The 144179-nt window shown below is 46.9% G+C and overlaps 2 protein-coding genes and 1 non-coding gene across 4 annotated transcripts; 2 read left to right on the forward strand and 1 right to left on the reverse strand.

The window, feature by feature from the left end:
- The first annotated feature begins 8460 nt into the window (after nt 1-8460).
- SYT17 (synaptotagmin 17) lies at nt 8461-98383 on the forward strand. Of its 2 annotated transcripts, none has more exons than XM_055409568.2 (8): nt 8461-8870; nt 12425-12442; nt 13075-13223; nt 19718-19866; nt 23088-23707; nt 59979-60099; nt 61958-62113; nt 97018-98383. In XM_055409568.2, exons 1-8 carry the CDS (start codon nt 8856-8858, stop codon nt 97212-97214), a joined length of 1425 nt encoding a protein of 474 aa, XP_055265543.2. In that variant the 5' UTR covers nt 8461-8855; the 3' UTR covers nt 97215-98383. The 2 variants fall into 2 exon arrangements, with proteins under 2 accessions (XP_055265543.2, XP_088689187.1); XM_088833061.1 differs by lacking the exon at nt 8461-8870 and adding an exon at nt 11953-12283 and having other exon boundaries at nt 12420-12442.
- Nucleotides 98384-106159: 7776 nt separating this feature from the next.
- On the forward strand, nt 106160-133535 carry CLEC19A (C-type lectin domain containing 19A). The gene is given in 5 exon segments (XM_088833062.1): nt 106160-106247; nt 118761-118926; nt 127145-127328; nt 130933-131065; nt 132566-133535. Coding segments are annotated over 5 exon segments (651 nt in total). The 3' UTR covers nt 132646-133535.
- Nucleotides 133536-142572: 9037 nt separating this feature from the next.
- Nucleotides 142573-142645, reverse strand: TRNAK-CUU (transfer RNA lysine (anticodon CUU)). Its single transcript has one exon. It is a non-coding gene; the product is annotated as a tRNA-Lys (tRNA).
- Between the last annotated feature and the right edge of the window lie 1534 nt (nt 142646-144179).

Below are 144179 nucleotides of genomic sequence, written 5' to 3' on the forward strand. Positions count from 1 at the left end.
GGGAATTGGACTGAGGGTCTTAATTCCTTCCTAATCCCCCCTTATTTCCTTGTCATGAGGGTCTCTATGACATGGGTTGTTGTCGTTGTTCAGTTGCTCAATTTTGTCTGACACTTTGTGGCCCCAGTGGACTGCAGCACACCAGGCTTCCCTGTCCTTCAGTATCTTCTGGAGTTTGCTCAAATTAATGTCCATTGAGTCAATGAAGCCACTCCAACCATCTCATCCTCTGTTGCCCCCTTCTCCTGCCCTCAGTCTTTGCCAGCATCAGGGTCTTTTCCAATGAGTCAGCTCTTCGTATCAGGTGGGCAAATTATTGGAGCTTCAGCATCAGTCCTCACATGGGAACTTTTGTCATCAAAGCCAGCAAAGGAAAGCGTCTGCTACCAAGGTAGAAATTACTGCTTTATGTAACCTAATCACAGAATTGACATCTCCAGGCCTATGATAAATCCCACTCAACTCAGTGGTTAGGAGATCAGGAGAAGGGGTAAATAGCAGAAGGCAGAATAACAGTGGACCATCCGAGAAGCTCCCTGTCATAGAGGTGAAAGAGTGAGCCACGGTGGAGCCCAGGTGGAGGAGTGTTACAGGCAGAAGGGATAAATGCAAAAGTCCTGGGTGGGAGCTCGCTGGGGTGTTCAAGGAACAGCGAGGAGGCTTGTGCGGCTGAAGTATAGTGAGAAAAGGGTAGGGGAACAGAGATGAGCACAGCAGGGCAGATAATTGGAGCCAGGTTACGTGGGGCCTCTTGACTTTTACTTTAAATAAGAAGGGAGTCACTGGAGGATTTGAAGCAGAGCAATGACATGAGCTGGCATTGTTCTGGATCCTCAGTACTCAAAACTTTGGTCCAGGGACTAGTAGCATCGGCATCACTTAAAGCTCATTGCATTGCTGTTCAGTTGTTTATTCGTGTCCGACTCTCACAACCCCGTGGACTGTAGCCCACCAGCCTCCTCTGTCCATGGGATTTCCCAGGCAAGAATACTGGATCAGGTTGCCATTTCCTTCTCCAGGGGATCTTCCCAATCCAGGGATTGAAACTGGGTCTCCCACATTGGCAGGTTGGGTCCTTACCACTGAGCCACCAGGGAAGCCCACTGAAGCTCACTAGCGATGCAGAATCTCAGGCCCCACCCCAGACCAACTGCATCAGAAACTGTGTTTAACAAGAGCCCCAGGTGGGTGGAGTGCATAGTAGTGGCGTCAGAATCACCTGGAGCGGTTGTTGAACTACAGCCTGCTGGTCCCCCGACTCAATTTAGTAGATGGGGGTGGGGTCTGCGATTCTGCACTTGTAGCAAGAGCCCAGATGATGCTGATGCTGCCGGGCCAGGGGCCCTTCTTTAGAACCACTGGTCTACATGTGCCCAGTGCCAGGGCCCAGGGCCAAGTAAGATAAAATCCCTGTCTTGACGTGGCTCACAGCCTCAGGTCTTTCTCCAGCCTCTAGGGGGGAGATGACACATCAGATCCAAAGCTCCTTCCCTGCCATAAATTCCAGGAAGGTAGATTCTATATGCTGCCCCTTGAAATCACATCAGTGATATGGGCTCATGCTTACCCTGGCATCCTGTTTCATTTCTGTAGTTAAATCCCATCTCTGTGTCTCCTAGTCACAGCGGAGTGAGGGAACAGGTGGTCACCAGCACCCTGCTAATAACTCTTCATATGTTTGCAGCCCGTTATTAAATCGCCCTCAGATTTTCCTTCTTGAAGGCTAAATAATTATCTACCCTTCTCTGAATCACAGGGTGGAGAGGGTTGGGCTGACTATAGCTACCAGCCTCAGTTAGGAGCGTATGTGGTAGAAATTCTTGAACCCGTGTAGGGGCTGGAGGTGATAAAGGGTGGGGGCTTCAGTGGGGTTTCAAAGTCTAGACCTTCAGACTCCTTCATCTGAGCAAGAGCCTGAGAAGTGATGACAGCAGACAGCAGGCAAGATAAGGAGATGTTCAATGGGATGCAGGGATCGGCTGGAGGTCAAGCATCACTGGTGAGTCAAACATCTTCAGGGCTTACGGGCACCATCAGACCTCCATGCAACTTCCCACCCTGATCCTTTGAAACCAATGTAACGATGCTCCCGGTGTAGCCTGGCTGGTGGTGATCATCTTCCTCGGTGGAAGTGTGTGACCTTCATAAAGATGATGTGCAGAGGTCAAGGTCAATCTTTGGACCACCTGCATCAGCATACCCTAGGAGGCTTGTCAGGAAATGCATATTCCCCAGACCCCACTGCACCAAAATTTCAGGTGAGGAGTCTAAGAATGGGGAAATTAACAAGACACCCCCTCCCCTACTCTTCTCTGCAGTCAGGTTTGAGAATGAATGTCCTAGTGTGTGATACGGCTCCCTCTCTTCCCTTTCTTGGCCATGAACAGGAAAGGACATTGGTTCAGGGTAAATGAAACATCTAGTATAACAATTAGTAATAATAGAGTGACTTGTTTGTGTGGTGTGTATATATTTTGAAAGTAAAAAGTAGTAATAGCATTTCTTGAGACCTTTCTCGGTGGCAGGCACTGTACTAAGGAATGAACAGAAGGTGGCCTGTAGAACCCTCATCTCCAGGAAACAGTGACTCTTAGCATCCCATTCACAGAGGAGGGAGTGGAGGTGCTCAGAAGGTGTGAAATCACACAGCTGCTAAGTGGCAGGTGGCCTGACTTAGACCCAAGTCCAACTGCCCCCAGAGGTGAGGATTTTAACCTCCAAGTTATCCCTTCCTCCTCCCTAACACACTCTTCCTTCCAACTGTTAAACAGGAAGAGGGACTATAGTTGCAGCTTAAGCATATGCTATGGGGGAAAGAAGCCACTAGTTTTGAATTAAGCGTTAGTGTTTCATACGCATTTTTCTCATGGGCCTCATCTCATATCTGCCCTGGGAGAGAAGCATTATACCCATTCTGCAGGCAAGGAAACTAAGATTCCCCAGGGATTAAATGGCTTGCCTGAGGCCACACAGTTATTTCGTGGGTGAGGTTGGCCTCAAAGCTTTCAGACCATACTGCCCCTGTTGAGGATGGGGACGAAAGAGGTCTGACTCCTACGCAGGGTTCCTCAGAGGGTTATTCTGGGATGTCAGCCCTGGGGCCGCCCTTCCTATTTCCAGACCAGCTGTTTAATTAACCCAGAGACTTCTTATTTCCATGGTGTTCAGAAACACTGCCCAGAGTTGGTGCTAAATGGCATGTTCTGGAAGCTGTATATTAAAACTGACTTGGGAGATGATGCTGTCAGCCCGTAGCACAGAAATAGAAAGACACCTAACCAGAATGTGTGTTGCCCATATGGATGCCACTGACTGCTTTTGTTCTGGTGCGTTTGATTATAATAGGTATCCTGAGGTCTGTGGTTTGCAGTGCCACCTCTCACTACCTTCTTAGGGATCGTAAAGAGGAAATCATTATTATGTGCCTGCCTCTGCCATCCAGGGCTGGGTCTCTGAGGGAAGAAAGTGAGAGGCCAGGTTCCTTTTAGACCCTGTAGACAGAGATGAGCCCAGGAGTGCCACCAGGAGGTGACTGAAGCCTCATCTCCTGATCTTCAACTCTGTCCTTCTACGTTAGGAGGGGCTAAACATGAACCATTGACATCTCCTGCCCATTGGCATCTCCATCTGAGTGTTCCACCGCCATATCATTATGGGTGTTTTTTGTTGTTGTTTTGTCTCCCAGAATCTTTCTTAGAGAATTGCTTCTCCTCCTCTCTGGGTCCTTGTAAGGTCATGCTGGCTCATGATATCCACACTATCTGGTCACCTGGTCCAGGCTGACTCAGACACAGAGCTGGATCCTCTGGACACAGTGCTTGGTCTGGAGGTAGACACGTGACCTAAGCAGCACCAATTAGAGTTTTTCCCTAAGTCTCTCTTCCCTTTGGAGTATAAACTGTCAAAATATAAGTTCAAGGCACTAGTAGCCATTTTTCTGCCATGTGAATCAAACCTACTTCAGGGGCAAAAAATCCAGTGTTCAGAGAGAAGCTGTGAAGAGGTGAGATATGGAGAGAAAGTGATTTCATTGCAGCCCTAAATCCAACTGTGACTGGGATTTGCCCTTGGCCTTCCAAGTTAATGAGCCCGTAAGTTCTTTTCAGCTCAAGTTGAATTGAACTGGGTTTCTTTCAGGAACCCTAGACAATACATATCTGAGGTTCAACATATTCAAACACAAAACCTGAATTCCTCTCCCTGCAAGCCTGCCCTCCTCCAGCCTCTCCTGCCTTCCACAACTTTATCATTGTCTATTCACTTTCAGGCATTGATACATTGCCATGACCTTGGTTTTGACTCACACTGCTTCTTACCTGGCTTGCTGCATCAGTCTCTCTGCCTTCAGGCTTGTCTAATCTGTGCCCATACACACACACACACACACACTCATGCCAAAATCTTTCTCAACCTCACCCTGCTGATCTTCTACTGGGTAACTTACAAGGCTACCAGATATCTGGCCCCTCCTACTTGTTAAATCTCACCTGGCACCTCCCTCCCCTCACTTTAGCCAAAGAGCTACTTCGAGTTGCCCTCTGACCTCTAAGCAACTTCCAGGGCTTCTTAATCCTTTTTCTGCCACAGACTTCCTGCCAGTCTTTTGAAGTCTATAGACCCCACCTTGGAATAATGTCTTTTCAACATAGAGTAGGATATATAGGGTTATAGTGAAATTATACTGATATACCTTTATCAAAATATTAAAACCAAATTTAAATTTAAATATGGTAATGTATGTGCTTCTTCAGGCTTCCCTGGTAGCTCAGCTGGTAAAAAAGCCACCTGCAATTCAGGAGACCCTGGTTTGAGCCCCTAGAAAAGGGACAGGCTACCTACTCCAGTATTCTTGGGCTTCTCTGGTGGCTCAGATGGTAAAGAATCCGCCTGCATTGCAAGAGACCTGGGTTTGATCCCCAGGTTGGGAAGATTCCCTGGAGGAGGGCATGGCAAACCACTCCAGTTTTCTTGCCTGGAGAATCCCCATGTACAGAGGTGCCTGGCGGGCTATAGTCCATGGGGTCGCAAAGAGTCAGACACAACTGAACAACAAAACACAGCATGTGTGCTCCTTCATTAATGCATTAAACAGAAAGATCTAGTGTGGAGGTCCAATAATGGGTGTCATTTTCAAACAGTTAAGAGTGTCAATGACATGTCAAGTTATTTGCAACAACTGTAATGTGATAGGAATATACACGATTTCTGTTGGTGACAAAGTCCCAGGTAAGGCTTCCCTGGTATCTTAGCTGGTAAAGAATCTGCCTGCAATTCAGGAAACCCCAGTTCGATTCCTGGGTTGTGAAGATCCGCTAAAGGATGGATAGGCTACCCATTCCAGTATTCTTGGGCTTCCCTTATGGCTCAGCTGGTAAAGAATCCACCTGCAATATGGGAGACCTGGGTTTGATCCCTGTGTTGGGAAGATCCCCTGGAGAAGGGAAAGGCTACCAACTCCAGTAATCTGGCCTGGAAAATTCCATGGACTGTATAGTCCATGGGGTCGCAAAGAGTCAGGCATGACTGAGCAACTTTCACTTTAAAGTGACCACACAGATGTAACTTTATGCCTTTTTATAAGTTTATGGACTCCCCCACCCCAATTAAGCACCTCTGAGGTCTAGAATAATCTCTCCATTTTCGGTTCTTTGGGATTCAGCTTAAGATCACTCTCAGATGGTAAAGAGTCTGCCTGCAATGAAGGAGACCCAGGTTCAATCCCTGGGTCGGAAAGATCCCCTGGAGAAGGAAATGGCACCCACTCCAGTATTCTTGCCTGGAGAAGTCCAATGGCAGAGGAGCCTGGTGGGCTATACAGTTCATGGGGTTTCAAAGAGTCGGACATGACTGAGCGACTAACACTCCACACTTAAGGTCACACCTCAAGAAGCATTCTCTGACTCTCACCACACTAGTTGGGGCCACTGCTACTTGGTACCCTGACAGCCCCCTGGACCTCCCTTTATCACACCACAGGTCACATGCAATTCTACACATTTTTCCTGGCCTGGGACTTCTCTACTGAGATCCGTGAAGGTGCCAGCTGCCTTGTCCAAACAGGCACAGCCTTGGTCTGAGTCCAGGCTACACCTCAAAGCTGGACTGCGGGTCCCCTTTAGGGCAGGGAGAGGCTTGCAGAGCTGGGGACCCTGAAGTGACTTCTGACACTCCCCTGATGAATGATGCAGGACCCATTTCTTGTTCCTTCTTTTACTGGAAGCAGAATGGTGCAGCCCTAAAGAGTTGGACCTTTCCAGTCAACCAGATCTGCACTTATCTCCTGTCTCTGTCACTTTCTCCCTGTTTACTTTGGGTGACTCCCTTCCCCTCTAGGAACTTCAACTTCTTCACTTGTAAAATGGGGTGATGACAGTATCCACTTTGTAGGGCTCTGGTGAGGATTATACAAGAACATATGTGAATGAGTTGGAGGCACCCACATTAGCTAATAATACCATCCATGTATTTATTCAACAAGCATTTATTACGTACCCATTGCCTGCCAGGTGCTTGACATACATGAAGGTGTTTTATTGATGTGATTCCAGGGGTATGTTCTCTTATCCCCATTTCAAATAACCTTCTTCATTGGAGGAGAGGTGTTTGATATTCTGAGACAGCTTTAAATCTTTAAAGATTAAAGTATCAAACTAACCCTAAGGATTTCACCCCACCTCCCCCCAATATCCAGCAGTGGCTAGGAAAGGATTTGGGTTTAGGAAGTCTAGGCTTGAATTCCAGCTCCTTGACACTGTATGTACAGCCCCTGGGCAACTTCACTGCTTTGTGTCCCTTTTTTTCCCTCATCTAAAGGAGTGGAACAGTAACAGTACCCACCTCAAGCCTAACAGAGAATTAAAAGATTGAATTTGTTGTGAAAGGTTTTTAAAGGTTTAAAGCCCTGCCTGGCACACAGTCTCAAAAAGCTTAGCTATTCCTCACGGGAACACCTGGGAAACTCCTCCGCTTCCCTCAAGTCCCCTGGGGGAGCACCCATCCCAGGAGCAACCCCTCCTCTGTGAAGCCCTCTCCCCACCAAGCATCACTTCCCATCACTGCAAAAGAAACATCGTGGATACACACCAAGTTTTAGGAGTACAGACCACGTGGGTTCAAATGCCAGTGCCACCAGCTGCCAGCTGTCCTGCCTTGGTAGTGACTTTCCCTCTGTGCATCTCAATTTCCCCATCTGTAAACTGGGGAGAGCTGCAGTGCCCCCTCAGAAAGGTAAGAGGAGTCAAGCACTCTGCTGGGCTTCCTAGGTGGGTTCAGTGGTAAAGAATCCACCTGCCAGTGCAGGAGATACAGGAGACCTGGTTCAATCCGTGGGTCTGGAAGATCCCTTGGAGGAGGGAATGGCAGCCCACTCTAGTATTCTTGCCTGGAAAATCCCATGGACAGAGGACTTGACTGAGCATCCACACACACTAGCACTCTGCCAGACATACAGGAGTGAGCAAGGCAGTGGAGGACAAGACGAAGTGCTTGAGTGAATTGCGAAATTACAAGCACTCAACATATGTTCCATGCCATGTGCTACAAATGAAATATTATCATACTTAGAAATGTATATGTATGCCAGATATTTACACGAAATATTTACACATATGTGTATTACACCTTTTGTTCATAACTTCCGTGTTCATTTACTCCCGCAAAAACAGTCCTGGAGGATAGGCAGGGCAGAGATTTTATGCTGTTTTTATTGATGAAAAGATAGAGCCGCTGGAAGGTTAAATGGTTGGTAAACTGGCAACTGAAGATGTCTGGACATATAAAAAAGAGAAGCTGTGGAGGGCAATGTTCCACCTCAAATACCGCAGTGGAGAGCCAGCCCCAGCTCTGTGGCCTTGGGGTGGGAGGCCCGGTTTGGGGGAAGCCTCCAGGCCCAGGGCGCCCCAGCCACGTGGGCAGGCAGGCTGGCGGGTGGACACGCCCGGGGGCGCACGCTCGCTGGCGCGGAGCTTCCAGCGGGCAGAAACGCGCAGGACGCTGGGCGCGACGCTGGGTGGCGCTGCCGGGCCGCCCCGCGCCAGACCTGTTGCGCCCAGGGCGCAAATCGAGCAGGTTTAGGGTAAAGGGATGCTCCGGTCTCTCCGCGCGCCCCTGCCGCCCTCGCCAGTGCATCTCCCTCGGGGCGCTCAAGGCCCCATCTTGACTTGAGGCTTCCATTCGCTTGGCCTCTGCGTTCCTCACCGCAACAGTTCTAGGCGCGTCGGGTGGGGCGGGAATAAAGTTTTTCCAACCCGGTCTAGGAAAGGGCTGGATGGGGAGGACTCTCCCGGCTCCAGACTCTGCAGTGGGCTGGACCGTGCCCTTTCAGCTTCACGGCCGCCCCGGGGGCCCTGCTCTCGGTAGGTGCCAGCCCCGGTGCCGACCGGATGGGCTGACCCGCGCACCGCCCCCTCCCACCTCCCTGCCCGTCCCGGTCCCCTCCCCCGCCTCTGGCGCGCCCGGGCCCCGGCGTCTCCGGCCCCGCCTGCGCTGGGGTCGCTGCAGTCCCCGTGGCTGCCCCGGCTCCCTCCCCAGGCGCCCCGGCCTTGATCCCGCCTGGGGAGCGCCTCGGGGGGAGCGCGGGACGGCGAGGGAGGCCGAGGCGGGGGCCCTGGGCGCCCGAGCTCTCCCAACCTGGGAGGCGGCCCCGACTCCCGGAGCCGGAACGCAGGGGAAGGCAAGGACGGGGCGGCCGGCGGAGGGGCGGGCGCCGCTCATCAGCCACGCCAGTCACGTCTGGGGCCACCCGGCTGCCTTTTCCTTCCTTTCCCCCTTTGCTTTCTCTCCTCTCTCCGGTTGGCGAGGGCAAAGTGGCCGTGGCGGCGCCATGCCCGGGCCGGAGTGAGTGCGCGCGGGCGAAAATGGCGTACATCCAGGTAGGGCTGAGGCCGGGGGGCCAGGTCCGTGGTGTGGGGTGGGGGGGTGCCGCGCCCCCTCCGACTGTGAGCGCGCGGCAGGGAGGGCACACGGCTGGGCTGCCACAAACTTGCCTCGAGAAAAAGGGTGCCTGAGCGCAAGGCAACCTGTGCAGCAGCGGGGGTGCGCCCCAGGAGAAGAGGCTGGGGGCCCCCCACACCCCGGGATGATGGGCCCCAAGTGGACTCTCTGCACGCGCGCCCTCGCCGCCTGGGGAAGGCATGGGGGTGGGGCGGACTTTTCTGCCCCCCTCCCCCCACCCTGTCCCTCGGGCACCCCACCCCGGGGGAGGGGCCGCGGGGAGGGCGGCCCGGGGAGCGCCAGCCGCCCGGCCCGCCAGCTGTCGTTGCCTTGGTGACGGCTCTGGCTAATTGGCCGGCGGAGCGAGCCGGAGGCAGCTGTTCCGGCCGGGAGGGACAAGGACATCGTCTCTCCCGGGCACTGGGTGCTGAGGGGTGGGGGACACCCCGGAGGCGCGCTGGTGGTGTTGGGAGGCAGCCGATTACTTTGGGCCATTGCCTTGGGAGTTGTGGAACCCCCCCTCTCCCCGCTTCATCTTGGGGACACCCGGCAAGAATCCTTAGGCTGAAATAATTTCCAGGCACCTTTTCTTGGGGAGGGCAAGCTTGACTAAGAGACCTGTCTCAATAGGAGGGGGGAAGCGGCGACGGGTCAGCGCCAAGGTCATGCGGTCAGACCCGTTGAGCTTCTTGCTTCTGGCACTGGCTCCTTTGCCCCTGGCAGTGATACCGACGGGCAGACGGGTGCCTCTGGGCTCGCTTCTGCCCTCGCCCACCACTGGAGGGGCTTCTGGTACCTCCTCCCCCTTTGGCTCACACACCCCCCTCATCCTGTCCTTAGACTTTTCCACCTGCCAGGAACTCTGCCCTGCCATCCGCCCATAGCTGCCCCATCCCTCTCCTGGCTTAGATTCGCTCCATTGACTTCCCTTTCATGGAATCCTTAGGTCATCTTTTCAAGTTCAATGAAGGTCACATTTACTGTTCACCTACTGTGGGGATGTTGTTGGGGGGAGTGGCCACTGAACACGTTCAGCAAACACTTGGGTGACATGTAATATGTGCGGGTACCAGGAACACAGCTAAGAAAGAGGCAGGGCCCCTGCCCATCAGCAACCACGCACTGAGACATGAACCACGTTTGAACGGGCTTCTACGGTTCTTAATGACTGTCTTCCGCACCGAGTAATGAAGTGACTTGCCCAAGGCCACTCAGGGGCTTAGAGGTTGTGGTGAGGCCTAGCAGGGGTGGGGGGTGGGGTGGGACGGGGATTGGTGAGGGATTCGTTAAGCATCTGGTATGAGGATGGCCCGGTGATGTTGACCATTCTTCTCGAACAAGGCGTTTAACTTCTTTTGTAAAGGCCTACATAGTAAATGTTTGTTTTTCTTCAAGGGCTGAGTGGTCCGTGTCACAACACTTCACCTCTTGATTATGGCACTACACAGAGACACTAGTAAATGAATGGCTGTGTTTAAATAAAACTTTATTTGTGGACACTGAAACTGAATTGCATATACTTTGTATGAGTCAAGAAGTATTCATCTTTAAAGTTTTTTCAACCAATTCAAAATATGCAAACCCTTCTTAGCTGGAGGGCCATAGAAAAACAGGCTGCAGGCTGAATTTGGTCTTTGAGTCATACCTTGCAGCCCTTGTTCTAGAATATCTGGACTTTCCTTCCTCCTTTTTTTTTTTCTGGCTCGAATCAGTTCTCCTCCGTTGGGTCAAACACGTGGGCCTGAGGCCCAAAGACTCAGCAGGCTTGGGAGCCGCAGCGCATCGCCACTTTCCTCTTCATCTTCCTTGGTTCCTCTGCCCCCTAACACTCACCTGGCACCTGGGCCTTGTGAAAGCGGCATGGTTGTCCCTAGGTGGGACCCCTGAGGGAGCCTTGCCTCTGCTCATGATGGTTTTAGAAATGGTTCTCTTTTGATCACTATAAACCCAGGAAATGCCTTCCTGTGAGCCTGGATCGTTGTGAAAAAGCATCCCTTTCTCCCTGCACTTTACTGTAAGCATGTTAAAGTACTTTCTCGTGTAAGCCCCGTGAGGGCATAGCTGTTTGGTACTTCACCACTCTGTCGGCCAGGACAGTCCCCGGTGCCTGGCAGGATCCAACTGGACTTGACAAACCGTCTGGTTCTCATAAGCCACAGAAAGCAGGCAGATACTAGGCAGCACAGAGCCTTTTCACAGTGTCCTAGCTTAGCCCTTCCATTAAAGGAAAGAGGTAACTGAGGCTCAGACTCCCAACTTGCCTGAGCCACGGGACTGGCCACTGGTGAGGCCAAGACTAGTGCCTCTTTTCTCAGTTTTGTACCTCCCCCCACCTCCTGTGATTGGTGTCTAAGACTTTTTCCCCCCAAACTGCAGTAAATCCCTTATCACTTCAAGGATTTTGAGTTTTTCATGAGCTATGTACCACCTGTGATGTTATTTACTTAATTTCTTTTCTATAAATGGACTTGTGCTTTATTTGAACTTTAATATGAAAAGGAAACGTCACGTCACTGCCATAATAGAAAACCAGGGTCACCTGATAGAAACTGAAGGCAATAGAAAAAAATACAATGAGAATAATGCCACATTCTTGGATTCTAGGTAGCTAGTCTGTCTGCAAGGCTCTGGGCTGGGGTCTGCTGTCTGTTTAAAAAGGAAAGCAGAGGTGGGATTTGCAACTGTTAGAAAGATGGTACATATAGTGGTACCAAATTAAGACCTTCTTCCCCTTGCAAAAGAATTGAGAAAGATGATTAGCTTTCTCCCTCTTGATTCAAAGTTCTGAGTTCCATGGGAGACTCCTCCTAACCTATCTGGTTTACTTGGCTTTTTGGAAAACTATTAAGACCGTTCCCAGAAAGGGGGTGGGGGCAGCCTGTGCCTTGGGAACCGTGAGAAGAGGCTGGGGTGGGGGTGGGGCTGAAGATGGAAGGGAGCCCCTCCCTTCTTCCCGGGGACCAGACTATGGCTTTCTTTTCCGCTCCCTCTATTTGTGGGTGGTCATATGAAGCTCCCCACCATTGGACCAGAATTGGAAGGTAGGGCCTCTGGGAGGGCGGGGGAGCCAAGTGACATCCATGCTGTGCCTGCCTGCAAGTTAGCTAATCATGTCCTTCTGGGTTGGCTTCATGGCTATTTCTGTATAGGAAGGTTTGCTCCTCTCCTGAAGTGTGGCTGCATTGGATAGCATGACTATCTATCCACCCGCTCTGATTCATAACAGCATACGGTGCAAATCAAATCGAAATGCTAAAGTTTCCCATTTATTCGGTGTTGGTTAGCCAGGAGGCTACCAGCAGCCTTGAAGGTAGCAGCACCTTGTTAGGAGGTCAGCTCCCTTCCCAGGATGGTAAGTGGAAAGAAGCAGGGCTTGTTGTTGTTTTTTTTTCTTTGAGTTGCAGGAATATTGCTAAACTGGTCTTGTCTCTCTCTGTGTGTCATCCCTCGCCCCCTGTGCCCCTTGGCTTCACGTGGATCTCTAAAAGGGCAGTTGGAACCTTTAAACGAGGTGAGTGAATTCGGTGATTTGTTTGGTCTGGCTTCTAATCAAGAAATGCTTGCTTTTCATTTTGGAGCCTTTTGTGGGGCTGTGGGGATGCTGAATATTAAACAACAACCGGATGTTGATAACAGCTCGGTCTCAATGCCATTCTAGGGAAGGGAGATCCCGGTGAAAAGATACTAGTTAATGAGACTAGGTTTCCCTTCCCACCCTCTACTTATTCCATTTGATTATCTCTGTTTACTTTAATGTCATGAAGTTATTTTTAAAAAATATTTGTGCTTTGCTTTCAAGAAGACAGAGTAATAATCATTGTGTTTTGCGAACATATTGCATAGCCCTTACGATGTTGAATAAACCACCCACATGTCAAGAAAGACGTTCATATACAAAGGAAAATACCTGCAAACGTTTTGCTTGCTATTAAAGGCTCGAGCCGGTTGGTGTTTGCCATCTTTGTACCTGCAGTTGGTAAATAGGAATAGAAAACATTTTGTTCTAAGAGATCAGCCGTGGAGACAGACCTCCTGAATATCGTTATTTCTCATCAGGGATCAGCTGCTTGTAATTGTGGGTGTTTTTCCTCTTCTTCCTCCCCTTCCCATCTCCCCTCTGCCCACCTCCCCCAATGGGCTCAGGGTTTCCTTTCTAGAATCTCCGACCTACTGCTCTGCAGATGGACTTGCCGGCACTGCTGTCAGAAGTGCTATGAGTCCAGCTGTTGCCAGTCAAGTGAGGATGAAGTTGAGATTCTGGGACCTTTCCCTGCCCAGACTCCTCCCTGGCTGTAAGTAAAACTGCTCCAAACTTCCTGGAAAGCCACCTGAAGACCTTTCTTTTCTCTGTTTCTGCGAGGGGTCTGGGACAACTAGGGGTGTGGAGGCGGGAAAGGCTGAGTTTCCATTGACCTCTTAGTCGCTGATGGGATGTACTCTGCCTCATTGCATCTGGCAAACTGGTGAGACCAGCTGGGGGTGGGGCTTCAATTCAGCTGGTTTTCACAACCGGCCTTCTGAGATACGAACTGTGTAATGCTAAGCATGTGGGCGCTTTTAATCATGTTGAGTGTCGTTCCAAGTGGAAAAAGAGATCTGTGAGCATCTCTGTTCTTCAAGGGATGTCCAGATCCTAAAAGTTTTCCATCCAAGTCAGTATGATGAACCATCCTAGCACCTGGCCCATGCTAAACACTCAGTGAGTATTTGGTGTGGATTACATGAATAAAGAAGTGCCTCTTTGCTGATCTGAGCAAGAACTTCAGAAACGGGGAAGCAGAACACACCTCCAGGCTCCATCGTGTCCTCCAACGCTGTTTATGCTCTCTCTGGCATCTTTCGTTTTATTTCCAATTTGTTCTCCTCCCTCGCCTGCATACAACATCTCCATCTGCCAGTCGCTCAGATATTTTGGGAATGCAGTTTTGAAGCTTTTCAGCCACGTGTCTGGGCCACCTCGCTGTAGCTGGGAGAGGAGTGTGGCCAGAGTCTGGGTTGAATCTAGAGGGCAAGGGCCTGGGAATCATCCAGTGCAGCTTCCCATGATGTAGAGAAGGATGCCCAGGGAGGCAGGAAGATGGTGTGAGGGCCCATAGCTGGAGCCTCAGTGGGGATCCTGTGCTGTCTCAGGTAAATCCTTGGGCTAAGATTCCAGAAGCCTCTGGCACCCCATCTCTTCCTTAGGGGTCATGCCTCGATCCTCTAATTTTTTTTTTGAGACGCAAGTATCAAATATTTTCATAGTAGAATGGCTCTGGGTCACAATCTGTGAGTTCAAATCCTACTTCTCCTAATTTTTTCCAGTTCTGTGACCTCAGGCAAGTTGGTTGATCTCTCTGTGCCTTGATTTCCCATCTGTCAAATGGAGATGATTTTAAAAAAATAGTATTTATCTTATAGAGTTGTTGTGATGATTTCATGAATTAGTTTATGGAAAAATACCTTGTTGGCAATCATAAACATAAGTGATTCTTTTTACCCTATTTTGGTCTGGGTTTCCTCATCTGTAAAGTAGGGGAAGTAATAGAACTTATTTTATAGGATTGCTGTTAATAATAGGGACATATTTATGTAACATGCTTAGCATAGTAGCAACTATTCATCTCTATCATTATTAGTTATTGAGAGAGTCTTTAAACTGATGTTACGACTATATGAAGGACCCTTCCCTGACTCACAGGTTGTAGCCTGAATCCTGCAGTTGTGCACAGAGTTGAGATGTTTGGTGAAACCAGCTCATTAATGAAGGGATTATTCCCATTTTCTAGTGATGGAAGTTGGCTCAGCCCATCTGGTGTCTTTAAAGCCATGCTCAGAAGAATTCCAGCTCTGTGATGGCACAGCTATTATGTCTTTTTTCATTCCAAAAAATAGTTATTGACCAGCTGATTAACCTGCAGGCAGAAATTGAGTCCTGAAAGTGTCAATTATGCTGTTGAAAAGTTAAGCTCAGTTTTTTTGGTAGTTATTTCTTGAGGTTGCCCAATGTACCAGGCACTATGGGAGGCACGAGATTAGATAGAGTCCTGTTCCCATGCTCAGGGGATTTAATATCTGGTATAGAAGATAAGGGCTTCCCTGGTAGCTCAGCTGGTAAAGAATCCACCTGTAATGCAGGAGACCCCAGTTCAATTCCTGGGTCGGGAAGATCCACTGGAGAACGGATAGGCTACCCACTCCAGTATTCTTGGACTTCCCTTGTGGCTCACTGGTAAAGAATCCGCCTGCAATGTGGGAGATCTGTGTTCGATCCGTGGGTTGGGAAGATCCCCTGGAGAAGGAAACGGCTACCCACTCCAGTATACTGGCCTAGGGAATTCCACGGACTGTACAGTCCATGGGATCACAGAGTCGGACACAACAGAGTGACTTTCACTTTCTCTCACTTCACTATAGGAGATAAAGCAGGTAAATAAATTAGTTGTGTATTCACATCCTGCACACACATATGACAGTTCTGCATAGAATTTTGTTATGGAAAAGTCCTGGGAAAATGGCTTCAGGCATAACTGGATCCAGGGGCTCAGATGGTGTCATGGGTGTGCGTGTGTGTGCTCTCTCATTGGCCTCATTCTTAAGCCTTCTTTTTTCTTTCCATTATGTTTGACAGCAGCAAAATATCAGGAAAGGCTCTCATTGCTCTGGTTTGGGTCACATGCCAATCACTTGATCCAGTCACTTTTGCTTGGAGGAAAAAGCGCTGGGATAATGTCTGGGTTTCCTGACCTAAAACCGAGGAAAAGGTTATTCCACCCGAAACACATGAACTAAGCTAGTCAAACAGGAGTTGGCAGACTTTGCCTATAAAGGGCCAGAGAGTAAATATTTTAGCCTCATGGACTAGTTTTTATTGCAGCTACTCACTTCCATCCTTGTAGTGCGAAAGCAACCATAGGCAACTCACTAGCGCATGGGCATGGTTATGCTCCAATAACACTTCTACAAGATCAGGCAGTGGGCCCCAAGTTTGCTAACTCGGGTGATAAACAATTTGGATGCTGCGACTGGATCCAGGGTAGACAAACACCACAGATGGGACACTGCATCTCGGAAGAGTTGGGGGGATCAGACAAAATGAGCCTGCAAGTTCAGGTTGTGTGGGGTCTCACATGCGAGATTAAGGAATTTGGATTTTCTTCTGAACCAGAGGAGACCCCTGATAGACACTGGAAATCACAGTCTGTTTGCCTCAGATGTTGAGTGTTACAGATGTACGGCCAGTAAGCTGGAGGACAGTTGTGTTTTGCCCAGGTCGCTGACCCTTTGTGCAAGCAGGGTGTTCTTTCTGGGATGGCACCCTCAGGGAAGACAGTTGTTTTGGTTATGCTACAAGCAGAGAAGTGAGCTGGAAACTTCCAGCAGCCAACTCACCACATAGCTTCAGGGGGCGCCCTTCACATGGTGGTCATTATGAACAAGACCACCTAGACTTGTGCAGTGTACTGTCTGAACAGCTGTACATGACCTGTGTGCTTCCCAAGATGACCCAGGTCTTCCCTGAATCCTGGATAACACTGAGGACATTTTTGATAGTCAACATCATACCAAATGTTAAGAGAAATCTGTAAAGAGGAGGCAGGTTAAATCCTCCTGAAAGAGAATTTACAGCTTGTGCTTTCCCCAGATTTATTTACCAAGCAGGCAATTGCATGTTATCAAACAGGCAGAGAGCAGAAATGTCAAGCGTACAGGCTTTGCAGTACCATTCCCACTGTGCCATTTGAGCCAGGAACCACAGAATGTGCCTCTCTGTGGGGTGGCATGTGGCAGATGAGATGGGTCTTTGCTTGTGTGATCGGAGGGGACACACCATTAATTGTCACATATGCTTTTGTCATGTGGGACCTGCAACTTTCCTGGGCTGGACTGGGCTGATGAGAGTCAGGAAAACCAACTTACCACATGGTACCATCCAACTGGCTCCTTCTGTGGCAGTGCCAGAAAGACCCCCCCATTGAAGAGTGAATTAGGTTATTTCTTTGTCCAAGAAGCATGTGTTGAGTACCTACTATGTGCAAGGTTCTTCCAGGCCTCCTAGGGGATGCCTAGCTCGGTAGTGTGGAACATGTAGTCCGGAGTCTGGTACTGCTGGACTCCACTGGTGTTCTGCCATTCAAAGATGCAGATCCATTCTCCTTCCCTCCTGCCACCTGACCAGGGCTCTGTTTCCCTGTCTGTAAAAGGGGTATGGGTGGTTCATAACAACTAACTCCTGGATTGTTTCAAGCCTGAAATGATGGCTCATATAGAGCATTTAGCACAGTGCCTGGCACATAGTAGGTGCTAAGTAGCTGCTGCTACCTTTGATCCTAATAAATCAGATGCCAACATTAAGATTTGTAGCCTGTTATGGGAGGGGTTGGAGAAGGCAATGGCACCCCACTCCAGTACTCTTGCCTGGAAAATCCCATGGACAGAGGAGCCTGGTAGGCTGCAATCGATGGGATCGCTAAGGGTCGGACACGACTGAGCGACTTCACTTTCATTTTTCACTTTCATGGATTGGAGAAGGAAATGGCAACCCACTCCAGTGCTCTTGCCTGGAGAATCCCAGGGACGGGGGAGCCTGGTGGGCTGCTCTCTATGGGGTCACACAGAGTTGGACACGACTGAAGTGACTTAGCAGCAGCAGCAGCAGCAGCATGGGAGGGGTGACAAGTTGTGCACTCAGGTGATTGTGACACAAGATAAGTCAGATAAAAGCCACCAGAAATGTGTATTCATTCATTCACTGAGAAAATAAGTCAGAGCACCCCACACGTGCCAGGTGCCATGCTAGGAGGGCAGTGGTGGACAAAGAAGACACTGCCATTGCCCGCTTGGGCCTCTGGCTTAGTGTCAGATGCAGAGGAGAAGCAGGCAGGCCACACTGAAAAAGAGGTGTATGCTGGAGGGGGGCAAAGAAAAAGGTGCAGGGGTAAGGGCTGACGGGCTGGGAGGAGGTGACTGGACCGGTGGGTCCTCTCTGAGGAGGTGCTGTTGCAGCTGAGATCTGGATGATAAGGAGGAACGAGACAGGTGATGGGACAGGACGAGCATTCCAGGTAGAAGGGACAGAGGGTGTGGAGGTTTGGTGGTGGCAGAGGAGGCGGGGGTGGCCCAGGTATACCCTGGTACTATGTCTGAGAGGAGGCAGCCAAGGCTTCAGGAAGCGATGGCATTTAAGCTGACCCTTGAAGACTGATGGGAGTTCGCAGCTGGAGGCAGTGGCCGTCATGAGGTGTGACAGCCGGGAAACAGGCCGTGCAGGTAGAGGGCCCCAGTGGCCGTCACACATTTTTGCCGCCGTCCTGGGGAGATGCAGCTGCTTTCCTTTACAGGACAGAAAGATTGATCTAGTGTGACCCTGTCTCCCTTCCATCCCCCCACCAGCCCCACATTTCATCTGCCGTGTTCTCCTGTTTTTGACCAGGAGCAGGAGGCACTGGGCATTGCCCTAATGTGCCTGCTTGTCCCAGCTGTGACCCTAGCTTTGGAAGAATGCCAAATCAGTTTCATGTCATGCAAAGGATGCGTCTGACCTCCCAGAACTTGGAAGTTACATTTTTCAAGATTGGTTTCTCCGCAGGTTTAAATGTCAACTTGGGAGATGCAGTCTTGGAAGGTATTGGTCTGTGGCTGTGATGGCTGAGGGGCTTGTTATCAACAGCATCAATCTCACGACCACTTTGCCAGCTCTCTCCCCTCCCCTTGCCCTCACTCCTGCATCCTCACTAGCTGTGTGAATATTGGGGGGTCTTAAAGCCACCTCTGCTATAATATTGTTAACATCAGCTAAAATGTATTGAGCACCTACCTAGAACATACCAAACACTGTTCTAATCCTTTTATATATGTTAGCGCAGTCTTCAAAGTAACCTTGTAAGGCAGGTACTATTATTTGTCCCATTTTACAGACAGGGAGATGGAGGGAGAGAGAGGGACTTGCCTTGAGCCAGCCCTTAAGTACTACCTTGTACCCCAACCCACAAAGAGTGTACTTTCTATTTTTTCAGCCTTTCTAATCTTTATTGGGAGAACATTGAGTTGTGGTTGCTGCTATTTACTGGTGTTTCTATGCATTGAACCATGTTCTTAAATCACTGATTCTCAGAGCCATTTTGTAGCGCAGCGTCTTAGCTGCTGGACCACCAGGAAAGTCCCAAGAACCTTTGAGTGACGTTGTTACAGGATGTTTTTTCAAGATGTTATAGACACAGCGACTGTTGAAATAACAGGACAATTCTTACCAAAAACTACTTGCAGAAGTTCTAATGCATTTAAACAGCCACGTGGTTCCTTCCAGACTGAAGACTGAGAGGTCCTATCTTGATGGCATCACCAACTCAATGGACATGAGTTTGAGTGAACTCCAGGAATTGGTGATGGACAGGGAGGTCTGGTGTGCTGCAGTCCATGGGGATGCAGAGAGTCAGACATGCCTGAGCGACTGAACTGAACTGATCGTGGTTTAATCAGGTGGTGCCCACGTGGCAATATCCTGAATAAGTTTACATATCCCTTCCCCCACCCCAGCCTCAGCTTTGAAATTATGCAAATTCTTGGCAGATTGTTCTAAGTGGGAAATATTCATTTATTTCACATCACATTTTGTGCAAAAAGCAAGACATTATTGAGAATTAAGGGCTATTCTCAATATTTGAGAATTTATTTCAAATTTGCATTATTCCGAGTTGCATGGACTGGGCCTGACAGCAATTTCAGCCTTGGTCTGTCCCCCACGGGACAGAGGTGCCAGTCCCTGGGGAATTCTCTGACAGTCACCGAGACCTCGTCCCTCCTACAGGTTGGCCAGCCGGAGCAGTGACAAGGATGGGGACTCTGTGCACACAGCCAGTGACGTCCCGCTGACCCCACGGACCAACTCCCCAGATCGGAGATGCTCATCCTCAGACACATCTAAGTCTACATACAGCCTGACCCGGAGGATTTCAAGTAAGCCTCTCTGCTCTGACTGTCAGGGGTCCTGGCTCAAGGCAGCTGCCCCTCAGGGTCCATGAAGTACAACCCCGTTACCTGGGTCCCCAGGATAAAGGGAAAGAGCTGGCCTTCCCAGGCACTCAACAGAACCCCCAGGGAGAGACGTGAAGGACAGGGTCGCCTCTGGTGAGGAATGGAGTATGGTGTGACAGTCCAGGGGACAGGATGACAGAGAGGTAACGGCAGTGTGACAGAGGAGGGAAATACCTGATTTCTGCCAAGTTCAGGCAGAAGCAATCATTTTGACTGATTTTTGTTTATCCTGATCACAAGTTTCATCGAATTGGCTCAGCTGATGACGTTGTCAACATATATCATTTCAGACCCCGAAAGGCAAGTGTTAGTTACAAGTGTCATGTTACACAGCAGGGCCTGCAGATTCAAGTGACTTGAGGGGCCAGGTGGATTGTGTCAGTGGCTGAGTGCCAAGGGCTGGAGGGAGATAAATAGCACCATAGTGAGTGACAAATGGCAGCTGACTCTTGGCCTGGCACTAGGGCAGGGTGGGGACTGGGGCCAGTTGGGAAGCCAGTGTCTTATTGAAGGGGAGCAGCTGCTACTCAGCTGTAGCTGTGTGGGATTGTATTGCCTGACCTTTCTAAAGAGCAACTGGCCGTCTGGGTTTTTATATGAAGTGTCCATACTTTTAAACCCAAACAGAATGTATCTCTGGGTTGAATTTGGCCATTGGCCCACTCTAGAGTGGGCCGCTCAGCACACACACACACACTGTAGCCTGCGTGTAGACCAGAGGGCGTGATTTGGGTGGGGAAGAGAAAGGGTGATAAAGCCTTCAGTCTCCCAGCCTCTTGTCACTAGCCAAGTGTGTCTCCTCTGTCTCATGCAGCTGATGCCTGAAATTCACTTAACAGAGGGAGAAGGCTTAAATTCATGAAACTAATCCACTCAGCTGGAAATGATTGAGATCTCTGATCTTTTCTGGGAGTGGATGGGGAAGAAGAAAGAAGTAAATTTGAAGAGCTTGAAACAGTGAAACAGAACGGGTGTCTGGCTTCTGTAGCCTGCATCTTTTCATCTGTAGAATAAGAGGGCCTGTCTGCCCTGTGCAGACCGCTGTCCAATATAGCGGCCACCACAGGCATGCAGCTGAATTGAGATGCACTGTAGGTGTTACATACCCACTGGATTTTGAAGCCAGTATGAAAAAATAGAGAATTTAGAATGTCTCACTAAAATGCTTTTGATTACATGTTGAAATGATTATATTTTGGATATATTGGTTTAAATAAAATATAAAAATTAATTTCACCTGCTTCTTTGTACTTTCACATAATTGTGGCTACAAGAAAATTTTAAGTTACCTTTGTGGGCTTTGATGGACATGAGTTTGAGCACGCTTCGGGAGTTGGTGATGGACAGGGAAGCCTGGCGTGCTGCAGGCCATGAGGTCACAAAGAGTCGGACACGACTGAGTGACTGAACTGAACTGTGGCCTTGTATGTCTGTATCTGGTTCATGTTTTATTTTCTCTTGAATAGTGCTGGTCTAGGTGATTCCTAAATCTTACTTCCAGCTGTATACAGAGATGACCGCATTTAGCACACAGTTATCAGGGTGCAAACTTGCACTGGCAAGGGCTCATGGTTTTAGCCAACAGGCAGGTATTTGGGCAATCAACAAGATGCCATGAAAGAACAAATACTATGTAATTTTCCCAACAACATGAGGAATCATAGTTAGACTCCTAAGCATCTGCAGAGTAGGACATGGTTACTGGGGGAGCTCGAACCAGGCAGGTGTTGGTTTCACTTATGCCAGATGAGTAAGTTCTAGAAATCCACTCCAACGGAGTGTGTAAAATTAACAGTACTATGTGGAGTACCTAAACATTTGCTAAGAGAGTAGATCTTATGTTCTAAACAAACACACTGCTGCTGCTGCTGCTAAGTCGCGTCAGTCGTGTCCGACTCTGTGCGACCCCATAGACGGCAGCCCACCAGGCTCCTCTGTCCCTGGGATTCTCCAGGCAAGAACACTGGAGTGGGTTGCCATTTCCTTCTCCAATGCATGAAAGTAAACACACAAAAGTAAGTAAATAAAGAAGGCAGGAGGAAGCTTTTGAAAGTGATGGATAGTTTATGGCATAGATTGTGGCGACGGATTCACAGATGCATACTTATCACCAAAGCCATCAAGTAGTGTAGATTGAATATGGACAACTTTTTGTGTGTCAGTCATACCTCAATTAAGTGCTTTAAAAGAGAAAAGAAGGCCATGAGGTTATTGCTAGAATAGAGAGATGAGCAAAGATGGCAACAATGAACCTGGGAGCAGTGAACTCTTCTGCTTCATGGGGAGCGGAGAGGCACCCCAAAAGTGATGAGCTGTGAATGTGATCCTTGAAGGCGTATAATAGTTACATTTCAGTGCCTCTCACCACATGCACGTTCTGTGCTGAGCCCTCTCCATACATCTGTCGGTGAGTTTTCACCACCATCTTTGATGTGGGTTGCTATGATTGACTCCATGTTACAGATGGGAAAACCCAGTGTGTAAAACGTGCCTGGAGTCACTTGGCTTGTTACTAGGGAAGTCATGTGGTTCACGAGGAAGTAGCTGGGTTGGAATTTGATCCAGACACTGGCCCCAGAGCCCACTCTGTGAAAGTGGAGGCAGTATGGGGGAATGGTTAGAGTCAGACCCTGGGGCCAGACAGGTGGGGCTCGGATCCTGGCTCCTCCTCCTACTAGTTGTGTGCCCTTTGGTGAGTTACTTAGAGTTTCTGTTTCCTCATCTGTAAAGTGAAGGTAATAGTCACTGGCTAATACCTTGTGAAGGTTGTGAGTGTGAAAGTGTTAGTCGCTCAGTCACGTCCGACCCTTTGCAACCCCATGGACTGTAGCCCACCAGGCTTCTCTGTCCGTGGAATTCTCCAGGCAAGAATACTGGAGTGGGTAACCATTCCCTTCTCCATGTATGCAGGGCATTTAGAGCAGTGCCTGGCAATTAGCTGCCGTGGAGATGGGGATGTTTGGGCCGCTGCCCTTCCTCTCAAGTAAATGAGAGGATTTCCAGGAGTGGAGAGCACATGGAAAGAGCATTATGAAGCAGGGCAAACAGTGTGAGAATCTAAGAAAGGTCCTTGATCTCACACATCGGCCCAGATCCAGTCCAGTACTTGGTGGTGTTAATTCTTATTTCTGCTGGGTGTGCAGGTCTCGAGTCCAGACGACCCAGCTCCCCACTGATTGATATTAAGCCCATCGAGTTCGGTGTTCTCAGCGCCAAGAAAGAGCCCATCCAGCCCTCGGTGCTCAGACGGACCTATACGCCGGATGACTACTTCAGAAAGTTCGAGCCCCGCCTGTACTCCCTCGATTCCAACAGTGACGACGTGGACTTCCTGACGGACGCGGAGATCCTGTCCAAGTACCAGCTGGGCATGCTGCACTTCAGCACGCAGTACGACCTGCTGCACAACCACCTGACGGTGCGTGTGATCGAGGCCAGGGACCTGCCGCCCCCCATCTCCCACGACGGCGCGCGCCAGGACATGGCGCACTCCAACCCCTACGTCAAGATCTGCCTCCTGCCGGACCAGAAGAACTCCAAGCAGACCGGAGTCAAACGCAAGACCCAGAAGCCCGTGTTCGAGGAGCGCTACACCTTCGAGATCCCCTTCCTGGAGGCTCAGAGGAGGACCCTGCTCCTGACCGTGCTGGACTTCGATAAGTTCTCACGCCACTGCGTCATCGGCAAGGTGGCCGTGCCTTTGTGCGAGGTCGACCTGGTGAAGGGCGGACACTGGTGGAAGGCGCTGATTCCCAGTTCTCAGGTAAGGGGTGGGTTGGCAGTGTCACCTGCTGGGAGCTTTGTAAAAAACCGATTATTATTATTTTTTAAATCTCAGTATTTAAGCTTTTTTTTTTTTGCATTTTTAAAACTTTTTATTTTGAAATAATTTTTTGACTCCCAAGAAGTTGCAAGAACAGTACAGGGAGTCCTGTGTGTTCTTCATCCAGCTTCCTGGATGGAAAATCCCATATAATCTCTGTACACTAGGATACCAAGAAACTGCTGTTGGTAGCTAAACTAGACCTTATGGAATTTTCACCAGTTTTTTTTTTTTTTTTTAGTATTTGTTTATTTATTTGGCTACACTGAGTGTTAGTTGTGGCACACAAGATCTTGAATCTTTGTTGCATCATGCAGGATCTTTAGTTGTGGCATGTGGGATCTGGTTCCCTGGCCAGGGATCAAACCCAGGTCCCCTGCGTTGGGAGTGCAGAGTCCTAGCCACTGGACCACCAGGGAAGTGCCTTCACCAGCATCCTCTGTGTGTGTGTGCATGCGTGTGTGTGTGTGTAGTTCTATGAAATTATATCACATGTATCGATTCAGGTAACCAGCACTGCCCTGGGAGCTTTTTGTCACTGATGCTGGGTTACTTACTAAGGAGAATTATTGTCCAGCGTATGAAGCTATTTGTCATTTTGACTTCCAGAAATTGATCTGGGAAAAATAAGATGAGGGCTGAAGACCGGGATGATGGATGGTTGTTTTTCAGGTGAATTGTAAGATTAGCTTCCTTCCCTCTTCCAGCCCAGTGACATGCAGTGGGCTGCCTGGGGAGCTACCCATGGACCAAGCCCTCTCCCCAGTGGGCTTTTAGGGTCCCTTCCTGGGGCATTCTGTGGGCTGGAGGACAGCAGTGCCCTCACTGTGGGTGGGAAGATGTGAGGGGAGTCCAGGGGAAGAAGACCCAGTTGGAGGCTGGTCAGGACCACCGATGACAGACAGTGATCCTTGTAATGCAAATGGGATTACTTTGCATCGAATACACCAAGGTGCTTCTCAAGCTGAGCTCTGCTGGCCAGGGATTTGATGATCCAGCTTCACATTTGGGATGCACGTGTTAAACATGAGGACTGGAGGGGCTGCTACACTGTATGTGTGTGTATACACATCTTCAAAGCTATCACTCTCTTAGTTTGGAGTCCCCAAGAAAAAGAAGACCTTCAGACAAGGGAGTCATTTAATAGGGAGGGGACACCAGAGGAAATACCAGGAGCAGGTAGGAATGTCATATAAAGGATGCAGTTATCAAGCCAGCCATCACTGTAGTGACTGGAGCAGAAACCTGCTAGGGGAACCAGGAGGCAGTATCAGACATAGGCCTAAGAGCCTTTCCTCCCAAGAGGCGAGGGAGCTGGGGTGTTAATACACCACCTCCTGTCAGTCACTAGAGGTTCATTTCCTGGTAATTCTGGCTTGTGACACTGGCGGGTACAGAGACCCATGACATCCACAGATGCAGAAAAATGTACAAGAGCTAGCAGATCCATGCAGGCAGGAATGATCACGGTCAGGAGAAGGTAGTTAGTGTCTGCTGTAATCCTAAGTTCGCCTTCCCATCACACAATCAGGATACATGTCATGTATCCTCCTTGATATTTGATATGGAGGTTTTCAACTGTCAAGAAAATTATGTGGACAGAGGAAGACCCCCCAAACACAATAAATTCCAGATTCCACTCTTCGTGTCAGGGCAGAGCCCTGGACGGGGAGGATCTGGACATCCTCACAGGTTGGCTCCTCTAGGTCTTGGCTAAAGTGTTATCTTGGCTGTAATGGAAAGTTCCTGGTGCGCCTGCCCTGGTGCGGTTCTCCTGAAAGCTGGGGCCAGGGTCTGGGGGTGGGTGCAGGTCGTTAATTTAGGAGGTGATCCCAGGAAGCAAGAGGAAGGGTTGAGGAGGAGACAGAGAAGGAGGGACGTCAAAGCCAGTGGTGGTTCTGAAGGTCGCCGTTCTGGCACTGGGGTGGGCGTGGACTCCATCCTTGCCCAGTGGCCGGGTGGGCTCCTCAGACCTCACAGAAGGGCTGGGGCAGAAAAGAGAAGGAGCCCAGGTGTGCTGCTCTCTGCCTGAACTGAGACTGGACCGTGGGAGCATCCGTCGCTGCACCCCCACCCTGGCCACTGCCTGGCCCCTTCTCCTGCTTTGTTTTTCTCCACGGCACTTACCATCCCATAGACTGTATATTCCATGGTCTGTCTCCCCTGCTGGTCTGTGAACCCCGTGAGGGCAGTGACTCTTGTCTGTTTTGTTCACTTCTTTCTCCCCTGCTCCTGGAACAGTGACGAGCAGTTGATGGTGCTCAGTCATATTTATTGAATGACTGGAGGATGGAAGGATCCCCCAAGTGAATTTCCCTCTTCCCTCCCTCCCTCTTTCCCCTCTTCCTTCTTCTTCCTTCTCATGTAATGAGAGGCTCGTGGAAATCGAGGCGAGAGTCTAGACTCCCACCTCAAGCTTGCTCTGGAGTACATGCTCTTTGACTGGGCACGTCAGCTGTCTGTTGGAGTGTCTAGAAGCAGAGCTTGAGATAGAATTTCGAGGTGGCTTAGTTTCCTTAGGGTTGTTGTGACAAAGCCCCACAAATTGGGTGGCTTAAACCTGTAGTTTATTGTTTTACAATTGGGAGGTTTTGAGTCCAAGATCAAGGTGCTGGCGGGGCCGTGCTTCCTCTGAAGCCTGGAGGGGATCCTTCCTTGCCTCTTTCCAGCTTCTGGTGGTTGTTGGCAATCTTGGATTACAGCTGCATCACTCTGATCTCTGCCTCCCTCCTCCCATGGCCTTCTCTCTGTGTGTTTCTGTGTCTTTTCTTATAAGGACATCAGCCATGTTGGATTAGGGGCCACCCTGTTACAGGATGACCTCATCTAATCACATTTGGAAAGAAGGTCTCATTCTGAGGTCCTGGGGGCCAGGATGTCAGGTCACCTTTGGGGGACACAATTCAACCCATAAGGGGATGCAGGAGAAAACCCTGCAAGGCAGGCTGTGAAGTGGTCTAGGTAAGGGTGACCGCTGAGTGAGGCTGAACCTCTGCCTAGTGTGTAGTTGGGAGGGGACTCTGGATCCTGGATTTCACTGCAACATTTCTTCCTTTAGACAAGGGAGCCAGCCAGCCCTGAGCACAGGTCTTTGACGGGGACCCGACTGGGAAATCTGATTTTTAGCCTGGCAGCCCTGGGCCTCCCTGAAGCCTCTGTTTCTTTGAAACAGTGGTTCTAAACAGGGATAACTTTGGTCCCAAGACATTTGGCAGTGCTGGGAGAAATTTGGGGTTTGGTGGATGGGATAGTTCTGGTGGGCAGAGATTAGGAACGCTGCTAGCAATGCACAAGACAGACCCCACAACACAAGATTGAGCCCCAGATGGTCCATAGTGCCGAGGGTGAGAAAGCCTGCTGTGTGGTGAAGGGGAGGTTGAAGGGTGGAGGACAGAACAGGGTCTGCCCTGAAAAGGTGAGATGGGAGCTGGACTGTTGCCTGTTGGGGAAGGGGGGTTTTCCAGGGAGAGACAGTGGTCAGGGTCAGGCCACAGGGCAGAGCTCCAGGGAGCTGCTTTGCTTTTCATTCCAAATGTGGTAAAGGAGATACTGGTTTTGAACAAAAATCCACATCAGGCAAAATAGGCCTGCATTGGAGACAGAAAATAAAATCCACACATAGTGCGCCCAGACGGTCACATGGCCATCACCGCTGATTTCCACTGGAGGCGGGCGTCTGTCTTCAACAAAGTGCTCCAAGGATGCAGCTGTGTGTGGGGTGGAAGCAGTTTCCCGTTTTCAGCCTGACTTCACAGTTTGTGGGTCAGAGTGACTCCTAGTATCTGTTAGTCCTACAGTCTCCACTGGGGAAACCCCGTGCAGACATAGGTTGCTGGTTGTAGGACCAGCTTGTAGGCATCCTCTGGCTCATGGCAGAATGTCTCAGCTGTTTTGTGCCTTTGAACACAAGACATGAGTGTGTCTTTGATCTTGGCATTCAGGAAATCAGCAGCTAATGGAACTACTGCAGAGTGGGCCTCACTGAGAAGGTTGGCTCAAAAGATAGTGGAAATGAAGACATAGGAATATGAAGTGTGTGGGATGATTGATGTGGTATGAAGTTATCCTGGACGCCGAGAGAAATTCTCTCATCCGAGTGGATTGAAGTGAATTGATGCTTTGGCCATTTAGAGGTGAAATCCGTGTAGTCTCAACTCTTTTTAAAAAAATTGTTAATAATTGTGACAAAACACACATAACATAAAATTAACCATCTTATCCATTTTTAAGGGTACAGTTCAGTGGTATTAAGTACATACACATCCATTGTCATACCCATTCATATCCAAACTCTCTTCATCTCACAAAATAAAGCTGTCTTCATTAAACAGCAGCTCCCTGCACCCCGCCGGCCCCAGCCCCTGGCAGCCACCACTCAACTTTCTGTTTGACTACTCTGGCTACTTGTTATAAGTGGAATGACACAATATTTTCTATTTGAGCCTGGTTTATTTCACTTAGCATAATATTTGCAAGGTTCATCCTTGTCGTTGCCTGTGGCAGGATTTCCTTCCTTTTGAAGGCTGGGTAGTATTCCATTGTGTGGATAGATCACATATTGTTTGTGCATACATCCATTGATGGAAGTTTGGTTGTTTCCACCTTTTGGTTATTGTGATTAATGCTCCCGTGAACATGGATGTACAGTTATTTCTTTAAGGTTTTTTTAAGTCAGAAAAAAAATTCAGGATAAAGGATTTCATTTCTCTAGAGATCGTGTTGTTTGGGGAAGGAAGGAGGAGGGAGGTGGAGAGAACAGAGGCCCCGTGGACATGCTGGAAACTCACAGAGCATTAGGAGGAACCAGAGTTCTTGCTGTAGTCCTTTCACTAGTTCCACTGGGACTGGTGTCATGTAACCTCATGGATCAGGGTTTGCTCGTGTCAAGTGGAGATGTGGTACCTACTCCCCCTTCCCTTGCAGTGCGTCTCTCGGGATGTAAACTCTTCTCAAGAGAAATTAACTTCTGGCTATGAAAGCCCCTCAAATTAAGGAAAATTATAAATAGACTGTACATTATAAGTATGCAGTAAAAATATTGTACATATATAAACCATCCATATATTTATGGATGAGTATTTGTTGGGTGCATGTCATTTTCTAGGGGCTGGGGCTTCTAATTTCACTCTACACTCCTGAGTGTCTACTATGAGCTAAGCAATGTTCCACGCATGCTCACTTGTTTATCTCACAGCATTCATTTTACAAAGGGGGAAACTGGGCTGTGGGTCTCCCAGACCTCAGTAAGTTCTCTCAGCCCCTTAGGGCAGAGAAAAGTTAAGTGATTTGTCCACGCTCAGTAGTAGAACTGAGGCCCTTTGGCTTAAAAAATGATGTGTCCTAACCAAGACATTAGACTGGTTCTCTGCAGCAAGCAAAACAAAGCCGCTGACTTCAGGGAGCTTATGTTCTAGTGGACAGAGGTGGGCAGTGAGCGAATGAGTTAACGCATCATGCCTCTTGGCATTGTCTCTGCCAAGAGGAAAAATAAAGCTGGATTAGGGGCTGGAGAGGGGTGGCCGGGTGATGAGAGTGGGGAAGCTGTTCCAGGTGGGCGAGGAGATGGCATTTAAGGAGAGAGCCGGGAGGACCAAGGGAGTGAGCCTGGGGATGTTCAGGGAAGAGCATTTAAACAGTGAGTACAGAAAGTGCAAAGGCCCTGAGGCAGGGTGTGAGGCTGGAGAGGGAGTGAGGGGAGAGCATCAGGAGATGAGGTTGAACTGGGAAAAAAGGCCACATCACATCGACCTTGTCGGCTGAGGTAAAGACTTGGATTTTATTCCTGTGGGTGTGAGAAGCCCTGGAGTGTTTTGAGAAGGAGGGGTGACCCAGCCAGGCTGCCTGGAGAGACCTGTCACTGGGGGAGACACCATACTTAATTCCCCAAATAAAAAAGTACTCCAATGACTCATAAATAAAAGACAAAGCTCAGCTTTTAAATGGGCAATAGTTTTGAACAGATGTTTCACAGAAGACATATGCAAATGAACTGAAAGCACGTGGAAAAGTGCTCAACTTCATTATCCATTAGAGAAATGCAGGTTAAAACCTTGGTGAGACCACACCTATCAGAGTGACTAAAATCACAAAGAGTGACAACACCCAGTGTTGGTGAGCACATGGAGCCACTGGAACTCTCAGACAGTGTTGTGGGCGCATCATGTGATGTGACCCCTCAGGAAGAAATTCTAGTAGTTGCTTGTAAAACTAAACAGAAATCTACGCCATGAACCAGCAGTGCCACTCCGAAGAGAAATGCAAATGTTACATCTACACAAAAACTTGTACATGCACATTCAAAAAAACTCTACATATGATAGCCCCAAACTAGAAATTGCCCAGATGTTCATCAACAGAGTAAGGGATAACAAATTTATTGTTTATTCATATAATGGAACATTATTCAGCAATAAAGGAAAAAAGATACACACAGGTATTGACACACACAGCATGGATGAATGTCACAAACATTATGCTAAGTAGAACATCCTGCTGACAAACATTATGCAAAATAGAAGCCAGACCCAAGAGAGCTTGACTTGCATATATATAAAGTTTAAGAAGTGCTTATATATAAAATTCAAGAATCACAAAATTAATCTATGGTGAAAAATTGAAACTGTGGCTGTGACTAGAGAAGGGGATTGACTGGAAAGGAGCCAAAGGGAAATTTCTGGACTCATAGTGACGGGGCATTGGGTACACAGGTGTATGCACTTTTGAACTTGTCACTTAAGGTTTGCACACTTCGTTGCATATAAATTTTATCTGGAAAATGAAAGAGCCATAAACATTGCGTTTTGGTTAATGATATGCCTGCTGAAGGGTTCAGGGCACTAGTGCCTGCAACTTACTTTAAAATGCACTCAAAAAAGATCAATAGATATGCAGTAAAGCAATTACAGCATGCTTTTAAAATATTAGTTGCAAAATTAACATTAATAGCTGTTCATTTTAGGGTCTTGTATTTAAACAGGTTCATAGTGTAGTTATTTCAGCTTCTCTATATTTGATAAAGTTCATAAGCAAATGTTGGGGAACACCAGTTAGGATTAATATGCTGTGGGCTTCCAGGCAGGAGGTGATGCTGGCTGGACCCGGGTAGAGAGAGGAGTAGACAAGTGGCCAGCTTGGGAGACAATTTGAAGGCAAAGTCTTTGATGCCCAGAACCAGCCCTTAGACTTTACACTCCAGCTTCAGGGGTGCTGTTACTGAGGGCTTTCAAGCAGAGGGGGGATTTTCAAACAGGGGATGCCACTGTTGTCTTCACAAGCAATCAGAATCAGTCAGGAGCTCTGGCCTTGGGGCTCCCAGATCTCAGCCTCCCAGGTTCCAGTTTCCTAAGACTTGATTGAACCTGCTCGAGTGAACGTGCTGGGAGATTCTGATGCAGGTGAACTGTGGACCTCATTCTGGGAAGCACTTGGGTGGCTGGTGGGAGTCAGAAAGGGCTTGGCTATTAGAGCTGGACAGACACGTCTGAGGTGTGATCTCGCTGGTCAGCTGCTGTGATGGTTTAATGAGCCAGTCTGGGTGTTCCTATTGTATTTTACGGAGCCATTCGAACAGGCTCAGGGTGGCGTGCTCTTAGACATTCTTGGGAGATAATTCTGACTCGTGTGGGGTGTGGTATCTTTTATTAGAAAGCCAGATTGCCTGCTGAGGAAGAATGTTTGCTTTGAGCCTAGAAGAAATGTGCTTAGTGAAAAGTGATATTTGCACACCTGGCTGCTGGATATTTATGTTTTGAAAACTACTTTAATGTGAGACTTGTTTTATCCAGAGGAACGCCTCTTAGATCTTCGATGCCTATAACTCAGAGCCCCGTGGCCTTGAGAGTGAAGTCTCTGTGTGTTTCCTTTGCTGCAGAAAAGTCAGTTCAGTTCAGTTCAGTTCAGTTGCTCAGTCATGCCTGACTCTTTGTGACATCATGAACTGCAGCATGCCAGGCTTCCCTGTCCATCACCAACTCCCAGAGCTTGCTCATATTTGTGTCCATCGAGTTGGCGATGCCATCCAACCATCTCATCCTCTGTCGTCCCCTTCTCCTCCTGCCTTCAATCTTTGCTCGCATCAGGATCTTTTCCAATAAATCAGTTCCATTAGGTGGCCAAAGTATTGGAGCTTAGAAAAGTCAGAGGTGGTAGCAATAATTGTGCTCTGGTTCTCACCACGTGCCAGACCCTGGGCTCAGTGTGACTCTTATGATACCCCTCCAGATAGATGCCATTGGCACCTGCATGTTATAGGTGGGGGCCCTGAGCCTCAGGAGGGCTTCCCTTATGGCTCAGCTGGTAAAGAATCCGCCTTCAATGCAGGAGACCTGGGTTCATTCCCTGGGTTGGGAAGATCCCCTGGAGAAGGGAAAGGCTACCCACTCCAGCATTCTGGCCTGGCGAATTCCATGGACTGTGTAGTCCATGGGGTCACAAAGAGTTGGACATGGCTGAGTGACTTTCACTTTCACTTTTCTGAGCCTCAGGGAGATTGAGAAACTTACCCAAAATTGCACAGCTGTGGTAGGGACTTGAACCTGAGACTGACTCCAAGCCCACATGCGTGACCACACAAATTAATCTATTTAAGGTGAAAATCCTGGCTGAGGACTTTCAAAACTGACTTAACTTGATGAATGTAACTTGAATGTGATAAGACTGTATTCCTCATAAGTATACCCAGATTTTTATCTCGGTATGTATCTTGCTTCTTTCTTTAAAAAGTTCTGTTTGCTTGGAACCTCTTAAGTGCCTCCAGAGTCTAAGGAGTGAGCTGGTGGCCGTCCTTAGGGGCACCAAACTGATTGGATTTTTGGAAATGGCCAAAGGACAGTCTGATTTGGTAACCAAGAGAAATATCAGTATGGGGACTTCTGTTTCGGTTGAGCAATGGAAGGAAAATTGCATGACTCTGAAGTAAATAAATCTACTTTCTTATGTGGCCCCATATCTTGGTTACAACTGACAGAACCCCGTCTCAAACTTCCTTCCTCCAAAGACAAAAGTCTGGTTGTGTGAGCTCCAGCTACCACCAATTCTGAGGGGTCTGGTTGTCCTGGGAGCCCTCAGCTTGAATGTTTCTCAGCCTGATGCCCTCTGTCATCTTTCTTCTCAGGAAGGCGCTTCCCCTGGGGAAGCAAAAGTGGCCGCAAGTTGCCCCGGGCTTACCTCCTGCCAGTTGGGCAGTACTTGTGCCCAGGGAGGCTTCGCAGGAGCCTGGCTCCTCTCACCCCACCCTCCTCACGCACAGTGAAGGCTGGCTCATCACAGCCCTTGGAGGCCTTGAAGTGCAAAGGACTCTGGTTTCAGAGAAGAAGCATGATTGTCTCCTTATTTTGCAACCATGGCCACAGTTTTCTCTTTGTTTTTGTTGGCTCTTCTCTGACCGATGTCCCCACTGAAGGACCTTGGAAGGCTGGGGTTCAAGAGCTGGCCCTGGTGGCAGGCACTTGTCAGCTGTTTGGAAGGTCCTGGCAGTGGGTAGACTTCTAGCCCTGGGAGTGTCTCCCATGGCCTCTTACTGTTGGGGTCCCTTCTCTAGAAGGACAGCCCTGGAGGATGGGCATTGGTCAGATGGTCCAATCCCAGCTACCTTCTCTGGGGCTCACTACCCACTACAAGACTCACCTCTTGGCTAGGTTGGGTTCCCTAGAAGTAGACCCTGAGACCAAGATTTTAAGTGCAAGTATTTTATTTGAGGGGTCTTATCAGGAAAAACCAGTGTTATCAGGCAAGTTACCACTGTGGGCATCTGGACCATGATCCTCCTGGGCTCTTGGTATAGATTGCCCCTGCGGTGAGGGTGGTGGAGCATATGTTCACCAGCGCCCAACAGACACAGGTTGAAGGATGCTTCCAGGAACCCATATACCCAAGGAGAGTGTGTTATTGAACCAAACTAGGGTCCATTTGCCCTCAGGCAGTGAAGCCAGTCTACTAACATCAGGTCGTGGTGAAGGAAAGTACAGCCTTTATTTCAGGACACCAAACAAGAAGAATGGGCAGCTCATGCTCAATAGACCCAAACTTCCCAATGAATTTCAGGGAAAGAGTTTTAAAGACATTGTGAAGGAGGGGGCTTCAGGGTACATAATCAGCTTGTGCATGATTCTCAGATAGGTTGGCATCAAGGTGAAGTTTCAAGCATCATCAGGCTTTCTGGTTTCAACCAGTCTAGGATCTATGTTCTTGCAGTCAGCTTTTTCCATCTATTGGGTGGAGAGGTCTACTTCCCATAAAAACAACTTAGGAATGTGTGTCAAGTCTTTCTCTGTTACATATCTTTCAGGGAATTGGGATTTTTTTGATCTGTGGATTTATAGTCTAAATTGTTACCAGTTTCCAAGTCCAGTAGCTATTCTTTGTTTCTACATCTTCAGTTTCCTAATCATCAAGTTCTGAACCAGTCTTTAGAGACTCAGAGGAGGCCTGGTAGACTAAAACTAGAGACTTTGACTTCAGAAGACAAGGACACAGGGTCTTCTGTGTGGTTTCAGCCCCCGCTTTTCTTTGATACTCCACAGTCTTGAGGGGAGCAGGTTCAAGAAAAGAAAGGAAGTAAAAGTTTAGGTTAGAGAGGTTAATCATAAACTCAGCAGAGGAACTCAGTTTTAGGGGTGACTCAGTATGGCAACCCACTCCAGTGTTCTTGCCTGGAGAATCCCAGGGTGGCAGAGCCTGGTGGGCTGCTGTCTATGGAGTCGCACAGAGTCGGACACAACTGAGATGACTTAGCAGCAGCAGCAGCAGCAGTCTCAAGAAGACCCTGGCATCCAGAGACTCCATGGGCAGGGAGTCTGAGGGCTGGCCAGGGCTGGGGGCCGTGGTGCACCCGCAGTATCACCACACTTGACCTTGTCATGTTGAGGGCTCCGAGTGTAGGGTCTTCCATGTTCCCCCTTCCCTCTCCATTCTCCTTTGCCCTGGGCAGGAAGGTGCAAACCAGGTGAGCAAGACCGCTGGCTAAGCAGATGCCCGTGGAGAAAATGGCTCTGGTCTCCCCTCCTTGAGGAGGCACCTGACCTTTGCAAGTGACCCTCCAGGCAGCCATCTCTCTCCATTTTGAGTGGGTGGGCAGGGACAGTCACCAGCCCTCCCCACTTGGCCAGTGTCTCCCCTCTGCTCATAGAGGTGGGGAAGGGGGATGGTTTTGAAAACTGCTGGACTCAGTCTCTGCCTCTTACAAATCCCAAAGGGAGGCACTGGGTCCAGCTGATGCTGGCCCATTATTGCCTCCCTCTGGTCCCCAGCTTTGGACCCAGGCAGCCAGCTCTGTGGTCAACAGGCAAAGGCACCTCCCACCCCCCACCGGTTACTTCATTCTATCCATGTAGAGCTAAAGGCTTGGCCAGACCCTCCATATCATCAGCTTTTGTGATTTATTCTTTGTATCTTTGTCACTTTTTAGAAGGAACTTGATAGTGTTTTTTAAATTAAACAAATATTGTTGTGTAAAGAGTATTAACTTTTGAGTTAGACTGACCTGGTTATGGTCCTGGCTTCACCATTTCAGTTCAGTTCAGTTCAGTCTCTCAGTCGTGTCCGACTCTCCGCGACCCCATGAATCACAGCACGCCAGGCCTCCCTGTCCATCACCAACTCCCGGAGTTCACTCAAACTCATGTCCATCGAGTCGGTGATGCCACCCAGCCATCTCATTCTCTGTCGTCCCCTTCTCCTCCCACCCCCAACCTTTCCTAGCATCAGAGTCTTTTCCAGTGAGTCAACTCATCGCATGAGGTGGCCAAAGTATTGCAGTTTCAGCTTTAGCATCAGTCCTTCCAATGAACACCCAGGATTGATCTCCTTTAGAATGGACTGGTTGGATCTCCTTGCAGTCCAAGAGACTCTCAAGAGTCTTCTCCAACACCACAGTTCAAAAGCATCAATTCTTCGGCGATCAGCTTTCTTCCCAGTCCAACTCTCACATCCATATATGACCACGGGAAAAACCATAGCCTTGACTAGACGGACCTTTGTTGGCAAAGTAATGTCTCTGCTTTTTAATATGCTATCAAGGTTGGTCATAACTTTCCTTCCAAGGAGTAAGCGTCTTTTAATTTCATGGCTGCAATCAGCATCTGCAGTGATTTTGGAGCCCCCCAAAATAAAGTCTGACACTGTTTCCACTGTTTTTCCATCTATTTCCCATTTACCAGCTGCATAAACTTGAGTCCTGCTCCTCACCAGTAAATTAGGGATGATAATTCTACTGCAAGGGGAGTTGGGGGTGTATTGTGAAGATAAGAGTAATTTGAGTTGACTTATAGAGCATTCACCATGTGCTAGGCACAGTGCTAAAGCTTCTGTTGTAGTCACTATTATCATCATCCTGTTTTTTGGATGTGGAAATTGAGGCATGTATTAAGTAACATGCCCAAGGCCACAGAAATGGGATTTGAACCCATGTTGGTTCAGCTTCAGAGGCTGTGCTCTTAGCCACTTTGCTACATTGCCTCTTAGTAAACCAAGATCTGGCTGGCAAAGCACCTGGCATATATTATTGCACTGAATAGTAGTGACCAGGAACTCAGGCACCAGAAGGTTGGGAGAGGGAACTGAGGAGGGAGGAGGCCAAAAAAGAGGGAGAAGAGCTTGGGAAGCAATTGAGATTGAGTTGTGAGGAATTGGCTGTAGAATCCAATCGGTGTTTCAGTATATAATTTACTTTGGTCTTAACCATGCTCCAGCCAATTTAGGACATCTTATAATAGCAAAAATGGTGATGATTTGAAGCACCCAGAGTCATGTGCTGGTGGGGCCTGGTAGCTGGAATCTGCTTGGGGGCCATGCATGCCCCAGCCTCCCCTGGTTGCGTACTGTATTTGGTGATCACTCACCCCCTGATGGGGCTTCCCAGATGGTGCTAGTTGTAAAGAACCCATCTGCCAATGCGGGAGACATAGAAGATGAGAGTTTGATCCCTGGGTTGGAAAGATCCCCTGGAAGAAGGCCTGGCAACCCACTCCAGTATTCTTGCCTGAAGAATCCCATGGACAGAGAAGCCTGGCGGGCTACAGTCAACAGTGTCGCAAAGAGTCAGACACGACAGCATACATGCACACACACCGCCTGATACCTTAACAGGCAAGGCCCTCAACAAAGCAGATGTCAGGTTTTTAGTGAGAATCCGTCTTTAACTTGTCTGGAGCTTATGTCAGTCTTGATTCTCTTGGCATAATCCTGGCCTCTGTGTGTTTGTTAAAAGAGTTCCTGCCCAGGTTTGGTGAACAGCTGTTTTTTGGCAACACTGTTCAGTCAGGGCTGGACTCAGTCCAGAGCTTTACAAGGTAGCATTAACTAGAAGTTTCTATCTATGTGGTCCTTCTTGTTTCTTCCTCCTAGAAGAGAAATGTAGTTTACATTTCAGGCCTTAACACAAGCTTTTGATTCCTAGTTATAATGTGAACTAGAAGGGGAGCCAGAGATGATTGGAACCAATCCTAGTTTATAGATGAGAAAACTGCCGTACAGAGAGGCTAAGTGACTTGTCCAAGGTCACACAGCCCTCAGTGGCAGAAAGGAGACTAGAGTTAGGTCACCTGATCGCCAGGCAGGAGGCCTTACCACCAGCACATACTGCTTTACCCCACAAGAGAAGGGATGGTGGCTAAGAGCACAGGCCCTAAAGTCATACAGACCTGGGTTCAAGTCTTAGCTTTGCCACCTTCCACAGATAGGGGCCTGGGAAAGTTAACTTATCATCTCTAAGCCTCAGTTTCTTTGTCTGTAAAATGGGGATTATGTGGTATGCTGGAACTAGTCTGCACTGGCTTGTAGAGGAATTTTCAGGAATTTCACAAGCCGGCTGACTTCATGTTGGTAGATTGAAAATCAGCCATTGTGTATGAAATTGACAAATACTGTAGTATTTTAATCAGAACCTCCCCCCTCACATTCCCCTCCCCAAAGAATTAAACATTTACCAGCATACCACTGATCATAGTAATACTTCTATGTTTTAATGGGCAGCCGTAAAGCTAGTTCATGTGAGGTTCAAACCACAGAGCCTGACACATGTATACAGAGGTGCCATGTCGTGGTCAAGAGCGCGACCCTGCAGTCCCCAAAATCTCCCCAAAATCTTCAGGCTGGAGTCAGTCCAGCCACTTCCAGTGGGGTTACCTTGGGCGGTTACTCAGGGTCACTGGTAATGAAATTGTTGACTCTTCCTGAGTGCTTCGCATAGACCAGATACCATTCTAGGGCTTTCCATGTAAGTTTGAAAACCACCACCAGAGACTATCAGTATTCCCATTCAACAGTTAAAGAAAGTAAGACGCAGAAAATTTGAGTAACTTGCCCAAGGCCATGCAGTTAGTGAAGAAAGAAGGCTCCATTCTGATGCCAGCATCTGCTCTTGGCCACCATCCTGGCTCATTGAGGTTCACCTTCCTTTTTTGGAAAATGGCAGGAACAGCAACCCTGAGCTCAGAGATTGTGGCATGTGATAACGCCTGTGCTGTCTGCACAGGCCCACACATGGCGGGGCCTCAGTTACTTGACACTGACCTCTGGTTAACACTGAGTGGATGTTGCTGTCCATTGTTACCGGAAGATTGTGCTAAAACCTTCCCAGCCAAAGGACTGCAACTCAGATTGACCGAGGAAATTAAAGCAACCGTTGCCAACCAAGCAATCCATCCTCTCCAGCTGGCGTTGAGAAGCTGAGGCTCTCGCTCTGAGTGGCCAGCAGGGTGGGTGGTCCAGGCATCTGGCGGTGAGCTCCAGAGAGGATTAGCAAGGATGCTGGGGCTCTGTTCAAAGAGGGAGAGGCTGAAAATTTCCATGACTGTCCCAGTTGGTTGAACACATCCAGATGGCAGGTTCTAGGGCTACCAATGTGAGTGAGACCTGGCCCCTGCCTTTAAGACTCCATCATCATACAGACAACTCTCCATATACACAAATTCCGAATCCAGATCCACCTGGTTGAATCTGTGGATGAGAAGCCATGGATACAGAAGGCAGCTGTACTGCACCATTTGATATAAGGGGCTGATATAAGGCATGGTCCTGTTTGATCTGGAAAGTTACTCCTGGCGTTGGCCTCACGACATGTGTCATCCCAGTGCTGGGGGGATGGAGAGAAGGAGAGATGGGACACACGATTCATTTCCTGAAGCATTTCTGCCTATGCTGGTAGCTCCAGCTGCTTTGGCTCTGTACTGGCCTAGGAGTTAAACCAGGCAGACGGGTCGGTTTGTGGAGGCTGAAGGTCAGATCAGCTTGCAAACATATCTAGAAGAAAGGCTGCACATCCCAGTGGGGGGAACCCACTGGAGAATAGCTCTGACTCCCCCCATCCAGGGCTCTCTTGTTGGCCCCTGCCATGTTCTCAAGGCCCATGGTAGAGGTCCCCTTCAGCACCAGGCCCACTGTGGCCCAGACCAGCCCTGGATGGTCCAGGTGACCATGCAGCCTGCACTTCAAGCTTGCGTGATATGGGAAATTGTTTTCTAGTTGGCAACACAGTGCTAATGGAGGCTGCTTATCTGTAGCACAGAGAGACTGGCCACCCCTCATCTTCTGGCAGGAATGGGGGCTGGGACTTGCGTGCTGTGACATTAGTGAAGTGTGTTGAGACCCTTTGGACCGCCAGGGACACAATCGCAACTCAGGTGTCCTTTATAGGAGATGAGAGGAGAGATTCTGGCTCAGGGAACTACGAACCCCAGGAGTTTCCTGAGCTTCAGGCACAGCTGGATCCAAGGACTCAAGCCTTGTCATCCAGGCCCGCTTTTTCACTTTCTGCTCAGCATCATTCAGATAGATTCTATTGTTAGACAACCACTCACCAGCTCATAGCCTGGTCCCCAGTATTCGTTTTCTGTTACTCCATTGTGTTTTTCAGCCGCTAAGTCCTGTCCAGCTCTTTGTGACCCTGTGGACTGTAGCACACCAGGCTTCCTTGTCCTTCACTGTCTCCTGGAATTTGTTCAAACTCATGTCCATTGAGTCAGTGATGCCATCCAACCATCTCATCCTTTGTCGCTCCCTTCTCCTCCCGCTTTCAATCTTTCCCAGCATCAGGGTCTTTTCCAATGAGTCAGTTCTTCGCATCAGGTGGCCAAAGTATTGGAGTTTCAGATTCAGCTTCAGCATCAGTCCTTCCAATGAATACTTGGGTTTCATTTCCTTTAGGATTGACTGGTTTAATCATGCTGTCCAAGGGACTCTCAAGAGTCTTTTCCAGCACCACAATTCAAAAACATGAATTCTTCGGTGTTCAGCCTACTTTAATGTCCAGCTGTCACATCCGTATATAACTACTGGAAAAACCATAGCTTAGACTATACAGAACTTTGTCGGCAAAGTAATGCCTCTGCTTTTTAATATTCTGTCTAGGTTTGTCATAGCTTTTCTTCCAAGGAGCAAGCATCTTTTAATTTCATGGCTGCAGGCACCATCTGCAGTGATTCTGAAGCACAAGAGAAGAAAATCTATCACTGCTTCCAGTTTTCCTCATCTATTTGCCATGAAATGATGGGACTGGATGCCATGATCTTAGTTGTTTGAATGCTGAGTTTTAAGCCAGCTTTTTCACTCTACTCTTTTATCCCTGGCTTGGGAAGATCCTCTGGAGAAGGAAATGGCAACCCACTCCAATACTCTTGCCTGGAAAATTCCATGGACAAAGGAGCCTTGTAGGCTACAGTCCATGGGGTCGCAAAGAGTCAGACATGACTGAGCGACTTCACTTCATTTCACTTTTATCCATATCAGGAGGCTCTTTAGTTCCTCTTCACTTTCTGCCTTTAGGATGGTATCATCTGCATATCTGAGGTTGTTGATATTTTTCCTGGCTTGATTCCAGCCCGTGATTCATCCAGCCCGGCATTTCTCATGGTGTACTCTGCATATAAGTTAAATAAACAGGGTGACAATTTACAGCCTTGACATATTCCTTTCCCAATTTTGAACCAGTCTGCTGTTCCATGTCCGGTTCTAACTGTTACTTCTTGACCTGCATATAGGTTTCTCAGGAGACAGATAAGGTGGGCTGGTATTCCCATCTCTTTAAGAATTTTCCAGTTTGTTGTGATCCACACAGTCAAAGGCTTTAGCATAATCAGTGAAGCAGAAGTAGATTTTTTCTGGAATTCCCTTGCTTTCTCTATGATCCAGTGAGTGTTAGCAATTTGATTTCTAGTTCCTCTGCTTTTCTAAACCCAGCTTGTACATCTAGAAGTTTTCAGTTCACATACTACTAAAGCCTGTCTTGAAGAATTTTGAGTATAACCTTAGTAACGTGAAATAAGTGCGATTGTATAGTAGACTGAACATTCTTTGGCATTGCCCTTCTTTGGGATTGGAATGAAAACTGACCTTTTCCAGTTCTGCGACTACTGCTGAGTTTTCCAAATTTGCTGACATATTAAGCTCAGCACTTTAACAGAATCACCTTTTAGGACTTGAAATAGCTCAGCTGGAATTCCATCACTTCCATTAGCTTTGTACATAGTAATACTTCCTAAGGCCCACTTGACTTCACCCTCCAGGAATTCTGACCCTAGGTGAGTGACTGTGCCTTGGTGGTTATCCTGGTCATTAGGGCCTTTTTTTGTAAAGTTCTGTGTATTCTTGCTACCTCTTTTTATTCTCTTCTGCTTCTGTTAAGTCCTTAATGTTTCTGTCCTTTACTATGCCCATCCTTGCATGTAATATTCCCTTGATTCTCCGGTTGTCTTGAAGAGATCTCTAGTCTTTCCCTTTCTATCATTTTCCTCTATTTCTTTGCATTGTTATTTAAAAAGCCTTCTTATCTCTCCTTGCTATTCTCTGAAACTCTGCTTTCAGTTGGGTATATCTTTTCTTTTCTCCCTTGCTTTTTGCTTCTCTTCTTTCCTCAGCTATTTGTAAAGCCTCAATAGACAACCGCTTTGCCTTCTTGCAGTTCTTTTCCTTTGGGATGGTTTTGGTTACCGCCTCCTGTACAATGTTTTGAACTTCTGTCTTCTTCGGGTACTCTGTCTACCAGATCTAATCCTTTGAATCGATTTGTCGCCTCCACTGTGTAATCATAAGAGATTTGATTTAGGTCTGATCCCATCACTAGAAATACCCATGTTATCAGCTTTCCTTGGGTACTTGTTTAAAATATGAATTCCCAGTCTCCTCCTCTGAAGAGTCTGGTCAAGTTGCTTTGAGGAGGCCCCACACACCTGTGTTTTATAAGCATTCTCAGTGATGCTTCTGAGGAGGGTGGCTATGAACACATGGAACTTTATAAGCCTGGGTCTGTCCCCTGCCTGGATGATGGCTGGTGCCTCACTCAGAACACATTCAAGACTGAACGAAATTGCTCTGCCTACATGTTCTCCGTATCCATCGGTGATATCATCATTTACTGTCAAACCTAGAAGTCTTATCTTATACCCATCAGCAAACCATGCCAGCCCTACCCCCACTCCAGTCCCCTCCACTCTCACCGCCTGGTCCAAGCCACCATCGCCTCTCACCCGGGTTATCACAGCTCTCCTTATGGGTTTGTCTGCTTCATCCCTTTGCCTCCCTCAATATATTCTCAACACAGCAGCCAGGGGAAGCTAGTGAAGCGAGTATCAGCTTAGGTCTTTCTCCTGCTTCTAACTTTCCAGTGGTTTCCCATCTCATTGGAGATAAAAATGTAAACAAGACACAATCCTTCTCCCTCCAACCTGTTTACCCTGTTGGTGGCCTCCTTCACTCTGCTCCAGCCATACCAACTTTGTTGGGTTTCTCAAGCACACCAAGCGTGATCCTGCCTCAGGGCCTTTGCACTTGCTGTCTCTGCCTGGAATGCTGTCCCTCCAGATACCTGCATGGCTCTCTCCTTTCTTTGTTCAGTTCTGGCCGCAGTGTCACCATCCCAGAGAGGCCGTCCTTGACTTCCCTCTGTAGGAGCAGCCCTGTCACTTTCTATCCCCTTAGGCAGCCTTGTTTTTCTTCACAGTACCTCCCACTAGCAGACATTACAAGCTGGTTTCTTTACTGTCTCTTCTACTACAGTGTGAAGATCAAGAGGATGGGGATTTTTTTTCTGTCTTGTTCACTGCTGGTTCTCCAGTGCCTGGTACATAATAAATGTTCAATAAAAGCATTTATGGAAGAGAATCAAGTAAGGGAGAAAGAACAGGAGAAGGAGGACAGAAAACACATAAGGCTTAGGCAGGACTAGCGCTCTATAGAAATCAGCATGTTTGGGACATACAGAAAGTATGATAGTTGAACCCCTAGGCAGCAACAGTATTCTTATATAAGAAACACTGCATATATAATGTGAGAAGAAAAGGGGACCACAAGTTGAATTCTTGGAAGCACTGCATTTGCAGGCAGGGGAAAAGGATTAGGAAGAATGAAGGCCAGGAGACAGAAGCTAGACTAGGAGGGAAGGTAGGCGAGAACCCTGTCATACACGGCAACAGAAGTGCAAGAAGAGCTGGTCTCTATACTCCCATAGAAACTCTAAAAAATAAAAATAAAAGATGTGAGTCATCAAGGTTAAAAATATAAGGACAATTTGTAAAAACTTAAACAGCCAAAAAAAAGCTAGATTGAAATGTAATGATCATAAGCTTATGTCAGTTACTCAAAATACATTTCAAATGAGAATTTATTGGAGTGACTGTTTAACTCCATCAGGCTGATTTCTCTTAAAAAAAAATTAAAAGAAAAGGAAAAAATAGAAGAGCTGGTCTCCCCTAGAACTTCGTGGTTTGTCCCCCGTTTTCCTCAGGAGGAAAGGAAATGAGGCTCAGAGGGGCTCAGCAGCATGTCCAAGGTCACACAGTAGGTCCATGATGGAGCTGGCATTGGGATGTAGGGCTGTGACTCAGTCCTGCTTAGCGTACCATGGCATCAGTTTCCTGTGGCTGCTGTGACAAATGACAACAAATCATGTGACTTAAAACGAGAGCAATGTGTTCTCTCCCGGTTCTGGAGGCTGGAAGTCCAAAGTCAAGGTGTTGGCAGAGTCAGATTGCTTCTGGAGGCCTTGAGGGAGATTTGGTTCCATGATCTTTTTGACGGATACAGTTCAACGTATAACAACCCTCCTACCTCCAAATACTGGAGTAGGAAAGAGAAGTAAGTAAGAACATAGAAGGTGTAGTGTTGCCCTGGAGAAATGATAGCGGATGAAAAGGAAAATAGGCTCATAAGAGAGTTTGTTACCGAGATGCAGAGAAGTAACTAATTACAACATGAGTAGAAAGGGGATCAGAAGGAAAGACAGCTTGTATTGGAAGAGGAAGGAAGTGCAGCCAGAGAGAACTTGTATTTTATTTTATTTTTTGACCACACCATGGGGCATGTGAACCCACTCCCTGCAGTGAATGTATGGAGTCTTAAACACTGGGATCACCAGGGAAGCTCCCCAGAGAGATCTTTTTAAAATGCATGTCTAATTGGGTGACTGTCTAAAGCCTCCAGTGGCTCCTTATTTCTCGGAATCAGTCCAGACTCATTACCTGGCTGCAAGGCATGAGCTGACCTGTTTTTGCCCCAGCTGCAGCCCTCTCCTGGACCCCCTTTACTTGCCCATGCTGGCCTTCTCCACTATTCAGTGGGCCTGCCCCCTTGGCCCTCTATCTGCTTCTGCTGGAGAGTCTTAGGAAGGTTGGTTCCCACAGCACCTTGTTATTCTTCATGGCACACACCACTGCTGCTGTTGCTAAGTCGCTTCAGTCGTGTCCGACTCTGTGCGACTCCATAGACGGCAGCCCACCAGGCTCCACCATCCCTGGGATTCTCCAGGCAAGAACACTGGAGTGGGTTGCCATTTCCTACTGCTAATTAAATCATCTTATAATGAATTAGTTCTACATAATAATTTATTGACGAATGTTTACTATCAGGAACTACATTACAGTGACCTTGATGTCTTGCTTACTGCTGTGTCCTCTGTGTCTAGCACGACTGCCCAATCAATAGATCATTACTGAGCCCCTACTGTATGCCCTCCCTGTGCCCGACACTACAAATATCTGTGGACTGGATGGTTGGGTAAGGGATGGTCTAATCAGGTAACTAAGATGCAGAGAAGGTGAAGGGGGGCTTTCTATGCAGAAGTGGAATGAGCTCACGGGAGAAAGGTCTAGGGGCTGGACCCTGCTGACTCGGAGGCCCTCCCCTAGCTGGCAGAGCCACTTCCTTATAAGTGTCCTGGCCTATCCTGGCTGCTGCCGCTGCTTCTACTAGAGGCAGTTCTCCCTAACTGTCCACTGTTGGTCCTTCATTATAGACGCTGGGTAGCCTCATGCCTGCCATTCAGGTTTGGGTTGATAGTGTTACATATTCTGGAACCATCTCTGCTAGAACAGCTGTCCCTGCTACAAGATGCTCACTGGGGGCCCAATTTAGAAGAGAGTCAGTATCTCATTCTTTCAAGATGCTTGAATGGATCTGAAGTAGGTTGATCTAATTTGGATGGCCATTGCGCCTTAAATTCTTCAGACATCAAGAGATTACGCCTCTCTCCCATCTTCCCTGAAAGGTTTAGCTTCACACACAGGATATAAACAGATGTTTCTGTTGGCTTGCATTCACCCAGGGTCTGTTCTGTACCTGGGGAGATGGCTGGAGGTAACATAAAATCACTGCCTTCGAGGAACTTACAGCCTCATAGGAAGAGAGATAGGCGAAAAGAGAGACACTCCCTCAGAAATGAAAACAGAGCCTTACCTCATACCACACACACACCAAAGCCAAGTCCAGGTGGTCCAAGCACTTACTTTTGAAAAGCCAAACTTCAAGTTTTAGAAGGAAAAAAGAGGAGAGTATCTTTATGACCTAAGTAGAGCAAAGCATTTCTGAAAAGGTCCTAGAGTATAAACCATAGAGGAAAAGGGTGACTGCATTCTGCCACTTTAAAGCTGTGAACTTCTACTCATCAGAAAATGGGGTAGAAAAAAATTTAAAAACAAACCACAAACTGGGAGAACTATACACATGTATTAGTTAGCTAAGGCTGTTTTTTAATTTTCTATTGTTTCAGTTCAGTTCAGTTCAGTCGCTCAGTTGTGTCCGACTCTCCGCGACCCCATGAATCACAGCACGCCAGGCCTCCGTGTCCATCACCAACTCCCGGAGTACACTCAAACTCATGTCCACAGAGTCGGTGGTGCCATCCAGCCATCTCATTCTCCGTCGTCCCCTTCTCCTCCCGCCCCCAACCTTTCCCAGCATCAGAGTCTTTTCCAGTGAGTCAACTCGTCGCATGAGGTGGCCAAAGTATTGCAGTTTCAGCTTTAGCATCAGTCCCTCCAATGAACATCCAGGATTGATCTCCTTTAGAATGGACTGGTTGGATCTCCTTGCAGTATAAGGGACTCTCAAGAGTCTTCTCCAACACCACAGTTCAAAAGCATCGATTCTTTAAGTGTGGCTTGCTGCTGCTGCTGCTGCTGCTGCTAAGTCACTTCAGTCGTGTCCGACTCTGTGTGACCCCATAGATGGAAGCCCACCAGGTTCCCCCGTCCCTGGGATTCTCCAGGCAAGAACACTGGAGTGGGTTGCCATTTCCTTCTCCAATGTGTGAAAGTGAAAAGTGAAAATGAAGTCGCTCAGTCGTGTCCGACCCTTAGCGATCCCATGGACTGCAGCCTACCAGGCTCCTCCATCCATGGGATTTTCCAGGCAAGAGTACTAAACAATAGAAATTTACCATAGCACAGTTCTCAAGTTCCAGAGGTCAACAGGGTCACTCCCTCTGAAGGTTCTAGGAAGAATCCACTCTAGAATCTCTCTCCTGGCTCATGGTAGTTCCTTGAGAATCGTGGCATTCTCCCCGTGTGCATAGCAGTGTCCAGACTTTCCCCTCCTTGTAAGAACACCAGCCATATTGGGTTAAAGGCCCACCCTACTGCTGTACCACCTCATCTTAACTAATGACTTCTACAGTGACCCTGTTCTCCTCTTGTGACTCAGATGGTGAAGAATCTGCCTACAGTGCAAGAAACCTGGGTTCAATTTCTGGGTTGGGAGGATCCTCTGGAGAAGGGAATGGCTGCCCACTCCAGTATTCTTGCCTGGAGAGTTCCATGGACGGAGGAGCATGGCAGGGTACAGTTCATAGGGTTACAAAGAGTTGGACATGACTGAGAGACTAACACTTTCACACTTTATTCTCAAATAATGTCACATTCTCAGGCTCTTGGAAGTGGAACTTAAGCATATGAAATTGGGAAGGGACACAGTTCAACCCAAAACTGGTGAATAATTTTGTAGTCATAATGTTTGAAGTTCAGTTCAGTCACTCAGTCATGTCTGACTCTTTGTGACCCCATGGACTGCAGCACACCAAGCTTCCCTGTCCATCACCAACTCCTGGAGCTTGTTCATACTTATGTCCATTGAGTCAGTGATGCCATCCAACCATCTCATCCTCTATCATCCCCTTTTTCTTCTGCCTTCAATCTTTCCCATCATCAGGGTCTTTTCTAATGAGCCAGTTCTTTGTATCAGGTGAGTAAAGTATTGGAGCTTCAGTTTCAGCATCAGTCCTTCCAATGAATATTCAGGACTGATTTCCTTTAGGATTGACTGACTCCTTGCAGTCCTAGGGACTCTCAAGAGTCTTTTCCAACACCACAGTTCAAAAGCATCAGTTCTTCGGCGCTCAGCTTTTTTTATCATCAAATTCTCAAACATGACTACTGGAAAAACCATAGCTTTGACTAGACAGACCTTTGTCAGCAAAGTAATGTCTCTGCTTTTTAATATGCTGTCTAGGTTGGTCATAACTTTCCCAAGGAACAGGCGTCTTTTAATTTCATGGCTGCAGTCACCATCTGCAGTGATTTTGGAGCCCAAGAAAATAGTCTGTCACTGTTTCCATTGTTTCCCCGTCTATTTGCCATGAAGTGATGGGACCAGGTACCATGATCTTAGATTTTTAATTGGAGTTTTAAGCCAGCTTTTTCACTCTCCTCTTTTACCTTCATCAAGACGCTCTTTAGTTCCTCTTGCTTTCTGCCATAGGGGTGGTGTCATCTGCACACCTGAGGTTATTGATATTTCTCCTGGCAATCTTGATTCCAGCTTGTGCTTCATCCAACCTGGCATTTCACATGATGTACTCTGCATAGAAGTTAAATAAGCAGGGTGACAATGTATAGACTTGACATACTCCTTTCCCAATTTGGAACCAGTCCATTGTTCCATGTCGGGTTCTAACTACTGCTTCTTGACCTGCATACAGATTTCTCAGGAGGCAGGTCAGGTGGTCTGGTATTCCTGTCTGTTTAAGAATATTCCACAGTTTGTTGTGATCCACACAGTCAAAGGCTTTGGCATAGTCAATAAAGCAGATGTTTTTCTGGAACTCTTGCTTTTTCTGTGATCCAGTGGATGTTGGCAATTTGATCTCTGGTTCCTCTGCCTTTTCTAAATCCAGCTTGAACATCTGGAATTTCATGGTTCACATTCTGTTGAAGCCTGGCTTGGAGAATTTTGAGCATTACTTTGCAAGCATGTGAGATGAGTGTAATTGTGCAGTAGTTTGAGCTTTCTTTGGTATTGCCTTTCTTTGGGATTGGGATGAAAGCTGACCTTTTCCAGTCCTGTGGCCACTGCTGAGTTTTCCAAATATTTGAAGGCCTTATTATAAATCAGTAGGTGGCCAATAGAAAAATGAGCCAAAAGAAACAAGCAGAGTCTTCATAGAAGAGGAAAAAAAGATGAATAGCTGATGAACATGAAAAGATACTCAGCCCTTTTAGCGGGTAGAGAAATACAAACTGAATCCATCATGATATCCCGTGGACAGGAATAATTAGGAAACCTGACAGTAACAGATATAATCCAGTATAAAATGTGTGTTGTCAGCCATGCCATGAGCTTAGCAAGGAGGAGCACTGAAGTCACACAGAAGGAAAGTCAGTGTTTCCACGCAGAGGAGGAAATGTAATTCAGTATGTGGCTAGATATTCAATCAAAGAAATGCAAACAAAAAATGTTTTGGCAGCCACACTGGTCCCACACCCTACTGCCACGTGTTAATACCCAGTGCTGGTGATGCTGTGGAGACACTGCTGTCCTCTCCCTTTCCTGGTGGCTGTGAAGTTAGTTCAGCCCTTTTGACAAATGGTCTGGTGGTTCATACTGAACAGCAGGCAAATATCTGGACGTTTTTCATGTTTTAATATATTCTTTGACCAAGTGATATCACCCTTGGGTTTTATTAGAGGGGTGTAATCTAAACGAGGAAAAGTGCCAAAGTGCCCTATTTTAGGTCATTAAAAATAACCTAAGTACCTAGCAATAGAAAGTGGTTAAAGTAAATTACAGTGTTTCAGCCTAATGGAATATTCTAAGTAGACATTACAAAAGATATTTGTGACGTCTAGGTAGTAACTTGGAAAACGTGTGTATCTATTTAAGTTTTAAAAAAGCCAGGGATGATATTTCAGAATTCACCTGTGTTGTCAATGCAGCTATGCAAATATTGTTTTGATTATTGACAGGGACTGGAAAAGGAATCTGAAAGGGTGGTGGTGGAAAAAAGAAAGCATTTGATGAAATGCGTAATGTGCTGGGATCGTGGTTGAATTTTGCTTTTTAAAAAAATCCATTCCTAATTTAATATTGTTTGTGCAGTAAATTAAGAGACAAAAGGTTTCTCCTGAATCATGGGAGCAAAGGCATGAGCACACAGCAGCTGTGTTTGGGCATCATTAAAAGTGTGTGCACACATCTGAAACCCTCTGCTCGGTGAGTGAGAGCAAGGGTGCCCTCCAAGCACTTCAAAGGAAGTCTGTCAGGAGGAGAGCCGGCTGTTTTTTCCCAGAAAGTGTCTTTTGTCCCAAATGGTTTTCTTTGATTTCCCTTTTATTGATGAAGACTTAGCTGTGTTCAGAGGTTGCAGGCAGGCAGAGTTTTTCTCTGAGTGGAAAGCAGGGCTGCTGGGGGGCTGGCAGGGTGGCTTCTGGATTCATTTGAGTAATTTACAGATGAACTATTTCTGTTTTCCTAAGCCTACCCGACGTGGTTCAACCAAAGGAAGTTCATCAGGCCCTTTAAAAAGGAAATGAGACCTATTTGCAACGTTGCCTTGAATCAGGAGATGGCAGGTGTGGTGCCAGTCACCGGTCCTTCTCCCAGCTCAGCTTCAGTTTTCTTGGGTAGGGCCGGTGACAGACATTGTGATGATGACCGCTCTTGTCTGGGATGTGGTGCAGGGGGCCTCCCCGTTGGGGCCGCATAGCTTGGTCTCATGGCCTCTGGCCTCAAGTTCTTCCTGCTACTCTGCAGATAGTGGTGGAGAGACGGACGAGCGCCATGAAGGAAGAAGAACAAGGTGATGTGGTAGAACGTGATGGAGGCAGGGGGCTCTGGTCCACTGGGTGGTCATGGAAAGCCTAGGGGAGGAGGTGACATTTGAGTTGAGATTCCCAGGCTGAGGGAACAGCAAGCCTTGGGGTAGGAATGGCCTTGTGTTTTCAAGGAATAGAGCAAAAGCAGGCATGGCAGCTGGATGAGGTCTGAGATGGAAGCAGGGGTCAGATTATTTAAGATCCTGGTAGACAAGTGGTTCTCATCTGGGTGATTTTGCCCCAAGGGAACCTTTGGCAATGTCTAGAGACATTCCGGGTTGTCACAGTTAGGGGTGGTGCTGCTGGCATCTAGTGGGTAGGGACCAGGGATGCTGATAAACATCCTACAGTGGCCAGGACAGCCCCACAACACAGAATGTTGTTGAATCGCTGGGTTTTGTCCAGTTCTTTGCGGCCCCATGGATGCGGCATGCCAGACTTCCCTGTCCTTCACCATCTCCTAGTTTGCTCAAACTCACGTCCATTGAGTCGATGATGCCATCTAACCATCTCATCCTCTGTTGCCCTCTTCTCCTCCTGCTCTCGATCTTTCCCAGCATCAGGGTCTTTTCCAGTGAGTTGGCTTTTTGCATGTAATGGCCGAAGTACTAGAGATCAACACAGAATGATCAGCCCCCAAATGGCAGAAGTGCCAAGGCTGACAAATCATGTTGAAAGTCCTAGGCTAAGGACTTTGAATTTCATTCTAAGAGTGATGGAGGGTATTAAGCAGGGAAGTGAGAGAATGGCCTAGCTCTGTTTTCTTTTATAAACCTAGAATACTGAATCCAGTTCTTCCAACTCTGACATGCCAACCTTATCAGATGAAATTTGAGTTGGATAAAGAGGACTCCATAGCACTGGCGATCCCCTCAAAGTAAGTAATCCATTCTCCTCGGGCTGGTTGAACACATCTCCCAGAAGGAGTTTGTACCTGGTGCTTGGGTTTCTGCTTGCAGTGAAGAAAAGGATGGGAATCGTAGCTTGATCTTTGACTTACGGCTGGTGCTGTGGCGTCTTCCAGTCTGGAGAGACTACCCAAGACAAGTTCAGCGGAGACAGTGTATGGACTTTCCTCCTAGTTGTTGGAGTAAAATTCAAAGTCTTTAGTTGCTGTTAACATTTGTTCAGGCTCAGTTCAGTTCAGTTCAGTCGCTCAGTCGTGTCCGACTCTTTACGACCCCATGAATCACAGCACGCCAGGCCTCCCTGTCCATCTTGTTCAGGCTAGAATCACATGTAAGAGAAGAGTCTGAACCAGTACAAGGTTCATAGGTTTTATTATGATTTCTCAGCCTCAGCACTATTGATATTTTGGGCCAGATCATTCTGTGTCCTGTGTGTGTGTTTGTTGGGGTGGGGGGAGGGGGGATGTCCTGTGTTTTGTAGGATATTTAGCTGCATCGCTGGCCTCCACCCACTAGGTGTCAGTAGCAACCCCTTCCCCAATAGTGATAACCAAAAATGTCTCCAGACACTGCCAGTATCTCGGGAGGTTGTGGTGACGGCAGACTTAGGTTGCAGGGAAGGCATAATTGCCCAAGATTGGTGAAAGTATGTCATGGGTGTCCACAGAGATCACTATAAATTCCATGATCCCTCGGGGCGGGGGTCAGGTTGGGGAGCTACTGAAGTAGGTGGTTCTGCTTTTTCTGTGGCCATGTTCTGAGCTCCTTACCAGCTGTGCTGGTCAGCTTTTAAATTTAGCACCAGGTACTTCTTCTTCTAGGGAGGAGGGACTAAGGGGATACTGGCTCCAGAAACCCTCTGAAAACATTCCGCCCTTGGGCTTGATGTCCAGTACATGTTGTCCATATATGGGCACATTCACGGGCAGAGGCCCCCAGGGTAGCAAAGGCCCTCCACCTTCAGAGCTGGGTTAAGGTTTGACCTTGAGATAATGATACAGCCTCTCATCGTTCGTTGTTCAAGATGGTTATTCTCAACTGTTTATCCTGGCAGTGGTCTAAATTCCCCGCAAGGGGCACTTCAGGATAACTTCTGAAATACCAAATTCTTGCCAAAAAATATATTTCTGTCTTTTTTACTTGGAGTGGAGATGGGGGGCATCCCCCACTTGTAGGGGCTCAGAGCATACGTCTTCAGCCAGCATTGTCTTTCCCACTTAAAAATTAGACAAACAAAAACCAAGAATTCAAATGAGTGAAGATAATATTACCTGTAGTGAGCACTGATGCTGCTGCTGCTGCTGCTAAGTCACTTCAGTCGTGTCCAACTCTGTGTGACCCCGTAGACGGCAGCCCACCAGCCTTCCCCGTCCCTGGGATTCTCCAGACAAGAACACTGGAGTGAGTTGCCATTTCCTTCTCCAATGCATGAAAGTGAAAGTGAAGTCGCTCCGTAACGAACGCTCATTTGCTTTAGTCATATCCGACTCTTTGTGACCCCATGGGCTGTACCCCGCCAGGCTCCTCAGTCCATGAGGTTTCCCAGGCGAGAATACTGGAGTGGGTTGCTATTTCCTTCTCCAATGCATGAAAGTGAAAGTGAAGTCGCTCCGTAACGAATGCTCATTTGCTTTAGTCATATCCGACTCTTTGTGACCCCATGGGCTGTAGCCCGCCAGGCTCCTCAGTCCATGAGGTTTCCCAGGCGAGAATACTGGAGTGGGTTGCTATTTCCTTCTCCAGGGATCTTCCCAACCAATGGATCAAACCCTCATCTTCTGTGTGGATTCTTTACCCACTGAGCCACTTGGGAAGCCCCTATTTGTAAAGAGAATCCTCACTCATTTATTTGAGAAATATAAATTATTAATCCTCTTTGGCTACTATGTTATTAATAGCAAGTTACTCGGAAATCCAAGGACAGAGGAGCCTGGTGGGCTACAGTCCATGGGGTCACAAAAGAGTTGGACATGACTAAACAACTGAACATGGAGAAGGAGGTGGCAACCCACTCCTGTGTTCTTGCCTGGAGAATCCCAGGGATGGGGGAGCCTGGTGGGCTTCCGTCTATGGGGTCACACAGAGTTGGACACGACTGAAGTGACTTAGCAGCAAACAACTGAACAACAGCAACAACTCGGACTTTATGTTAGTAACATCAAGATTGTTCAGGACCAGAGCAGCAAAGGGTGCCAGGACTGCAGTGAAGGATTCCTTCATTCTGTTTTATCTGTGAGGGGTGCCCCTTCCTGCATCATTTGATGGACAGAATCCTACTTCTCTTTCTTTTTTCTAACTTTATTGAGATATAATTGACATATAACACTGTGTAAGTTTAAGGTATACAATGTGGTGACATATACAGAATTTTGTATGTATTTCGTATGTATTTTGAAGTGACTGCCGTGATCAGCTGAGTCAACACATCCTGCCTGTCTGTTGGGGATTAACTTAATGCATCCTGTGTGAAGAAGTCTTCCCTGATCACACCCCTCCCCAGAGTGGATTGTGCTTCAGTCTTGTATTCAGCCTGGTTCACATGGCTTATTAACACCTAGGACATATTACATTTTTTAATTGAGGTGAAATTCACATAACATCAGTTTAACCATCTGAAAGTATACATTTCAGTGGCACTTAGTACATTCTCAGTGTTGTAAGACCATCGCCTTTCATTCCAAAACATTTCTATCTCCAGGGGAGACCCTGTACTCACTAAGCAGTCACTCCCATCTTCCCCTCCTCCCAGATCCTGACAACCACTAATCTGATTTTTGTCTCTATGGATTTACTGATTCTGGATAGCTCATAAATGGAACCACACAATATGTGATTTTGTGTCTGGCTTCTTTCACCTAGCATCATGTTTTTGAGGCTCATCTACACAATATTGAAGCAAATATCACTACTTCATTCATTTTCATGACTGAATAACACCATTGTATGAATCATAGTTTGTTAATCCATTCATCCATTGATGGACATTTGGGCTGTTTCCCCCTTTGCCTACTGTGAATAGTGCAACTGTGAAATTCATGTGCACATTTTTCTGTTCTCTTGGGTATATACCTAGGAGTGAAATTGCTGGGTCATAGCATATCTGTATGTTTCATGGAATGGCCAAACTGTTTAGTAGAAGAGTGGCTATAGCATTTTACGTCCCCAGCAGCCATGTACAGGGTTCCAGTTTCTCCACATCTGTGCCAACACTTGTTATTTTCTTTTTTTTTTTCCATACTTTCCCTAGTCTTCCCCCTTGATTGACCTGTTGATGGCTAGGATCATGCTTTAATTAGCAGCAACATGATGTGAGAGTTAATGTAGGGACAGAGCTTGCCTCCTGTCCTTCCTCGTGATATCTTGAGTCTGTTGGTGTCCCTGAGCTAAAATCTCTTCATCTGTAAAATGGAAATCTCTAGGCTATTAGGGGAAGAAATGAGATTGAGCCTTAGCTTGCCAGGATCAATGCCTGGTCCAGGGTGCTTTCTTCCTAAAAGTTTGCTGTAATTACCATGATCATGACTTCCCAGGCCCAGGCCCCAGTAACTGTTGAATGAATGTTTGTTAAATAAATCAAGCCTTCGATATTGCTCAGTTAGTCTCCTTTTTTATTTCTACCAACTGTTCCCTGAATTCCAGACAACTGTCTTGCAAGTTGATCACTCCCGAGACAGAGAGAAAGAACGGCTAGATCAATGGACCTGCTTTCCTGGAAAAACAGAGCATGAAAACCTTGATGTGCTTGTGTAGGTTGGGGGTGGGGGGCACCCGGAGAGGGCTGCCAGCTTGTATCCTACTAAGGGAGTGAAGGCTAAAAGAGCTTCACTTTTTTTTTTCTTCAGATGAAAAACAACCTTCTCAGAAAAGTGATGACACCAGGAAGCTGCCTTGTTGAGGGTTCAGTCAATGGCCCCGGGGAGGAGGCGAGCAGCCCTCTCCAGGAAGCACTCTACTTAGAGAGGGCTTGAGGGCCTCTTAGGAGCTGAGGGCTGGGAACTGGCCTCGGGTCCCTCTCTATTCATCCATCTCTTTGCACTGGCAGCTGGGGCGTGAGAAGGCTCCCACTGGGTCAGCCACAGGGCAGCTTTCTCTGGCTCTGTGGACCCTTACAGAATCCAGCTCCTCTCACCCTCCCTGGCCTTCCCTCTGTTCTAAAACCCACTGGCTTTGTTCCTGCCTCTTTTCACTTGTTTTTCTCTCTGCCTGGCGTGTCCCTCTCCGCACTTAACATGCCTCCAATCTCCCCTCAGTGCAAACAGTGGCTGACTTTATTTTTGGGGGCTCCAAAATCACCGTGGATGGTGATTGCAGCCATGAAATTAAAAGACACTTACTGCTTGGAAGGAAAGTTACGACCAACCTAGGCAGCATATTAAAAAGCAGAGACATTATTTTGTCAACAAATGTCCATCTAGTCAAGGCTATGGTTTTTCCAGTGGTCAGGTATGGATGTGAGAGTTGGACTAGAAAGAAAGCTGAGTGCAAAAGAATTGATGCTTCTGAACTGTGGGGTTGGAGAAGACTCTTGAGAGTCCCTTAGACTGCAAGGAGATCCAACCAGTTCATCCTAAAGGAGATCAATCCTGGGTGTTCACTGGAAGGACTGATGCTGAAGCTGAAACTCCAATACTTTGGCCACCTCATGCGAAGAGTTGACTCACTGGAAAAGACTCTGATGCTGGGAGGGATTGGGGGCGGGAGAAGAAGGGGATGACAGAGGATGAGATGGCTGAATGGCATCACCGACTCAATGGACATGAGTTTGAGTGAACTCGGGAGTTGGTGATGGACAGGGAGGCCTGGCGTGCTGTGATTCATGGGGTTGCAAAGAGTCAGACACGACTGAGCCACTGAACTGAACAGTCTCCCCTCACAGAGAGGCCTTGCCCGCCAACCACCCTGGCCGACATGGCAGCCCCCGTGTGTGCCCCGTCAGTCACCATCTCTGCCTGATTTTCTTTTTTTTTTTAAATTTTTTATTGGAGGCTAATTACTTTACAATATTATATTGGTTGGTTTTGCCATACATTGACATGAATCCACCCCGGGTGTAGATGTGTTCCCTTTCTTTTTTATTATGTATTTTTATTTGTGTTTTTAAATGAAATATTTCTAACAGAAAACATACAATACCCACCTGCCCATCTCCCAGACTTGACAAGGGCTAATATTCTGCTCTGCGTGCTTGCTTTAGATTTCTGCCCCCTGCTTTACTGAGGTATAATTTATATGCAGTAAATGAAAAGTGGAAGTGTTAGTCACTCAGTTGTGTCTAGTTCTTTGTGGCGCCATGGACTGTAGCCCACCAGGCTCCTCTCTCTGTCCATGCAATTCTCCAGGCTAGAATACTCGAATGGGTTGCCGTTTCCTTCTCCAAGGAATCTTCCTAACCCAGGGACTGAACCCCAGCCTCCTGTGTTGCAGGCAGATTCTTTACCGTCTGAGCCACCAGGGAAGCCCATATGCCATAAACACATACATTTTAAATCTATAGTGTATTGATTTGGGGGCAACTGCACCTGTGAAACAGCTGCCACAATCAAGATATATAATATATCTTCCCCAGAAAGGTCCCGCATCTCCCTTGCCCTGATGGAGCTTTCCTCCTAGTACTCAGCATTATCTGAAATCACCTCATTCGTGACTTGTTTTTTAGTCTGTTTATTGTCTCCACTTCTCGAATGTATATTCCATGACGCAGGCATCATATCTCATTCCAGTCCAGGCACATAGTAGGCCCACAGGCAATCAACGGAAGCCGTGATAAGTACTCATTACCCTTGTGTGCTCACATCCTGACACATTTTGTGTGGTGATGTCTGTAGGGTAGGTTGCTGGAAATGGAACTGTTGGGTTAAAGAATATTTACTCTCTTTTTGTTCATATCAAGGAGACTGCTGTCTCCCTTTCCCTTGTCTCTCCAGTGTTTCTCAACCTCAGCACTGTTGCCATTTGAGGTTGGGTCATTCTTTGTTTGGGGTGGTGGCTGTCCAATCGATATGGGTACTCTACAAAGGGAAGGGTACCAGGAGCATCCCCCGCCATAGCTGTGACAACGCAAGATGTCTTCAGACATTGGCAAGTGTGCCCTGAGGACAAAATTGTCTCCAGTTGAGAACCACTGGTCTGTGTATTTAGGCTGATTTCTTGTCATCCTAAATTGTTCCTCGGTTGAGCCCATCTCTAAACAAACTACCCTCGATGACTAGATTGGTTGAATCTGGTTTTTTTGGTCCTGTTTATGCAGCTCAGCTGACTGAATTACAAATCCTGATCCCTGTGTATACAGTTGCATTATGAGATGAGATGCTGGTTCATTTTAGAAGCAGGGAAGGCATCACTCTGACTTACAAACCTGGGAGAAACAAAGCCCACAGGACTTTCGAATGGCTTCTCCCTGGCCTGGGCACCAGCATAATGCACAGCATTCCTTGCCTGAGGACAAACATGTATTCCAGGCCTTTGAGAACAAGAAGGAAACCCTTAGCAAATGTGTCAAGGGCTCTGAACTTCTCTGATTACTCAGCCCACTGAGTTGGCCATTTCTTTCTTGAAAAATCTGCAAGCTTGTGTGCCCAGAGCTGGACAGGAAGATTGTAAAGGTTGCAGGAAGACAAGTGGGACCTTCATGAAATGAAGAGACAGATCCTATCTGGAGGGCACTGCATTGTGCCCAGATGTTGCCAGGTGGGGATGTGGGCTCAGCCTTGCCAGACCTTCCGGTTTTTCAAGAAAGGCAAGAAATCTAGGCTTTTTGTGTGTGAAAAATCTTGATTCTTGAATTTTATAAAAGTTAGCAAGTAATTATCTGTTTAAACATGATGTGAACCAAACAAAACGTATCTACAGGCTGCCAGTCAGCATCCTCTGAGTTGATTTCCAAGGCTGTTTCATGTTTGGTGCCTAACTCAGTGGGTTCAGAAATATTTTGGTTTGACTCTTCATCCAGTCAACAAATGTTTTTTGAGTATCTGCGTGTACCAAGCATTGTTCTAGAGCTGCCACTTGGTATTGACTTGTTCAAATGACGGACACCAAAAGAGACAGAGATTATGGGTGGGCTAGTGGGTGTATGGACGAAGGATGGATGGATGGATAGACAGATAGATCAATCTCACCATTTAGAGATAAATGCTAGCATATTACAGATAAAATAATGTGATGTTTGGGAATTACTTCAGAATAAGATGAGGAGTTGGATGAGGGTTTAGGTGAACCAAGATTGGCCATGTGATAGTAATTGTTGAAGCTGAGTGGTGGTGCTATGAGGAAGCTTCTTATATGCTTCTGCTTTTGAATATGATTGGAAATTTCCCACACTAAAAATGCTTGGGTTTTTATTTATTTATTTCTGGCTGTGCTGGGTCCTCATTGCTGCTCGTGGGCTTTCTCTAGTTTAGACCAGCGGGGGCTACTCTTCATTGCAGTACGTGGACTTTTCATTGCGACGTCTTTTGTCGCAGAGCCCAGGCTCTAGGGTGCAGGCTTCAGTAGTGGTGGTGCTTGGGCTTAGTTGCTTTGTGGCATGTGCAGTCTTCCTGGACTAGGAATCCAACCCATGTCCCCTGCATGAGCAGGCAGATTCTCAACCACTGAATCACCATGGAAGTCCACAATATTTGTTCTAATGTCCTTATCAGAAAGGCACTCTAAAAGACACATAGGTAAAATAACGTCATGTCTGGGACTTGGTTTAAAATATGCAGCTAAAGTTTTTTTTTACAAGACAGGGTATAGATGTGCTATGGTCTGAATGTCTGTGGTCCACTCCCCCCGCCACCCCCCCGGGAAGTTCACATGTTTAGAATGCTAGCATGCAATGTAACGGTGTTAGAATGCTCAGCCTTTGGGAAGTGATTAGGTCATGAAGGTGGAGCCCCCCATGAATGGGATTAGTGCCCTTATTAAAACTCCAGAGAGCTTCCCAGCCCTCTGCTAAGAAGTCTGCCACCCTGAAGAGGGCCCTCATCCAACCATGCAGGCACCCTGATCTTCCAGTGTCCAGAACTGTGAGAGAGAAGTTTCTGTTGTTTATAAGCTCCCCAGCCTGTGGTATTTTGTTTTTATAGCAGCCTGTATGGACTAAGACCAGATGAAACATGTCGCAGCATGTTGATAATTGGTATAATTGGGTGATGGGTATATGGAGATTAATTAAACTGGACTGTTTAATTTGCATTTGAAGTTTTCTACAATTAAAAAAATGTTTACAGGGATAACTCTTGTTTCTTGGTACTGTTGGAAGAATGGAGTCATGCACTGGGTGTGTATGTGAACGTCCCGCAACTTCCCATAATTTGGTTGTATTAACAGCAAAGGAACGGATACTCTTCAACAAGGGATGTTACAGCCCGAGCTTGCTGTGGTGAGGCTAGAAGCACAGGCTTTTTGTGGGCTCAGCCTGCAGGTTGAAAACAGATTTCTCAACCTGTTAAAATGTCACAGATAAAATAATATAAGGTCTGGGAATTACCTGAGAACAATATGAGAGCCTGCAGGACGGTCTCCCTGCAGGGTGGTCTGCCTCCCCAGTATCCTGCTGGAAGGCAGGCTAGCACAGTGGTCAGAGAGTCTGGAATCAGCCTCCCTCGGTCCAAGTGTCAGCACTACCACTTTCTAGCTGTGTGGCCTTGGACATGTTTCTGAGCCTCTGTCTCCTCCAAGCCTCAGTTTCCTCTTCTGTTAAATGTGAAGATTGAACTAATAATTTCATGTAAGGTACTCAGCACAGTACTTGGCATGTGGCATTTATTTATTATCATTATTGATGCTTTTGTTCTTACTATGTTGTTGCTGCTCTTAAACATTCTAAAAGCAGAACAAACTTTCTGACATGGATGGAAGAAAATAATTGGGGAAAGAGGTTAAGAGAAGTCAGAAGAAGAGGTACCCTCCGTCAGCTGATCCACCCATAGAAGTCTGTTTGTGAGCTGCTCGAATCAATTTCCTGAATGAGAGGTGCAAAAGAAATACAAAAAAATGCAACTTCCTGATTATATCCTTTCTCCACAGAATGAGGTAGAACTCGGGGAGCTGCTTCTGTCACTGAATTATCTCCCGAGTGCTGGGAGGCTGAACGTTGATGTCATTCGAGCCAAGCAACTTCTTCAGACAGATGTGAGCCAAGGTTCAGGTACAGTGTGGCCCCTCCTTCTGCCATTGCTTTAACAGGGCATCTATGTTTGTCTTGACACCGGGAACCTGATTTTCTTTTTCTGCATCCTGGATGCTGTTAATTAATAGGACCTTCTGAGGATAAACTAGTGTCCAGATCTAGTCTGTTAGTTCAAAAGATAAAATAAATGATCAGATGTCTCTTAGCATGAGGCAGGTAAATGATACCATTCCATCTGAAGTGGGGGTTGGACCGAGACCAGGTGTGATAACTACTGAAATCTGGATACTCTTTGTACACGTGCGGCCTGGAGGAAGTTACTTGCTTGTGCAGATGCTATGCTTCCCTGTTAGCTCAGCTGGTAAAGAATTCGCCTGTGATGCAGCAGACCCCGGTTCGATTCCTGGGTCAGGAAGATCCTCTGAAAAAGGGAATACCCTCTGAAAAGGGAAGATCCTCTGAAAAAGAATACCCACTCTGGTATTCTTGGGCTTCCCTGGTGGCTCAGCTGGCAAAGAATCTGCCTGCAGTGTGGGAGACCTGAGTTCAATCCCTGGGTTGGGAAGATCCCCTGGAGAAGGGAAAGACTACCCACTCCAGTATTCTGGCCTGGAGAATTCCATGGACTGCGTAGTCCATCGGGTCACAAACAGTGGTACTTGAGTGAGCCACTTCCACTTTCACCTTCCAGATGCTATGCCTGCAATGGAGACACCATGCTCCAGGCGGCGGTAGTGTGCCCTGACAATGCTTTATAGTCCGTGAGACCAGTGGACACCTTCTGAGGTTCTTTTTTCTAGCTCATTTCAAGTGTAGCATACATCTTTGTAAATCCCAGCTCTGGAAACATTGCTGTATTTCAAGTGTCTATCACACACCAATTTAATGACTTTTAATGAAATAGAACAGATTACATTCCCTCCTTATGTAGCTTTCCCATGACAGCAAAGGATATTATCATGAAAGTAGTCATGGTTGCTTGGATCTCTTCAGCTCAGTGGTGGAAATATAGTCTTTTCTAAGTGCAATAGCTAAAATAAATTACTTTTGCTATAAAGTGACAGCTGAATTTAGAAGACAACATGTATTCTCAAAAACCACATAGTAAAACCACATAGGAAAAACAGATTTTGAAGGGGCCAGTGGAGGGAATGGTATTAAGGCTGGAGAGTTTCAGATTCACCACAGTGGGAGAGTCAATATGATAGGATGATTAAGGGCTCCTGGGTAAAACTGCCTGGAACCAAATCCTAGTTCTACTTCTTATAAATGATGTGGCCTTGGGGAAGTTACTTAACCTCTATAAACCTCAATTCTCTGTCTGAAAAATTGAGATAACAATATTTATCTCATTGGGTTGTTTAGACGAACGTAAAATTAGATAATGTACATGAATTTCTTTGTAAGCTGTAAAGTGATCTAAGAATAATAGTTATAATTCTGCCATCTCTATTTTCCCCTGTATGGGCTTTGAGCTCACTGACGTGATGATGGGCCTCTAAGGGCAGAAAAATTAGGACAGGCTCTGGGTCTAGCTATTCTTCCACTAGCCTTATCTTAAAGCAAATCATTTCCTATTTCAGTTCTCAGTTTCTTCATCTGTAAAATGAACACAATGCCTGACACATGCAGGGAGCTCAGTAAATCTTTCATGGCTAGAGAAAGAGAGAAAAGGGTGAGCAGAGAAGAAGCTGGATGGGAAAAAGAAAAAAATATGTGGATAGATGGGGAAATGGATAAATGAAAGAAGGAGTGGAAACCTGGAATGGATGGACTGATGAAAGATGAAAGAATGGGTAGGTCACTGGGTCAAATGGTTGGAAAGTTCGGTGAATGGATGTATTGGGTTTCATGATCTCCAACACTCTATTCTCAGACCCATTTGTGAAAATTCAGCTGGTACATGGACTCAAGCTTGTGAAAACAAAGAAGACATCCTTCTTAAGAGGCACAATCGATCCCTTTTACAATGAATCCTTCAGCTTCAAAGTTCCCCAAGAAGAACTGGAAAATGCCAGCCTAGTGTTTACAGGTAGGTGGTGTTCTAGACATTGAGAACTACAGGTGAGACGTATTCAACATATTGTCCTAGGGATAGAAGGTGATCTCGAGAGGGTGATATTTAAGAACTTCATGTCTGGTATTTAGCTACCTGGGTTTGAACTCACCATTTGTGAATTTGGAAAAGATTTATAGAACCACGGAGTATAATCATTACAAATGCGAATTTTAAAGCCAGATTTCCTGGCACTTCCACATAATTACTAAAGTCTTAGGCAAGTTACTTAGCCTCTCTGAGCTTCAGTTTCTGTCATCTACAGAATGTGGGAAATAATAGTACTTGTCTCATAGGTTTGTTGTGAAGATGAAGTGACTTATGACTTTGAGATAATCCTAAGTACTATGTGAGCTTTGATGATATGATGATTCAAGTAGCTTATGGTCTAATAGAGAAACATAAGAAAATATGATCACCTAACTCAGGAGGATTTTGAAAGGCTTCCCAGAGGACATGGTATTTAAGGAAAGACTTCAGGTGCCATACTCTGGCTGAATCTATTGTTTCCAAAGTATAATTTAATCTATTGTTTCCAGGATGTATTGTTATCTATTGCTGCAAAATCACCCCAAACTTTAGTGGTTCAAAACAGTCAATATTTATTATCTCATATTTGCTGTGGGCCAAGAATCCAGGCACAGCTTTGCTCGGTGCTTCTGGCTGCAGTTCTCTGACAGGGCTGCAGTTAAGGTATTGGTTGGGGCTGCAGTCTCATCTGAAGGCTCACCTGAAGGTTGGGTGGGGATCTGTTCTCAATCTTCTTCACATAGTTGTTGGCAGGATTCAGTTCCTTGCAGAACATTGGCTTGGGGCCTCAGGTCCTTCCTGGATGTTGGCCAGTGACCTTGCCCAATTACTTACCGCGTGGACTGCTTCATAGGGCAACTTACAATATGGCAGCTGGCTTAAAGTGGGCAAGTGAGGAGGCAAGAGAGGATGAGCCAGAGGGAAGCTATGGTCCTTTTGTAACCTAGGCTTGGAAGTGACAACCTATCCCTTTTGCCATATTCCACTCATTAGAAGCAATTCACTAGGTCCGGCTCACGACTGAGCGACTTCACTTTTCACATTCAAGAGGAGGGGATTATACAAGGGTGTGGATACTGGAAAGTAAGGATCACTGAAGCCATCTAGAAGCTGCCCTCATCCACCACCACAACACAGATTTAATAGAAGTAATGGTTTCTATTTCCTGTGTCCTTTTCACTGACCTCACCTGTATTATTGCTAATATTCATCATAGTCCACCCTGTCAAGTCAACATCATCCTCATCAATTTACAGGGCAAGGGGCTGAGGCTTAAAACATGAGCAATTGACCCAGGGGCTCCAGCTGGTAGACAGGATTCAAGTTCTGGTCTTGCTAGCTCCTAAGATCAAGGGATCTGCATTTCCTCAAGCACTAAGGTCACGATGGCATTAGGGATCTGATCTCATATTTTGAGGAGTCTTGCTCCAGAGTAATTGGAAACCATCATCTGTTTAGATCCAGTCTAGAATCCTTGGCTTACAGGTCTCCCAAGAAAGCAGGCCATAACTGAAAAATCTTGCATGAAGTCCTTCCACTGAACAACCTTATTGCCTCTCATCCACAAGATTGCAGATATTCCATGTTTCAAGACCCCTCCAGGCAGGCTGGTCTAGGGTTTCTCAAGACCTGTCACCCTGAGAGTCTGCATCCAATCAGGGCTGCCTGCCATAGCAGAGGTAATGATTTCTGATAGAACCTGTGATGGCTTCTGTCCAGATTGAGTCACCAACAGACGGGGACGCTGCTGTCCACAGTGTTCCAGGTCAAGACAGAAGACAGGGATTCCATTGACTCCTTAAAGGTGGCCAGCAGGCAGTGGGAGCCATATTGAACCAAGACTGGATCCAAGCATGGAATCCGATTCCTACCTCCCTCCTGAGAATAAAGGACTTATTGCTCGTTTAGATCAGGAAGGGATTGGGGGAGGGGGGCATTGAGAGAGCCCATGTGGAAAGTCCTGACACTGTTATATTTTACTTAAAATTTTATGACCAGAGTATCACGTGCTTGTGAGTGATACAACTGAAGGAAGTGTATGAAGGGAGAATCAGAAGATCAGAGGGGTTCACTGCTTAGCCTGGGTCCTAACTTTGTGGCCTTGGGCAAGATCTGTGTGCTTCAGTTCTCTCGTCTGTAAAACAGGGAAACTATACAAGGAGACCTCAAAGGACTGTTACCTAGATTAAAAGAGATCCATTCATAATCAGTGCTGAGCACTGTGCCAAGCACAGAGCAAGCCCTCAGCCCGCAGGAAATTATACTCCCTTCCTCACCTCCTTCCAGGCCCTTCTCCCTGAAGTCACCGCCTTTAATGCCCTGGAGTGTCCCACTCCACGCTTTTCTCCTTGTTCACACAAATGTCATCCACTTATGGAAGAGTCAGTTCTTTTAAAGAGTTATCCATTAATTCCATAACTGTGTATTTAGCAATCCCTGCTCTTTTGTGGAGGTTTCTGGACCATTCTGTGGACGTCATTCTGAAACTTGCTCCTGTTTCAGGAACAGTGAATGTGTTCAGTCCCTCCAGGTCAATGCAGATATGGATGGATCTAAGTCCTTATTTTTAATAACTGCATCATATACCATCATGTGGCAGACTATGATGAAAAGCCAAGGAGCAGGGATGGAAGTGTGTGACAGAGCATCAGAGCCCATGATAGGAACTCTGGAGGACCCTCCCCGGAAAATTACACAGAAGAACAGAAAATATTGCATACAGTTCTGAGTTTATTTATTTTTTGAGCCACTTTAGATCCCATATGTGAAGCCCATACGGCCGAAGTCTCAAACCAGAGCGGCACTCCCATCCCCCTAGCTCACACCCTGCATCCCTGTTTAGACACCCCCCCACCCCCAGCTCCAGGGGGCTGTTGTTGCCTGTGGCCATCAGACAAGGTCTATACTCTCCATTCGTGGAAGACCTGCTTCTCTCCTTTAAAGGCCTTAGCTCAGGTTTTTCAGTTTAAAAGCCCACTGAAAATATTCTTTGTAGAGTAGGAAGGATTGCAGACTTCTGTGTCCCCCTAAGCGAGGGAGTCTCAAGCTTGGCTGCGCTTTGGAAGCAGCTGGGAGTTTTCACCTGCTGCCAGTGGCCAGATCCCACCAGAGAGACTCTGGTTCAGCTAAGTTAGCTGGGATCCTGGGCTCTTTAGAAGTATCTGTATTTTAAAGCACCCCAGATATTTCTAATGCTCAGTCAGGGTTCCAAACCACAGCTTTGAGTGAAAATCGCTGCTGGGGTGGCATTTGCAGAAAGACCACTGGCTGGAATAATAGAGAAATGTGGACTGAGCTGGGAGCTATCTCAGCAAAACTGTGACTCTAGTGAATTCAAATCCATGAAGTTCTAACTTGCTTTATTTATCAGCTGGGGGAAAGAGTCACCTCCAGGCTAAGGATCTGAAACCCAGCCCATTAGCATGTTTCCAAACACTTCCTAACAAAGGGAAGGTTGATCTGCAATTTAAGCGTTTGCCGAGAATCCTGGTAAAAGCCTGTAATTAGCCGGTGGGCTGGGCTTTCTGAGCAGTTCGTTCCTGTGTGGGATGAGGTTCTTCAGCAGTTTTCAATCAGGTAATTTTTGCAGCTGAAGTTTAAAAGAAAAGAGGGGGGAAATGGCTTTTTGATTCCTGAGACAGCAGCGTGCGGTCCAGAGACCTTCTAGAAAGAAAAGTGGAGTTGGCCCCTGAGGTTATTGGGCTGTTATTGGAAGTAGGAGCTAAAAAGAAAGGAAAGAAAAAAAGAAATGTAGCTTGATAACAGCTCTTTGAAAAATTAAAAATAGAATTGCCATATGATCCAGCATTTCTGCTTTTGGGTATATGCCCAAAAGAATTGAAAGCAGAATTTAAGACATTTGCACACTCATGTTCATAGCAGCCTTATTCACAACAGCTAAAAAGAGCAGAGGAGGAAGGGTGGGGGTTGAGGAGTGGCCAACCTGAGTGTCCACTCAGGACATAAATGGACAAACAGAACGTGGTGTATACATACAATGGCATGTTGCTCAGCCTTAAAAGAAGGGAAACTGATACATGCTCCAACATGGATGAGCCTAGAGGACATTATGCTAAGTAAAAAGCCAGACACAAAAGGACAATACTGTATCATTCCCCTTATATGAGGTACTTAGTGTAATCAAACTGATAAGAGAAAGAAAGAAGAATAGGTTATCAGGGGTGGAGGGGAGGGGAAATGGAAAGTTAGTGTTTAATAGGCAGAGAATTTTAGTTTGGGAGCATGTAAAGATTCTGGAGATGGATGGTGGTGATGGCTGCACCATGTGGAGTGTCTTAATGCCACTGTATACCTTGGGGCTTCCTGGATGGCTCAGCAGTGAAAAGTCTGCCTGTAGTGCGGGAGATGCAGGAGATATGAGTTCGATCCCTGGGTCGGGAAGAGCCCCTGGAGGAGGGCAACCACTCCAGTATTCTTGCCTGGAGAATCCCATGGACAGAGAAGTCTGCTGGACTGCAGTCCATGGGGTGGCAAAGAGTCAGACTTGACTGAAACAAGTGTGTATGCACGCATACCTTAGAATGGTTAAAATGGTAAATTTTATGTTACATGCATTTTACCACAATTTTAAAAAGCAAGAGAAAGAGAAGAAATGCAGCTTAAGCTCTATAGAACCTCAGGGTTTCTGAGTAGTTCCTGGAGGCTGAGGCTGGACCCTCGCAGACTGTCCTCTCTGAGGGGTTAAGAACAGTGGTTAGGGGCCAGATCCTTCAGCAAGATTCCCAGGGTTCACTCCGTGATCTTGGCACTTTTCTCAGCTTCTCTTTGCCTCAGCTTCCTCATCTGTAAAATGGGGACAGTGGTCCTGACTTCAGTAGATTGTGGTCAAGACCAAAATGAATTAATACATATGAAGGCTTAGAATGGTGCTCAGCTCGAGACAGTGCTCCTTAAGTATTGGCTCCTATTATTACTACTAGACAGACACCAAATTTCCACAGCTAAATGCCATCTTAAAGCTTCTGAAAAAAGATGGGTTATTATATATAAATAAATACTTTGTTCTAGCCACTTTGTCAGTTTGGAGTCTGAGATTCTGTGGAAAGCACAAAAAGGGAAGGAAGCACTTCCCTTTGTAGACTTACCCGGGTGGGGTATTTTCTCCTCTTCCAGTCAATCTCCTTCCTGGTGTCAGAAGAAGACCGTCTGTCTGCTTGGAGGTGAAGTTTTGGGGTGCTTGCTAGATTAGAAGGAACTGAAGTTCATGTCCTGATCCTCTGACCTGGCCTTCTGAAAAGCATTCAAGGCTCGACCTCATCTGGTGACTGGAGTCAAGAGGCAGTTAGCTTAGAAAAGGTTCCCAGCACCTGGGAGCAGCAGGAGTGGGGACCGCTGCCTACAGGTGGCCTCTGATGGCAGAGCTGGGGGCGGGCAGGGTCCAGCTCCCTGGGCCAGGAGCCAACTAGGCATCAGTCCCCACTGAATGACTTTTTTTGAGCAAATACTATGTGCTGTTGTTGTTCAGTCAGGACATCATGTCCAACTCTTTGTGACCCCATAGACTGCAGCACGCCAGGCTTCCCTGCTTTTCACTATCTCCTGGAGTTTGCTCAAATTCATGTCCACTGAGTCGGTGATGCCATCCAACCATCTCATCCTCTGCCGCTAGATGCTCCTTACTCAGTAGACCACCAGACATTCATGACACGTGTTCTCACGGAGCTTACTTCTAGCAGAGGGACATCAATCAAATGCCACAGCAGTAACAAACTCATTGTGAATTGGCCTGAGGGTTATGAGGCGGAGAGCAGGGCCTGTTGCAGAGTGCCCAAGCCAGTCTGGGGAGTGAGAGGAGGCACTCTGGAGCTGGGAACTGAAGGGTGTAGGGAGGGAGGCCAGGTCAGGCAGGGCTGGAGGAGAAACCGAACGTGACTTCACACTTCAGCCAGGTGCCCACGGGCTGCCAGGGGTCAGCAGGGAAAACCCGTGCCCTGCTGACCCCCCAAACCTGCTAGAGTTTCTCAAGGCAGCTGCTGCAGGAATTAACCTGTGCATGGACTTAGAAAGGGGGCCTTCAGTGATAACCAACACTGAGCAGCTGCAAAGCACCCGGGAAGGGAAATCAGGCAATGACTGACACTCCTAGCTCTTTACCAACTCTCAGAGTCTGTAGTTAGAACTAGAAAGCTTGGTGCCTCAAACTTTCACATGCACAGGCATCCCCCAGGGGTTTTTTAAATGCAGATTCTGACTCGGTCTGGGGTGGGGCCTGGGGTTCTGCATTTCTGACAGTACCCAAGTGATGCATATGCTGAGGTCTGCAGACCACACTTTGGGGAGCAGATACATAGAGACCCAGGAAGTGCTTTAGGGTGAGTGACATTCTTTCTGCCTGTGTTAGAAAGAATTAAACTCTCCAGCAGTGATCCTAACCTCTGCACATCATTAGATTTTCTAACCCCATCTGTATGTTAGTATTACATGGGGTCTTAAAAATATCCTGATGCCCAGGCCCGGAGCAGCTACCTCAGCAGGAGCACCTGTATCTTGGATGGGGCGGGTGTATCTTTCAAAGCTCCCCAAGTGGATCTCTTGTGCAGTCTGGACTGGCAAGCATTTGCCTTCCTGTTCTGCCTCCCTCCCAATCCCGCTGTCTGCTTGGAGGCCTCCCAGACCCCTCTCTGAGAGTGAGTTCCAAGGCACCTGGTCTGTTTTCCATAATTGCTTGGCTTTCTGCAGCTGTAGCATCAAATTGGTTAATTGAATCTGCTGGAGAGATGAGAGGGGTAGAGAGGCGTGGAGGAGAATGAGAAGGGAGGTCTGGAGCACAGTGTGCCGCCCTCTTGCCTGGAAAGACCTCAGAGTTGAATGGGCACCAGAGGACATGCTGGAAAAGTGTCAGGGTTTGGGACATCGGGCAGTGGTTTTCCAGTGGAGGAGAGGAGGGCAAGCCAGTCTGAGAGGGGCATAGCCATTCTGTGAGAGCCAGAAACTCCCTTGAGATTGAGATGCTGCAGATTTGTTCCAGGGTACAGATGTTCCCCAACAGCTGGCCTTGGCCCACCTATGCTCAGCCTCCTCTCTTCAGCCTCCTGCATGCTCTGACTTCTCCCCTCCCACACCTACTCACTGGGCAGCAGGCCCATCTCTGCCTCCTAGAGAGATGGTTGCTCAGAGTATGGATTGACGTGTGCAATTTGGTTCAGATGTCACCTTTATCACTCAGCAAGTGTGTGTGACCCTGGGTGATTGAGATCTCTCTTCTGAGCCTCAGGTTCCTCCTCTATTTCTTCCAGTCTCAACAATTCAGGTAAAAAGCTTCGGGCAGTGCCTTGTACATAGTTATTGCTCAATAAATACCGGATTGATTATGATGATGATGGTGAGATGGATGGACCCACCATAGAGGAGTGGACCCTGGAATGACCCAGACCCTGGAATGAACCTTGGCCCCACTGTGAACCAGTTGTGTGACTTCAAGAAAATTACTCCACCTCTTTGAATCCTAGCTTTCTCTTGTGTAAAATCCAGTGCATCATTCCTATTATGGGAATTAAACACAGGTCAGCTTGTGGACCTGTCCATCCAGAAATGACCGCTTGGAAATTCATACCTGCTGTTCTAATCATTGCAAAGTGCATGAGAATCAAAACACTGACACTTTTGAGGTTAGCCGCTCAGCCCAGCATCTGACTCCTCACCTACACACCAGCATCCCACATCTGCCAGAAGCTACAGTGTCTGGGAGCCAGGGCTGGACACTAAAGCTGTGTGGGCTCAGCGCCAGAACCAGGCCAGCTTATGCTGGGGGTGGAAGCGTGTGAGGAGCTGGCTCCATCCAGACCTGGTCATGGGCAGTGAGCAGCAGAGTGGGGAAACTAGAGCCTCGGCTTTCTAGCCATAGGGACTTGAAAGTGGATCCCTGAGAACCAGAGTGGGAAAGATGCTGAGAGGATGCAGCTCCAGAAGGGATCCAGTGAGCTTGTGTGTGAACTCCTAAACTCACCCTCAGGCTGCGCGGGAGTGGAGATGGCCCCACACAGTGTATCAGAGACTGACACCAGAACCGCAGGGTAGACCACCACCCAGGTCCTGAGCTGGCCCCTGGGGGACGCACGTGATGGGCAGATAGTAATAACACTGCAAGGACTTTAAAAACTGACCTGCCATTGGAGTAACAGCACATGAAGGCAGGTTAGCCTAACCTGTGACCAGTTGCCTGCTACAAGTCAAAAAGATAGACATATTCAGTAGAATTGGGACAACACCTGTGTTGAGGTCCTCTAATGGACTGGAACCTGGTGATCCGGAGTCGACGATAAGAAGGTAAAAGAGAGAGAGAAAGAGGCTGATATTTCTTGGTTTACGCAGAAAACCAATAAAGCCCTTTGACACAGGGCTTGCACTGCTTCACATATGCACCAGGCGCCCTCTAGAAGGGGGTGAAGACACAGTGTGCTTTCTCGAGAGGGTCTTTGAAGCCCGGGCAAGAAAGTGAGCTCAGTAGGCCTCTGCGCTCCAAAGAATTAGCCCGAGAGAGAGAGAAAAAAGGAAAGAAAGACACGGGGACCCAAGCTCAGATGGAGCAAAGGTGTTTATATCAACATAGTGTGGGTATTTATACTGTCTTACAAGGTAACTATTCTCAGCAAAGATAAAAATCAAAAGTCCAGACTTACAAATTATCATAAGGCAATCCATATCAAAGAGAGAGGGTTGAAAATAATCACTTTTACTGTATGGTCCATAAAAAGGAAGAGGGTTGTAAATAGTTACTTATCACCATATGGAAAAATTAAGGAAGGAAATGCATGCATTCCTAAGCCCCAGAAGTGGTTTGCCAACTCCTCTTAATTCCTGAATATTCAGGAATTAATAAGGGACAGAGGATTCATGACAGATCCAAAACAGCACACAGGAAGCTTCCTGTTAAATGTTTCCTAACACACCTATACTGTGATAAGATTTGAAACACTCAGGTTGCAATCCCAAATTACCTAATGTATGAAGACTGAGCAAAATTTGACATATTCCTAGAGTTAATATAATCAACAAACATTAACCTCAAGATGACCCAGATATTGAAATTATCAGACAAAGACATTAGAACAGCTATCATAACCATGCTTCAGAAAGTAACGGTGAACCATCTCGAAAAGAATGATAAGATAGAGAAAATCAGCAGACCAGCAGATGCAGGAATAGAAGGTATAAAAAAGAACCAAATGGAAAATTTAGAGCTGAAATGTACAGTAACTGAAATAAAATATTCATTGGATGGGCTCAATAGCAGAATGGAAATAACAGAGGGAAGAGTTTGTGAACTTGAAGCGAGATCAGGAGAAATTAGGCAATCTGAACAACAGAGAATAAAAAATTCTCTGAGTGGTGGCAGGGGAGAGGGAAAGAATAGAAAAAAGACCTATGGAGAAATATTAAGAAGTCTAATATTCACGTCACATGAATCTCAGGAGAGAAGAGAAACAGTGGGGAGCACTGGATGAAAGTGAATGACTCCAACTCAACAGAACCAGTTCTGTCCTTCCCTTCCCAGGAAGCATCAACACATCATGAGTAGACAGTATTGCATGTGGATAAGGTCAGCTGGAGGTAGCTTCACACTCTGTGTGACTGCAGGCAAGTTGCTTTACCTCTCCGAGCCTCGGTTTTCTTGTCTGAACAATGGGAACAGTAATATTTGTAGTTACATGAGACTCCTGTGTATTCATTATCTCATTTATCTTTCAACACCGGATAAGGTATGATCTCTTTGATGGCTATTTTTCAGTTGGGGAAACTGAAGCTCAGAGAAGGGAAATGCGATGAGTTGAATCAACTACAAAGACTGAGAGAGGATCCCCACAAGGCTGTCCTCGATTCAGACACCCAGCTCAGGGATCCCCAGAACCACCTTCACTCCAGGCCAGTTGGCTACAAATTCACAAGCCCTGTGACCACACTCAGGTTTAATAATTTCCCAGAACAACACACAGGACTCAGGAAAGCACTACTTACGACTGCAGTCTTATGAGAACCAAAGTATACAAATTAAAATCCGTCCACCGACTCGATGGACATGGGTTTGGGTGGACTCCGGGAGTTGGTGATGGACAGGGAGACCTGGCGTGCTGCAGTTCATGGGGTTGCAAAGAGTCAGACACGACTGAGCGCCTGAACTGAGGAAAGAGACGCTCAGGGCAGAGTCCAGAGGGTCCTGTCATCCTCTTCCTGTGGAGTCATGGGTGGCAGTACCTCCTCCTGGTCACAGGGGGTGACAGTGTGCATAAAGTATTTCCAACCAAGGAGCCTTAGATATCTAGAGTTTTAACTGGGGCTTGATCACATTCTGTCCAGTGGCTGACCCGTCTCCAGCACTGCCTGGAGGTCCAACTTGTGCCTCAATCATGATGGGTCTGAACTGAACTGAGTGACTTCAAGCTCCCTTCATAAATCACATTGTTAGTCCCACGGCCAGAGCCCCCAGGCACACAAAGGCATGCCTGCCAGACATCCCAGGGTCTTGGAGATCACCTCCCGGGATCCAAGGGCATAGACCAGACCTCACTTTGGGTAAGTGAATTCTTCATTGCACAGCAAGTAACTAGTCACTTGTGCCAAGTCACCCAGCTGGTGAGTGGCTGAGCCAAGCTTCCCACTCAGTCTGTTTGGTTCCAACTGACTCTTCAGCGTACACTTATGTGTGTATGAATCACCTGGGGGAATCTTGTTAAAATGCAGACTTTCAATCAGTCTGAGATAGGACTTGAGCATCTATATTTCTAATACACTGCATGGCACCAGTGCTGGTATGAGGACCACAGTTTGAATAGCAAGAAGACCCTCCTCTGTTCTCCCACGTGACTCCAATACATGGAGAAGCAGCAGGGGGCAGATCAAATAGAACCTGTAGGGCCAGAAGCTTGCAACTTTTTCCAGGTGCTTTGCAACACTTTTGGGGGATTTTGACCGGGATAATGTTCTAAAGTTTCATTCCAGCTGTTGAGAATGGGCTGTCAGGGAGCTGGTAGGAGAGTGAGAAGTCCGAGTGTGAGGCTGCATGCTGATGATCCAGGGGAGAGGTGAAGGTGGCTTGGGCCAGGGAGGTGGCAGAAGGGTTTCAGAGAAATGACGCGATGGGATGTAATTACGTTGGCAGAGACAACAAAACATGACGGTGGATTAGATGTAAAGGACAATTCCGTATCTTGGCAAGTTGCTGGACTCTGAACTAGGATTTCCTTATTTGTTGATCTCAGGGACAAAAGGAAATCGTGTTTGCAACATGCTTGGCACAGTACTTGGTGGGGGTTCTGTGGATTGTGGCTTTGACCTTGCACATGGGTAGAGGCCAAGTCATCAGGAGGAGGGGGTGGAGACCTGTCATAGTGGGGTTCCCCAGCAGGACATAGAGCCCCCAGCAGCACCCCCACCTCACCTTTTCTCCAGAGAGCTCCTTGAAGCTGCCAGAGTCCACTCAGGGGGTGAAACTTGGCTGGATCTTAAACATTCATTTTGGGTTGCAGTGGCAGCCTTTGAAGACCAGGCCAGCTGCCCAAGTTCCTGGGGACCTTTATTCCACTTGCATGGCTGTTTAATGATTTTGGTGCCTTTGGATGAAGCCTCATTCCAGACAAGTCCCCATGAGGGCCACCATCAGGGGGCTGGGAATTTATCCAGCCGTCCGTGGCCCTCAGGGCCTGAGCTACGTGAAGTGAGAAAGGGGAGCCAGCGGAGGCCAGGTTCAGCCTCGCCTGAACCTCAGTGCTGGCTGCAAGCGGTCAGGCTCGGCAGCCGAGGCCAGCAGCTGCGAGAGGGAGTGGGCTTGTGTGCAGAATAAAGGCAGAAATCTAGAGTATCCTTCCAGACATCCCTTCTGTCCATTGCCTTGTCCTGGCCCTGCCAACCCAGAGCTGCCAGTCAGCTGGAGAAGGCTTAACCTTTAAAATGCCAGGGCCTGCAGGGCACGAGCTGTAGTGTTACCTGTCTCTCTATATTTCAAGGAAAGCCTTTGCTGTAGTGGTATTTCCGGAGCTATTTGCTGTGTCTTCAAAATCAGAAAACCAGATTCCAGAGTTTGGTCGCTGTATCACTTTTAATATCTTTGAGCCGCCATTCTTCATTTTCCAGATGCGTATAGAAACTATCTTGGAGTTTCTTATTTTAAATTTCTTTTTTTCCCCAGTTTTATTGGGAAGTAATTGACATACATCAATGTGCATGTTTAAGACGTATAGCAGGATGGTTTGATTTACATATAAATTGTGAAACAATCACCACAATAGGCTTCTAACATCTATCATCTCCTATAGATAGTTTTATAAAAGAAAAAAACTTCCCCCTGTGATGAGAACTCTTAACTTTCCCGTGTATCATACTGTGTTAACTATAGTTGTCATGTTGTACGTTACATGCCGAGTACTTATTTATCTTACAGCTGGAAGTTTGTACCTTTTGACTGCCTTCTTCTTCACCCCTCCCCTGCCCCACCCTGTTCGTTCACTTCTTAACAAGGGTAATGGCACATAGAGCATCTCCTATATGCCAGGAGCTACTCCAACTGTTTTCACATGAATTAACTTATTTGATCCTCACAGAAACGCTGTGATGTGGGTGTCGTCATCAAGTTAGTGAGGAGACTGAGTGATAGGATGAGCACCGGATTCAAGACCCTGGAGCCAGCATTCAGGCTCGGGTTGTCTGGATCCAGAATCTGGGCTCTCCACTGCCGGGTTCTACAGCCTCAAATATTTATCATGCCCCTATTGTGATGTGGAGCTGTGCTTAGTTGCTAGAGAAATAACAGAAAGATAGAAATAATCCATCCCTTCATGGCTGGCATTCTAGTTGGGGTGAGATAAACAAGAAACAAACACACACCTAAAGAAGAGTAAAGGAAGGCAACAGAGGGGACCTGGAGCTTTACTTTATTATTATTATTTTTTAATATTTATTTAGTTGGCTGAGCTGGGTCTTAGTTGCAGCACATGGGATCTTTAGTTGTGACGTGTGGGATCTAGTTCCCTGACCAGGAATTGAACCTGGACCCCCTGTTTTGGGAGTCACAGAGTCTTAGCCACTAGACCACCAGGGAAGCTGAGAGAGGACCAGCCCTGCAGAGATGGGAGAGAGGGAGATGCTCGTGCAGTGAGGTCAGTGATAATAGGGGCCATGGGAGGGGGCCTAGGGGATAAGTACTTACTGACCACCTCCTGCATGCCCAAAACTGTATAGCACTGGAGACACAGAGGTGAGCAAGGCATATATGGCTCCTGGCTTCACAAAGGATGGGTGAGCTGACATGAGTGCCGGACACTTAGTGCACAGCAGATGCACAGTGGGTGTAATTTTCTTTCCCTGTTTGTAAGTTGACATGAAAACTGCCTCCCTGGGTGTCTGCCTGACCCCACCCCCTGCATTCAATCAGGACAGAATGTAGTTGACTTATAATGGCAATTATTTCTCGAGATGGCCTTAGGCAAGGACATTATTTACCAGGCAAAAAAAAAAGCACACAAGTGGGTGTAGAATAAGCAGAGTGGGTGGAAGGGCTCAGCCTTCCTTGTCTCCAGGAGCTGGTATCTACACTGGCTGGAGAGGGGGAGGAGCAGGGTGGGGAGGAGTGTCTTTGGGGCTTAACTCTCAGACACTCCCCTTAGGATCCCGAGTAACAGACATCCAGGGAGGGTGTCCATTGGCTTGGTGCCAAAGATCCCATTATGTGTCTGCTTTCAGATTTTATTCTGCCTCGTTTTATTAGGGCTGGAGAAGCAGAGGAGAGACATCCTATGGATGATTCATGGGTGGGGTCCTCTTTCATCCTTGTTCGGGGTCACATTGGCTTCTCAGTGGCCCCTTTAATACAGAGGGGCCAAGTTGCTTAAGAAATGCCTGGACAACCATGTGATAAAATGAGGGTCCCTAGACTCATTACCGGAGAAGGCAATGGCAAGCCACTCCAGTACTATTGCCTAGAAATCCCATGGATGGAGGAGCCTGGTAGGCTGCAGTCCGTGGGGTCGCTAAGGGTCGGACACGACTGAGCGACTTCACTTTCACTTTTCACTTTCACACATTGGAGAAGGAAATGGCAACCCACTCCAGTGTTCTTGCCTGGAGAATCCCAGGGATGGGGGAGCCTGGTGGGCTTCCGTCTATGGGGTCACACAGAGTCGGACACGACTGAAGTGACTTAGCCCCAGCAGCAGCAGCAGACTCATTACCTAGACTATGGTTTTTTCAGTGGTCATGTATGGATGTGAGAGTTGGACTGTGAAGAAAGCTGCTTTTGAACTGTGGTGCTGGATAAGACTCTTGAGAGTCCCTTGGACTGCAAGGAGATCCAACCAGTCCATTCTAAGGGAGATGAGTCCTGGGTGTTCATTGGAAGGACTGATGCTAAAGCTGAAACTCCAATACTTTGGCCACCTCATGCGACGAGTTGACTCACTGGAAAAGACCCTGTTGCGGGGAAGGATTGGGGGCGGGAGGAGAAGGGGACGACAGAGAATGAGATGGCTGGATGGTATCACCAACTCGATGGACATGAGTTTGAGTGAACTCCAGGAGTTGGTGATGGACAGGGAGGCCTGGTGTGCTGTGATTCATGGGGTCGCAGAGTCGGACACGACTGAGTGACTGAACTGAACTGAGACTCATTACATGGAGAAGGCAATGGCAGCCCACTCCAGTACTCTTGCCTGGAAAATCCCATGGACAGAGGAGCTTGGTAGGCTGAAGTCCATGGGGTCGCTAAGAGTCGGACACGACTGAGCGACTTCACTTTCAATTTTCACTTTCCACTTTCCTGCATTGGAGAAGGAAATGCAACCCACTCCAGTGTTCTTGCCTGGAGAATCCCAGGGACGGGGGAGCCTGGTGGGCTGCCATCTATGGGGTCGCATAGAGTCGGACACAACTGAAGCGACTTAGCAGCAGCAGCAGCAGCAGCCTCATTACAAGAAAAATGAAAGTGAAAGTCACTGGGTCGTGTCCAGCTCTTTGTGACCCCATGGACTATACAGTCCATGGAATTCTCCAGGCCAGAATACTGGAGTGAGTAGCCTTTCCCTTTTCCCGGGGATCTTCCTAACCCAGGGATTGAACCCAGGTCTCCTGCATCACAGGCGGATTCTTTACCAGCTGAGTCACAGGGGAAGCCCAAAAAGTCTCCCTAAAATCCCAAAGTGTCCCTAAGGCATTTGAAGATGGGGCAGATCATTCTCCAGGTTACTGAGTGTGACTTAGGAAAGAATTTATGGAAGGGATAATGCGAGGGGCAGGAGTTCCGTTGTGGCTTTTCTCCGCACTGATCATTAGGCATTCTTTATCAAGGTTTGGGCTTCCCAGGTGGCTCAGTGATGAAGAATCCACCTACCAATGCAGGAGCCACAGGAGATGTGGGCTTGATCCCTGGATCGGGAATATCCCCTGGAGGAGGGCATGGCAGCCCACTGCAGTATTCTTGCTTGGGAAATCCCCATGAACAGAGGAGGCTGGTAGGCTACAGTCCATGGGGTCACAAGGAATCAGACACAGCTGAGCATGCATGCATTAAGGCTGACTGTGCTCCAGGCACGGGCCCAAGTGCTCTCTCATTGATCCTCACAACAACCAAATAAGGAGAATACTGGTATTATCCACATTTTACAGAGGAGCAAACTGAAGCTTGGAGAGCTCAAGTGACCTGCTCAAAAGGCTCTGTTACTGCTTAAGGGTAACAACTGCAATAGATCAGCCACGAAGGTTTTGTGGTCCTTATTTCTTGCTTGCAAGTCCTATGTGGGCCTTCTCTCAGGTGGCCTTCCATGCAGTGATTCAGCAACCCAGACCCCTTCCATCTTGTGACTCTGCCATCTTCTCAGGCCTTGGAGGGTTTCATCTCCAGCTGGTGGTTGGGGGAGAGAGAGTTGAGGATTGCGCTTTCGTGGGAAGTTTTTATACGGCGGACCTGGAAGTTACAACTATCACTTCCACTTCCACTTCCACTCAGACTCTTGGCTACAGCTCCCTGCAGAGGAGGCTGGGAAATGTAGTCCAGTTGCTTTTCCAGGAAGAAAAGGCTTTAGAGACCACACAGTTGTCTCTGCCACAGGCACCCAAGAGGCAAACAACAGAGCGAGCCAGACCCTGAACCAGTTTGCTCCTCTGCCTCCCTAAGCACGTGTTACTCCTAGGTTCATGGTCAGTGTCAGCAGGAGATCCCATACCACCATTCCAGGTTTGGGGAATTCAGTCAAACAAGAGCAGTTCTTGCACTGAATTCACCAAATACATTTTGGCTGGCTAGCCCTGGGCACCTACTGACTTAGAAAAGCAGTTAGACTGGTGGTTCTCAGCTGAGCTAAATTTTGTCACTGAGGGGACGTCCAGAGGCAGTTTTGGTGGCCACAACTTGGGGGAAGCTATTGGCATCTAGGAGGCAGAGGCCATGGATTCTGCTCCACATCCTACAGTGAACGGAACAGAGGAGGACATCGGGGTGCTGAGGTTAGGACACCCTGAGCGGGGGCAGCGACTCTGCTGGTCTTCTTGGGGTTTGTGGGTGGGGCTGTGGCCTCCAGGAGCTGTGAAGGGCAGGTTGGCGTGGACTCAGAGCCGGTCCACTCCTGTAATGCACCTGTTGGGGGCGTGTTTCTTCTCTTTATGGCGTTGTGGCCTCTCATCATTCTTAGAGGTTTCACTTTAGCCATCTGAATGCGAAGAGTTCCGAGGCAGAGCATGTTGGCTGAATTTGTGCTCATCTGTGCAGTTGCAAACGGCTTTCCTGTTTCTGCCCACCAACACTGGGTCAGACGGAAATATCTCGCTCTGCAAACAAGCCCCATGTCACAGGTGGTGTGGCCTGACTCAGTGGGAGGCGGGGCCGGGTGACCCTCCTGGGAAGATGAGCACAGTACTTTTCACTCTGGTCTCTACTCCACCCCTCATTGTGGTTTATGGGTCCCTGGCACCTGCATGTGGTGATGTGACAGGGTCACACGGGACATGGAATGTCGTTGGTTGTTGTTCAGTTGCTAAGTCAAGTACAACTCATTGCGACCCCATGGACTGCAGTATGCCAGGCTCCTTTATATCCTGGAGTTTGCTCAAAGTCATGTCTGTTGAGTCGGTGATGCTATCTGACCATCTCATCTTCGGCTGCCCCCTTCTCCTTTTGTCTTCAGTCTTTCCCAGTATCAGGGTCTTTTCCCATGAATTAGTTCTTTGTATCAGGTGGCCAAAGTATTAGAGCTTCAGCTTCAGCATTAGTCCTTCCAATGAATATTCAGAGTTGATTTCCTTTAGGATTGACTGATTTGATCTCTGTGCAGTCCAAGGAACTCTCCAGAGTCTTCTCCAGCACCACAATTCAAAAGCATCAGTTCTTCAGCAGTCAGCCTTCTTTATGGTCCAACTCTCACATCCATACATGACTACTGGAAAAACCATAGCTTTGACTACACAGACGTTTGTCAGTAAGGTGATGTCTCTGCTTTTTAATACACTGTCTAGGATTGTCATAGCTTTCCTTCCAAGTACCAAGCCTCTTTTAATTTCATGGCTGCAGTCACCGTCCACAGTGATTTTGGAGCCCAAGAAAAGAAACTCTGTCACTGCTTTTTCCCCTTCTATTTGCCATGGAGGGGTGGAACCAGAGGCCAAGATCTTAGTTTTTTGAATGTTGTTTCAAGCCAGCTTTTTCACTCTCTTCTTTCACCCTCATCAAGAAGCTCTTTAGTTCCTCTTCACTTTCTGCCATTCCGTTCCGTTCCGTTCCATCGCTCAGTCGTGTCCGACTCTTTGCGACCCCGTGGACTGTAGCCTACCAGGCTTCTCCGTCCATGGGATTCTCCAGGCAAGAATACTGGAGTGGGTTACCGTTTCCTTCTCCAGAGGATCTTCCCGACCCAGGGATCGAACCTGGGTCTCCCACATTGGTGGCAGATGCTTTAACCTCTGAGTGCTTTTATCTGCATATCTGAGGTTGTTGATATGTCTCCTGGCAATCTTGATTTCAGCTTGTAATTCATCCAACCCAGAATTTCTTATAATGTACTCTGCATATACGTTAAATAAGCAGGGTAACAATATACAATGTCTTAACTCCTTTCCCAATTCTGAACCAGTCACTTGTTCCATGTCTGGTTCTAACTGTTGCTTCTTGTCCTGCATACAGGTTTCTTAGGAGGCAGGTAGGTGTCTGGTATTCCCATCTCTCTAAGAATTTTCCACAGTTTGTTATGATCCACTCAGTCAAAGGCTTTAGTGTGGTCAATGAAGCAGAAGTAGCTATTTTTCTGGAAATCCCTGCTTTCTCCATGATCCAGTGGATGTTGGCAATCTGATCTCTGGTTCCCCTGCCTTTTCTAAACCCAGCTTGAACACCTGGCAGTTCTCTGTTCATATACTTTTTCAGCCCAGCTTGAAGGATTTTGAGCAAACCTTGCTAGCATGTGAAATGAGCGCAGTTGTATGGTAGTCTGGACTTTTGTTTGGGATTGGAATGAAAACTGACTTTTTCCAGTCCTGTGGCCATTGCTGAGTTTTCCAAATTTGCTGACATATTAACTACAGCACTTTAACAGCATCATTTTTTAGGATTTGAAATAGTTCAGCTGGAATTCTGTCACCTCCAATAGCTTTGTTCGTCCTAATGCTTCCTAAGGCCCACTTGACTTGGCACTCCAGGACGTCTGGCTCTAGGTGAGTGACCACACCATTGTGATTATCTGAGTCTTTAAGACCTTTATTGCATAGCTCTTCTGTGTATTCTTGCCACCTCTTCTTAATCTCTTCTGCTTCTGCTAGATCCTTATCATTTCTGTCCTTTATCATACCCATCCTTACATGAAATACTCCCTTGATAGCTCCAGTTTTCTTGAAGACATCTCTAGTCTTTCCCATTCTATTGTTTTCCTGTATTTCTTTGCATCGTTCATTTAAGAAGGCCTTCTTTTCTCTTCTTTCTAGTCTCTGGAACTCTGCATTCATTTGGGTATATCTTTCCCTTTCTCCCTTGCCAATACAGGAGGTTTTTTTATGTTGTTATTATATGTGTGTATAAATGTATATATATATATATGTATGTATAATACATATGTGTATATAATACAAACATACAGGAGAGAGTAGAATAAAAAATAAAAATCCCTCAGTCCCCCTACTTAAAGGTCACAACTTTTAACAACTTACTGTAGCCTTCTTTCCAGGAATGTGTGCGCCTGTGTGTGTCTGTGATATACGTGCACGTGTGTATATATAGATCTCCATCCTCTGTTGTTAACATCCAGAATATATAAATATATTTTTCTGCAGCTTGCTCTTTTCACATAATATATCTTGGACATTTTCCATATTAATGTATATATTCATTCAGCAAATATTCATGGAGTCTCTCTTGTGAGCCAGGTGCTGTACTTGCAACAATGAACAAATCGGACAAAAATCCAAGTTTCACCAGGTGAATGCTTGAATGTTGTCAACAAAACAGGCAGTAAAGAAAATGGCTGAATTAAGCCAAGTAGAAATGATGTTAAGTGCTAGGGAGAAAACTTGATATGCTTAAAATGGATGGGTTTTATTCTACGTAGGTGATTTTTTTTTTGAATGAAACAAGCAGCTGTGATTTTAATTTGCAGCTCCCCAGTGACTCGTGGTGTGGATCAGCTTTTCATGTCGAAGGAGGAGGACACTGAAGGCAGCGGGGGTGCTCTGTAGTTAGTGAAAGTCGACCTGAATTTTGTTTGGTGGTGTGAGTGGACAGATCCTCAGGGGGCGAGACCCCTCAGTTCAGGTATAGGACAGTGTTTCTGGCAGAGTGTGGTCTGGTTAGTGTGGTCTTTGGGACAAGCTGGCGGGACCCACTGGGGGCTCTTCACTGCCTCCCCAGGGAGTCTTGTCCTGCTCCCTTCTGTGTCACCAGTGAGTCACCACGCTGCCCTCCTGCTGCAGGATCCAGAGGCCCTGTGACATGGTCATACAGACCTGGAAGTTGGTCTGTGCTATAAAGAAGCAAGTAAAGGCTATGACATATAAAAGTAGGACAGTTGAGCTGTTTATGTGTTTGGGTTTTTTTTTCAATTCTTTCATTAATTTTTGAATTTATTTGACTGTACCAGGTCTTAGTTACTTCCCTGACCAGGGATCAAACCCAGGCTCCCTGCATCGGGAGCATGGAGTCTTAGCCACTGGACCACCAGGAAAGTCCCTGGGTTTTTTTTTTCAACCTCAATATTTTATTAAGAAACTTTAAAAATTTTGAAAGAATGTTTCAGTCAACATCCATATTCCCACCACCTAGATTTCTGCTTGCTTTTTCATCACTTATCTCCATCTCTCTGTCTCTTAATTGATTTTCTTTCATGCGTTTCAAGGTCACTTGTAGATGTTAGTCCCATTTTTTGTTTTTTTAAATTGACTTTTTGTTGCAGTGTAATATACATATAGAAAAGTGCATCAGTCGTAAGCATACAATTCATGAATTTTTATAAAATGAACACACCCATGTGACTGGCACACAGATTAAGAAAAAGAATGTTAAAAAAAAAAAAGAAAAAGAATGTTCCCAGAAATTCTCTTGGGCCCCTTTCAATTACTGCTTCCTCCCCCAGGGGTACTACTGTGCCAACTTCTCTTCCCATACATTCATTTTGCTTCTTTTTGACCTTTATGGAAATGAAATCATACCACTTCTTTCACTCGACATTATCCTTGTGAAATTTATTCATATAATTATGTGTACTTGTAGTTTTTCATCACATTTTTAATATAGTGTTTCAGTGTGTAACTATACAACACTTTATATGTGTCTATTCTAAAAGTAGAGTGATAGTTAAACATAATAGAATGTGCCCTTACTCACTTCCCTGGTGGTCCAGTGGCTAAGACTCTGTGCTTCCAATGTAGGGGGAGTCTGTGTTCGATCCCAGGTCAGAAAACTTAAGATCCCACATGCCAGGGTGTGGCAAAAAAAAAGAATGTGCCCGTTCAAATTAGCGTCATGGCTTTCAGAACATAATTTGGGATGTTGTAAGTGCCAGGAGAGGTTAAGAGTAGAGGCCCAGGAGGTCATCAGGACCTGAGTTCACCCCCAGCTCTACCACTGTCATGCTGGCTGGATCCCACCTGGGCCTCTACCAGTCACTAGGATTTGATACCTTGTCTTGCTCTAGGATTCAAGACACATGCTGCGTTGACCCACACTGCAGGTTAAGGAAGAGTGCCTGTTGGGAAATAAGGAAAATTATGTAGGACCAGGGTCTGATTCAGTAGGTCCGTGATGGGGCCTAAGAACTTGCATTTTTAACTGATTCCAGGTGACAATGAAGCTGCTGGCCTGGGGACCATACTTTGAGCATCACTGCTTCATATAGATCAGTTCAGTTCAGTCGCTCAGTCGTGACCGACTCTTTGCGACCCCATGAATCACAGCACGCCAGGCCTCCCTGTCCATCACCAGCTCCCGGAGTTCACTCAAACTCATGTCCATCGAGTTGGTGATGCCATCCAGCCATCTCATTCTCTGTCGTCCCCTTCTCCTCCCGCCCCCAACCTTTCCCAGCATCAGAGTCTTTTTCAGTGAGTCAACTCTTTGCATGAAGTGGCCAAAGTATTGGAGTTTCAGCTTCAGCATCAGTCCTTCCAATGAACACCCAAGATCGATCTCCTTTAGAATGGACTGGTTGGATCTCCTTGAAGTCCAAGGGACTCTCAGGACTCTTCTCCAACACCACAGTTCAGAAGCATCAATTCTTTGGTGATCAGCTTTCTTCACAGTCCAACTCTCATATCCATACATGACCACTGGAAAAACCATAGCCTTGACTAGACGGACCTTGGTTGGCAAAGTAATGTCTCTGCTTTTTAATATACTATCTAGGTTGGTCATAACTTTCCTTCCAAGGAGTAAGCGTCTTTTAACTTCATGGCTGCAATCAGCATCCACAGTGATTTGGGAGCCCAAAAAAATAAAGTCTGACACTGTTTTCACTGTTTCCCCATCTATTTCCCATGAAGTGATGGGACCAGATGCCATGATGTTTGTTTTCTGAATGTTGAGCTTCAAGACAACCTTTTCATTCTCTTCTTTCAATTTCATCAAGAGGCTTTTGAGTTCCTCTTCACTTTCTGCCATAAAGGTGGTGTCATCTCCATATCTGAGGTTATTGATATTTCTCCCGGCAATCAGGGATGGGCAAATCACAGCCCCCTGGGTCAAATCTGGCCCACTTCCTGTTTTTATAAATAAAGTTTTATTGGAACACAGTGAAAAGAAAAATCTGTCTTTCCCTACTCATAACATTTCTGACACCAAACATGTGGGATTTTTTTTCCCAGTTCAGCTACCAATCCAATGGACATTTTGATCTGCTTCTAATGCAGTGTGTCTAATCTGACCATACATGAGAATCCCCTGGGGAGCAGTTCTAGAACACTGGCATCCAGTCTCCCACCTGTGAACCAGTCAACAGAATCTCTTGGGGTGAGGCCCAGGCACTGGTCTCTTTAAAAGTCTTCAAGTGGTTATCATGTACATGGTGTTTCTCCTTTATTTCCTCTGTTATTTTAGAAGACAAGGGGCATCTTCTGAAGCTTGAACAGGTGTCTTGTAACTAACTCAGAAGACAGTTTGCTGTGAACATTTTCTCCCAAAGCAGGGCCAGCATCTCTGAGACAAATGTACAAAAATGATCCTCATTCAGAAGTGTAAGTTTTGGTTGTTCATGTAAAAACAAGCACATTACATTATAGTCACACTTTTAAATGCTTCCTCCTAGATGGTGTGATTCACACACAGATCTGAATGTGATTCTTCAACCCATATGTTTGTCCCTGTAAATGTGGGCTCCACATGGCTCAGTTTCCACATAGGCACAAAGAAGTGGTCTGGCCGTGGTCTGAAGGAATTGTAAAAAAAATCTCAATCTTGACTTCTTTCTCTTGGGAAAGGAGGATGATCTGATTCGTAAGCCACGGCGACATTCTCAGCAGCACCTTCCCCTTCGCTCCAGTGTCCTCTTTCCTGAATTTACTTTGAAATTCCTTCTCTGCTGAGCACCCAAACCCTCCTGAGCTCAATGAGGTGGCTTCTCTCCCTCCATCTCCCCTCCCAAGCTCTTTTTCCCTGCAGATCTTTGTAGCTTCTTGGGTCTCAGTGACTTCCCTTTGATGTCGATGGATTTGGTCTTAAAGAAAGGAAACCCAAAACACATGCTTTACCCTTAAGGCAGAGTTCTTAACCCCTGCACTTGTTGACATTTGGGGCCAGCTTCTGGCCCCAAATTCTTTGTTGGTTGGTTGTCCTGTGCACGGTAGGATGGTTAGGAGCATCCCTGGCTTCTACCCTCTAGATGCCAGTGGCTACCCCTCACCCCTAATTGTGACAACCGGATGTCTCTTGACAGTGCCAAATTTGGGGGACAGAATTGGCCTCAGCTGAGAACCGCTGCATTAAAGGAATCCAACACTTGAAGCCAGCATTGCCTGCACACCTGGACAAAAGGAGCCTCTCTCCTAGGCCTTGTACTTTAAATGGGGTGACAGGTCTGAAGGCAAGGAGTCTACGGAGTCCAGGAGATGTCCCCACCTGGTGTCTACATCTCCCTTTCTAGATCAATTCAGAGTACTGGTATCCCAGGATTTTTCACCCAAATGACCCAAGCCTGCTTAAGGCTTTCTCCAGGTCCATCTTCTGGGAGGCAGGCCATGATGCCAGTGTGTGACCTCTAGACCCAAGCAGATAATAACAGTCCTCTTCTTGTAACTAGAGTTGTGTGGACAAAATAATTTAGTATCGATAGTCTGTAGAACAGGGTTGGCACATGATAAGCTCTATATAAGCATTAACTGCTATTATACTTTTCAATAGTCCCTAAACATGAGACAACTCCCTTGGCTGCTGCACCCCTGAAGAAGCAGCCATCCATTCCTATGTTGGAGGTGAACCTGGCCCTGCTGGGCCTCAGAGAGGTGGTGTGAAGGTCTCCAACCAGGCACCATCATGAGGGGATTTAGGGCCATTCTGACTCTTAGCACCTCTGGCCTTGATATGCTGGCTTGAGGACCTGTTGTAAATATTTTTACTCCTCATCTTGAGTTTGTCTTGTGTCAGGATCCGTGGAAGGGAGGAATGGGTGAGACGTCTCTTCTTTCTGAGATGGGAGGAGAAAAAATGAGCTTTCAGTTTCACTTCCCTCTGTGTCCATGCTTGGACACTCAACCTCCTAAGCCCTCTGAGCCTCTAATTCCCCATCTGTAAGATGGGGGTATAAATAGCACCTTCCCTAACAGGATGGTGGTGTTAAGTCAGAAATGTCGGTAAGGTATTGAGATTTACTCAGTGCCTAAAAAGAAGTCAGGATTCAGTGTTGCTGATTTTAAATTATTGTAATACTGTTATCTAAATTGTCATGATGACTGTTAGAAGGTAAAACATGGAGAAAAAGCTCTGTCCAAGCAGCTTATGTGAATCACAGAATAAGCCAAGAAAGGGTAAAAAACATCATCCTTAAGTCATGGATGAAACGTCTTCAAACCAAAGACATCTCAAAGCTAAAAGGGACCTTCAGTTCAGTTCAGTTCAGTTCAGTCGCTCAATCGTGTCCGACTCTCCGCGACCCCATGAATCACAGCACGCCAGGCCTCCCTGTCCATCACCAACTCCCAGAGTTCACTCAAACTCATGTCCACAGAGTCGGTGATGCCATCCAGCCATCTCATTCTCTGTCGTCCCCTTCTCCTCCCGCCCCCAACCTTTCCCAGCATCAGAGTCTTTTCCAGTGAGTCAACTCGTCGCATGAGGTGGCCAAAGTATTGCAGTTTCAGCTTTAGCATCAGTCCTTCCAATGAACACCCAGGATTGATCTCCTTTAGAATGGACTGGTTGGATCTCCTTGCAGTACAAGGGACTCTCAAGAGTCTTCTCCAACACCACAGTTCAAAGTGTAAATGGAGAAACCAAGGCCCCGGAAAAGAATACGATCTACCTGGTTTTAAAGAAAAACCTGAAACAGCTTCTAGGTCTCAGGGAGAAGAAAAAAGAGGTATTTGCAGGCTGTTGGTTCCAGGCTCACTTCCAATCCCAGACTCTGTGGATGCTCAGGCCCCTTATACCAAATGGTGGGGTACGCTCAGCCTCCATGTCCACAAATGCAGGGGACCAGCTGAAGTTTGAGGAGGTTTTGCAGAAGTTGAATGGGTACCATATTTGTAGTGTGTCAGTGCTGACCCATGGGGAGGGGGAAGGAGAGGAAGCAGGGACATAAGCTGTGATTCATGGGGTCACAAAGAGTCGGACACGACTGAACGACTGAACTGAACTGAAGAGCTAAGTCACATCAGCCTGATGAAGCGTGGGGATCCCTCTCCAGTGAAAAGTTTGGGAGTACTGTGGAACAGCGAGGATGGGTTTTGGTCGCTTAGTGCAGTTTTTTCAGAAACGGGGGAGCAGCTCCACTCAGCACCCAAGAGGTGGCTTTCAGGGAACAGTGACAAAGTGGGGTTCCATGAGTGGGGCTCTCCCTTCTTATGGGGGCATCACCTTGTGAACCAAGCATGCAAGGTGGGGAGCAGGCAAGTCTGCTCCTGCTGGTAAAAGATTACGATTTTTTTTTTTTCCATTTGCAGTGTTTATCACACCCACACTCTTAAGTCATCCAGCTTCCCTTCCAGAACCGTCTGCCTTGGCAAACTAAATTAGCAACCAAGAGTTTAGCTCTTTCAGGAAAGAACAAAATCATTTTTACAGCAAATATCAACATGTGAAAACCTCATCTTGCCCCTGACTCACCCGGGGCACCTAGATGTTGACTTGAGCAGGAATCTCCGTGCACCTCTGGGCCTCGGTCTTCCCAACTGTAAAATGGGCCAATGACAGTGCCTTAGAGCAGTGGCTCTCAGTGGAAAGGGAGGAGGTGGATTTTGTTTAGCCGTGTCTGGAGTTGCTTTGGGTTGTCACAGCTGGGAAAGGACTGCTAGTGGCGTCCAGTGGGCAGAGGCTGGGGTGCTCCAGGGCATCCTGCAGTGCTCAGAGCAGCCCCCCCATTACAGAGAGTGATCTGGCAGTGCAGAGGGTGGGAAATGCCACTCTAGAGGGTTGGTATGAAGATTAAGTGAGTTAATCCATGTGATGTGCTTAGTCCTGGGCCATATATACAATAGGTGCTTCATAGAGTAGTCGTACTCTCCATGCTCCTTCAAAGCCTTGAGCCTCTCATCCTGCTTTGGTTGGGACTCCCTCACCTGCATGGCCATGGTGACTGACACCACAGAGGCACATAAGTTGGTGATTCTGTAGAGAGAAATTCCAGAAAGTGTAATATGCCGGTTGTGTCCAGTCCCCATCTGAGGATGGAGAGAGATGGTCTCCGGTGACTCACTGGTCCATACAGAGGGCGATGCTCGGAGACTGTGGCTGTCAGGGTGTTTGAAGTCTGTCGAGGTTGGAGGGAGAGCAGTGTGACAGCTCAGAGCGTGTTCCTGGCACAGCTGGTTCTTTCCTGTAATCAGGCAGGGAGGAGAAGTAAAGGAGTTTGAGTAAACACTTTCCACTTACACTTTAAAAAAGGCTTTAAAGTTTTAACTGTTTGATAGAAAACTGTTTGTACTTCACTTGGCCCATTAACCCGGATACTGAGCTTTCTTACAGATTCAAAATCTTAAATTATAAAAACAAATGATCACATGATGCTTAACATCATTAAAACAAATAACCCACTCAGAAAGTGGGCAGAAGACATAAACGGATATTTCTCCAAAGAAGACATACTGATGACCAATAGGTACATGAAAAAAAATGTTAACATCGCTAATTATTAGAGAAATGCAAATCAGAACCACAATGAGATATCACCCCACACAAGCGAGAGTGGCTAACGTAAAAAAAAAGCCACAAATTATAAATGCTGGAGAGGGGTGGAGAGAAGGGAACCCTCCTACACTGTTGGTGGGAGTGTAAATTGGTACAGCCACTATGGAGAACAGTATGAAGGTTTCTTAAAAAACTAAAAACAGAGTTACCATACTCCTGGGCATATGTCAGAGAAAAGCATGATCTGAAAGGATACATGCATCCCAGTGTTCATTGCAGCACTGTTTACAGTAGCCAAGACATGGAAGCAGCCTAAATGTCCATCAACAGAGGAACGGCTAAAGAAGATGTAGCACATATATACAGTGGAGTATTTATTGCTGTTCAGTCACGTCCAACTCTTTGCGACACCATGAACTGCAGCACGCCAGGCCTCCCTGTCCATCAACAACTCCCGAAGCTGGCTCAAACTCATGTCCATCGAGTCGGTGATGCCATCCAACCATCTCGTCCTTTGTCATCCCCTTCTCTTCCTGCCTTCCATCTTTCCCAGCATCAGGGTCTTTTCTAGTGAGTCAGCTCTTCGCATCAGGTGGCCAGTGTGTTGGAGCTTCAGATTCAGCATCAGTCCTTCCAATGAATATTCGGGATTGATTTCCTTTAGGATTGACTGGTTTGATCTCCTTGCAGTCCAAGGGACTCTCAAGACTCTTCTCTAACACCACAGTTCAAAAGCATCAATTCTTCGGTGCTAAGCCTTCTTTATGGTCCATACACGACTACTGGAAAAACCGTAGCTTGGACTATATGGATCTTTATCGGCAAAGTAATATCTCTGCCTTTTAATGTGCTGTCTAGGATTGTCATAGCTTTTCTTCTAAGGAACAAGCGTCTTTTAATTTCATGGCTGCAGTCACCATCTGCAGTGATTTTGGAGTCCAAGAAAATAAAGTCTGTCACTGTTTCCATTGTTTCCCCATCTATTTGCCATGAAGTGATGGGACCAGATGCCATGATCTTAGTTTTCTGAATGTTGAGTTTTAAGCCAGCTTTTTCACTCTCCTCACTCACCTTCATCAAGAGGCTCTTTAGTTCCTCTTGCTTTCTGCCATAGGGTGTGTATATGAGGTGATTGATATTTCTCCCAGCAATCTTGATTCCAGCTTGTGCTTCATCCAGCCCAGCATTTTGCAAGATGTACTATGCATGTAAGTTAAATAAACAGGGTGACAATATACAGCCTTGACGTACTTCTTTCTCAGTTTTGAACTAGTCTGCTGATCCATGTTCGGTTCTAACTGTTGTTTCTTAACCTGCATACAGGTTTCTCAGGAGACAGATTAAGAGGTCTAGTACTCGCATCTCTTGGAGAATTTTCCACAGTTTGTTGTGATTCACACCATTAAAGCCTTTAGCAAAGTCAATGAAGCAGATGTTTTTCTGGAATCTCTTGCTTTTTCTGTGATCCAACAGATGTTGGCAGTTTAAACTCTGGTTCCTCTGCCTTTTCTAAATCCAGCTGTACATCTGGAATTTCTCCTTCCACATACTGTTGAAGTCTGGCTTGGAAGATTTTGAGCATGACCTCGCTAGCATGTGAAATGAGTGCAATTGTGTGGTAGTTTGAACATTTTTTGGCATTGCCGTTCTCTGGGATTGAATTGAAAACTGACCTTTTCCAGTCTTGTGGCTACTGCTGAGTTTTCCAAATTTGCTGACATATTAACTACAGTACTGTAACAGAATCATCTTTTAGGATTCTGGAAAAGCTCAGGCGGAATTCCATCACCTCCACTAGCTTTGTTCATAGTGATGCTTTCTAAGGCCCACTTGACTTCACATTCCAGGATGTCTGACTCTAGGTGAGTGATCACACCATCGTGGTTATCTGGGTCATTAAGATCTTTTTTGTATAGTTCTTCTGGGTATTCTTGCCACTTCTTAATATCTTTTGTTTCTGTTAGGTCCATACCATTTCTGTCCTTTATTGTGCCCATCTTTGTGTGAAGTGTTCCCTTGGTATCTCTAATTTTCTTGAAGAGATCTCCAGTCTTTCCCATTCTATTGTTTTCCTCTATTTCTTTGCATTGTTCTCTTAGGAAAGCTTTCAATGTAATATTACTTAGCCATTGAAAGGAATGAAATAATGCCACTTGCAGCAACATGGATAGACCTAGGGGCTCAGAGACGCCCCCGATAACAGTGAACCAGCAGAGAGTGATTTCCAACCAGTCCATTCTAAAGGAGATCAGTCCTGGGTGTTCATTGGAAGGACTGATACTAAAGCTGAAACTGCAATACTTTGGCCACCTCATGCGACGAGTTGACTCACTGGAAAAGACTCTGATGCTGGGAAAGGTTGGGGGCGGGAGGAGAAGGGGACGACAGAGAATGAGATGGCTGGATGGCATCACTGACTCTGTGGACATGAGTTTGAATGAACTCCGGGAGTTGGTGATGGACAGGGAGGCCTGACGTGCTGTGATTCATGGGGTCGCGGAGAGTCGGACATGACTGAGCGACTGAAGTGAACTGAACTGAACTGAGAAGGAGAAATATCATAGGACATCCCTTATCTGTGGAATCTAAAAAGTGATACAAATGAACTTACAAAACAGAAATAGACTCACAAACTTAGAAAATGAACTTACAGTTTCCAGGTGGAAGGGATCTTTGGAAGGGATGGTTAGAGAGTTTGGGATGGACACGTACACACAGCTGTATTTAAAATGAATAACCAACAAGGCCATATTATATTAAATAGCACATGGAACTCTGCTCAGTGTTATGTGGCAGTGTGGATGGGAGGCGGGTTTGGGGGAGAATGGATACATGTATATATGACTGAGTCTATTTGCTATTCACCTGAAACTTACAGCATTGTTAATCGGCTATCAGTTCAGTTCTGTTCAGTCGCTCAGTCGTGTCCGACTCTTTGCGACCCCGTGAATCACAGCACGCCAGGCCTCCCTGTCCATCACCAGCTCCTGGAGTTCACTCAAACTCATGTCCATCGAGTTGGTGATGCCATCCATCCAAATCAACTATACCCCATTACAAAATAAAAAGTTCAAATAAATAAATGATCACACAGTGACTATCCCCGGGCTCTGTGAAGGAGGAAAGGATTGTTTGCCCCTTCACCAAATGGCCCTGTACTACTGTACTTTTTTAAGTTCTGGTATCTGTCTGGTAGTCACGGTCCACTAAATTGATTAAAATTATTCCAGATGGGGAAAGCAGATGACCAAGTATATTTGAATTATATCTAAATTCATGAAGACTAAATAAGATTTAAGAGAAGACGTGAGGTGCCCTCTGCACAGGTTTTGTGCTTGGACTTTGCGACATCTATGCCTTTTTAAAAACTGAATATAGTTAATTTGCAATGTTGTGTTAATTTCAAGTGTACAGCAAAGTGATTCAGTTATACACATACACACACATTCTTTTTGATTATTTTCCATTATTGGTTATTACAAGATATTGAGTATAGTTCCCTGTGCTATACAATAGGTCCTTGTTGACATCTGTGCCTTTCTGTCGCTCTCTGGATTATTCAGGTTGTTTGGAAAATCCCTCCAGACGATGAGGATTATTAGACCATATACATTGTGCAGATATATACTAATGATGGCAGTAAAAATGAGTCCCCCATGACAGTCAGTGGGGATATTTGGGGTGTCTCACAATAAAATTTCTAGATATTATTGTTTTTGAAAAGGAGAAATATAGGGATCTAGTTATGAGGAACTCACTTCATATACAGGGTTTTTTTTCTTCCCCAAATACTGCATGTTACCACCAGCTTGCTCAGTGACTTGGCTTCCTTATGTACAGGGTGGAGGGGGTAGAGATATCTAGCCTCCTGTCTCTGAGCCACTCCCTGGATTCAGTCAATATTCAGTGTAATTCCCTATGCTCTCCACCAACACAATCCCTGGAATTGACAGAGATGGCAAACTTGTTCTCCCAGGCAACGTTTATGATAGAAGTCATTCGTTTTATTCAGAGTATTACAATTTGCATTTTAAATGTTTGGCTTTTAAAAGACTGTTAAGATTGCCGTAACTTTTCCAAGTGATTTGCAAGTCCCAAGCCTGCCAATTAGCTCAGATGGCCGTAGCAACGACTGCTTCCCATCAGAAAGGCTGAATCACTGAAGAGCGACCACCCTTCAAGAGCAGAATGATTCACCAAGCCAGGTTACTTTGCACATTGGGATAAGAAGCGTAGGCTTTCAGATTTCCGTTCATACTTCTGCCCCTTCTGCTGATTTTGATGTAGACTCTCTAATAGAGGCTTATTTTTTTCTTTGTTTTTTTTTCCCCCAAATTATATATTCTTGTTAGAAGCTCAAACTGTATATACTTATATAATAAGTACAGAAAGTAGAAAGTTCTGTTTCCCCTCCCTAGAGAGAGCTACTCTTAACAATTTTGTGAATAGTCTTTCAGATATTGTTTTCTAGTCTATATATTGGGTTAACCAAAATATTCATTTGGGTTTTTTCAAACGATCTTATGGAAAAAGCTGAATGAACTTTTTGGCCAACCCAATATCACCTTTTTTTTTTTTTTTTAAGCAAAAAGAGATTGTCTTTACATATATGTTTTACAACTAGATTTTGTCTCCTAGCAATATGTCTTGGAGACGTTTCCATCTTGTATATATAGGTCTGTCTCGTTTTCAACCATGGCACTGGTTTCCATGGTATTGTCACATCAGAAATTATTTAATTAGTCCTCTCCAGTCTTCATCTGGGTGCTCCCAAAGCTGGTCCTAAGACAAGACTTGGGTGCAAGCAGGCTACTAGGAAGATGATCCCAGGAAATACTGAGAAGAGATTGGGCAAGTGAGACCAGAAAGGGAGGCGGGCCTGTGAAGGATGATCCATGAGTGGGTACCTGGAGCTTGGGGGGCAGGACCACTGTCAGGTTCATGGAGTCTCCAGGACTCACAGAACTTGGAAAAGCTGTTATACTCATGGTTACAGTTCACTGCAGTGAAAAGATACAGACTCAAATCAGCAAAAGGCAGAGTCCAGGAGAGACCAGGCATGAGTTACCAATGTCACGTGGACAGCATTTCATTCTCCCAATAACGACGTGCAGCAACATGCTCGGAGGATCACCAACCAGGGAAGCTCACTGGAGGCTTCGTGTCTAGAATTTGGTTTAGGGGTCAGTCGTGCAAGCATGACTGACAGTCCGGGTGACTGAGCCTAGTCCCTAGCCTTTTCTGAGGTCAAGTTGCTCTTGTGTGGCCCAAGGCCTCTACAAAAGTCACGTGGTCAGTGTACACTGGCGTGTCCAGTGTCCCAGGCAGAGAGCAGCCGGTGCTCACAGTAGGATGCCAGCAACAAAGGCTAGTAGGGGTAGCCTCCAGGGTGGGCAGGATATCAACAGCCTCAGTCACACTTGCTCATGAAGTGTTTTTGTTGTTTCCATTTCTCATGCTCACAAATGATGTTCTAGAGGAAGGGTTGGCAAAGGTCTTTGTAAAGGACCAGATAGTAAATATTTTCAGCTCTGAAGGCCACACAGTCCCTTTTGCAGCTACTCAGCTCTGCTGCTGTAGCACAAAAGCAGCTGCAGGCATTGTGTGAACAAACGGATTGGACTGGGTTCCAATAAAACTTTATTTACAAAAATCAGACCAGGTTTGGCTTGAGAGCTCCAGTTTGTCAGTCCCTGCTATGGTGGATATTTCTTTTATGTGTATCTTTGTCCCTTCGTGCAGGTGATTCTACAGGACAGATCTCTGGAGGCAAAATTGCTGGGTCTTAAGCAATGACATTCTTACTTTGAGCAGATACTCTGCCCAGAAGATGAAACTACTTCCTCTTTCACCAACAGCACCTGAGAACATTTGAGAGTTCTGTTCTTAAAACCACTTCCCGAAGAAGCAAAACCACTAGGCTTTTTCTCCATTTTCATTCTTGAGTTTTGGAGAGGCAGAGGAAGATAGAACATTTTATCCCCAGGGAAAAAGTCCAAATGGGGCCTGAAATGGTCTCCTGACGTCTTGCTTTAGATGTGAGGCCTACAGGGAAAGGGACTGTGGTAACTTGTTTTCATTTGGTGAAAGTTTGACCTTCCATTCCCTACGAGGTGTGGTTCAAGAGTCCTGAATGTTGCCTATTGAAAAAAAGTTGTGCTTGTTTTTTCAGATGCATCAGAGAGCTTCTCAGCAATTTCCTTTATTAAGCAAAGATTCTATTCCTAATTTTTCTCTTCTGTAAGGGGTCTCCCTATAAATAAGGTCTACCTATGCATAGTGACCACTTTATCAGATGTACGAAAAATGAACATGGTCCAGTTTTTGTTCATGGAGCTGATAGGTATGGGACACTGTTGATGGAGATGTCACTTAGCCCAGTTCACTCTTGGTCTTTGAGGGCTTAAAACGATGGATAGAGTTTTTGTTTTTCCACTTTTCTTCTTTTCCCCTTATTTTTATCATTTGGAATTCTTGATGTGAATCCCACAGAGGAGAACAGAGATTTGTTAGCATTCAGTCTCTGTTTTGGGTTGCATATTTTAGCTGGTGTGTTTGATAATGGGCACCCCTTCTGGGATCTGCTTGCCTGTGCTCTGCTCACGCTGGGTGAATCTTTGATAGTCCCTATTCTGTAGTCCTTCATTTATAACACAGACAAACACAGCCTGCTTTCCCGTCAGCGAGATGGCATGCCCTGACTCCCCACATGCAGATAAGGAATTAGGCAGAACTCGGCTGGGAAGATAAATCAAGCTATCTCATTAGGCTTGAAAGACACGAATTAAGCTTGCATGGGAATTAACAGCCTTCCGAAGGGACATACAGTGCAACAAAGGGAGAAGAAATTGCCGAAGCCATTTCTCTCAGGAGCCTTGCCTCTGTAGCCTGTCTCTTTGGTAAAGGTCAACAGGTGAACTTGAGGATTGAAAGAGCAGTGGAGTGTTTGTTGAGCACATATTAAGTGCCAAGGCTGCACTAAGAAGAGGGCGGCAGAGGATGAGATGGTTCGAAAGCATCACCTACTCAATGAACATGAATCTGAGCAAACTCTGAGAGCCAATGAAGGACAGGGAAGTCAGGCATGTGACAGTCCATGGGGTTGCAAAGAGTCGGACACAACCTAGCAACCAAACAACATTAAGTGCCAGACACTGTTACATGTTCATTATCTCACTGCAGGCTCCTGAGGTAGTTAAGATTCCCGTCTAACCGAGGAGGAAACTGAGTGTCAGAGGGGCTCCTTTGCTTATCTCAGGGGTCCCAGAGCTGTCGAATGACAGAGCCAGGATTCACTCTTTGCGACCCCATGGACTAGATAGTCCATGGAATTCTCCAGGCCAGAATACTGGAGTGGGTAGCCTTTCCAAACTTCTCCAGGGGATCTTCCCAACCCAGGGATCGAACCCAGGTCTCCCACATTGCAGGCAGATTCTTTACCAGCTGAGCCACAAGGGAAGCCCAAGAATACTGGAGTGGGTAGCCTGTCCCTTCTCCAAAGGCTCTTCCTGACCCGGGAATCAAACCAGGGTCTCCTGCATTGCAGGTGGACTCTTTACCAACTGAGCTATGAAGTTGAAGTGAAGCCCTAGGATTCACCTAGGATGTCTGTTCTCATGGCCTACAGCTTAACCAGGTGGTTCTTATCTGGGGTGAATTGACCTCCTGGAGATACTGGGCCCTGTGTGGAGATTTGGGGATTGTGACCGCTGGGCTGGAGGTGCAAATGGAAGCTGGTGGGTAGAGGCCTGAAGTGCTGCTGGACAGTCTATAGCACACAGGCTGCCCCCACAGAGAATCACCCAGCCGCCCGTGTCAGCATTGCGACCTTCAGAACCTGGTTCAAGCACTCAGCCGGACTCCAGTGGTGGCTGGGCGGTTCCACTGGGGCTACCCGGCTGTCGTGCCCTGGGGGCAGCCATGGTGAGGCTGCAGGGTCAGAGGTTAAAAGCTGCAGCCAAGGGACTCATGGGAGGGTGAGGAGGGAATCGGGGAATTCTCTGGGGTTAAAAGAAACAGTGTCCTATAAACAAGGGCTTGTGCCTGCCATCGAGACGTATGGAGATTAACGCCTCTGTCCTGCCCTCCCTGCTCCTCTGGTTAGTGTTCGGCCACAACATGAAGAGCAGCAACGACTTCATCGGGAGGATCGTCATCGGCCAGTACTCCTCCGGGCCCTCGGAATCGAACCACTGGCGGCGGATGCTCAGCGCCCACCGCACGGCCGTGGAGCAGTGGCACAGCCTGCGGTCCCGGGCCGAGTGCGACCGTGTGTCCCCTGCCTCGCTGGAGGTGACCTGAGGGCCGCAGGGACAGCAGCTGTCGTCTGCGGAAAAAGGGAAGAAAACTTAGGACAAAAAAAATGCCATATGTGTATACTGTGCCATCCACACACACACACACCACACACACACCCCCCTACACACCCAACTCCTCTCAGAACCAAGAGGGCACTGACTATTGATCACATCCTGGCCACCCTTGAGGAGCGAGGCCTGAGAACTCTCCAGAAGCCCCATCCATCCATCAGCCGTGAGCTGAGCGGGCTCTGCCGTGAGACTTGTGGGCAGTGCTTGCTCTTGTGGGTCCTCCCACCCCAAAATGCACTTTCAACCCTCAGACCAGAGAAAAGACCTCCCCGAGGGTGCCAGCCTCCACTGAGATGAAGTTTTCCAAGAGTCTGGCCTGACCCCCCAAACCCAAAATGCGCACCCACTGGGTGACTCCCGAACAGTCTGCTGTTCCCAGAGGTTCCTCAAACCTGCCACCTTTCCCCCAACGTGTAAGTACTTTGTCTTCTCTTTAGTGGGTGTGATTCATAGATTAGACTATTTGAAGAAACCAAATGGCAACAAAAAATATTCCCGTGTCAGAAGCCTCTCCCGGCTTCCCTGAAGCCGTCCTTGTGTTCGCTTCTCCCTGGGGACTCCCCGTGGGTATGTGTGTGGATGTTCTGGCGTGTGTGCCCTCAGATGAGCGTGTGTGTGTGTGTGTGTGCCTGTGTGTCCCTTTGGTGAGCAAGGTGCTGGCCGGGACCTCAGGCCTGAGCACTCCTTCTGTCTGCCTTGCCCATCAATGAAGTTTCACCCACCACCCTCGTGTGTGTCAAGACCCCACCTTCAGTAACAGTAGCGTGTGTGAATAGCAAGTTAATAGAATATGATAGAGCAGAAGTAAAATTTTTTGACCAAATCATGGTGATTATGACTCCCAGAAGACCTGCAGAGAACGGTTACATGGAATAAAAAGGCCACCACGCCCCCACCCAAGAGTCTCCCTCCTTGTCACACTCTGAGGGTCTCGCTGTGTTTTGTGTGTGAACCAAAGTCACTTCTCTCGTGCTAAGAAATTAGTGTAGTTAGAACAGATCTCTCTCTCTCTCTCTCTGTTGGATGCTTCTGTATCTTTTCCCACAGTGTGTTGTCTGGTATAATGGGGAGCTATTTATTGAAATTAAAGGTTATTTATTTGTGCCATGCATTTGACTTATCTTTTTCTTCATGAACACGGGCATGGAGGGTAGGAGGGTATTTCAGTTACTGTCTCTGTGTAAAAACTCAAAGCACTGGTGTTTATTGTGCTCACAGATCTCATGGGTCCAGAATTCAGACCAAGCACAGGGATGGCTTGTCCCTGCCCCATGATACCTAGGGTCTCAGCTGGAACACTCGAGGGCCACAGTGGGTATAAGCGGCCAGCCAGTCATGCTGGACATTGTTGGTAAGACTTGTGTGTGGGCTAGGCAGAAAGAACAGTTAAAACGTTAAGGTATATTCGTCTGACAACTGACAAGAGAACTTGTGTAAAAGAAGATAAGGATTTATGTTAGGTCCCTCCTGTTGCAAGCAATGGGAACTTAACACCAAATTGTTTAAGCCACAGAGGAAGTCCTGGCTTTAGGCATAGCTGGATCCAGGGGCTCAAATGAAGTAATCAGGGCTTTGTTTATCACTCTGTCTCCTGAACAGGCTCTCCCCATTCAGGGAGTATCATGGTTACCAGCAGCTTAATAATTTCAATTCATACTCATCATCAAGACCCACCTTCAATTGCCAAGACAGAAACGACAGCTCCTTCCTGTCCTCCCCACAAGAAGCTTTTATTTCTGTTTAACTTTTGTAACAAGAACTACCTCTAATTGAGGCCTTACTGCATGCTAAGCCCAACTCTGGCACAGCCTTATTTAATTCTCACAACAACCTCTTGGCAAAGGAGCTATTATTATCCCCATTTTCCAGGTGCGGAAAGGAAGAGTTTTTCCTGTAAAACTGTTCACTTGTTCAGGACAAGAGCCATAGCTACTTAGCTTTCTATTGGCCGTGCCCAGTAAAAGGGGCTTGACCTGGGTAAACCTCATGGGCTGAGACGGGTCCACTGCTGGCCACAGTGGGCTTCCCAGGGTCCCCTCTTGGGTCTTCTGGTGCCTCCCACTCTGGAGTGGAGGTGGCGTGAAGGTCAAGGGGGAAAGACAGGGAGGTTGCCTTAGGTTATGTTTCTAAGGAGAGAAAAGGAGACGCTTTTCCTTCTTTATAAAATGGGAAGAGGAGAGAAATATGAGAGAAGAAACAGTGAGGGAAGACAGGGCTAGAGATGAGGTTACATGGTGATTGGCTTTGGAGCCAGAGAAGCCATGGTTCAGACCTCAGGCCCGGCACTCCCTGCCTGCACCCTCATCAAGTCTCAGAGCTGCTCTGGGCCCCAGTTTCCTCATTATCTTACGTGGGGCACTTCAGAAGCTGATGTTGAGGCAAGGACTTGGGTTCAGTTCAGTGCAGTTCAGTCGCTCAGTCGTGTCCGACTCTTTGCAACCCCATGGACTGCAGCATGCCAGGCTTCCCTGTCCATCACCAATTCTCAGAGCTTGTACAAACTCACGTCCATTGAGTTGGTAATGCCATCCAACCTCTGTCATGCCCTTCTCCCACCTTCAGTCTTCCCCAGCATCAGGGTCTTTTCAAACGAGGCAGCTCTTCTCATCAGGTGGTCAAAGTATTGGAGCTTCAGCTTCAGCATCAGTCCTTCCAATGAATATTCAGGACTGATTTCCTTTAGGATTGACTTGGGTGCAAGGACTTGGGTGTGATGGCTTATTTGGGAGGTGACCCCAAAAATCATAAACAGAAGGATAAGTCAGGGGAAGGAGGAACACCATCAAAGCCTGCTTTAACTGGTATTGTGGGCATCTAGGGCTCAGTCATGCTGGGGACCCACATATTAATAGAATACACTTGAGAGTGACTGCTACAGGGAAACTGGGCTTTTTAACTACTGCATCTTATTGCTCAGGGCCTGAGGGGTGTCCCCATTGGCATTCAGTGTTGGACACTTAAGCACTGTCCTGTTGGGCTGAGCCAACTTGGGTAGCACAGAGAAACCCCCAGGCAGGGAATGAGGGTGTGCTCGAGCAGGTGAGCTGCCCCCGTGTGCAGTCCAGCCCACGGCAGCCTCGTGGGCACTCGGGTAACTGAGGGTTGCAAGTGGGGCATCCCAGCACCTGCTGCCCTCGCTCCCAATAACCAGAGGGCTGACCAAGCACCGTGCCAAGTGCTAAATGTCTCATTTCATCCTCCTGCTGCAACCCACGTGGGAGATGTTGTTAGTTCCCTCTTACAAATGAGGAAGCTGAGGCTTCATGAGATTAAGTGGTGAGTAAGCAGTGGAGCTAGAATGCCAACCCAGGCCTGGCTGACTCTGGAGCCTGGTGTGAGCTAAACTGTATCTCCCCCAAGCTCGTGTACTGAAACCTTAACCCCCACTACCTCAGCGTATGACTGTGTTGAGAGATCGGGCTCCTTAAAAGTGATTCAGGTTAAATGAAGTCATCAGGGTGGGCCCTGATCCAATACAACTGGTGTCCTTACATTAAGGCGAGGTGAGGACACAGAGGCAGACACACGCTGAGGGAAGATGATGTGCGGAGACCTAGGGGGAAGACAGCATCTACAAGTCAAGGAGAGAGGCCTGGAGACCTAGGCCGAGGACAGCGCCTTCCCTGGAACCGCTTCTGCCAACACCTGGACTTGGGACTTCCAGCCTCCAGAACTGTGAGGCGGTGAAGCTGTGCTATTTGAGCCATCCCATCTCTGGAACTTTGTTGAAGCAGCCCTAACACACTTAACTCAGAGCTGGTGTGGCTGACCACTGTGCTGGACTGACTCATCCGAAAATAGGATGACAGTTTCTACCCCGCAAGGCTGCAGGTGGTATGCGGATGAGCCAGGATAATGCCAGCAAGGTGTCTTAACACACCACACTTGCTGGCCGTTCCTACTGGACACGCATCGGGCAGTGTCTGCTGATTATAGACAGAACAGCAGCAGCACAAGTGGCACAGCCGTCCACGTCTCCTGATTCCTTTCCTTTCTGGTGGCCTGTCTTCCACTGCCAGTGGGATCGCTTTCCTCTTTTCAGGGTCAAAAATACCATTTAAAATAATTAGGAATGAGCACCGCCTTAGTAAAAATTTCAAACTTATGCCTAGAGAAAAGACTGGAAGACATTGCCCTTCTTTTGGGAAGTCATTTTACTACAATTTTATACCTTCCAATTCAGTGTTTTTGAGGGTCCTATAGTGATCTCAACATTCAGAAAACAAAGATCATGGCATCTGGTCCCATCACTTCATGGGAAATAGATGGGGAAACAGTGGAAACAGTGTCAGACTTTATTTTTTTGGGCTCCAAAATCACTGCGGATGCTGACTGCAGCCATGAAATTAAAAGAAGCTTACTCCTTGGAAGGAAAGTTATGACCAACCTAGATAGTATATTAAAAAGCAGAGACATTACCTTGCCAACCAAGGTCCGTCTAGTCAAGGCTATGGTTTTTCCCGTGGTCATGTATGGATGTGAGAGTTGGACTGTGAAGAAAGCTGATCGCCGAAGAATTGATGCTTTTGAACTGTGGTGCTGGAGAAGACTCTTGAGAGTCCCTTGGACTGCAAGGAAATCCAACCAGTCCCTTCTAAAGGAGATCAATCCTGGGTGTTCATGGGAAGGACTGATGCTAAAGCTGAAACTCCAATACTTTGGCCACCTCATGCGACAAGTTGACTCACTGGAAAAGACTCTGATGCTGGGAGGGATTGGGGGCGGGAGGAGACGGGGACGACAGAGAATGAGATGGCTAGATGGCATCACCGACTCGATGGACATGAGTTTGAGCGAACTCCGGGAGTTGGTGATGGACAGGGAGGCCTGGTGTGCTGTTATGCATAGGATCACAGAGAGTCGGTCACGACTGAGCGACTGAACTGAACTGAACTGATAGTGATCTCATGGTAGTTTAACGTATATCGAGCACTTAAGTGTCAGGCATTGTTCTAAGCACTTGTGTGAGGGAAGGTATTGATTTGTTCCCATTTTTCAGATGAGGAAACCGGAGTTAAGAGGGATTAAATAATCAGTGTAGGGTCACACAGAACAGGTCTGAAATTTGAACACAGATACAGATATGCCTGAATTGGAAAGTATGAAATTAACCAGCCTCTACTGTCCCTTTTATAATGCTGGTGAGGGGCAGGGAACTTTACTTTCAGTTCAGTTCAGTTCAGTTTCTCAGTCGTGTCCGACTCTTTGCGACCCCATGAATCACAGCACGCCAGGCCTCCCTGTCCATCACCAACTCCCGGAGTTCACTCAAACTCATGTGCATCGAGTCAGTCATGCCATCCAGCCATACTTACTAGTAAATAAATGACAATTTTTAAAAGGTAAGAAGCTAAAGGAGATGACAGATAGATGATTGGAAGAAAGAAATAGATCTTTGCTGAACCCGCAGGCCACCATGAGCACAATGGGTGTATGTGGGCATGTATACAGTCAAGGGGAGACTAACGTCTTTAAGAAACCAGAAAATACACATTGTGTTACAAAGAGACCTCTACAACCTCCAAATGGCAGCAAAGATCCTATATGTTAAGTGAATAAATTGTCTATGTTCTAGACGGTAAACCTGAAGTCTGGAGCTGGGCGTGCAAACCGTGGCCTGCAGGCCAAATCCAGCCCACTGCTCTTTTTTGTAAATAAAGTTTTACTGGAACCTAGTCAGGCTCATTCCTGCGATTCAGAGTTGTGGCCTGCGAAGCCACTACTATCTGGCTCTTTACAGAAAAAAATTAAGTCGCAGTTATGTAGGATGAATAAGTCCAGAGATCAAAGGTACAGTGTGATGGTTGTAATTAACAACACAGTACTGAATGCTGGAAATCTGCCAAGAGTAGATTTCAGGTGCACTCAGCACACACCGAAGGAGATGATATGTTAATTAGTTTGCCTTATCATTTCACTATATATTTATATGTCACATCATCATGTTGTACACCTTAAATATATTCTTCTCAAAAGAACTCTTAATTCTTCTTAAAAAACAGAATTTTTAAGAAAGTTTGCTTGCCCCTGTCTAGAGTAAGGTAACATGAATGTACACATGACTCTCCGGGGATCTAGTCAAAATGCAGGTTCCAATTCAGCAGGTCAGGGCTGGGGCCTGAGATTATGCACTTTTAATGAGCTCCCAGGAGATGCCACCGCTGCTTGTCCATGAACCACACGCTGCGCTGAGCATGTCACAAACACTTGTCGTGTTTCCTTCAGAGCAGGGTCATGATCCCATTTACCAAAATCTCCAGCCACCACATATTATCAACTCGGACCATTTAGGAGGTTTATTTGCCAAATCGAAGGACCCTCCACTTTTCAAAAGCATTTCTAGTGGCCTGTGTCTGATGACCCTCCTTGTCCACCTGGTCCATTCACACGGAGGTTGTTTGACATGACAGCAGGGGCCCCTGAAGGACAGTCAGCGCACCAGATGATGGAGAGTGGGAAGAAAGCATCCCAACTGTCTTCCATGTTTATGTTTTTGTATCAACTTTTTAAATAAGTCAGTTTGGGGGAGGGCTGTTTTATAACAGACAGGGTTGTATGCAGTAAGTTGTATGTGCATATCACATATAATAAACATGTCATTTTTAAATGAATAAATGTGCATGCTCTGGGGCACACCCCCACAAAGTTTGGAGGCAAGGGATAGACAAGAGTTCTGCTGTGGCTGAAAATGGACCTGGGCTGTGCTCTTAGCATGAGTCAGGCCTTGGCAGGCTTTCAGCCCTGTGTGGGCTGTCAAAGCACACCATGTGGGCACGAGTTAAGTTATTCCTCGCAGGCACAGCCGGGTGTTGCAGAGAGAAAGTGAGCGACTGGGACACATTTGTGCCCCGTGAATGCCAGCCACATGAAGTGTCAGGGCACCTGACTGGGCATTTCAGGAGTGAAAGGGGGGAGTGTTCAAAGAAGGCCAGGTAAAGACCTGCACAGGATCAGTGACAATCACAGCAAAATTTGCTATCATGCATTCAACACCTGCTATTTGCCAGCTTCTATGCTGAGTATTACAGACAAATGATTACATTTAAACTTGGTGAGATAGGCACTGTTATCGGGGGCTTCCCTGGTGGCTCAGACGGTCAAGATTATCTGCCTGCAGTGCAGGAGACCTGGATTCGATCCCTGGGTGGGGAAGATCCCCTGGAGAAGAAAATGGCAACCCACTCCAGTATTTTTGCCTGGAGAATCCCATGGACAGAGGAGCCTGGGGAATACAGTCCATAGGGTGGAGAAGAGTCGGACATGACTGAGCAACTAACACTTTCATGTACTGTTATTATCCCCTGTTTTATAAAGGAGGAAATAGAGGCTCAGAGAGGCAGAGTGACTTGCCAGAGGATACAGGAAGACTCCGATTTTTAGAAGTATAATTCATAAAAGCAACAAGATTCCAATGAAACATCATCATTTAAGTTTGAACACACTAGAACCATACACTAACAATAACATTTGCTTCTCTTTGAACACTTCCTCTACATCAAGAACCTTCTAGCAGTGCCTTCTTTAACCTCCGAAAGACCAGGGAGGAGTTGCCAGGCCTGGCCTTCCTCCTCGCTGCGGGGAATCCAGGGCTCAGACGCAGAAGTGGTGGGGACCGGCTGAGCCCAAGTGCTGAGGCCTGCCTGAAGGGGGCGCCCTCTCTCAGTTCGGTTCAGTTCAGTCACTCAGTCGTGTCCCACTCTTTGCGACCCCACGGACTGCAGCACGCCAGGCCTCCCTGTCCATCACCAACTCCCGGAGTTTACTCAAACTCATGTCCATTGCGGGGAAGACAATGGCAACCCGCTCCAGTACTCTTGCCTGGAAAATCCCATGGGCGGAGGAGCCTGGTAGGCTGCAGTTCATGGGGTCGCTAAGAGTCGGACAGGACTGAGCGACTTCACTTTCACTTTTCACTTTCATGCATTGGAGAAGGAAATGGCAACCCACTCCAGTGTTCTTGCCTGGAGAATCCCAGGAACAGAGGAGCCTGGTGGGCTGCCGTCTATGGCGTCGCACAGAGTCGGACACGACTAAAGCGACTTAGCAGTAGCATGTCCATTGAGCTCTGCGAAATTGTTCCCATGAGCAAATGAGGCTTAAGTCTTGTCAGATCTTCAGATTCTCAACAGAGCGCAGAAATCTGGACTTACACTTAAAATTTCCTGATTGTATACCCCGACAACAAATTTTTAGAAATTTTAAAACACCGCACGTGTGTGCGTGCTAAGTCGATTCAGTCGTGTCCCACCCTTTGCGACCCTGTGGACTATAGCCCACCAGGCTTCTCTGTCCATGGGATTCTCCAGACAAGAATACTAGAGGGGGTTGCCATGCCCTCCTCAGGGGATCTTCCTTCCCAATCCAGGGATCAAACCTCGTCTCTTACCTCTCCTGCATAGGCAGGCGGGTAGTTTACCACTAGCGCTGCCCCCCCAGCACAGACCCAACAAATCACATCCAGGGGTGAGTTGCCCCAGGACACCTCGGTTCTATATGCAGACTTATATTTTCACTTTGTCCAAGGGCACCAAGATATTTTGTTTCTTGTGCCAGGCTAGGATCTGCATGTTGCTATTGTCCCATCTTACAGTCCCAAGGGATGAAAACCCAGCCCCAAGGTCACTCCTGGCTTGGAAGCAGGACTGTGCTTCCTCTTAGTTCTCTGAAGCAGGCCGGCCAGGGGCGGCCTTCGGGCTGTCACTCTGAGCTGACCTCGGTGTGCGGGGAGGAGGGAGGTGGGAGAAGCAGGGGAGGGGAGAGGGCGGAGACTGGGGTCTCTCTACCCAGTCCTCCTGAGTTCTGGGCAGGAGAGCCATCGGACCCGGCAGGGCCTCTTTCCCCTGCTCAGGCCAGGAGGTGGCTTTCTCGGGGCCCAGGATGCAGAAGTGGGGGCTGTGGACTGTGGCCGTCCTGACCCTTCTCTCCGCTCAGGCCTTTCCGCAGACAGACATCAATATCAGCCCAGGTAAGCACTGGGGCCCGGCCAGGAGCAGGTGGAGAGGAGGACAGTGCAAACACTTGAGTTGTCACTGAGGCCTTACTGACTAGGCTGCAGGCCCGCCTGACCCAAGGAATGTTGGGGGGCCAAGCCGAGCCTCCTGACAGCCCCCCTCCAGCTCGTCTCCCTCCAGCTGATGGACGTTGTCCTAGGGCCAGACCCAAAGAGACCTGGTGATAAAGCCCAGCACTGCATCGTGAAAGCTGTGTGACCTGGCACAAGTTTCTTGACCTCTCTGAGCCTTGGTTACCTTTAGAAAACAGTGGTCACAATGGCCCCCTCTGGGGCCACTGTGCAAGGGAGATGAGATAATGTGAGGAAAATGCCTGGCACTATAAGAAGATCTGAAAATGATGTTTTTGTTGGGATTTGGCATCTGAGCTCCCCACCCTCACCGTGGCTGTGATAGCTGTTCCCAGGGAGCTTGTAGACTTGCTGTGTGCCATAGCGTTGGGCACACAGGAGGACATAGGGGTCCCTCTAGTGACCTCCCTGGCGCCTGGCCTAGTGACACTCAGCTCTGCAAGTTTTCTGGATCCCCTGGGATTGGGATCCATCAGACCCAGGCATGTGGCCTCCCAGTGTCCCACTTGAAGGACGTGGGGCTTCAACTCAATAGGGAGGTTGGGGTGCTGACTCTGGGGTAGGAAGAGTCCTGAGTCCTTTAATCCCTTCAAGGCAGAGGATCTTGCCTGTCACCTCTACCAGGAGGGTGCTTTCCAAACATTGTTTTAAAATTATTAATAATACCAGTAACAACAAATGAAGCTTGTGTAGCCCTCCCTATATGCCAGGCACTGTTTTAAGCACTTTTTATATATGGAATTATTTAATCCTCACAATAACTCTATGGCATAGATACTGTTTCTGTCCCCATTAAAATAGAACTAATACTGTAATAAAACATCCGTAAGATCCCCATAAGACCATATTATTGAGCTGTTACAGTGTTGGGGTGAATCTAAATAAAAGGGTGATAGGATTACCTGATGTCCATGTAAACCTGAATTTTAGGTAAACAATAAATCATTTTTTAGTGTGTCTCAAATATTGCATGGGACATACCTTACGCCAAAAATTACTCGTTTATCTGAAATTAAATTTTTACTAGGCATTTTTTAATCTAGCAACCCTAGTGATGGGGGATGTAAAGGGTGGTCAGTTTATTTGGGCAAGCATCAGGGGCTCTGGTCTGCCATAAACTCTCTGAGTGTTTGTATTAGTCAGCTCAGGCTGCCATAACAAAATACCACAGACTGGGTGGCTTCCACTACAAGAAGCATTCTGGAAGCTTCGTGTCCAAGATCAAGATGCCACCTGATCTGTTACCTCGAGAGGGCCTTCTTCCTGGCTTGCAAGTGGCCACATGGTAGAGAGAGAGTGCTCTGGTCTCTCTTCCTCTTCTTATAAGGCCACTAATCCCATCATGGGGACCCCATGACTCCATCTAACCTTCATCATCTTCCAAAGGCTCCACCTGCAAACACCGTCACACTGGGGGTTGGGGCTTTGGCATGGGAATTTGGGAGGGCACGCAGACATTCAGTCCATAATGGTGTCTGTGCATCCTTGTTCTTGTACCTCCATTTTCTCATCTGAGCAATGGGTGAACAGGAGAGAAATTGGACAGAATATCTTCAAAGGGTATTTGTGTGTTCCCAGATCTTGCCTTTCTGCCCAGCGGTAGGTGGAAAGGCCTGAGAGTGAGTTTTGAGAGTGGGAGCAACTAGGGAAGTCCTCTCTCACTAGTTTGTGCCTGTGGCAACTTTCTCAGAGCTTCAAGTTTCCTTCTCTGGAAAGTGGGGAAAATGATGGTTTTAGAGAATCTTCAAGGAGATCATGCAAGGGAAGAGCTTAGCACATAGTCAGTTCAGTTCAGTTGTTCAGTCGTGTCCGACTCTCTGCGACCCCATGAATCACAGCACGCCAGGCCTCCCTGTCCATCACCAACTCCCGGAGTTCACTCAAACTCATGTCCACAGAGTCGGTGATGCCATCCAGCCATCTCATTCTCGGTCGTCCCCTTCTCCTCCCGCCCCCAACCTTTCCCAGCATCAGAGTCTTTTCCAGTGAGTCAACTCGTCACATGAGGTGGCCAAAGTATTGCAGCTTCAGCTTTAGCATCAGTCCTTCCAATGAACATAGTAAGCACTTGAACAATGGCTTTTACCTTACTACTTCTGCCACCGTGGTTGTTGATGTTATGATAGAATTGGCCAGAAGACAGTTTTCTGCTGTGACAGAAATGCCTTCAAAAAGGCACTTCCAGACATCTAGCCCCATGCCTCAGTCCCACTGTATTGATAGGGAGACTGAGATCCCTGCCAACCCAGCAACTTTGGAGACCTCAGAGCTGGAGTTGGAAGGACGGGTCCCAGAAGTCCACTCAGCCTGATCCTTCCACATTACAGTTGTACACACTGAGGCCTATGGAAGCCAAATAATCTGGCCAAGCTCATCATCCATCAAGCCCAGCAGAAAGCCCAATTCAAGCCTGAGTGGACAAATCCACTAGAGCAAAGTGATTTCAGAAGAGAATGTGTGAGCTAAGTGTTTGGGTGTGTGTGCCAAGTGTGAGTGTGTGTGTGCTGATGTGGGACTAGAGAGCACTTAGCTGGGGTCTTGGTGAGCCCGTGCAGACCATGGAGGTGGGCACACAGCCAAAACCTGTCCTTATTGAGAGTGGGCCTGGTTCGTCTTCTTCTCCTGCACCCCCAGCCTTTAGGTGTAAAATTCCCCCTTAATCCCACTGCTCTGGATCTTTCATGAACATGCAAATATATGCAAATTATACAACTCAGCCATACCCCTAGATCTGCTTTGGAAACAAACCTTTAGACCAGCGGTCCCCAATCTTTTTGGCACCAGGGACTGGTTTCCTGGAAGACAGTTTTCCCATGGGCTAGTGGTGAGGCAGTGTTGGGGAGGGGTAGGATGGTTCTCATAAGGGGTGCACAAACCTAGATCCTTCACAGATGGAGTTCACACTATGTTTGAGTTTCTGTAAGGATCTAATGTCGCCACTGATCTGACCGGAGGTGGAGCTCAAGCGGTGCGAGTGATGGGGAGCGGCTGTAAATACAGATGAAGCTTTGCTCACTCACCCACCACGCACCTACTGCTGTGCAGCCTGGTTCCTAACAAGCCACAGGCTGGTTCTGGTCCATGGCCTAGGGGTTGGGGACCCCTGCTCCCTGCTTTAGACAATTCTGAGACTTGGGAGGATTTAGCCAGACTAGATCCTTTTCCTAAAACCTTTCTCAGAACCTGGCTTTGATCACCTTGTTTATGTGGATTCACAAATATTAAGTGCTTAAAAGAGGGCCTGGCACCTGGTAAAGTCTACCAAAACATTTGCTATTATGAGTCTTCAACCATAACCATCAAAAAGCTTCCTTTTCTTGGCTCATGAGCCAAGAACTTTTCACAGCAAAGGAAATTCTAACAAAGTGTTTTGATGCTCAGAGCCTGCTTCTACAGGACTTCAGGGTTGGGGAGGGAGAATCAGTTGCGTTCTGTAGCCTCTTCCTCTCCCCTCCAAAAAGCTGGCACTGTGGAATGGTGTTTGGGCGTGTAAGTGTGAGTGTGTGTGCTGATGTGGGACTAGAGAGTGCTTAGCTGGGGTCTTGGTGAGCCCGTGCAGACCATGAAGGTGGGCACACAGCCAAAACCCGTCCTTATTGAGAGTGGGCCTGGTTCATCTTCTTCTCCTGCACCAGGAATATTCCCAGCTCCAGGAATATTCCAGGGCTGAGGCTGTTTCTGCTGTAATAATATCTCAGGTTTATTAGAACGCCTACTGTGAGCCAGGCACTGGTTTACCTATGAAGTTGGCACTATCATCATGCCCATTTTACAGAGAAGAAAACTGAGGCACAAAGAGCTGAGTTTTTAACTAGAGTAATCTAACTCCAGAGTCTAAGCTCTGAGGCTGGCACACTGAGGCTTGGGCAGCAGAGAGTCCCTGCTTCCCAGAGTACATCCCTCTGCACCCTCTAGTCTGGATCATAGTGTTGGATCCTAGAGTACCTCCCTGACCTGCACACTCTAGTCTATTCCCTACCCCTCCTGTATGGTCACAGAGCCCTCTACGCACTTCTAGAATGTCCCTTAGCATGTAAGGACTCATGGCCAGGTGTGCTATGTATTCCTCCCTCCAGACTGTGACTTGAGGGCACAGACCTCAAGCCAAATAAGCACCCAGGAAACATTGAATTATTTGCTTGATTATGATGCTTTTAGTCAGCTCAGGCTGCTATCACAAAATATTGGGCTGGCCAAAAAATTCATTCATGTTTTTCCATAAGACATTTTGGGAAAACCCAAAGGAATGTTTTGGCAACCTAGTACCATAGACTGGGAGGCTTAAACTCCTGGAATTTATTTCTCACACTTCTAAAGCCTGGGAACTCCGAAACTGAGGTGTTGACCAGTTCAGTTCCTGGTGAGAGCTCTTTTCCTGTCTTGCAAATGGCCACAGAGAGGAGAGCTCTGTCTCTTCTCTTCTCATAAGGGCACTAACCCCATCATGGGGTTCCACCCTTATGACATCTTATGACCCTAATTTCTTCCTGGAGGCCCCCATCTCCAAACACCATCACATTAGGGGGTAGGATTTCAACATATGAATCTGAGGGTGGGGCACCAACATTCAGTCCATTACATTGTTAAATTTGGTGTTTAATATGTTTGTCTTACAAATGAGAAAACAAGACCAAAAAAAGATATTTTCTGGAGGCACTGCAGTGCTTCAGACCTGAGTTTCATCCTGACACTGCCACTTTTTAGCTGTGGAAGCTTAACCTCTTTGAGCCTCAGTTTCTGCATCTGTAAAGGGGGGGTAATACAGATACCCATCCCCAGTTTGGTCTCAACAGGTATACTTAGCATGCAATGAATGGCCACTGTTATGAGCAAAATAAAAAAACACCCAGTTGTCTCCTCTGTTTCATATGACCACAAGAGCAGCCCTGGAGAAGGGAAAGCAATGCTCAGGCATGAGAGGCCTGGGACCAGTGGTTCTGCACACCACAGCTGGGGCTCAGTGGGAAGGCCCCCTGGGGTGGGGTGTATGGACCAGGAGGTGCTGAAGGTGACTGAGCTCTCCCAGGGGCCACCTTCCCAGACACTGGGAGACACATCTGGGGCCCAGTAGTGATGTGGAGGGAGGCAAATGTGGCTCCCAGAGCCCCCTTCTCTCCCGGCTGGTTCCCAAGGCTGATCTGGGTAGCAGGCAGCAGGGTAGTGTGTTTGTGGGAGGCTGGATTGGGGCCAGGGGAGCGAACAGCCAGATCGTGTGGGAAGGTGACAATTTATTCTTTAAAAAAAAAAGAGAGATTTTAAAAATGAGCCCCAAACACTGCTGGCATGTCCTCTTTCCTTAACAAGCTCAAAGCTTCCAAAAGCTTTGACTCCCACCCCAGCTGGGAGACCTTGGGAGCCTTCCGTGCTGCTAATTGAGGTAAAATACCATGTAGTTTGGCCTCTTGGTTTCCAGAGCAACACGCTTCTTTGTGCATCCCGCCCCCACATCTCACATCCCGCCCCTCACCTCCAGCTTCATCCCGCTCTCAAATTCCCAGCCAGGCTGAACCATTTGCAATTCTCCAAATGCTCCCTTCTCTCTCATACCTCTGGGCCTTTGCACATGCTATGCCCGCCAGTTGGAACACTCTTCTGCTGACTCTTCCTCACCCTTCAGGTCTCAGTAGGGGTCTCACATCACCCCCTCCAGGAAGCTCTCTGGGTCTCTGAACCTGGGGTATGTACCACTTTCAGATGTTCCTGTATCCTGTATAATGGGTGTTATTCAACACCCTGCCTTTTCCCCATCCAGGAAGGGGACTCACTGTGGTGTCGTAATCACCAGTGGGCACCCCCCAGTTCAACTAGGGAGAGAAAAGGGGCAAACAAATGACAAATTTCTGAAATAATTTGGAGCTCCTCCCTCAAGTTTGTGCCTGCATGACACAAAGCCATATTACCTGTGTATTAATGACATTTTATTTCTGTGCTTATTTTTCTTAAGGTCAGTCTCCATAGAGTGTAAGATCCATGAGGCCAGAGGTCACTTCTGTATAATGTGTCACAGTATCTCCAGTACATACCAACTACTGAGACCAAACAGGTGCTCAAATAAGACTTTCTGAACAAATAAGGGAAAGAACGAATGACCAGACCATCAAGTTTGAGACAGGGAAACAGGCTTCAACATAGCAGGAATCTCTAAATTAGGTCTGGAGCCATGCAGGTCTGCCATTAAGGTGCTGCATGACCCCAGGCAAGTTATTCAAACTCTCCGTGCTTTGGTTTCTTCATCTATAAAGGCGGGAGGTGGAGGGAATCATGATACCTACCTTATAAGATGTGTGAAGACTAAATGAATTGTTATGTACGAAACACCTGACACATTACGTGGCTCAGGTGGAAGCTCAGTAGGGTGGGCCATGATCATTATGTTGCCATCACTACCTGTCAAGCTGTAAAGTTATAGACATCTCTTCACAAAAGAGACACAGCTTAGCCAAGGCTCTTTTGAGCTCCAGGTTGATGAAAGTCCTCTGAAACCCTCCTAATGCTTGTTTCTAAAATCCCAGAGGTAAAGGAGGTGGGTGAGGGGGATGCCAGGCAGGGTGGAGTTCATTACCATCCCAGCGCAGGCAAGTGGCTCCTTTCCGCCTCCCAATTAAAGGCCTTTGCCTGCCCAGGTGGAAAGGGGATTAATTGAGCAGTGACCTGTCACAGCCCCATTTTCTGGTAGGTTGCACCCCAGGCATCCATAACCACCACTTGCTCAGTGGAGAAAATCAAAGGGACCAGGAATTGGGAGGAGGGCGGGAAAGTGGGGACTGAGGCTCTCCATGGCTAACAAGCTCCCTGGTGATGCTGATACAGCTTCTCACAGCAATCATTGTGCTAAACAACATGGTAACCCAGGGTCAGTCAACGCCCTCAGTGCTCAGCTGGAAAAGTCCAGGCACACCATCCGAGAGCCAAGACAGACCAGTTTGGAGGCATCAGGACACATGGGTGGTGCCCGCACCCTTCTCACCACTGCCCCCCCACCCCGCCCTGCCTCAAAGGGACAGTTGATCCAAAGGAGCAGTGTTTGATTCCCTGGCATGCATTTAGTCATTCAAAACTAGTTACCTCCTATGTGTCAGGCACCGGGAAGAGGGATGATCACAGAAGACCTTGAGCAGGGGGAGGCCAGACTGAACAAAAATTCATGGGGACGTGTGAACGGCGGGTGCAGGGGCTCTAGGGGCTCTCAGAGAGGCTCCTACCTCGTCTTCCCTAAAGAAGCCACCGCACAGCCAAGACTCAAGGAAGAAACTCAGATCGGCTGAAGACAGGCCAAGGCAAGTATCTGCAGAGCTGAACACACAAGAGCTGAAGCAAATCTGGAACAATGTTGTGAGCAATGGGATAAGCTGCAGGGCAGGTGGGAGCGCTCTTCCCAAAGGCAACGGGCACTCCTGGAGGGCATCTGTGAGGACCAGCTCAGGGTGTTGGAAGGATCTCTCTGGATCAGCAAGGTGAGATGAGGCAGGGACAATTGAGGAGGTTTCTGTGAGAGACTATGGGGGGAGGAAGAATGTGGAAGGGAGAGACAGAGAGAGAAGGAGGGAAGGAGAGGGAGGAGGAAGACAGGAAAGAAGGAAGGGAGGGAGGAAGAAAAAGAAGAGAGAGAGAAAGGAATTGGAGAGGCCCTGGGAGGTGGAATAAACAAGGCTTAAAAACTGACTGGATACGAGGAGAGGGAAAGAGAAGAGGTAAAGATGATTTGGGGAGAATATCCAACAATGCCGGACGATTCTGGCCAGTTCCAGCCAATTCTTGTCAGTTTTGTCTAATCAAAAGTGTGTGTATAGGACTTGCCTGGGAGTCCAGTGGTTAAGACTCCTTGCTTCCACTGATGAGGCAAGGGTTCAATGCCTGGTCAGGAATTAAGATCCCACACGCCACGCAGTGAGGCCAAAAATAACAGGGGGTGACTGTGTGTGTATGTGTGTGTGTGTACACATCACTGTGCATTTTTCTAGGGAAAGAAAGGAACGATTGCTTTAATCAAGACAGTGATAGTATTTGATATCAAAGATAGTTGATATCAAATAAAACACAAAGGCAGAGTGAATAGAATGGGGTTTCCTGGGCTGGATCTGGGAACAAGTAAAGAAAAAACTGGTGAAATTTGAATAAAACCCATAGTTTAGTGAACAGTGCAAGCGTGCTAAGTTGCTTCAGTCACATCTGACTCTGTCACCCAGACTCTGGACTGTAGCCCGCCAGGTTCCTCTGTCCATGGAATTCTCCAGGCAAGAATACTAGGGCCTGTTGCCAGTGACCTCCTCCAGGGGATCCTCTCCACCCAGGGATTGAACCCTAGTCTCCTATGTCTCCTGCATCGGCAGCCAGGTTCTTTACCACTAGCACCACCTGGGAAGCCCCGGAGAGTATGTACCTATACTGATTTCTTAGTTGTGGCAAATGTACCATGGAAATGTTAAGATGGTAACATTAGGGGAAACTGAGTAAGGTATATTCAAGGATTCTGTATACCATTTTTGCAACTTATCTCTAAAGCTAAATTTATTCCAAAATTAAAAGTTGTGGGTTTTTTAAATGAAGGAAAAGAAAAGAGAGGACAACGAGGGTGGAAACTTCCAGATCAGACCTTATGGTAAATTGGAGGGCAGAAAATGGCTCCACCATAGACACCTATGGGTCGGACAGGATTGAGCGACTTCACTTTCACTTTCACACATTGGAGGAGGAAATGGCAACCCACTCCAGTGTTCTTGCCTGGAGAATCCCAGGGACGGGGGAGCCTGGTGGGCTGCCGTCTATGGGGTCACACAGAGTCAGACACGACTGAAGTGACTTAGCAGCAGCATAGATATCTAGAAATGCGGATAAACTACAAACATCCACTGAAAAGTAAGCTGGGCTTCCAGGAAACTGTTTGGGGCACCCAGGGGTAGGAAACGAAAGAAACCAAAGCAGTGGGAACATGCGCAGCAGCACTCTGGGTGCAGAGGCTCTGGTTTTACATCCACCCGGGGCCAGGGCGGGGTGGGGAATGACAGCTGAGGCTTTTGAAGCAGAACATTGAGAGCGGGATCCCCTCACAGAGACCTCTCACAGAGCAGAGAGAAGGTAAAAAGTTCCACCTTCTGGGGGAGATTACACCGGATGAGGAGTGGGGAATCCTCCCGCCATGGGAGAGATGACAAAGAAGTTAGTTTGCTTTATCTCAGACTGGGGATGAAAAGCAAGGCTTGCCCTCTGCACCATCCTTCCGTGAAGTCTGTACCATTAGATTTAACCACAGTGTTCCTGCCCCGGGGCTTTTAAGCCACGGGTTTGTGACAGTTTTACATTTTAACTCTAAAATTAGAGAAAGAACCCGAACTCTACTTCTAATCAGTTTTCTGGTGCATTTTTGTTGAAGAAACTACAGATGGGCTGAGAAGTGTGGACATTTGCTGTGATGTTTTGTGTTGTGGCTCCGTGGGGTTATTTTACATTTTGGAATTTGGCTTTCCAACTAAGGCAGGTATTCTACTGACATTTTGTTGTTGGTTTTGGGTTTTTAAAATGTTTGTTTATTTATTTGACGGCCCCAGCTCTTAGTTGCAGCATGCAAGGCCTTTGCTCTTGCTTGCATCATGCAGGGTATTTAGTTGCGACAAGTGGGGATTGAACCCAGGCTCCCTGCATTGGGAGTGTGGAGTCTTAGCCCCTGGACCACCAGGAAGTCCCCCTATTGACATTTCGGGTCAGAAAATGCTTTGTTGTGGGGGCTGTCTTGGGCATTGTAGGATGTTTAGCAGCATCTCTGGCCTCTACCCATTGGATACCAATAGGCCCACCACCAAGAATGTCTCTGGGCATTGCTTCCTGTCCCCTGGGAATCAAAATCACCCCTGGTTGAGAACTACTGCTCCAGGAGATCAAATACGGGGTAGGGGTTGGGGGCTGAGATGTGCCACTTTCAGATTTAGAACTGGGACAGTCCTGGGCAAACTGGGGTGGTTATATCCTTTACTTCCATCTCCAGCATGAATACTTAGGATGTAAAATAATTGTAGGATGGGTGAGAGTGGGGAAAGTCGTTTAGCATCAGCAAATATCGTCTTGGGCCAGTTGTTCCAGCCAACTCCTGCCCAGACATGGCCAAGTGCTCACCAATGTGTGTCCTTGGTTATAAGTGATGGGTGAATAGCAGATGGAAATGACTTGCTGCTTCTCGTTCATGCAAAGGGGGAAATGCTCCAAAAGGAGACCCTTGGGAGTGATTCAGCTGCCTCTCTGTGAGGAAGGCACTGGCAAAGTCCCCACAGGGAGCTCAGCAACACCCAGCCTCACAAGGGGTCCTTCAGCCCTCTCAGCATCAAGGCAATGTCCTCCTAGACCAGTGCTCTCAACTGAGATAGGAGGAGACCAAGGTCCAGAGAGGAGCAGGGACGGGCCAGGGATACTGAGCCCACTAATTCCATAACTCCCTTTGCCTATAAGGGAGGGTTAAGAGAGCAGATTTTGGATCAGCTGACCCCAGTTTGGATACTGACACTCTTTGAAAGACGATTGGCCAGGACTGGCGGGGAAGGGTGGACAAGCCAGGATTGACCAGTACAGCAGCCTGGGGTGGAAGGAGGGCTGGTTCTGGTCAAACAGAAAAGCCCAGTGGCTTTCATCAGGGACAGATAGCCCCGAGCTGGAAGCTGCCTGCTTACATGTGTGTGTGTTAGTCGCTCAGTCGTGTCCACCTCTCTGCGACCCCATGGATTATATCCCACCAGGCTCCTCCATCCACGGGATTTTCCAGGCAAGAATACTGGAGTGGGTTGCATTTCCTTCTCCAGGGGATCTTCCTGACCCAGCGATTGAACCTGGGTCTCCCGAATTGCAGGCATACTCTTTACTGTCTGAGCCACCAGGGAAACTCAGCTCTGTTGATTAAAGCAACAGTCCCTCTCCTTCCCTGAAAAAATTCATAGAGTTGTATGTGTATAAACACCATGTTTGTGCTTATTAGCTTCAGTCTTGTCCAACTCTCTGTGACCCCATGGACTGTAGCCAGCCAGGCTCCTCTGTCCCTGGGATTTCCCAGGCAAGACTACTGGATTGCTTGCCATTTCCTTCTCGGGGCGACCTTCCCCACCCAGGGATCGAACCTGCATCTCCTACATTGGCAGGCAGGTTCCTTACCACTGAGCCACCAGGGAAGCCCCAGCAAGTCTTTGGCACATCATAAACACTCAGTAAATGGGGTCCACTAATTCCCTATTCATGAGCCCAGCCAGCTAACAGAGCGGTTTTGAAGGCAAAGATCCACACCCCGGTCACCACAAGAGGTGCCAACCTGACCGCTGAGAAGGAAAGAAAGGTGCCAGCATTATATAGCATGTGAGACGCAGAGCTGGGGCTGGGACCCAGGCTTCTGTGCTCCAGTCTATGAATTTCACCACTGCCTGGTACCTGCTCTCACAGATAACCCACACATCCAAGTTCCAGGCAGGTTCTCAACATGCCTTTCTTCCCCGCTTGGTCTTCTTCAATCGTGGTTTTCCAAACCACACTAAAAGGCCCCCCAAAGGGGCTGAGACTTTGGAGAACTTTACTGTCTCAAACATGGGCCTATCATTTGGCCCCTTTCAGAATTAAGAATACATACTGAACCCCAGTAGTCATGGGCTAAAGATATAAATAGTCTTGGCTGCTGTTTGTCATTAAACACGTAGGGAAATATCTACTTTCGCCAGAGAGCCCAGAATTGCAGATTGAAATAAGATACCATTTTTTTGCCTATAAAATTTACAAAGATTGCCATTAAAGTGGTAACAGTGCCTGCAAGGGCGCAATGAGATGGGCATTCTCAGACATCACCGTGGGAGTAGAAATTGCTTTCAGGAGGCAATTTAGCAAATTGTATCAAAGCCTTAAAAATCTCTCCCCAGAAAATCAGAAATGTTGCAAAAGCTTTGTGCACAAGGCTGTTCATCTCAGCACTTTTTCTAATTGTTTTTTTTTTTTTAAAGATGAAACAATCTAATTAGGCCAAAATAGGGAAATGATTAAATAAACTGAGGGGGGGGGTGGCCACTCAGGGGAGCATTCAATAGCTGTTTGAAACAATGTTTACAAAAATTTATAATGATATGAGGGGAAAATGCTCATACTCTAATTTTTAGAAATCAGAATCCCGATAGGGGTTTATGGACAATATAATCACAATTGCATTTAAAAAAATCATTGCCTTCAACATGACAAGAAGAAAAACACTCTAAAGGCAGTAACATTTTCCAAGGATTCTATAATGAATACATATTACTTTTACTATTTTGTAAAATTTAGGCATGTGTTAATCATACTGGGATCACTTTTTACTTTTATACTTTAAAAGATCTCATAAGCCACAGCATCAATGTTTGCATGGCCAGCCTTCTTCCCAGTCCGTTTTCTCTCTGTCCCCAGCCATGCCAGAGCTGCCCCAGGCTTCCCTGTGCCCACTGTTCTGGATGGAGTTCAAAGGCCACTGCTACAGATTTTTCCCTCTCAATAAGACCTGGGCTGAGGCTGACTTCTACTGCTCGGAGTTCTCCATCGGCAGGAAGTCTGCCAAACTGGCCTCCATCCACAGGTAAGTGGACTCCTCTGTCCTTTGTAACCCAGTCAAGCATCCCCTTTGGAAAGGATGTAGAGAATGGTGTCTTCCACTGGTATTTCTCTTTGGTAGCTTCCGCTGTTATTGTCATTGAAACTGGCCTTGGCAGTAGAGGACAAAGCATTTAGCAAGGGTTGCAAACAGCAGGCTGGAAGGTCCGTTTTTATAAGTGCCAAATTTATGCCATGCCTTTTTCAGTATCACAGGGGGGTTGAACCAATAATACAATCCATATAACATACACATAAATCACATAACATAAAGCATAATAACTGACATTTATTTCCTAAGAGTTGGGCTTTCCAGGTGGCACTAGTGGTAAAGAATCCACCTGCCAAAGCAGGAGACACAAGAGATGCAGGTTCGATCCCTGGGTTGAGAAGATCCCCTGGCAACCCGCTCCAGCATTCTTGCCTGGAGAATCCCATGGACAGAGGAGCCTGGCAGGCTCCAGTCCATGGGGTTGCAAAGAGTCAGACGCAACTGAAGTGACTTAGCATGCATGCTAAGCATCAGGTTCCTGCAAATCATATTAGGGTGGTACCCTCATGTCACAGATAGGAACCTAAGGCTCCAAGAAGGTATCTTGCTATGAAGTGGTGGAGCCAGGATTTGAACCTGGGCAGCTGGGTTCCATCACCCACCCATCAAGCCTCCTTCAACATTCCTCCATGCCTCCCAAGCCCCAGCCATACTGACCATCTTGATTGACCTTCTCCAGTGTGGTCCAGCCCATTTACTCCTGCATATTTGCACATTCTGTTCCCTCCACTGGGAACTCCCGTCCCTGTCTTCTCCAAGTAGCCTCTTCCTTAACCTTCCAGACTCAGCTCTGCCATCTCTGCACTGAAGTCACCCCAGACTTGGTAGCAACTGCCTGCACACATCCACGTCCCCAGGAGCACTTCCGTCATCACTTTAGTGACTTCTTTTCACATATGACTTCCTTGCTGGTTTGTGGGTTCTTTGAAGCCAGATGTGATGCGTTCCATTGCCACTAAGCTACAAATTTACAATCTTGCCTGATTTTCCAAGAATCTCCGAGCCTTGAAGTTAGAACCCTGGTTGGTTCTTTATGCTTTAGAGTCGCCGAGTTTTGTTACAAACGGGGAAGGGGTCGTCAATCTTAGTTTAAAAATCAAAAACTCTTGTATCCTCGCATTGATTCATCTAGCAGTGTAGCCACTGTATCCTTGCTGGTGCTGAAGAATATAGTGAGGCAATCTGACCAGGAAAACAGGAACCGCTACAAACGTTTAACATGGAGTTTCATACGTACGCAAGTGATGGACTCTGAGAACTTAAAGACGCAGTAGTTTTTCTAGAGATTCACACCAGCAGGAAGCCAGCTCTACCCTTAACTGGAGGGCAGTTCAGTCCTATGGGAGCTGGAGCCACAGAAACCAGGCAGCCCCTGCCAGCACCTCCCCAGGCAGAGAGGGAACGAAACACCCGTTTCTCTCTCCCTCCAGCCTCCATCACTGCCTCCCCTTGCGTGGAGGGCAGCTGATGTGGAAGCCTGAGCAAGGCAGTCTTCAGAGTCAAATCCCCTGTGACACAGAGCTCAACGCAGCATATGACTGGCATGAATAAAGATGGATAAAATAAGTTCTCAAAACTTCCCGACCTATAGAGGAAAATTAAATATATGTAATAAAGAGGAAATTTAAAGGTGATTCCACACGATTTCCCTTTGGTGGTCCACAGGAAGGACAGCCCAGCCTGCCCCTTGGAGCCCTTGGTTTAATAAGCACTAAGAAGGATTCCGGAGAAGGCAATGGCACCCCATTCCAGTACTCTTGCCTGGGAAATCCCATGGATGGAGGAGCCTGGTAGGCCACAGTCCATGGGATCGCTAAGGGTCGGACACGACTGAGCAACTTCACTTTCACTTTTCACTTTCATGCATTGGAGAAGGAAATGGCAATCCACTCCAGTGTTCTTGCCTGGAGAATCTCAGGGATGGAGGAGCCTGGTGGGCTGCCATCTATGGGGTCTCACAGAGTCGGACACGACTGATGCAACTTAGCAGCAGAAGCAGGAAGGATTCCAGGTAGATTTGGGGGTTTTCCAACAGCCCCTGACTCAAATTCTGTTCTTTTCTACCTCAACTTGCCTCTTTTCTCCCTTCTCAACTCTTGATATCCCTCTTTTTTTTCTCTTATATAAATGTTCCCCTAGCATCTCCTCTCTTATTCAGGTATTTTTCCATTCCGGCGTATGATACTTTCCTGAAAACATGTAGAAAAGTTGAATTTGCACAACACATTCATCTGTTATAAACCAAGTTCAGTTCCCATAAAGCTAGACAATATTATAAAATCTCTAATTACATCTTGTCTCTGAGACACAATCCAATTCTCTAATTCTGGCTTTTTTTTCATGCTTTGTAATTTTGTTCTTTTCCTTCGTAATTAAACGCACAATCAACTTATGTTCATGGAGCATCTAATTAAAGTTTAAGTTTCTCATCCTTTCAGCTTACCTAATAATTTCCATCTTTGCTTCAAGTGACAGTTGAATTGAATTAAGTTCATTTGATTTTCGTCCTTATTACTTACAGTAGCACCTCGGGCATTTCTATCTCCCAGTTATTTTGACCACATATGGAGAAAACACAATAAAATATTGAAATAGTTTTCCAAGCAGGTGCCATTGAACAAAAGTGGCTCTCAGTTCAGTCACTCAGGCATGTCCGACTCTTTGAGACCCCATGAACCACAGCACGCCAGGCCTGCTGCCCATCACCAACTCCTGGAGTTTACCCAGACTCATGTCCATTGAGTTGGTGATGCCATCTAACCATCTCATCCTCTGTCATCCCCTTTTCCTCCTGCCTTCAATCTTTCCCAACATCAGGGTCTTTTCAAATGAGTCAGCTCTTCACATCAGGTGGCCAAAATATTGGAGTTTCAGCTTCAACATCAGTCCTTCCAATGAACACCCAGGACTGATTTCCTTTAGGATGGACTGGTTGGATCTCCTTGCAGTCCAAGAGACTCTCAAGAGTCGTCTCCAACACTGCAGTTCAAAAGCATCAATTCTTCGGTGCTCAGCTTTCCTTATAGTCCAACGCTCACATCCATACATGACTACTGGAAAAACCATAGCCTTGACTAGACGGACCTTTGTTGACAAAGTAATGTCTCTGCTTTTTATTTTATTTTTTTAAAGTTCCTATTTGTCCTTTATTTTTTAAATTTTTATTTAATAAATGGTACAAAGCACAATGCCAAAAACATTAACAGTTAAAATTTCACATGTCTCTGCTTTTTAATATGCTATATAGATTGGTCGTAACTGTCCTTTCAAGCCGTAAGTGTCTTATAATTTCATTGCTGCAATCACCATCTGCAGTGATTTTGGAGCCCCCAAAAAGTAAAGTCAGCCACTGTTTCCACTGTTTCCCCTTCTATTTGCCATGAAGTGATGGGACCGTATGCCTTGATCGTATGCAACATTTCCTGAATGTTGAGCTCTCGGCCAACTTTTTCACTCTCCTCTTTCACTTTCATCAAGAGGCTCTTTAGTTCTTTTTCACTTTCTGCCATAAGGGTGGTGTTATCTGCATATCTGAGGTTATTGATATTTCTCCCAGCAATCTTGATTCCAGCTTGTGCTTCATCCAGCCCAGCGTTGGATCCAGCCAGCCAGCCCAGGTGAATCTAGTGCCATTTTAATGGCAGGGCAGCCACTCCCCTAGATGACCACTCACCATGCATGTTCAGCAGTTAATCTAGGACACTGTGAATTGTGCATGAGAGGAGCACATGGGAATGCCAGTGCTTCGCTGGATAGGACCAACAGCAAAGGCACATTGGACTGAAGAATACTTTGTCCCCCATCCAAATCATACCACTCTAATGTCTGACAAAACACATGGTCTTGGAACATCAACACTGAACAGAGACTGGTGATGGTGTGAGATAAGATGCCATATAGAAATAAGGTGTGAGATTAGTCCATGTGGTCCTTGCAGCCCATTTGGAGAGAAGAGACCTTGAGAAATGGCTTCCCAGGTGGCACTAGTGGTAAATAACCTGCCTGCCAATGCAGGAGACATAAGAGGCACAGGTTCTATCCCTGCTTTGGGAAGATCCCCTGGAGGAAGGCACGGCAACCCACTCCAATATTCTTGCCTGGAGAATCCTATGGACTGAAAAGCCTTAGAGTCCACAGTGTCACAAAGAGTCAGACAGGACTGAAGTGACTTAGCATGTACACACAACCTTGAGAAGCAGAAAACTAAGCCAACCAGCCCACCCTGGGGAGCATGGAAACTTTCTGCCACAGGTGTTCAAGGATTATATAGAGGGTGCTCACAGAATGTTTCCTGGAAGAACTAGTCCTGGATCAGGAACTTGAAGGTTTGGGAAGCTTAGGGGATGGGGACAGCAGATGTTATAAAGGAGGAAATTAAGAGGGCTTTAGAGTTAGGCAGCCATAGGCTAGTCCTTGCTCCACCAGTTCCTACCTGGTGATCTTACCCAAGTCACATAAACTCTCCGAGTCAGAGTCCTCAGCTGGGAAATATCAATAGTTACACTGAGCTTTTAAGATTGAGGATTTTAGAGGAGATAATGGATCTGAAATTCTTACACAAGCACTCAGGTAACACAATGCTTCATAGTGAGAGTTGTTAATTATTTTATTAATTATCATCATGGGCTTCCCTGGTGCTCAGAGGGTAAAGCATCTGCCCACCATGTGGGAGACCCAGGTTCGATCCCTGGGTCAGAAAGATCCCCTAGAGAAGGACATGGCAACCCCACTCCAGTATTCCTGCCTGGAGAATCCCATGGACGGAGGAGCCTGCTGGGCTATACATATAGTCCATGAAGTTGCAGAGAGTCGGACACGACTGTGTGACTTCACTTTCACTTTCACTTAATCACGGGTGTCTCAAGAGGTCAGCACTTACTTAGTATGCCCACATCAGATCTTCTTTCTGAGGCAAAGTAAGCCTCGCCCCACCCGCCATCTTTGCTCTCCACTGCTTCTAATAATATCTATCTTGGTCCATTTAAGCTGCTATTACAAAAACATCACAGACTCGGTGGCTGATAAATGACAGAAATGTGTTTCTAACAGTTCTGGAGCCCAAGGTCAGGGCGCCCTGTGCTGTCAAGTTCTGGTGAGGGCTCACTCCCCAGTTTGCAGACAGTCATCTTCATGCTGTATCCTCACAAGGCAGAAGGGGCAAGGATGCTCTCTAGGGCCTCTTTCATAAGGGCACTAATCCCATTCATGAGGGCCTCATCCTCATGAATTAATCACCCCCCAAGGGCCCCACCTCTTAATACAGTGACATCAGAAGTTGGCATTTCAATATATGAATTTGGGGGAGGGGAACAAACATTCAGTTTATAACAATTTTGATTAGCAACTCCTAGTATGAGACTGCCTAGAACACTGTGCTGAGAAAGATTCTGAGAACCAGAATTCTGAGTGCTTCTGGGATGGATTAGTAATGTCTTCCACAAACACATAATTAAGGAGAGTTATGGAAAAGGTCAGTCTTCATTCCAAACCCAAAGAAAGGCAATACCAAAGAATGCTCAAACTACCGCACAATTGCACTCATCTCACACGCTAGCAAAGTCATGCTCAAAATTCTCCAAGCCAGGCTTCAGCAATATGTGAACCATGAACTTCCAGGTGTTCAAGCAGGTTTTAGAAAAGGCAGAGGCACCAGAGATCAAATTGCCAACATCCGCTGGATCATGGAGAAAGCAAGAGAGTTCCAGAAAAACATCTATTTCTGCTTCATTGACTATGCCAAAGCCTTTGACTGTGTGGATCACAATAAACTGTGGAACATTCTGAAAGAGATGGGAATACCAGACCACCTGACCTGCCTCTTGAGAAACCTGTATGCAGGTCAGGAAGCAACAGTTAGAACTGGACATGGAACAACAGACTGGTTCCAAATAGGAAAAGGAGTCCATCAGGGTTGTATATTGTCACCCTGCTTATTTAACTTATATGCAGAGTACATCATGAGGAACGCTGGGCTGGAAGAAGCACAAGCTGGAATCCAGATTGCCAGGAGAAATATCAATAACCTCAGATATGCAGATGACACCACCCTTATGGCAGAAAGTGAAGAGGAACTCAAAAGCCTCTTGATGAAAGTGAAAGAGGAGAGTGGAAAGGTTGGCTTGAAGCTCAACATTCAGAAAACAAAGATCATGGCATCTGGTCCCATCACTTCATGGGAAATAGATGGGGAAACAGTGGAAACAGTGTCAGACTTTATTTTTTTGGGCTCCAAAATCACTGTGGATGCTGATTGCAGCCATGAAATTAAAAGACGCTTAGTACTTGGAAGGAAAGTTATGACCAACCTAGATAGTATATTAGAAAGCAGAGACACTTTGCCAACAAAGGTCCGTCTAGTCAAGGCTATGGTTTTTCCCGTGGTCAGGTATGGATGTGAGAGCTGGACTGTGAAGAAAGCTGATCGCAGAAGAATTGATGCTTTTGAACTGTGGTGCTGGAGAAGACTCTTGAGAGTCCCTTGGATTGCAAGGAGATCCAACCAGTCCATTCTAAAGGAGATCAATCCTGGATGTTCATTGGAAGGACTGATGCTAAAGCTGAAACTGCAATACTTTGGCCACCTCATGTGACGAGTTGACTCACTGGAAAAGACTCTGATGCTGGGAGGGATTGGGGGCGGGAGGAGAAAGGGACGACAGAGAATGAGACGGCTGGATGGCATCACCGACTCGATGGACATGAGTTTGAGTGAACTCCGGGAGTTGGTGATGGACAGGGAGGCCTGGCGTGCTGTGATTCATGGGGTCGCAAAGAGTCAGACACGACTGAGCGACTGAACTGAACTGAACCGAACTGATTATGTGTGCTTAGGGCTTCCTTTGTAGCTCAGTCAGTAAAGAGTCTGCCTGCAATGCAGGAGACCTGGGTTCAATTCCTGGGTCAGGAAGATCCCCTGGAGAAGAAAATGGCAACCCACTCCAGTATTCTTGCCTGGAGAATCCCATGGACAGAGGAGCCTGGCGGGCTACAGTCTATGGGGTTGCAAGAGTCAGACATGACTAAGCGCACACAACACGGCACAGCATTATGTGTGCTTTGACTCGCTACCTATACCTTAAGCAAAATGAAATTGATGGGCAGGTGTTCTAGACAAGGTGGCATTCTATAGAGAGTGGTCATTTAGAAGAAACCATCAGGAGCAGAAGTAATCTGCTGCAACGTAAAGAATACCTCCACATAATCCTGTTTTGAAAGGAGTTATGGATTAATGTTCTTTTAGGCAGCAGACTGCTTCCAGAGTCCTCCACCAATTTCCTTTGTCAGGTAAATTACTTTATAAGCTCTTTGAAATAGGAGGTGAGAATCCTACCAATGCTTTCTGCTGTGTTTTAAATGTTTTGGTCCCCACAAGATTCATATGTTGAAATTCTAATGCCCCATGTGATTGTGTTAGGAAGTGGGGCCTTTGGGAGATGCTTAAGCTCTGAGGGGGATGCCCTCACGAATAGGATTAGTACCTTTATAAAAGAAGCTCCACAGAGCTCCCCTGTCCCATGCTGCCATGTAAGGGCACAGCAAGAAGTATGTAGCCAGAAGGTGCACTCACCTGGCCATGCTAGCACCCTGATCTTGCATTTTCCAGCCTCCAGAACTGTGAAAAATAAATTCCTATAGTTCATAAACCACCCAGACTGTGGTATTTTGTTGTAGCAGCCTGAATGGCCTAAGATACCTGTTGAAGAGGGTGGATTGTTAATTGCAGGATTTGGTTTTGCTGAATCGACTATGCAAGTTCAAGCCTCTAGCTGAATTTTCCAGCAAAGCCAAAGATTTTGAAGATGTTCTGTGGGGAAAAAAAAAAATAGGAGACAGGAGGCTATGTCAGGACTGGCGCTGTAGTGGGGGCTTTTAAGAAAGAGCAAGAACATCCAGTGGAGATTTTTGTTATTTGGTATGTGCAATACAATGTCAATTTCTTTTGTTGTCTCTTCAAAATAATCCACCTTATTTGCTAGTGTTTTTGAGATAGACTTAAATTTATAGGATGAATAGCAGTGCTGAGTCCTGCTTTGCACTGGCATGGAAAAAATGCAGAAATGCCCCTGACATGACAGCCCGTGTGGGTGCCCTAGTTAAAAAAGTAAAAGGAGAATGCCAGATTGCATCACATCCTCTATTTACTTTGATCCAGGACAGTTAACAAAGGCTGCTGTCGATCTGCAACTCAATCCTGCACCAAGAGGCAATGAGTAACATGCACCTGGGTTTCTTACCTTTGCAGCTGGGAGGAGAATGTCTTTGTGTACGACCTTGTAAACAGCTGTGTTCCTGGGATCCCAGCTGACATCTGGACAGGGCTTCATGATCACAGGCAGGTGAGGAAGTGCTGGCCATCAGGCCCTCTTGGAAGCTCCAGCCAACATTCTGCTTTGATTTAACCAGCTTTTCACATGGAACTTACATGCCAGGTCCCTGCCACATGGCCTGCATACAGAGAAATCAGACACTAAAACACCTCAGTTAGAATATGATAAACGTTGTGAAAGAGAGGAGGATGGAAACATATCAGATGGCCAGTGATGGGCTCCGTTTAGGTTTGGATTCTCAAAAAAACAGATACAAAAACTCGATTAGATGGGCAAGAGGCTTTTGAGAGAAAATATCTGCAAAGGAAAGAAAGAAGGCAGGTATGTGGCAGGAGGGAAGACCTTCAGCCCACGATGAGCCCTGTGAAAGGAGATGGGGGAGGGTGGGATGGGGAGAGCCTCAGATTGCAGGACACTCTGGAAAGTCTTGGTTAAGCCAATGGGATGTCCCCTGACAGAGGATGCCCATTCCAGGACTTCCACTTGGGCAGGAGCAGGCCAGCACTGATAACGCCGAGTCACTAACGGGGAACATCGTGGAGGAAGCATGTTCTCCCTGTGAATGCAGCACTGGGTCCAAGGAGCTGTCCGTCAGCCATGCTCCCCCAACAGGTCCTCCTGAAGGAACTCTGAGCAGAGCATGTCTCCAGCTGCTGCAGCCTCCCTGTGTAAAAAAAATTTAAGCTAATGTCCAGTGGACAAATAGGAGTCAGTCAGAGGAAGAACATTCCAGGCAGAGAGCACAGCATGGGCAAAGATCTTGAGGCGGGAGAGTCACAGCACACTCAAGGACACTAAAGACCAATGTGTCTGGGAGGCAGTGGGGCAGGAGTAGGTGGAATGATGGTGGGAGAATAAGGCCAGAGACGGTTGGCTTGGGCCAGATCTCATACCTGGCAATAAAAATCACAGCAGACTCCACCTGGAGATTTTGTCTATTGACTTACCCTGGGCAAGCTGCATCCTGAGCGTCTCTCCTACATGTACACCTCCAACCCTGCCTCAGAGCACCGCAGGGAATAGAGTTCCATTTCCAGCACCTGTTCTACCATTTAGTTTATGGTAGCTGACTCTGGCCAGAGAAGGCAATGGCAAGCCACTCCAGTACTATTGCCTAGAAAATCCCATGGTTGGAGGAGCCTGGTGGGCTGCAGTCTGTGGGGTCGCTAAGGGTCGGACACGACTGAGCAACTTCACTTTCACTTTTCACTTTCACACATTGGAGAAGGAAATGGCAACCCACTCCAGTGTTCTTGCCTGGAGAATCCCGGGGACAGAGTCGGACACGACTGAAGTGACTTAGCAGCAGCAGCAGCTGACTCTGGCAGAGAAGGCAATGGCAACCCACTCCAGTACTCTTGCCTGGAAAATCCCATGGGTGGAGGAGCCTGGTAGGCTGCAGTCCATGGGGTCGCTAAGAGTCGGACACGGCTGAAGCGACTTAGCAGCAGCAGCAGCAGCTGACTCTGGGGCCTTCCCAGGTGGCACTAGTGGTAATCTTTACCTGTAAGAGACACAGGCTCAATCCCTGGATTGGGAAGATCCCCTGGAGGAGGGCATGGCCACCCACTCCAGTATTATTGCCTGGAGAATCCCATGGACAGAGGAGCCTGACGAGTTACAGTCCATACCGTCACAAAGAGTCAGACACGACTGAAGCAACTTAGCACACACACACACAGGTGACTTTGAGACAATTTTTTTTTTTTTAACATCTCTGGGCTTCAGTTTTCTCAGTTATGAAATGCAGTGATAATAACAGTGCCTGGTTGTACAAAGTAAGTGGGCCAATATAGGTAAAGGATTTAGCCTGTGCTTGGCACAAGCTCTCTTGACACAAGAACTCATTTAGGGTGGTCAAACTTAGTATCAGGGAAGCAGAAGTAACAATAGTGGCCAGGCTCAGTAAAGACAGTTTAACAATCAGTAGAATTCATCTGGCAAGAACTTGTATAGAAGTTGTAACTTAAAAAAAGAACCAAAATGTCCCTTTATAATAGTAATTTCTAAATTGGCTTATGAATACACTTAGAGTTAAGGAACTTGTATTACAAGACTTAAGAATCATAATAACAAATAACACAGTAAACAGACTCGCTTTTATATTTTTCTTTTCAGTCCTAGGCACCACATGCAAGGCACTAGTTAAGTCTGTTAGTGCTCTTAACCTCATTCAGTTCTCACAATAATTCTCTGAGGGAGATATTCAGTCCATTTTACAGGTGTGGAAACTGAGGCTCAGAGAAGTTAAGTAAGTTCACTAGATTGCAGAGCTAGGAAGTGAGAGGAGCTGGAATCCCAGGCTCTAGTCTCTCTCCCAGAAGGTGAGTGCAATTTCCATTATACAATGTGGCTTCTGTAATCATCGATGCTTTGGGAGAGACTCTTCTAAAAACTTGAATAAATGGAGAAATGACTTTTGTTCCAGGGCATTTCAAAGAAGTCGTTCTTTCCACAGTTAATTTGCACATTTATTGCAATACCAATCAGATTCCCAACAGGACTTTTCTTGTAATTGATCAGAGTGGTTCCACAGCAGGCAAGAAAAATACACACTATTTGGACAGATAGAAAAAAGATGAAGGATGATTTCCACTCAATGGTAGAAAAAAAAATTTTAATGTAATAGTTAGGGTTTTGAGTGCTGGAGTCAGATAGACCTGTGTTTAAATCCTGGCACTAATGCTTTATTAACTATGTGAATTTGGGTAGACTAATCTAAGTCCCAGTTTTATCATCTATAAAATGGAGACGACAATTTCTGCTTTGCAGGATGGTGAGGACAAAATGCCCACCTGGCATGATATATAATAAGCCCTCAACAAACAACAGCTAGTAATATTACCAGCCAGACCTGGAACCAAACTCAGGCTTGGCTGCTCATTGCTCAAAAGACAGTGTTTGAGAGACATGGTTGGTGGGATAAGAAAGAAGCTGTATTTTGAAAACCTGGGGAGATGGTGGATGGGTCCCCCAGACTGTTTCCCAGTTGCTGGTTAGGAGGCAAAGGCTTTAAAGAGGAGTTTCAGGAGTGCACAGGCAGGGGGCTGCATGCAGAACAGCACAATCAGCTCCCACAGTCATGACACTTGTCACGCAGTGGTCAGGTCAGCATCATCTTGATCCTTCAACTCCAGGATCAATTTGTCCTCATTTCCTTGAAGCCAGTCTGGGTACTGCACAAGATGGAGAAGCTTGTCCGAGTTGCCGTCTGGTCATCATGCAGTCAGCTTTTCCCCTCTTGTGCCAATTACAGTAGTTGCAAAACAACTCGGAAATGTGCATTGGACACTGTCATCTATATCTTCAGGGAGGAACTAAAGATTCTGTGATTCCAGTGTCCTAATCATTAACTGTTTGAACCTGCTCTTTTGTGACTCACGGGAGGCCTGGGAGACTACAGCTTTTCTACAAGCAAGAGGCGGAGGGGCTTTTGTGTCCACAGGTTTCACCATTACCAGATATGGTGGTAATAATAGTATATCAGATAAAAGTGAGGGCTTCTTCACTGTTAGGTATGAAGGCATTAGATATTACTCCAAACTGGAGATGGCATGAATGCCTGATCTTTCTCTCCTTGGCTTGCTTCCTTGCCTCTGGATGTGACCCCCAGGAAGGGAAGTTTGAATGGACAGACGGCTCACCCTATGACTACAGCTACTGGGATGGGAGCCAGCCAGATGATGGCGTCCATGCAGACCCAGAAGAGGAGGACTGCGTGCAGATATGGTACCGGCCCACCAGCGGTGGGTGCCCCTGAGACCAGGGCTCTTGCAGGGGTGCTGGGAGGCACCAGGGATGGTCGAGGCGCTGTGAGTTATTCAACACTTTGGAGAGTGGCCAGAGGTCCCTTGCGGGTGTTAGGGACATGGCCATTCTCTGTGGTGGATGTATTTTAAATAATATTTAATGGTGTGTTGTTGACATGCAAACTGTGATTTGGATGAAAAGACATTAGAGACAGAAGCATGAAAAGAAAGAAAGCAAGAAACTTGTACAGGGACCAAAGGATGGTGCTTTTCTGTCAGCTCACCAACGCACTAAATATGGCTCGCGCTCGTGGACATTAGAACAAACGGAAGCCAGGAAGAGTGCGCAGGCGCAGTACTGAAAAGAGTGCCCAGCCAGGCTGAAGTCCCGGCCCTGTTGCGTTCTAACTCGGTGTCCTTGAGGCAATAGCTTGTTCTCTCTGAGATTCGCTTTCCTTGTCTATAAAATGGATTTAATCATCGGTCCTACCCACAGGGCTCTTCTGAGCACTGAAGGAGATACAGCTGATATGCCCAGTGGCAAGAGCATGGACTCTGGAGTTGAATGTCCTTGTCTGAACTCCAGCTCCACCGCTTATAAATTGGGTAGCCAACTTCTTGGTGCCTCAGATTCTTTATCCATAAAATAGGGCTGCTGCTGCTGCTGCTAAGTAAGTCTCTTCAGTCGTGTCCGACTCTGTGCAACCCAGTAGATGGCAGCCCACCAGGCTCCCCTGTCCCTGGGATTCTCCAGGCAAGAACACTGGAGTGGGTTGCCATTTCCTTCTCCAATGCGTGAAAGTGAAGTCACTCAGTCCTGTCCGACTCTTAGCGACCCCATGAACTGCAGCCTACCAGGCTCCTCTGTCCATGGGATTTTCCAGGCAAGAGTACTGGAGTGGGATGCCAAAATGGGGCTAGTGACACTTAACTCACAGGGTTGATGGGAAGGAAAAAGAAGATAAGGGATATGAAGTGACTACAGTGGTTTGCATGTGCTATCAGCAGTCATCACCATCATCATGAACATTGTCACTGCTCATACCAATCTTGAGAAATAAAAATTAATATTTCCACTTTACAGATGAAGAAACTGAGGCTTAGAGAAGTTAAGTGATTTGTTTGAGTTTTCACAGAGAGCAACTTATGGAGCTGGGTTTCGGTATCTACTCCAGATCCAAACACTGAACTGCTCCTTTTTCTGAAGGGAGGCATGGAACAGCAAATTGCTATTCTGCGAGCTATCTGGGAACCTGGGGGTCAGAGCTGGGTCAAGCCTCTGAGTGAGGCTTGTCCTGCCTCTCCACAATAGCAAGTCAACACTAGCCTTAGGAGAGAGTAAGGCTGGACAGCAGCCGCATCAAGCATCAGCAAGAAAGGGATGCCAGTGTAGACACCAGGCTTATGGGAGAGGACTTTTACTTTGGTGGGATGGTGGGTTACTTTTACTGTGGTAGGTGTACCTTCACACAGAGTCTCTGCTTTATCCCACCACAGCTCTGAGGTCATGGAATGATAACACCTGCAGCCGGAAGTTCCCTTTTGTCTGCAAGATCGCAGCTCTGACCATTCATTGATCCATTCTCAGCCTCACGGCGCAAGCCCAACTCCAGCATCGACTTGTAGCTGTACCTGATGTAAAGTCGACGCTCAATAAGTGTCAAACACACAGTGGAGACAAATATCCCAGACAGAGATTTTATACAAGCAAATCTTAAGATACAATGTTATCAGTTGGTCACTAGTGACAGGAAACCCAACTCAGACTGGCCTGATAAATGAAGGATGGTCAATTTATTGGTTCAGTTCAGTTCAGTTCAGTTCAGTCGCTCAGTCGTGTCCGACTCTCCGCGACCCCATGAATCACAGCACGCCAGGCCTCCCTGTCCATCACCAACTCCCGGAGTTCACTCAAACTCATGTCCACAGAGTCGGTGATACCATACAGCCATCTCATTCTCTGTCGTCCCCTTCTCCTCCCGCCCCCAACCTTTCCCAGCATCAGTGTCTTTTCCAGTGAGTCAACTCGTCGCATGAGGTGGCCAAAGTATTGGAGCTTCAGCTTTAGCATAAGTCCTTCCAATGAACACCCAGGATTGATCTCCTTTAGAATGGACCGGTTGGATCTCCTTGCTGTCCAAGGGACTCTCAAGAGTCTTCTCCAGCACCACAGTTCAAGAGCATCAATTCTTCGGCGATCAGCTTTCTTCACAGTCCAACTCTCACATCCATACATGACCACGGGAAAAACCATAGCCTTGACTAGACGGACCTTGGTTGGCAAAGTAATGTCTCTGCTTTTTAATATACTATCAAGGTTGGTCATAACTTTCCTTCCAAGGAGTAAGCGTCTTTTAATTTCATGGCTGCAATCAGCATCCACAGTGATTTTGGAGCCCCAAAAAATAAAATCTGACACTGTTTCCACTGTTTTTCCATCTATTTCCTATGAAGTGATGGGACCAGATGCCATGATCTTTGTTTTCTGAATGTTGAGCTTCAAGCCAACCTTTTCACTCTCCTCTTTCACTTTCATCAAGAGGCTTTTGAGTTCCTCTATTGGTACAAGTAATAAAAGCCCAGGGGTTGTTCTAGATTCAGAGTTGAATCTCACTGGCCTGACTTGGGGCACACGCCCATTCCTGAAGCAGTCTCCTTGGCATGTTCTGGTTGGCTAGACTCTGCTTGGATGCGCATGGCTGAGGCAGAGGGGTCAATATTGTCTAATCCACATGAGCCCAAAGAGGAAGGTGGTTCCCCAAGGAAAATGAAAATATCACCAGACTCATACATTGCTGCTGGGAATGTAAAATGGAGAAACCATTCTGGAAAACAGTTTGGCACTTCCTTAAAAAATTAAACACAGAATTACCACATGGGCCCAGCAATTCCAATTCTCAGCATGTACTCAACAAAATTGAAAACAGGTCTTCAAATATGAATGGCCATAGTATTACTCACAGTAATACATTACTCACAGTAGCCCCCAAAGTGGAAACATCATTGAGAAGAGCACCCAGAGGACCCTATCCCCACTGTCAAGGTCCCAGCCAGCTATAGCACAACAACTGGTAGCTGTTGACTGAAGCATAACATGCTCCCTTGGTTGGGAGCTCAGGATCTTCCCAACCCAGGAATCAAACCCACGTCTCCTGCATTGCAGGTGGATTCTTTACTGTCTGAGCCACCAGGGAAGCCCAAGAATACTGGAGTGGGTAGCCTTTCTCTTCTCCAGGGGAACATCCCAACCCAGAAATCAACCCGGGGTCTCCTGCATTGCAGGCAGATTCTTTACCAGCTGAGCCACCAGGGAAGCCCCGGCCTTTGAAGTTCAGACACTCTGAGCCTCAGGCCTCATCTGCCTCCTGCCACAAGAAATGAGAACTTCTTTGTCTGCAACCAAAGGGGCTCTTGACTTTCAGTCCTGACCAAGTGCCTGATACTTGTCCTCAGCTGTTTCTGTAGAAATCAGTCTTTTAGCAATAGCCACAATCTAGTGATGCTTATAAGTACTCTTCTGTGTCCATCGCTACCTGATACTTTGCTCCTGCTAGTGTGTCCCTTCCCCATATGCCCGCCCAATTCACTCCATGCAAGTCTGAATGGTTGGACACTACCTCACACCGGGGACTGTCATTCCGCCCACCTCCACTGAGCCTGGGGGTAAGCCAGGGAGCAAACAGTGGCCATCAGAGTTGACCACACAGAGCTGAAACGGCCAGACCTTCAGTCCCATGTTCCACTCAGTCACTGATGTGGTGGCGGTTTAGTCACTAAGTCGTGTCCGACTCTTTGTGACCCCATAGGCTATAGCCTGCCAGGCTCCTCTGTCCGTGGGATTTCCAAGGCAAGAATCACTGATGTGGGCTCCCTGGAAAGGATGTGACTCACTGATGTGGGCTCCCTGGAAAGGATGTGACTTTGATTAAGGCAGGTCTCTGCAGCTGAGGCTGACCCTGTGGGAGCTGACAGCTGGAGGCCCCTCCACCTACTTCCTTGAAGCAGCGGAGCTGGGTGGTACCTCTCTGTGTTACCAGATCTGGAATCAAAAAGACATGGGTTCACGATCAAAAAATGGGCAGAAGACCTAAATAGATATTTCTCCAAAGAAGTCATATAGATGGCCAATATGCACGTGAAAAGATCCTCAATATTGCTAATTATCAGAGCACTGCAATCAAAATCACAATGGGTATCACCTCGCGCTGGTCAGGATGGTCATCATTAAAAAGTCAACAAATAATAAGTGCTAGATAGAGAATGGAGACAAGGGAACCCTCCTACACTGTTGGTGGGAACGAAAATGGGTATAGCCAGTATGGAAAACACTATGGAGGTTCCTCAAAAAACTAAGAGTTGCGTATGATTCACCAATCCCACTCTTGAGCATATATCCAAACAAAACTATAATTCAAAAAGATACATGCATCCTAATGTTCATAGTGGCACTATTTACAATAGTCAACACAGAAATAATCTAAATGGCCATCGATAGATGAATGGATAAAGAAGATGTGTTATATATACATATATTATGGAATACTACTCAGGCATAAAAGAGAATGAAATAATGTCATTTGCAGCAACATGGATGGACCTAGAGATTATTATAATAAGTGAAGTGAACTAGACAGAGAAAAACGAATATCATATGATATTACTTATATGTGGGATCTAAAATGTGATACAAATGAACTTATTTCCAACACAGAAGCAGACTCACAGACACAGAAACCAAATTTATGGCTACCAAAGAAGAAAGGTGAAGGGAGGGATAAATCAGGAGTTTGGGATGAGCAGATACAAGCTCAGTTCAGTTCAGTCGCTCAGTCGTGTCCGACTCTCCACGACCCCATGAATCACAGCACGCCAGGCCTCCCTGTCCATCACCAACTCCCTGAGTTCACTCAAACTCATGTCCATAGAGTCGGTGATACCATACAGCCATCTCATTCTCGGTCGTCTCCTTCTCCTCCCGCCCCCAACCTTTCCCAGCATCAGAGTCTTTTCCAGTGAGTCAACTCGTCGCATGAGGTGGCCAAAGTATTGCAATTTCAGCCTCAGCATCAGTCCTTCCAATGAACACCCAGGATCGATCTCCCTTAGAATGGACTGGTTGGATCTCCTTGCGGTACAAGGGACTCTCAAGAGTCTTCTCCAACACCACAGTTCAAAAGCATCAATTCTTCGGCGATCAGCTTTCTTCTACTATACATAAAATAAATAAACAACAAGGTCCTACTGAATAGCATAGGGAACTATATTCAATATCCTATAAGAAACTATAATGGAAAAGAATATGAAAAACTAATATATATTCTTATATATATGTAACTGAATCAGTTTGCTGTACACCAGAAACTGACACAACATTGTAAATCAACTACAATTCAATAAAAACAAATTTTCAAAAAGAGATTGGTTCGAGGTGGTCCAGTGGCTAAGACTCTGGGCTCCCAGTGCAAAGGGCCCTGTTCAGGGAACTAGATCCCACATGCTACAATTAAGACCTGGCACACCCAAATAAGCAAATTAATTAAAATAAATTTAAAAATAATAATCAGGGTGTTTTCTAAAAAAAAAGAAAAGACATTGGTTCAAATCTCACCAGTGCCACTTAACTTTGTGACCTCTTGGAAGTGGCTTAACCTTTCTGTCTTGGTTTTCTCCTTTGTCTTATGGAGATGCAGACCCTTCCAGCTTTGACTAATTCATCAGGCAGCTTTGGGAAATGAAGCATTCTCCATAGGGGACTTTTCCAGAAAACTAAAACTCATTCTTAAAACAACTGTATCTACTTATTCCACTTTGGGTAGAAATCTTTCTAAACCACGTGATACATTTTCCTGCTTCCTTTAAGCAGAAGATACTCAAGAAGATTAGTCTTTTCTTGATAACTCTGGGTCTTGTGGGCTGCACCAACTTCAGATATTTTTGTCTCTTTCATCCTATCTGGGTGTCACTGTGCTAGTCTCTGACAGCCCACAGAGTCCCTCAGCTTTTCTAGGCTGTTGCTGCTGAGATGCTGTGGGCTGGGAAGCCAGGCAACCAAGCCTGAGAATAATTTGAAGGAGGAGAGAGAGGGAACTTGCCTTAGACTGCAAGACTGTCTAGGACGCCTCCACCTTCTCTCCTTCACTGGGGGGTCAGACTTATCCAAGTCTGATGACTTTACCAGCCTTGGCTTCCTTCCCGCTTTTCTTTTTTTTCCACACAGGCATTTCCTCTAAGAAAATCCTTGTACACTTAATTTATCTTGGCACCTGCTTCTCAAAGGACCCAGAGTGATACATGTAGTTTAGTCAGACGGCCCTCCCAAAAGTCTGCACTAAGTTATACTCCACCCATGGTGTACAAGAGCTCCTCTTCCCCTGCACTTTTGCCAACACATTGGTCCCACCTTCAAATTGAACCACCAGTGAGCAGGTGGACACTCCTTCAACTCCCTCAACAGCCTTCAGGGGCATGCTTTTGGCAAGGGCATCACTGAGGTTGTTTTAATGGCTGGTGACAGAAAACTCAACCCAAACTGTCTTAAACACAAAAAAACTTTCATTTAGTCATACGCTTGAAAAGTCCAGAGTCATCGGCCTTCAGGCTCGGCTTGATCCAGGAGTTTAAATGATATCACCAAAGGCAATATCTCCCTGCTCTGCCTCCATGCTGTTGGCTTGATCCTGAAGCTGCACTCTCTCCCCTTGGGGAAGCAAAAATGGCCAGTGTAACTCTAGATCTTCCACCCTTCAAGAGAAGGAGGGGTGTTTATTTTACAGAAGCCCTCGCAGTCACCTCTTCTTGTCTCATTGGCTGGACCAGGTTACTTGGCCAACTTTTAACCAATCACTCTGGCCAGGAGATTGATTCACTGGAAAAGACCCTAATGCTGGGAAAGGTTGAAGGCCAAAGGAGAAGGAGGTGGCAATGGATGAGATGGTTAGATAGCATCACTGGCTCAATGAATTTGAGCAGACTCGGGGAGATAGTGAAGAACAGAGAAGCCTAGCATGCTTGCTTCAGTCCACTGGGTCACAGTGAGTTGGAGGTGATTTAGCAACAACAAACAGCTGGCCAGGAAAAGAGCCTGATTGCTTTAGCCAATCAGGTTCCATGCAATCAAGCTGAAGGAAGATGACTTCCCAAAAGGAACTGGAGGTGCCGTTTTACCAAAAGAGAGTTAATATTGAAAGTCATTTTGAAAATTAAAAAAAAAAAAAACTATTACAAAAAGGCAATGAGGAACCAGCTCTAAATTTCACACTGAAGGGAATGCTGAAAACGTAGAGGGCTAACCACAACCTCAGCGCAGTCTTCTTGGAGAAGGGCAGGACCAGCCTCTTGCTGCCATCAGGAGTCCTTGGAGGGAGTATTTTTCTCCTGTTCTCAGTTTATAAGTTGTTTATCTGTATAGCTACCAAAAAATCAGGAGATGTATCAACTGTCAAAATAAACACATGGGGGCATAGTTAAGTGGTTTGCCCAATTTGAAAGATAATAATAATAATAAAAATTTTAAAAACCAGGGAAGTCAGCCTTCTGTTATTTGGAAGAAAATGTCAGAGACTACAGCCCACCATCCATCTTTTTAAGAAGGCTCTGACCAGCTGGGGGTTTTCTTGAGGAAGCCGTATCTTCCCTCCCCAATCCTCACAAACACACCATGTTAACAGAAGATTCCAGTGCTTTCGCTGCCAACCCCGGTTTAGCCAAACAGCACTTCCTCCTAGAACCTTGGCAATGGAAACTCATTTATTTCTTTCAACAACTTCACCACAGGGGCTCTCCACCTGTCGTGGAAAGTGAGAGTCAGACTCATGGCTCAAATCCCCATGGTGCCACTTGCAAGGTGTAACCTTGGACAGGCTCCTCCAGCCTTCCAGACTCCCAGTTAGGAATGCTGATGCTCCCCATAAGGTTGTGAGAGTGGAGTGAGAGATTTCGTGTTTGCACATGGCAAACACTCAAAAAGTATACATTCTCATTATTACGGTAATTGAGGTGTCCTGCTTCATCAGTGAGGACAAGGAAAGAGCATTTAGCTTTCAAGCTGGATGACTTTGCCCCAGCAAAGAATGTCTGTGTTGCCACAGCCCCTTCCTTCTGTAATACCCTGTGATCTCTAAGGGATGTTCATAGAATTGATTATCTCTTCAAAGAAAGAAATCTGTCCACCCCCGTGAGCAGCCCTGGAATCCTGGTCCTTTTGACACTTGTCGAGTTCACTGCTGTAACACAGGAGTCCTGAGCTGTCCACCTTCCCCTCTGCCACCTGTGGGGGCCTGGGCACATGACTCTGCTGACACTTGGTGTCAAGGCAGCTGCCTGCTCGTCTCGACAGAACCCTCTGGGCAGGCACTTTCCACAACGAGCGAGACTGTGAGCACTCAGCCCCCGTGGGGCCCACTCAGTCTGGTTCTCTTCTCCCTGATCCTCAACCACGAGTGGCACGGACTCAGCTCCACATCTCAGTGAGGGACCCCTGCAGTGGCGGCTCGATCCTCAGCATTGACCACCCCGGTGCCTCTCCCTCAGTTTGCAAGCCCCACGAACTGAATTTGCCTTCTCACTCTCTCATACCTAAGACTCACCCTCATAGACCTCCATAAGCTGGGATGGGCAACTTGGGAAACTTTTTTCTTTACAGAGGGAGCCTGAAGTCCTAAATCAGAATGGCCAGATAGCCTAGCGTGGGAGGGGAGTTTCACAGTGGGAGGGCAGGTTTTTCTCTTTCTACTATTGGATGGGATAAAACAAGCATATAGAGACCAGTACAAGCTAAGTTCCAAGATACTTAACAATAATAGTAATTAAACTGGAAGGTCTGTCAGTAACTTACTTTTTCTTTTTAAGACTGAGTTCAAATTTACCCCAATAATAGCAACAGTCACTCTTTGCTTACCTTCGGATGTGCATTCCTAAGAGGAAAAGGAAGGGACAGTGAGGGCAGAGTGAGTGAAAGTTGCTCAGTCGTGTCTGACTCTTTGCGACCCCATGGATTACACAGTCCATGGGATTCTCCAGGCCAGAATACTGGAGTGGGTAGCCTTTCCCTTCTTGAGGGGATCTTCCCAACCCTGGGATCGAACCCAGGTCTCCCTTATTTCAGGTGGATTCTTTACCAGCTGAGCCACCAGGGAAGCCCAGTGAGGGCAGAGGGTCCTGGCTTTATGTGTAACTCTGCATGTCTAGAGAATGTGTAATGAAATATGAACATCTTCCATCATTGATGGCATAGTAGTATGGTGGATAAACAAGGCTGAAAACCATTGCCCTAAATAAAATAAGGATCAGTTAAATAAGTTATGATATGTGCTCAGTGGAATGCTATGCAGCCTTTATGTACAGATAGGAGATGTTTTAGGCATATTATTGAGTGATAAAAGTTGCAAGAAAAAGCATAAAATATTATATCATTTATATACCCAGATTATCCCCCACAGAATTATACTTCATATTTCTGCAGACACATATATCAGCAAATACATAATTAAAAGTCTGGAAAGACACAAAACTGACAAAATTGGGGACTTCAGAGATAGGAGTGATGGTCCTAAGGGAGAGTTTTAGTTTTATCCATAATATTTTCTTTTTTACAATGATCACATATTTATGTATTATGAGTTTAAAATATGTAGCTACTTTTAATATAAAATAAATTTCAGCCCATTCTCTCTGAAACCTTTAGGACTAGATTGGACTTGGCGGCAGTGATTGGGACAAACACGGGTATGTTCAATATACTTATTGCCAAGATGCTTTCAAGAAGGTAAAACCAATTTCCACCCCAATCAGTGGAAAGATGACAAAAATAATAATATTCATTGCTGTTACTGGTTTCAATCAATAGTTCTTTGACAACCACTGAGGCGGAGCATTTTTTCACCGTGCTCTTGGGCATCTTAAACTAAGGGAAGGGGTGCCTTTTTTTCACCTCCTCCTCCCTGGGAAATGCCCAGCTCCCACAGCCCAGGGACTATTTAATTAACACCTGCCCCCAGGGAACCAAACAACAACCAGGCACTCGGTGAACTTTCCCTCTGCAGGAACCTATACTTTCCCCTACACCCACTGGAGTCATTGCTATTCCTCTTACAATAGAAAGACTCCAACAGTAACATTGTCCTGTCAGAGCCAAATCTTCTAGGGAGCACTGGTCCATATTAATGATAGCATATATCCGCAGGGGCGAGTCTCCAGCTGCACTGAAATCATGGATGCAGGAGAGAGATGGTAAGAAACCCTGCAGGAGTCCTCGGAGGCTCCGGGTGTGCTGCTCTCCTCCACGTGGGCCCTGGCAACTTGACGTTTGCTGGTACCCAAGCCCCGCTGTGCAACACCACCAGTGTCATTAACTCATTATCTTTCATCCATGCAGGCCCGCCCACTGCCAGCCCAGCCATGGGCCTCGTGAAGGAGGATGTTGTTGCAAAAAGTGCCTCATAATGATAGAGTGGGGAAAACTGTAGGCATGAGAATTTCTCTTAGGAACAGACCTGTCTATTTAGGACAACATCTTGATAAATCACTTGGGACGAGAGCCAAGGCAATAAAAGAGATACTCAAACTCCTCCACATTCCAAGTGAATTGGAAATGTATGGTGAGCATCTGTCAAACGTATTTAACTCATTAATGAAGGGATCAGCAGGATGTCACAATGAGTTCCAAGAGGATAAAAGAAACTAACACACACACACCCCCCACCATATATACACCGACATCCACACACACATTTAGTGCAAAAAGAGAATGCTGAATCAGGGTCCAAGTTAAATATGAAACTAGTTAATGACCTACATGGCAATAAAATCTTTAGACCAAGAATCAACAAACTATAACCTGCTGATCAAATCAGACCAACCACCTTTTTTCGTATGCCCACAAGCTAAGAACTTATTTTTTTACATTTTCCAACAGTTAGAAAAATAAAGAACAATATTTCATAACATGTGAAAATGACATGAAATTTAAATTTCAATGTCTGTAAATATAGTTTTATTGGGACTCAGACAAGCTTGTTCATGGAAGAGTTCAGTAGTTGGGACAGAGACTATATAGCCCACAAAGCCTAGAATGTTTATTCTCTGAGCCTTTACAGGAAAAGCTTACCGACAGGATAATAACATGTCAATACTTGGGGATTATGTTCTCTGTGGGACAAAAGCCATTTGCACCTTCACAGGACAAAAATTATTTGCACCTTAATCAATTTTATACACATTAACATCTAACTTTATCAAATATGAACCTAATCAATAGCAAAGTCAAACAAAGCAACATCCCCTGGAGAGTTGTGTGCAACCAGCATATTCAGTCACATTGGTCATGTCCAACTCTCTGCAACCCGGTAGACTGGAACCTACCAGACTCCCCTGTCCATGGAGTTCTCCAGGCAAGAATATTGGAGTGGGTTGCCATTTCCTATTTCAGGGGATCTTCCCAACCCAGGGATCGAACCTGGTTCTCCTGCATCTTTACTACTGAGCCACCTGGGAAGCCCTAAAACATGTGCCCAATGTGGGGCTCAAACCCATGACCCTGAGATTAAGAGTCTCATTCTCTACCAACTGAGTTATCTGGGTTGAGTCACCTGGGAAACCTCCTAGAGAGTCAGATAACCTTTAATCAGACTGTTTTAATTTGATTCTGAAATGTTATATAATCATCTTTATACTTTATTTCAAGCTTTTGGGTATTTGTTCTTAATACTTAAAAAACAAAGATCCTTAAGTAATACACACTCAGTGATCTGAAATGATCAACAATGCTTCCTTCTAGAGAGTTGTCAGAACTGAAGATCTGAAAGCTAATCATGACACGAGGTGACTTCTTACTCTGAGCAGACAGAGACAATCAGACCTGCTGAAAATAGGACAGACTGGGGGAAAGGCTGGCATGCTGAGCCACTTTGAAGGTTGATATATGTCAGCCTGGAAGAACGGGGAGTAGGGGAGGGTTGCAGGGGAGGGGACAGATAGGGGCAAAGCCCCAAATGATAGCAATATGGCTTTGGAGTTTGGGGGTTGGGTATGTGCTCGGTCATTCAGTCATATTCGACTCTTTGAGACCCTGTGGATTGTAGCCCGCCAGGTTCCTCTCGTCATGGGATTCTCCAGGCAAGAATACTGGAGTAGGTTGCCATTTCCTTCTACAGGGGATCTTTCCAATCCAGGGATCGAACCCATGTCTCCTGTAGCTCCTGCATTAGCAGGCAGGTTCTTTACCTCTGAGCCACCTGGGAAGCCCAGGGATTGGGTGGCATTTCATCATTGTTGGTTAGGTATATTGATTATTATAGAGACTGTCCTAGACTTAGTAGCTGCTCTCCAGTAGATAGGGGACAGTTCACACTCCCCACTTTATTCCCAGCCACAGGCTGCATGCATTTAGTGGCCCACCCTCCACGCCAGTGCTGCCAGCACCACTGGAGTGTGCCAGAAATAAATCCGGGTGGGTTTCTTTTTTTGAAAGATGTATGTGTATTTGGGATATCATTGATACATTGTCTTAATTCAGGCTACTGTGACAGAACACGGTAGACTGGGTGGCTTATAAACAAAAGAAATTTATTTCCCAGTGTTCTGGAGGCTGTAAAGATCAAGGCACTGGCAGATTTAGTGTCTGGGGAGGGCCCACATCCTAGCTGGATGACTGACTTTTCTCGATGTGCCCTCAAGTGGTAGAGAAGGCGAGGAACCTCTCTGTGGTCTCTTTTATAAGGATGCTAATCCCATTCATGAGGGCTTCATCCTCATAACCTAATCACCTGCTGAAAACTCTACCTCCAAATACCATTAGATTGAGATATTGGTGGATTAGGCTTCAACATATGATTCTGAGGACGGCACACAAACATTTGGACTTCCCTGGTGGCTCAGTGATAATGAATCTGCCTGCCAATGCAGAAGTCATGGGTTCAATCCTTGGGTGGGGAAGATTCCCTGGAAAATGAATTAGCAACCCACTCCAGTATTCTTGCCTGGGAAATCCCATGGACAGAAGAGCCTGGTGGGCTACAGTTCATGGGGTCACAAAAGAGTTGGACACAACTTAGTCACTAAACAACAGCAACAAACATTCAGCAGATAGAACACATCAGACCATGCGTTTAAAGTG

This window comes from Moschus berezovskii, chromosome 27, assembly GCF_049115385.1.
Source record: "Moschus berezovskii isolate FMDL1 chromosome 27, NW_MosBer_1.0, whole genome shotgun sequence".
Lineage (NCBI taxonomy): Eukaryota > Metazoa > Chordata > Mammalia > Artiodactyla > Moschidae > Moschus > Moschus berezovskii.

Excerpts from the sequence above, each read along its gene's own strand:
- SYT17 (XM_088833061.1), top strand. The coding sequence starts at position 12,181 with ATGCTAAAGTTTCCCATTTATTCGGTGTTGGTTAGCCAGGAGGCTACC. Across the intron at positions 12,443-13,074 it reads AGTTGGAACCTTTAAACGAG|GGTTTCCTTTCTAGAATCTC; the intron begins GTGAGTGAATTC and ends CAATGGGCTCAG. Across the intron at positions 62,114-97,017 it reads TGCCAGCCTAGTGTTTACAG|TGTTCGGCCACAACATGAAG; the intron begins GTAGGTGGTGTT and ends TCCTCTGGTTAG.